The 126,410-nt window shown below is 45.3% G+C and overlaps 1 pseudogene; it reads left to right on the top strand.

The window, feature by feature from the left end:
• Positions 1–22,958: 22,958 nt before the first annotated feature.
• On the top strand, positions 22,959–72,834 carry LOC138663205 (zinc finger protein 585A-like; annotated as a pseudogene).
• The last annotated feature ends 53,576 nt before the right edge of the window (positions 72,835–126,410 follow it).

Genomic DNA, 126,410 nt, shown 5'->3' with positions numbered 1-126,410 from the left:
ATCAATAAGAACGTCCCGCCAAAATAAAAAAAAAAATCCCAACGGCGATGTGGATGGAAAAATAAGTTATGGGAAGGAAAAAAAATGTTAAAAAACGGAAAATCGCCCGAGGGTTAAAACACTCCTAGGTGCATGCATGGAAAAAAATCTGTGGTTGTGTAATCTACAAAAATGATCACCAGAAAATAAAACAGGACGCGGATGAGATTGGCGCAGAATATTGTACACACTGGGATTAAGGGGAAAATTCTTGCGTATAATCGTCACATATAAATAAATGTGTGATCACGATCAGATTTCATATTTAGACTGCGGCTCAAAAAAATGACATGACAGGATTCATATATATCTATCTATATACAATAAGGGTCCTTCTGTCTACTGGGATTTAGCATTCTTATATAGAGCAGGCTAAAACCAAGTCGGCTAAAGGACCTGGTCCCTCTGCTGACTTGGAAATAGCCGACTCTGTGTGAGAAAGCTGAATCCCAGTGCACAGAAGGACCTGGGCCTATAGCCGACTGAGATTTAGCTTTCTCTATACTGAGCCGGCTAAATCCAAGTCGGCAGAGGGACCAGGTCCTTTAGCCGACTTGGATTTAGCCACAACCCCACCCGCAGAGCCTCACTCCACATATACGGCTGCTCTGAGCGCACAGGACCTGTGATGAGGTCACAGGAGGGGAGGAGTCAGGGGTCACATGATCAGGGGCCTCAGGGAATGATATCCACAGTGAAGAAGCTACATGGAAACTTCTCCTCAGTCAGTGACGTTTCCGCCATTATTCGCCCCTCACTACTGGCACAATTACCTCACGCCGCCTTTTCTACACAGTGTTATGTGAGGAATGTAACGTGTGATTTCTCTGGAGACAAATAGACCCCACACATGAGGGAATTATTACCAGTTACCGGACGTCTAATATATGGTGGCATATGATTGTGCTATCGACTCCACACCAGGAGCTAAAATGCCAAAATCTCCCTTATTTAGCACCTTCCAGTGTCCGGCTAAGGGTCATATACGGCCATGCAACCTCTCCAGTCAATGTGAGGTTTTTTTTTTAAAGGATGGAGGGCGGCGTCCATGCTTGGACTTCAGAGAGATTAATAAAATCACAGCTCACCTTCCCTATCCTTTACACCTTATACCTGACCTGTTTAGCCAATTACCTGGAGATAAATGGATTCACAAACTCAACGTGAGAGAGGCATATAACCTTATACGTAACGCCATGGTGACGAATGGAAGACCACATTCAATACACCTGAGGGGCAGATTGAACATTTGATGCTGCCATTCGGGATAATCAATGCTCCGACAGTCTGTGAAAATGTCATTAATTATATTTTTTCCCTCACTGATTGGTGGATTTGTGGTACTTTTCCTGGATGATATATTGAGTTACTCACGTACTCTGGAGGAGCATGGTGAGCATGTCAGACAGGTTCTCCAGGTTCTACGTGACAACTATTTATTTCCTTAAGTAAAAAGGGCAGCACACTGCAGCGCCAAAACATGCAAACTTGAAAACACGAAATTTGAACTGCATTACTGCACTAGAAATATGAAAAATGAGAGCTTTTAGCGCATAAAAATGGCCATATTTATGTGTACCTCGTAGCCACTTTACGGCATCTCTCTTATACGAGGTCCTACGCTTGACCTACCTCGCTGAGAATAAACGTCTCCATCTGAATGGGTACATGTGAAACCTCTTCTTGGACTCAAATTCTCTCTCTCTGTGGAGGGGTATTGGACCTACTATAATTAAAACACCTGTGGCTAGGAGGCGGGGAGTGCACGATCAGAAGGCTAAAGAATACATTTCAAAAACCTGACCTGCACATCCAAACATAGACTGAGTGTGAACAGGTGCTGAACCCAGAGTCGCCAACTCGTATATAGTTAAGTAAAAAGGGCAGCACACTGCAGCGCCAAAACATGCAAACTTGAAAACACGAAATTTGAACTGCATTACTGCACTAGAAATATGAAAAATGAGAGCTTTTAGAGCATAAAAATGGCCATATTTATGTGTACCTCGTAGCCACTTTACGGCATCTCTCTTATACGAGGTCCTACGCAAATTCTCTCTCTCTGTGGAGGGGTATTGGACCTACTATAATTAAAACACCTGTGGCTAGGAGGCGGGGAGTGCACGATCAGAAGGCTAAAGAATACATTTCAAAAACCTGACCTGCGCATCCAAACATAGACTGAGTGTGAACAGGTGCTGAACCCAGAGTCGCCAACTCGTATATAGTTAAGTAAAAAGGGCAGCACACTGCAGCGCCAAAACATGCAAACTTGAAAACACTCAGTCTATGTTTGGATGTGCAGGTCAGGTTTTTGAAATGTATTCTTTAGCCTTCTGATCGTGCACTCCCCGCCTCCTAGCCACAGGTGTTTTAATTATAGTAGGTCCAATACCCCTCCACAGAGAGAGAGAATTTGAGTCCAAGAAGAGGTTTCACATGTACCCATTCAGATGGAGACGTTTATTCTCAGCGAGGTAGGTCAAGCGTAGGACCTCGTATAAGAGAGATGCCGTAAAGTGGCTACGAGGTACACATAAATATGGCCATTTTTATGCGCTAAAAGCTCTCATTTTTCATATTTCTAGTGCAGTAATGCAGTTCAAATTTCGTGTTTTCAAGTTTGCATGTTTTGGCGCTGCAGTGTGCTGCCCTTTTTACTTAACTATATACGAGTTGGCGACTCTGGGTTCAGCACCTGTTCACACTCAGTCTATGTTTGGATGTGCAGGTCAGGTTTTTGAAATGTATTCTTTAGCCTTCTGATCGTGCACTCCCCGCCTCCTAGCCACAGGTGTTTTAATTATAGTAGGTCCAATACCCCTCCACAGAGAGAGAGAATTTGAGTCCAAGAAGAGGTTTCACATGTACCCATTCAGATGGAGACGTTTATTCTCAGCGAGGTAGGTCAAGCGTAGGACCTCGTATAAGAGAGATGCCGTAAAGTGGCTACGAGGTACACATAAATATGGCCATTTTTATGCTCTAAAAGCTCTCATTTTTCATATTTCTAGTGCAGTAATGCAGTTCAAATTTCGTGTTTTCAAGTTTGCATGTTTTGGCGCTGCAGTGTGCTGCCCTTTTTACTTAACTATATACGAGTTGGCGACTCTGGGTTCAGCACCTGTTCACACTCAGTCTATGTTTGGATGTGCAGGTCAGGTTTTTGAAATGTATTCTTTAGCCTTCTGATCGTGCACTCCCCGCCTCCTAGCCACAGGTGTTTTAATTATAGTAGGTCCAATACCCCTCCACAGAGAGAGAGAATTTGAGTCCAAGAAGAGGTTTCACATGTACCCATTCAGATGGAGACGTTTATTCTCAGCAAGGTAGGTCAAGCGTAGGACCTCGTATAAGAGAGATGCCGTAAAGTGGCTACGAGGTACACATAAATATGGCCATTTTTATGCTCTAAAAGCTCTCATTTTTCATATTTCTAGTGCAGTAATGCAGTTCAAATTTCGTGTTTTCAAGTTTGCATGTTTTGGCGCTGCAGTGTGCTGCCCTTTTTACTTAACTATATACGAGTTGGCGACTCTGGGTTCAGCACCTGTTCACACTCAGTCTATGTTTGGATGTGCAGGTCAGGTTTTTGAAATGTATTCTTTAGCCTTCTGATCGTGCACTCCCCGCCTCCTAGCCACAGGTGTTTTAATTATAGTAGGTCCAATACCCCTCCACAGAGAGAGAGAATTTGAGTCCAAGAAGAGGTTTCACATGTACCCATTCAGATGGAGATGTTTATTCTCAGCGAGGTAGGTCAAGCGTAGGACCTCGCATAAGAGAGATGCCGTAAAGTGGCTACGAGGTACACATAAATATGGCCATTTTTATGCGCTAAAAGCTCTCATTTTTCATATTTCTAGTGCAGTAATGCAGTTCAAATTTCGTGTTTTCAAGTTTGCATGTTTTGGCGCTGCAGTGTGCTGCCCTTTTTACTTAACTATATACGAGTTGGCGACTCTGGGTTCAGCACCTGTTCACACTCAGTCTATGTTTGGATGTGCAGGTCAGGTTTTTGAAATGTATTCTTTAGCCTTCTGATCGTGCACTCCCCGCCTCCTAGCCACAGGTGTTTTAATTATAGTAGGTCCAATACCCCTCCACAGAGAGAGAGAATTTGAGTCCAAGAAGAGGTTTCACATGTACCCATTCAGATGGAGACGTTTATTCTCAGCGAGGTAGGTCAAGCGTAGGACCTCGTATAAGAGAGATGCCGTAAAGTGGCTACGAGGTACACATAAATATGGCCATTTTTATGCGCTAAAAGCTCTCATTTTATTTATTTCCTAACCTGGAGAAATGTCAGTTTGTGGTACAGCAGGTCCAGTTCTCAGGACATTTCGCTTCTGCATTGGGGTTTCAGATGGACCCCGTTAAGGTCCATGCAGTCCTTGATTGCTTTTACCCAACTAACCCGAAAGGGTTGCTGAGATTTCTTGTAGTCGAGATACTGAGGAACAAGCAAGCGAAAAATAGGGTCTTAACTGATATCAAGATATATTGAAAATAGAGGATAGAGTGGCACCTCAGCAACATGTTCAATGCATAAATCAGCTGCTGCAGGACACGGGTCCAAAGACGGAGCAGAATAGTTGATCTGGGTATAATGTGTCTGTACCTGCACTGCTGATGAAGACTATCAGATATGGAGATTTCCATAAAAACGTTTATTCAAATAGGTTTTCAAAGTCAACACGTTTCAAAGTCACGCAGGACCTCTTCTTCAGGAGAAAAACTGATCGCGGATGAACATGCCAAGCTTCAAACAAAGCGCGATATGGCAAAGTTCATGAGAAAGTCCGTCAAACAAAGATAAATTATGGTTCATGAAAAAAACAAAAAACATTTGCATTAACTATATTAAAAAGTACTTATGAATTAAGTGAGGTCACCTAAAAGAATGAATAAACATGTATGTGATATGAATGAGAAACTTCTTGCCATTAAATAAATCTACTATATAATTGTCTAACGGTCACTTTCGTCTGTCTGTCACGGATATTCATTGGTCGCGGCCTCTGTCTGTCATGGAAATCCAAGTCGCTGATTGGTCGCGGCAAAACAGCCACGACCAAACAGCGATGGGCACAGTCCGGAAGAAAATGGCTGCTCCTTACTCCCCGCTGTCAGTGCCCGGCGCTCGCATACTCCCCTCCAGTCACAGCTCCGTAACCGCTGCTATTAACCCTGTGTGTCCCCAACTTTTTACTATTGATGCTGCCTATGCGGCATCAATAGTAAAAAATTTAATGTTAAAGATAATAAAAAACCTGTTATTCTCACCCTCCGTAGTCCGCCGAGCCGCACGCGCCTGCCGCCATATTCCGTTCCTGGCGATGCATTGCGAAATTACCCAGAAGACTTAGCGGTCTCGCGAGACCACTAAGTCATCTGGGTAATTTTGCAATGCATCCTGGGAATGGAAGATGGAGGCAGCCGCACGCATATCGCCGGAGCTTTGCTGGATCTACGCTGGATCACTTAGTATATTGCATAGGCCATGTAGTATTTGTCTGCTATATACTACATGGCTCCTATATACTACGTGGCCTGTGCTATATACTATGTGACTGCTATATACATACATAAATACATATTCTAGAATACCCGATGCGTTAGAATCGGGCCACCATCAAGTCATTTATAAATGGTGTTATTTAGTTGTGTCAGTAGTTTCCTATATGAGATGTGAACTGGTGTTCTGTACGTTTCTGAAGTCACAGGTATATTGGTGTAAAGCTGTGCGCCAATAGAGAACTTGATGGATCAGCATTGGACTGAAAAAATAGGATTATTGGAAAAGAATCCATTGATCCAGAAGACAAATACGTAACCCAATGGTTAATAAGTAATAAGAATGAATGTCAGCCTGGGGTGTTACATAGTGAGAAATGGAAGTGCTGACAAAACAAGAATGTGATTGAATCTTGTATGTGACTGCTGTCTATTCGAAGAGCGCGTGTTGGTTACTGATCGCGGCTGTTCTGGTAACAGGAGACATAAACCTAGTGAGCATGTATCAGGGTCAAGCTACTATGGTGGAAGGTGATAGAACGTGTAGTGAATGGGAGTGAGGGAAAATGAGGGAGGTGTTGATGAGGTGAATAATGCGATACAAAGAGAGTTGGCTGATCACTCAGGCTACAGAACGGAGGATCCATTGGAGGAGCACTCTGGATGCCAGAGACAATGAAAAAACTGGGGGAACGAACTACACTAGTGATGAGCGAGTATACTCGGTAATGCTCGTTACTGGCCCCAGCATCGCTGTACTTGGCGAGCACCAAGCATTTCCGGGTTTGCTCATCGGGAGTTTGGGTCCCCACCCTGCATATTTGGCGATATTTAGAGAGCCAATAAACATGCACGGATTGTCTACCATGCACTGTAATGCCGTAGCTATGTTGGTTGTGGCATGATATTGATTGGCTGGCCGCACAGCATTATCAGGTGTATGAGACCTGGCGCCGCCCTGCTCATCGCATTCAGCTCCGGATTCAGACGGTGTAGGGAGAGCTTCTGCCGAGATAGGGTCAGATGTGGGGAGAATGTGTGGCAGAATGTGATTGTTTATGACACGATTTTTAAATCCCCCTCATTTAAGTCCAGTGTTATTTAATAATTATGGTAACATACAACACCATCTAATACAATGCTTTTTTATATATATCATTTACATGCTGGGAAGAAATTTAGTTTGATGACATAGTTGGTGCGTTGAGATTCCTATAATATGTTGCAGTCTCACTAGTTAATTGATGCCTTACCGCTTTGTGGTTCACGCAAGCGCACTGCGTGATAAGTGTACAGGAAACACGTGATCTATGCATCCTTTTATGTGTTCCACTGCCTTGCGTCTCATGGACCGGATGCGTCCATACTCCTCAGGTGCGCTCTTTTTAACAGTCATGGCGTGCGGCCCATGTTGGATGATGTGCGGTTCATGGACTCAATCCTCTGAGCTACCAATGAGGTTAGTTTGACTACTGGGCACCTGTTTGACGTGCAGATATGATTGGTTGCAGACAAACAGGAAGATGATGTGCGGGCATTTTCTTTGATATGAGTTTTTTATTTAAGAGACGTTTTTGTGGAATCCTTCTTGTAAGAGGCTCCATATAGAGGCCAGCGATGGCGGAGCGCTCAATCATTTAGACTACCACTTGTCTGCTCTATCCCCTGATGAGACCCCCCGGGATGAAACGTGTAGGGAGGTGGTCTTATATAGGAATGGTTTGAGAAATCCTGTATCAAACTTACATATTCCTGTTCAACTGTAATAGGAGGGTTCATTCTTTATGAGGCATCCCCTGTTATGAACTGGTGGTTTAGGAGCAACATGGGACGAGCTCTGAAGGAGGTGGTACCTGTACTGACCGCAGTTCCTAAGCTTAACACAACACTAGCAGTAGCCGTGGGATGTTCCTATCACTCCCTAGACACTTCGTCACAGCCGGAGAACTAACTACCCCTAAAGATAGAAACAGGAAAGCTATCTTGCCTCAGAGAAAATCCCCAAAGGATAGACAGCCCCCCACAAATAATGACTGTGAGTGGAGAGGGAAATGACATACGTAGAATAAAACCAGGATGTAGCAAAGGAGGCCAGTCTAGCTAGATAGATAGAACAGGACAGAATACTGTGCGGTCAGTATTAAAAAAACTAGAAAAATCCACACAGAGTTTACAAAAAATCTCCACACCTGACTAAAGGTGTGGAGGGTAAATCTGCTTCCCAGAGCTTCCAGCTTAACTGAATAAATCCATACTGACAAGCTGGACAAAAAACATAGAATGTGCAGAACAATTAAGTCCACTACAAGTGGACAGAAAAGAGCAAAGCAAGAACTTATCTTTGCTGAACTGGTCAGGATATCAGGGAAATCCAAGCAGAGATGTGAATCCAACCAGGAACCATTGACAAGTGGCACTGGCTGAAGGAAAGAGCCAGGCATAAATAGCCGAGCAGAAAGACAATCAGTGGAAGCAGCTGCAGACTGCTAAATCCAAGGAGCAGCCATTCCACTTAAAACCACCGGAGGGAGCCTAAGAACAGAACTCACAAAAGTGCCACTTACAACCACCGGAGGGAGCCCAAGAGCGGAATTCACAACAATCCCCATCGTTTGGTGAGATTGTTCCAATTATTCATGTACCCCATATCTTTTCTTTGTTAACAGTATCTATATGATTATCAGTGGCACTGATTTTCCTAATGTGTAGAAATCTGGTTATGTTGACCAATGTTACTGGCAGTGGTACTATTACTCTTTTGGATCTATGTACCTTGTTTCTTTCCTCTGCTTGACTATAAATGTCTTATCGGTTTAGTGACTGTTTCAAGTTAAGGGAGCAGGGAAGTCTGCCTATATTAACTAGTGGTCTCTAGACTTATAATCAGCTTCCTGTCTGGTTAGCTTTTGCTAAATATATGTTTGATTTTTGTTGTGTCATGTCATTTTAATAGTCTTATTAAATGTTATGTTTTAGGTTCCCATTTTTTGCTATTTTCTATTATACCTTGGGTACGTTTTTTCAATTGATTTGGGCTTGTAACACTCTGCTGAGTATTATTTGGATACAATTGAGTATGGCTGGCTTCCTTACCACTGAGATAGATACCAATCAGTGACTCACTGAGGTTAAGGACCTCTTCTCTGATTGGGATTTTCAATAAAAGAAGTACACTCCCTCCTCCTGGTGGGAAGTTCAGTGCTTGGAAGTTATATCAAGGCTGGAATATTACCACGCCACTTCAGGATTTCTTTGGCACCAGGATTAAGATATAAAAGTCCTGACCTCCTCACTAAATGGGAGAGAGGCCAATAGTTCTTTGAAGTATATTCAGATCCTGTTACAAGAAGAGCGTATAATCCTCAATAAATCAAATGAGGTCTTGAGGGAACAAATTGAGGTAACTAAAAAGTTTTCATCTGAATCAGAATTTGCTGCTAAAGAGCTAAATTTACAGAACAACATTGAACATTTTCAATTTCACTTAAAAGACAGGAAACACAAACAGTTTATCCGTGATCTGCAGAACTTCAAGGAAAATAAGGTCTATCTCTATCCCAACAGAGATTCTGGAGGCCCTGAGGTGGATTATACATGCACGGATACTGAGGTTTCAGATATTGAGGGTCATCAAAAGACGCAAAGAGGAAGATATAGGGGACGCGGGGGTAGCCGCAGGAGAGGTACTGATCGCAGACACAATCCTCCGACTCCTTTTTTAGATCAAATTTACCCCTTACAAAACAGACTGAACCTGGGGGTGTACCGAATCAAGTGGAAAACCCCAGGTGTTAAATCTATCATCAAAACCTTAACTGCTGATGAGATGTGTGATTTACGTAAAGGTTTGTCATTTGTGTCTTTGAGCGATTTCAACACATTTGAAGCTATTAAGGATCTTCACCTTTTTATCCGTAAGCCTAAATGGAAGAAATTTTACATCCAAGAGGATAAAAAAAGAGTGAGAGTCTGGGGGTTCCTGACTCAATGTTGGAGGACATTAGATTACTCTATGACCTGTCTGATGTAAACCCTAACACCAAGGGTGAAGGTCCTTTTAAGGACCTTAGATCAAAGAGTAAAAAGATGCCTCCTCCTCAAGCGGATTTAACTATTGATATTTTCCTCAATTTAGTTTCGAGGGACATTGAAAATCTTGATAAAACCTCCTCTGAGGTTCGTTATAATTTAACATGACCGGAGATCTCTGCACTGTGTTGTCTTGAAAAGGACCACAGCGTTATAATAAAGCCTTCAGATAAAGGCAGTAACGTTGTGGTAAGGAACACCTCTGATTGTAAACAAATGTATTTGCGTATTTTACATGACAAGAATTGCTATCGTGTACTTCCATCAAATCCCACTGAGACATTTCTTAATGAATTGAAGGATATATCACCACACATAGTCTCTCCTTAGAGAGATATTGATAAAACTGAGATGGATTTCATTGTACCAAAATTCCCTATAAGGGCCACATTCTACTGTCTCCCAAAGGTTCACAAGGGCTTATCACCTTTGAGGGAAAGACCCATTGTGTCAGGTACAGGAAGTCTGACAAGAAATCTTGGTGTCTATTTGAACAAAATTTTAAATCCCTTTGTCTTGGTCCTAAGCTCATACACAGGAGATACAACAGACTTGTTGAAGAAACTTGAAGGCCTAATTCTTGATTCTGACACCATTCTTGGTAGTATTGACGTTGAGGCCCTTTATTCATCAATTCCTCATCATAAGGGGCTTGAGGGTGTAGATTAATACTTGAGAAGTAGGGGGCGCCATTTGAGTAATCATAATGACTTCATACTTGAGTTTCTTGATGTTTTATTGACGGTAAGTACTTCCATCAGCTCAGGGGCACAGCGATGGGGAGACCCTGTGCTCCTTCGTATGCTAATTTGCTCCTGGGCTGGTGGGAGGAAACTATACTCTTTTGTGAGCCTGGGATTGAAGGCAATGACAGGGCCCTATTATGGTTAAGATTCATTGATGACCTGTTCATTATATGGAGAGGCACAGGTGACTCCTTCTCGAAATTTGTTGCTAAACTTCCTTCTAATGATCTGGGACTTACCTTCAGATTTGAGTGGAACTCATTGAAACTCCCCTTCCTGGATGTACTGATTGAGAGGATGTCTGATGGCTCTTTGGGCAACTGTATTCACAGGAAATCCACCGCCACAAACTCCCTGCTTAGATGGGAGAGTGGGCACCCTTTAGCATTGAAAAAAGGCATTCCTAAAGGGCAGTACATGAGTGTGCATATGAATTGTTTGGATAACAGTAATTTTGTGAGACAGGCACATGACCTGCGGAATTGATTCAGTGAAAGGGGGTACCCTCATCTCTTTTTGAGGGGGCCTTTAACGAGGTTAAAAAGAAGGAGAGAGCTGATTTATTGACTCCAGTTCCAGTGAAAAAAGATGAATATTCTGGCCTTCGTTACTTAACCACGTTTAACAATGATGCAAATGATTTGAGGCAAATTTTGAAGAAGCATTGGTCAATTTTAAAAATGGATCGTGATATTGGGGACCTTTTGCCAAGATTTCCCCAGATGACGTTTCAAAAAGGGAAGTCCATTAAAGATCGGTTGGTACGTAGTCACTTTTCCCAATCACCACAGAAATCTTGGTTGACCTCTAATATCACTGGCTGCTATAAATGTAGTGGTTGGATAAGGCTACGTTCACATTAGCGTCTTGCGACGCAGTGTCATCGACGCATAACGACACATGCGTCATGCGCCCCTATCTTTAACATTGGGGACGCATGAACATGCGTTGTCATGCATTTTGGTGCAACGCACGACGCATGCGTCGTTTGGCCGCACCTGGCGGGGCGCAGGCAACGCTACATGTTGCAGTTTTGTAGCGTTGTAAAAACGCGTGCGTCGCACTTGCGTCGCCCGTGCGTCATAATTGCGTTACAATCCCCATTGAAACCAATTGACAATGCACGGGACGCAAGTGCGTGCGTCGCGCATGCGTTGTGCAACGCATGCGTCGTTAAATAGAATTACCCAAAAATTGTCTAGACTGTGTCTAGACAGTGAAAAAACATCCCCCATATATAAACAAAAGTTTGCATTGTTTTTGTCACTTGTCCTGCAGCATACCAAGAGACCAGACCTCATCATCTGCTTTCAAGAGATGTAAGTGTAGAATGATTATGCGCATTTTCTACATGTTTTATTTTTAAATTGTTTTATTGCAAGTTGTGTATGTTCTGCACTGTGGTTGTGTAAAGACATTGGTGTATTTTTATTCTGGTAGTGATGTATGGCGTTGTATAGGATGGCGTTTCATTGTCTCCGGCCTTGTTGATTATTGTAAATTATGGTGGTCTTTCCAGGATTGACTTCTCTTTTCAAATTTTTTTTGGGGGGTGTTTTTTGTAATCTGGTTGTGATGTATATTTCTGGCGTTATGGCGTTTCATTGTCTCCGGCCATGTTGGTTTTATTGTAAAGTATGGTGGTGTATCTAGGATTGACTTTTCTTTCCTTTTTTTGGGGGGGGGTTGTTATTTTTTTTCCTGAAATCTATTGTGCTGTTTTGGTTGTTCCGTGCATGCGGTTGTTCCGCTGTGTTTTTTTGTGTTAATAGAAATGTTTTCTGATGAATTTCAGGGCTTCCTATGTAGCTTTACTCTTTTTATATTTTTTTATTTTTTCTATAGTAACGTATGGCGTTATGGTTTGCCTTTTCTTGTGCCTTTTGGAAATCAATGTTGTAAAAATTAGGTTCAAAAAAATCTGTGTCTTTTTGGAGTAGTACATAGGGTCTGTTGTTTATTTGTTTTCTTATCTTTCCTGGGACTGGTATTATGCTTTTGTTATACTCTGGCATTGTGTCGTCTCTGCCATTGTTTTTTATTTCAATGTATGGCTGTGTTGTTTGCTCAGCGCTAGTTCAGTTGGCATTGTACTATGAGTGCACTGTTCGTTGTGGTCGTAATGTTAATGTTTGGATTTCTTGATATTTTCCTATATGTTCCTCTGTATTGTGCATAGTAAAATAATTTAATTTTTTTCATTTCAGAATTTCATCAATTATTAAAATGGCCAGCGACTCGAGCCACACCACACCGCTGGGGAGTCAGGTGAGTACATGATCTACTGTTGCTTACTATTCGGTGTCATTTGTAGACGTGTCACTCAATTTTTTAAAACTATTTTCCAGGCTTCTTCAAGTGAGGAGGAACAGACCCAGCAGGAGCAGCGTCCTCGGGGCCAAGCTGTGGTGGCAAGACGGCGAGTAAGTTTATTTTCAAACAACCTATTAAATTGTTTTTTTTTAATTCCTTTTTTTTTTTTTTTTTTTTTTTGTGGGGGTGGTGGAGGAGGGAGGGAGACCAAATTTTATTTATATTGCAAACATTAATGTTTTCCAATTATTCTAGGTTTCACAACGGGACCAAGATGACATTGACATCGACATCATGGTTGCATCTATCCAGGATCGAGGCCCGTTGTGTGACAGCCGTGACCCCCGGCACGCGGACCAGGTCATGTTGAGACGTATGTGGGCTGAAGTGGCCAAATCGCTATGGGATGGCTTTGACAGCGCTTCACCCACGGACAAAGATAAATTTGGTAAGTATTGCCGAAATTCCGCTCTGATCCAATCAGGCCAGGATACACAACCGTCTGTGATGTGTTCTACTTTTGTGGCATCGCACACGGTTGCGTATCAAATAAAAAAGTTTCTCTCAACCTTAATTTTTTTTGACTTTTTCACAGTCAAAAAATTGAAGACCAGATGGCGCTCCATGAAGGACTGTTTCAATCGGGGCCTGAAAAAGGAGGGACAGACTCATAGTGGTGCTGCTGCGGCAAGGACATCAACATACAAGTATAACAGAATTCTTCAGTTCCTGAGACCGGTCCTTGCCCGCCGACAGTAAGTATTACCGATTCCCACACATCGGGTATTGAACAACATGCCTATTCACGTAGTATATTCCCCAGCCACATAGTTTTTGCCTAGCCATTTATTATATTGCCCAGTATACAGCACACAGACACATAGTAGATTGACCAGCCACGTGCAATATTTCATTGTGGCGTAGTATATTGCCCATCCTGGATTATCACAGTTTCCAATAAAATGTTAAAATAATACACACGGGAGACCTTCTAGTCCGCGGCAGGTTCTGTTCCCAGGGTTGGTCTGATTGCAGGACCTGTGATGACGTCTCGGTCACATGACCGTGACGTCATGGCAGTTCCAACGATAAGCGTAAACCATGGCGGCCATTAAAAACGCCAACCATGGCTGAGTATAGCATGGTAATTTTTTTTAAAAAAATTTTTTTTATCAATTTTTAATATTGATGCGGCATAGGCAGTGTCAATAGTAAAAATTTGGTTACATCCTTAACGGCGGCAACGGTTACCGCCGTTAAGTGTTTAACGCTGAGAGAGGGGAGTATGCGGGCGACATGCATTCACTGCGGGGAGTAAGGAGCGGCCATTTTATTCACGACTGTGCCCGGCGCTGATTGTTTGCGTCAGCCATGACAGGCAGCTGGCCGTAACAATCAGCGAATTAATACCGTTAGGACTGACAGACGGAACTGACCCTTTACATAAAAGGCCAAATTATAATTTTATAGTGTGTGATGCAATGTTGGAGAATGTGAAATGTTTTATTTTGTATACTAATGTTTTCCTTTTGTTTTCACAGAACACACAGCAGCACCCTCGAGCCTGTTCGGCCCTCTGGAGCGGTCCTTCGTGAATCGCCATCTGACCCGTCACAGCCATCCCACAGCGAGAGTAGGCTTGCAGCACCATCTGGAGAACCGGCAGCCAGTCCATCAGATGTTCCCCTGGCCGAGGGCACTGGCGCTCCTTCCTTCGGGTGTTCCCGACAGCGTCAGCAGGCCTCGGACAGACCGATAATGCCCGAATTTTTACATTTGAGCACGGTCTTCCAGAATTGTTTCAAGGCGCTGGGCGATAGAATGGACACAGCTCTGTCCAATATTGACCGGCGCCTTCAAACAATGGAAACCGAGCTCTCGAGGCCGTCAAAACATTTCTTTAGTGCCATTGCGAAGGGCATGGTGGAACATCTTACGCCGGAATTCCAGATTTCGGTGATGCAGGCCTGCAACAATGCGTACGTGACTGCTCTGCAGCAGGCTCGGGTCATGCAGTCAGCGACTACAATGCCCGCAGTACCATCGCTGGCTAGCATGACTCCGACTCCTGCTGCAGAGCACCCACACAGAGCTCCGCGTGCCGAGGGCCACCGCCGCCGCCACCACCGACACCATAGAACCTAGCCGCAAAGTCCTGCTCCTGCCAGCCCTTCAAGGCCTCAAAGATGCCAGGCAGAACAACACCCAGAGGGAGAGAAAAGAAAACGGGCGAAAACTGTAACATCTACGGCGGCTCTGGCTGCTCCAATAGCAACACCAAGCTCTCGGCCGGGGTCTAGCCGGAGCAGGAGTAGCCAGAGCCAGTCCACAGTGCCAAGGACACTGGTTGTGCCTCCTCCCTCACCTCCTGCGTTGGCAATCTCGCCACCATCGACCACAGGGTGGTCAGACGTCGGCATACGCTCGAGTGTTTTGCTGTATGGTGGTTCCTGCTCCTCCTCCTCCTCTTCCTCCTCCACCCACTCCCAAACTGGTGGATATCAATCCCCCTTAATCGCGGAACTTCCGACCCCTTAAAACTTTACCCATTTTTCTTTTTGTTTCATCCCTAAATAAAATTGTTATTTTGATAACATCGTAGTTTCTTGGTCTAAAATAAAATTTGCACCAACTCACACCGTGCGCCGTATACACAAATCTTGTGTTTTGAACACCTCATATCTGCAATGTCTGACACAATGTTATCCAGTTTGTTGTAAATTTTTTTGGGCTGTCTCTCATTGTACTATGAGATGCTACAAACACAAAGAGGATTAACAAATATATCAATTTTCCAAACCTACTGTAAAGGTACCGTCACACATTACGATTTCATTAACGATATTGTTGCTTTTTTGTGACGTAGCAACGATATCGTTAACCAATCGTTATGCGTGACAGCGACCAACGATCAGGCCCCTGCTGGGAGATCGTAGGTTGCTGCGAATGATCAGCACCTTTTTTTGGTCGCAGATCACCCACTGTCATCGCTGGATCGGCGTGTGTGACACAGATCCAGCGATGTCTTCACTGGTAACCTGGGTAAACATCGGGTTACTAAAGCGCAGGGCCGCTTTACTAACCCGATGTTTACCCTGGTTACACGGGGACTTCGTCATTGTTGGTCGCTGGAGAGAGCTGTCTGTGTGACAGCTCTCCAGCTACCACACAACGACTTAACAACGATCACGGTCAGGTCGTATTGCTGGTCGTGATCGTTGGTTAATCGTTTAGTGTAACGGTACCTTAAGGTTATTGGTCAGGTGAGGTGGTAGTAATTTTCACGTGGCCAAGTGTCGCCACTATTTGACTCAGGACGTATTCCAGCATCCTGAGTTCAATAGTGTTAACTCACTAGAGTTGAGCGAACATGATCGTTTCCCTCCTTGTCAAGCAAAACACTTGCAGACTAGTAGCATATGGGCCACGGCTTCATGGAGTGCGGATTATGATCTGCAGCTACATGTTCCGAGGCTGTGTGACAGGCAGAACACATGCACATCCAAGGCCTATTTGTTGGCATCGCCATGCATGTGTAGTGCCTGTCACACAGCCGCGACACATGCAGCGGCAGAAAACCTGCTTCAGCCATCACGCTCCATGATGCCAGGTTCCATATGCAAATAGTCTGCAAGATTAATTGCTTGACAAGGTGGGAGCCGATCATGTTCGCGTGTAAAACTATGGAACACACGGCTATGTGAACAATTTGGTTGTTTTGTCAGAGTCAATGTGGTAACTGGTGCTCACATACCTACATTTTGTGGTACACACATTTGGTTATAGAACATTGGATTTGTTTAAAAAAAATTTTTATTGGCAACAACATTGTAAAACATAGGGGAGCATTTTTTTTGAAAACGGAAAGGCACAATAAATTTAGTTACAGTTTCAGCAGAATGAAATACTGTTTCTACATTAAACCATTTGATCTTGCCATGACACACGGCCAACATCTGAAACAAAATATGAAGCAAATCGATCCCTCATCTGAGCAATTTCCAAAGTTGTCCTCAGAGGATGATCTTGGAAATCGGGCAATGGGTTTGGTATGGGTTCATCTATTTCCACGTTGACTCTCTCTTTAGCAATAATATAATTGTGGAGAACCACACAAGCCTTCACCACCTGATCAACTGTCTCAATTTTCAGATTAATGGCGGATCCTAAAATCTGCCATTTGGAGACAAGTATTCCAAAGGCGCACTCCACAGTTCTTCTGGCCCTGGACAGTCGATAATTAAAAATTCTTTTTGTGTGGTCCAAGCCCCGACTGGAGTACGGTTTCAGTAGGTTGGCACACATTTGAAAAGCTTCATCACCAACCACAACAAATAGCATGGCCGGGCCTTCGGTGTTGGGAAGAGGTCGTGGCTGGGGGAAATTAAAATTGTTCTCATATAATCTTCGGCCCATATCAGACTCCTTAAATGTCCGTGAATCATTTGCACGGCCAAACGCTCCAATGTCCACGGCAAGAAACCTGCAGTCCGCACCAGCAATTGCCATGAGCACGGTGGAAAAGTATTTTTTGTAATTGAAAAAAAGAGATCCACTTCTTGCAGGCTTTGTAATCCTAATGTGCTTCCCATCCACTACTCCAATACAGTTAGGGAAAGAACACAGTTGGTCAAATTTTTGGGCATTGGCCTCCCATAACGCTGTAGTTGGGATTGGTAAAAATTCCTCACGGAGATTGTCCCACAATGCGCGGCATGTGTTGGCAATAATACCCGAAAGTGTGGAGACTCCAATCCGAAACTGGAAATGCAGGGATCTCAAGGTCTCCCCGGTTGCCAGGAAACTGACAAGAAGAAAAAGAAATAAATTTAATTAATTAAAGTACATTGTTATAATATAAAATTACATTTTCCATCCCTCCTCCCCCGCCCCCTCCCAAAAAAAAGGTTATTTAAAAAAAAGGGCAGAACTATATGCCCTTCAAATAGCTACATTACGTACCGTAGAGTCACCAGCAGACGTTCCTCGGCGGAAATTGATCTCCGGAGCTGCGTGTCCTTCCTGGTAATGTCTCCTTCCACCAGACGCAGCAGATAGCGGAAGCTGATTTGAGACATCCTGGTATACTCATAATATTTTTCCAGGTTGTCATTTAGCTCGCCAAACAAACAATGGTAGGCTCCACGACTCTCTCGGGCTTCCACTATAGGGTGTAGCCAAAAGCGCCGATGACTCCTTCTCCGTTGTTTATCTCTTTTCCTTTGTTCATGACAGGCGATAGCGTAAGCAATAGCAATGGCAAAATCCAGCTCCATATTGAGGTAGATACTCTCCATGGGACGCTCCATCATGATGCTGAAAACACGCAAAATGGGAGGAATTTATCTATGCCGGGGTATATATACTAAAATTTCATTATACCCACCCTCTTCTATCCATTGGTGGTCTTTATCTAGTGTCTAGACACTAGATAAAGGCTTTTTGTCATGCTTTTGGGTGGAAAATGACATAATTGTTTGACAACGCATGCGTCGAAAAACGCTGCGTTTTCCACAAAAACGCAACACAAACGCACAAAGAACGCTGCTTTTTTCGACGCATGCGTTTAACGCATGCATCGAAAATGTTGCATTTTATTGTGCGTTCCTAATGCGTCGTGCGTTGCGTCGGCGACGCTACGTCGCAAGACGCAAATGTGAACGTACCCTAACCTGCAAAAACATCGAAGTGGGTAAATTTTTTATTTTTTACCAACAAGGTAGATAAGTTTGAGATCAGGTCCTTCATTAATTGTAGAAGCAAAGGTATTGTTTATAGAGCAATTTGCAGTTGTGATCTAGTATATGTTGGCAAAATGTTTAGAGAGTTTAGGAGGAGAGTTGGAGAACATTTGAGAGACATTGTGAAAAAGAGGGACACCCCGTTAGCGAGACACGTTGTAATAAACTTAGTGCTAAGTGCAGTGGAGATCAGTATCATGGGTCAGAAAAGAGGCCGAGAGACAATAGGTTAAGAGTTCAAGAATATTTATAATGATATGCAGGTAAACAGTTATGACACAGCAGGTTAGTAGCAGACAGAGCTGGATAGGCAGTAAGCACGTGTACAGACCGTGGAAGTCCAAGTATGTCCAGAGACCTAGAGACCAGACCAGGCCTCCTAGCAGGGAGCAGTCCAGCGGCAGAGACGAGTGCAGAGCAGATCCAGGGAAACAAGTCTTTGCAATGAAGAGATGTAGAACCGGAGACAGACGGGGTATCCCAAAGTAACGAAGAAACCAGCAAGATAGCAGTTCTTCCAGCTTGATCACAAGTCAGGAACAAGATACTCAAGCAATGAGTATATATACAGAGCTCCCTTAAATACACCACAGACAGGAACACGGAAAATCTGACAGGAAAAAAGATGGTCCCCGTGAGGCCAATGACTCCATCTTAGGTAAGGGCAAAAGTAACTGAACTGAGGGCAAACAGCAAACAGAAACAGATATACAGTCCAAGTCTTTACACTCGTGAACCTTGCCCATGGAGGTGATCTAACCGCTGTGAAATTTATGGGTATTGAGAAAGTCAATAAACCACTACGGTGTGGTGATTGGGATAGGTTGATACTGCCACATGAGACAAGATGGATTCACAGATTGGGCTCCATCTACCTAATAGGGTTAAATGAACAACTGTCCTTTGCCTCTTTTCTTTGAAGTGTAGGGCGTTTGTGGATCCACCAGTGAGGGTGGGGCACCACTGCACAGATCTATGGTGCCAACCTCCGCTGTCAGGTAGGATGTATTTAGTATACGGGAAGGTGTTAGGGTATTACATAGGCTTTTTTACTCTCCTTTCCTTTTCCATATTACTAGCAGTGGTACTATTATTCTTTTGGATCTATGTACCTTGTTTCTTTCCTCTGCTTGATTATAAATGTCTATCAGTTTAGTGACTGTTTCAAGTTAAGGGAGCAGGGAAGTCTGCCTATATTAACTAGTGGTCTCTAGACTTATAATCAGCTTCCTATCTGGTTAGCTTTTGCTAAATATATGTTTGATTTTTGTTGTTGTGTCATGTCATTTTAATAGTCTTATTAAACGTTATGTTTTAGGTTCCCTTTTTTTGCTATTTTCTATTATCCACTATCCAACCAACAACCTTTTCACACTACTCTGGCTTCAATACTGCAGTCCTGCTGTGGTGCCCTAGTAATAAAAGAAGGTCGAGCCAGCAAATGTGGGTGTTTGTTGTGGCCCACTTTCAGCTTGCCTACGGCCTCGACCTCTGCATGTACCATCACCATCACATCCACTTCCCCATCCATTGCCACACGCCTTGCCCATTTTAAATGGACTACAATATTTTCCATGTTCACTACAAATGGCTGAATTTGGAGCGAACTTATATGTGATCTGTGTGCGGGAAAACCACAGTTTAAAATATCTGCCCTGTAGGTAGCAATTTTTTTTAGCAAACTGGTGTCAATAACTAGGGTAACACAGAGCAAAAACAGTTCAATGGAGGCCTCAAATGCCACAATTTGTAGCCCACAGATAGATGAGACATGTCACAGAGATTCCACACTGTGAAATATATGGCCTGTATTTTTTTGTTTGTTTTGGCCAGGAAAATTGTGTCAATAAGTTGCAATGGCAGAACAAAAAAAAATCTATGGAGCCCTGAAATGGCACAATTTTGAGCGCAATTTACCACACCTCCTATCCGCTTCCACCATTTATAAATGATTTATTTAATGGCAAGAACTTTCTCATTCACATCACTTACATGTTTATTCATTCTTTTAGGTGACCTCACTTAATTCATAAGTACTGTTTAAGATAATTAATGTATGTACTGTATATACTTGAGTGTAAGCCGCCCCGAGTATAAGCCGAGACCCCTAATTTTGCCACAAGAAACTGGGAAAACTTAATGACTCGAGTATAAGCCTAGGGTGGGAAATGCAGCAGCTACCGGTAAATTTCCAAAATAAAAATAGATACCAATAAAAGTAAAATTAATTGAGACATCGGTAGGTTAAGTGTTTTTGAATATCCATATTGAATCAGGAGCCCCATATAATGCTCAATACAGTTTATGATGGCCTCATAAGATGCTCCATAATAAAATATGCCCCATATAATGCTGCACAAATGTTGATTATGACCCCAAAAGATGCTTCATAGAAAATATGCCCCATACAATGCTGCATACATTGATTATGGCCCCATAAGATGCTCCATAGAAAATATGCCCCATACAATGTTGCATACATTGATTATGGCCCCATAAGATGCTCCATAGATAATGTGCCCCATAGCCGGCTGCTGCGATAAAAAAAAATCACATACTCACCTCTTATCCTGAGCAGGCCCCCGGCACTTGCGATATTCACCTGTCCTCGTTCCATCGCCGGGCGCCGCTGAGTCTTCCAAGTCCTAAGCAGTGACTGTTCAGGCAGAGGGCGTGCACACTAAACACATCATCGCGCCCTCTGACCTGAACGTCACAGGCAGAGGATGCAGAAGACACAGCGGCGCCCGGCAGTGCAACAGGGACAGGTGAATATCGGAATGCTCACCCTCCTCCGTCATACTCACCTGCTCTCGGCGCGGTCCCTGGCAGCATCTCACTGACAGATGGTCTCCGGGCACCGGCAGCTTCTTCCTGTGTTCAGCGGTCACTGGTATCGCTCATTAAAGTAATGAATATGCGGCTCCACCCCTATGGGAGTGAAGTCGCATCCATATTCATTACTTTTATGAGCGGTACCATGTGACCGCTGATCACAGGAAGAGCTGTGGGCGACGGAGAAGCAGGAACGTGCAGAGATGTGCCGGTAGTAGGTAAGCATGATTTGACAGCTGCCACTCCCCCTCCCCCGCAAACCCCCTGGGACAACAACTCGAGTATAAGCACTTTCAGTCCAAAAAAATGGGCTGAAAATCTCAGCTTATACTCGAGTATATACGATACATGTTTTTTTTTTATGAACCATAATTTATCTTTGTTTGACGGACTTTCTCATGAACTTTGAAGAAAAGGTCCTGCGTGACTTTGAAAGGCGTTGACTTTGAAAACCTATTTGAATAAACGTTTTTAAGGAAATCTCGATATCTGATAGTCTTCATCAGTGCAGGTACAGACACATTATACCCAGATCAACTATTCTGCTACGTCTTTGGACCCGTGTCCTGCAGGAGCTTATTTATGCATTGAACATGTTTGCTAAGGTGCCACTCTATCAGGTGAGTGTAATACTCCTCTATTTTCACTATATCTTGATATCAGTTAAGACCCTATTTTTCGCTTGTTTGTTCCTCAGTATCTCGACTACAAGAAATCTCTGTAACGCTTTCAAGTTACTTGGTTAAAAGCAATCAAGGATTGCTTGGACCTTAACGGGGTCCATCTGAAACCCCAATGCAGAAGCCAAATGTCCTGGGAACTGGACCTGCTGTACCACAAATTGCCATTTCTCCAGGTTAGCAAATAAATAGTTGTCACGTTGAACCAGGAGAACCTGTCTGACATGCTCACCATGCTCTTCCAGAGTACGTGAGTAACTCAATATATCATCCAGGAAAATTACCACAAATCCACCAATCAGTGAGAAAAAATATAATCAATGACATTTTCACAGACTGTCGGAGCATTGATTATCCCGAATGGCATCATCAAATGTTCAATCTGCCCCTCAGGTATATTGAATGTGGTCTTCCATCCGTCACCATGGCGATACGTATAAGGTTATATGCCTCTCTCACGTTGAGTTTGTAAAACCATTTATCTCCAGGTAATTGGCTAAACAGGTCAGGTATAAGGGGTAAAGGACAGGGAAGGTGAGCTGTGATTTTATTAATCTCTCTGAAGTCCAAGCATGGACGCCGCCCTCCATCCTATTACCAAAACCCCCACAGTGACTGGAGAGGTGGATGGTCATGTATGAGCCTTAACCGGACTCTGAAAGGGGTTAATAAACGAGATTTTAGCATTTTAGCTCCTGGTATGGAGTGGATAGCACAATCATATGCCGCCATATAGTAGATATCCGGTAACTGGTGATAATTCCCTCATGTGTGGGGTCTATTTGTCTCCAGAGAAATCACACGTTACATTCCACACATAACACTGTGTAGAAAAGGCGGCGCGGGGTAATTGTGCCAGTAGTGAGGGGAAATAATGGCGGAAATGTCACTGACTGAGGAGAAGTTTCCATGTAGCATCTTCACTGCGGATATCATTCCCTGAGGCCCCTGATCATGTGACCCCTGACTCCTCCCCTCCTGTGACCTCATCACAGGTCCTGTGCGCACAGAGCAGCCATATATGTGGAGTGCGGCTCTGCAGGTGGAGGTAAGTGGAGATTCCCAATTATTGAACGTGGGGGACATTAACCCCTTCTGCACTAAGACTCTTTTGGTGTTTTTGTTGCCACTTTATAAGAATCATAACATTTTTGTTCGGTTTCCTGTAATAGATAAATACGACCCAACTATGGAAGACAGGAAGTGAGGGGATGGATTGTTCTCCTAGTACAGAGCATCTTTCTTGGCCCCCACACAGTGTAATGCCCCCATTATGCCCCTGTAAGCAGGGTTCTGCCCCACACCCAGCTGCCTCGGGCACTTTACCATGAGCTGGTACCTCAGATTCTTCCCCGCCCCCCTTTACTTTGTTTGGTACTAAATCTGTTCTGCCTTTGGGGCTCCTGCCTTTATAATATCAGTAAACTGCGTCATCAAGGTCTCCTGACCAGGTGCACCCTCTAGACCAGGGGTTTCCAACCTGTAGCTCGGGAGCCACATATGGATCGTGGTCCCATGAATTGTGGCTCGCAGCTGTCTGCCAGCTTGGTGCATTAGCTCCAGATGTAGGAAACAGTTGTGAAGACCACATCTCAAAATCATGAATTTTGTGAGTAGTCCTGCACAGAAGAGCAGATCTGGATGCACCTACACTGGACTTAGGGGTTTAGAGATAATTTGAGTATGGTAGGCTGGAGACAGCATGATACTACCTGTAAGAGGAGATGCTTGAAGCTGGATGTAACATTGTGTTGGGAGAAAATTGTGGGAACCCTTGGATCTTGGTATTTTGCTTCGGGATTATGTCTGTGGAAAAGCTTTGGTTATCATTGCACCCATAATGGGGGCTTTGATTGCCACTGCTGTCAGGGGGTAGTAGCTGGATGTGGCTCGCGACCCTCTCTCAGAGCTGAATGTGGCTCTTGAGGTCAGGAAGGTTGGGGACCACAGATCTAGACTCCTCCTTCCTGAAACCCTCCCTCTTCCCATTGATTTCACATGGTCCCGTCTGGATGGCAGATAGCAGTCTTTTTGTACAAATGCAGCACAGCCCTGACGATTCTTTTATGACTCTCCTTTTTACACCCCTTATGCAATATATATGATGTTGCTCACACAGTATAATGTTCCTACAGTACTGGTATCTCTCGTAAAAAAGGTATTTTCACACTACCGCCATACCCCCCACACAGTATAATGTTCCTACAGTACCTCCATCCCACCACTCACAGTATAATCTTCTCATAGTACTGTCATACCTCCTCACACAGTATAATGTTCCTACAGCACCTCCATCCCACCACACACAGTATAATGTTCTCATAGTACTGCCATACCCCCACACACAGTATAATGTTCCTACAGTACCACTGTACCCCAACACACAGTATAATGTTCTCATAGTAGCGCCATACCCCAACACAGTGTAATGTTGCTACAGTAACTCCATCCCACCATACGCAGTATTATCTTCTCATAGTGCCGCCATAACCCCACACACAGTACAATGTTCTCACAGTACCGCTATACCCCCACACACAGTATAAAGTTTCCACACTACCATCATCCCACCACACACAGTATTTTGTTCCCACAATAGTGGCTTCCCACAGACAAAGGATATTGTTTCCACAGGACTGACATTCCCCTCACACACAGCATAATGTCCCCACAGTACTGCCATCCCCCAACTTATATCAGGAATTATGGGGGCATCATATTAAGAGAAGCTGTTGGGACTCTCATACTGAATGTGTGGCTGTTAGGGGCCATTTTACTGGGGTTGTGGTGGACTGTAAATGCCTCCATACTGAGTGGGGTTTTTTATTTTGTGTAGCAGGTTGTGGTGGCCATAATTAGAGATGATCGAATATGTTCGTAAAATGATCGGCAAACGTAAATTCGGCAAGAATATGGTACATTCAGATTCATGATCGGTAACACGAGCATTTTTCTTAAGATCGGAAAAAGTCGGTAACATTCGTTAAAATACATAATAGAAACCAGCAATACATGTGGCGTGTTTAGTAAAATCACAGCCACCAATGTGGAAGACTGGGGTTCAAACCCTGGCTCTGCCCTGTTGGACATAATATACCAGTAGTGGTCCATAACACTATGGTGCCTACCTCAATAAACATGAGAGTGACATGAACAAAGAGAGTCATGCCGGCTCAGACGATAAGATACGATACACTTTATTGATCCCGAGGGAAATTTTGGTATTTAAGCAGCGTTACAAACAACATTTCAAACATTACAACATTATTTCAAACATTACAAACAGCATTACATAAAGTAATTACTAGACACAGATCTTGCACATGACTAACCACACAAACAGATATGGGTAAATGCTGGTACTTAAATCACTGATCATTGCCATTAGTGCACCAGCCATAGGTCATTGCCATGTTTCACCCTTAGGAAATTGTTATATATCCCCACAGCAGTAGGCACAAACGATTTCCTGAATTTCTCTTTCTTACACCTAAGTAGGATTAGAAGATTGCTTAATGTACTCCTCTAACTGAGAAACAACTACAGGTCCTTCTCAAAAAATTAGCATATAGTGTTAAATTTCATTATTTACCATAATGTAATGATTACAATTAAACTTTCATATATTATAGATTCATTATCCACCAACTGAAATTTGTCAGGTCTTTTATTGTTTTAATACTGATGATTTTGGCATACAACTCCTGATAACCCAAAAACCTGTCTCAATAAATTAGCATATTTCACCCATCCAATCAAATAAAAGTGTTTTTTAATAACAAACAAAAAAACCAACAAATAATGATGTTCAGTTATGCACTCAATACTTGGTCGGGAATCCTTTGGCAGAAATGACTGCTTCAATGCGGCGTGGCATGGAGGCAATCAGCCTGTGACACTGCTGAGATGTTATGGAGGCCCAGGATGCTTCAATAGCGGCCTTAAGCTCATCCAGAGTGTTGGGTCTTGCGTCTCTCAACTTTCTCTTCACAATATCCCACAGATTCTCTATGGGGTTCAGGTCAGGAGAGTTGGCAGGCCAAATGAGCACAGTAATACCATGGTCAGTAAACCATTTACCAGTGGTTTTGGCACTGTGAGCAGGTGCCAGGTCGTGCTGAAAAATGAAATCTTCATCTCCATAAAGCATTTCAGCCGATGGAAGCATGAAGTGCTCCAAAATCTCCTGATAGCTAGCTGCATTGACCCTGCCCTTGATGAAACACAGTGGACCAACACCAGCAGCTGACATGGCACCCCACACCATCACTGACTGTGGGTACTTGACACTGGACTTCAGGCATTTTGGCATTTCCTTCTCCCCAGTCTTCCTCCAGACTCTGGCACCTTGATTTCCGAATGACATGCAAAATTTGCTTTCATCAGAAAAAAGTACTTGGGACCACTTAGCAACAGTCCAGTGCTGCTTCTCTGTAGCTCAAAAGTGGCTTTACCTGGGGAATGCGGCACCTGTAGCCCATTTCCTGCACACGCCTGTGCACGGTGGCTCTGGATGTTTCCACACCAGACTCAGTCCACTGCTTCCTCAGGTTCCCCAAGGTCTGGAATCGGTCCTTCTCCACAATCTTCCTCAGGGTCCGGTCTCCTCTTCTCGTTGTACAGTGTTTTCTGCCACATTGTTTCCTTCCAACAGACTTACCATTGAGGTGCCTTGATACAGCACTCTGGGAACAGCCTATTTGTTGAGAAATTTCTTTCTGGGTCTTACCCTCTTGCTTGAGGGTGTCAATGATGGCCTTCTTGACATCTGTCAGGTCGCTAGTCTTACCCATGATGGGGGTTTTGAGTAATGAACCAGGCAGGGAGTTTATAAAAGCCTCAGGTATCTTTTGCATGTGTTTAGAGTTAATTAGTTGATTCAGAAGATTAGGGTAATAGGTCGTTTAGAGAACCTTTTCTTGATATGCTAATTTATTGAGACAGGTTTTTTGGGTTATCAGGAGTTGTATGCCAAAATCATCAGTATTAAAACAATAAAAGACCTGACAAATTTCAGTTGGTGGATAATGAATCTATAATATATGAAAGTTTAATTGTAATCATTACATTATGGTAAATAATGAAATTTAACACTATATGCAAATTTTTTGAGAAGGACCTGTATCTCCCAATGTTTCAAAATCATAAAGAGAAAACTATTATCACAACTTGAGATGGATCAACTGCACTGCAGATCCACCCCACATGAAGACCTGGAAGAACAACAGTTGCAACCCCCTGAAGATCGTAATCCAACCCTGCAACTAGAGACCACTTCAGCAGGTCTGAAACAGAAGATCTTAGATAAACTAAATACCATCAATACCAGAGATCGGCTGCCAAGGCTCAGCAAAGAAAGACCACCAAACAGTATGCTAGAGGATGTCAATAGAGCAGCACTTGCATCAATACCTACCACCACCATAACTCAAGCTAATAACCTGATCTATGCTACTGCCTCAGCAATCATGGAAATGCTTGGCTTTACAGCCAGCAAGAACAACAAAAGTATGTGCCCCCCTTGGAAAAGAGACAAAGATCAAGGTGTCACAAAGGGAAGTCAGCCAACTATCAGAAATACAGAAGTGTTTAAAGATCAAGAATAAGACCAAGCTGGACAAGTACAAAGGCCTGACCCCAACTGAAGAGACTGCTGAACAAAGGCTCACAGCACTTGTGGCAAGACTAGGGAGATACATTAGAGGAGCTGAGGCCAAGAAGATAAATGCCCTGATCTCCAAAGAACCATCCAAAGTGTACTCCCAACTACAGAGGAATAGCACAAAGGCAGCAACAACACCAATAGCAGAGACTGAACAATACTGGAGGAACATATGGGAGAAGGAAAAAACACAGCAGTGCAATGTGGCTGCAATATTTGAGAATGAAACACAGCAACCACCTAGAGCAAGAACCAGTCACCATTACAGAAGCACTATAAACATAAGGATGAATGACCTTGGGGAGATCAAAACATCCAACACTGCGGAGACACCATCACGTGTTTCTCAACGCATTGATCTAGAACACTGCCCCCATCCCTTATGGGAAATATGTAAATGCATGTAGAAAAGCCACGGAGACACCATCACGTGTTTCTCAACGCAAGCAATAAATAGCCAGGTCTTTCACCGGGAAGGAACAACCACGGGAAGGGAGCATCCAAATGGAAAACCACCTATGCCAAAACATGGTATACATCCACAGACAGCTGTTTCGGGGTATTTTCCCCTCATCAGTGTGGAGTAGGAAACTGGCTATTAGGAGCAGTGCCTAGTAAAAGGACTATAAACATAAGGATGAATGACCTCGGGATGATCAAAACATCCAACACCGCGGAGTCACCATCACGTGTTTCTCAACGCAGTGATCCAGAACACTGCCCCCAAATACCGCCCAATAACCTGCCTTACAACAATATGGAAACTTCTGTCAGGCATCATAGCCACCAAGTTACAGAACCATATGAAACAGTACATGAATCCATGTCAGAAAGGCATTGGGACTGACTCCAGAGGCTCTAAGCACCAGCTCCTAGTAGATAGAACAGTCGCTCAAGACTCAGGAACCAGAGAGAGCAATCTCAGCACAGCCTGGATTGACTACAGGAAAGCCTATGACTCAATGCCACACACATAGATCTGTGAATGCTTGGCTCTGTACAATGTCAACAGGAAATTAAGACCCTTCCTCAGAAACTCACTGGGGCTATGGAGAACAACATTGGACGTCAACTCAAGACAACTAGCACAAGTGACCATCAAATGCAGCATATACCAAGGTGATGCACTGTCCCCATTGCTGTTCTGCATAGGCTTGAACCCCCTCAGTCAGATAATTACAGAGTCTGGCTATGGATACAAGTTCAAGAGTGGAAGCACCATCAGCCACCTCCTCTACATGGATGACCTCAAGCTGTATGGTATGCGAAAAACGAACGAGACATCAATTACTGATCCACCTGACAAGGATCTACAGTGAAGACATCGGGATGTCCTTCGGACTGGAGAAGTGCGGCCGGTTGGTAAGAAAGAGTGGCAAGGTAGTCAAGACTGATGGAGTGGAATTTCTAGCAAGGCACATAGCAGATGTTCAGACATGCAACAAGTACCTTGGCATCCCACAGGGATACGGTAACCATGATGAGGAGGCAAGGAAAGCAGCAACATCCAAATACCATCAAAGGGTAAGACAGGTCCTTAAGAGCCAGCTTAATGTGAAGAATAAAATCCTCACCATCAATACATATGCCCTGCCAGTTATCAGATGCCTTGATACCTTGCTGGCATAGTGAGCTGGCCAAAAGAAGAGATGGAAGCTGCAGATGTGAAAACACGAAAGCTCCTCACAATGTATGGAGGTCTCTACCCTGTCTAACACCCAAAGATTGTATACCAACAGAAAGGAGGGTGGTCGAGGCTTGATAAGCATCCAAGACACCATCACGGATGAAACAAGGAGTATCCAGAAATACATCAGAAAAATGGCACCAAAAGATGGGATGCTGAGAGAAAGTCTAAGGCAGCAACAACAGATCTGGAAGGAAGAACAGTAACAGGAACCGCCATGACAAGACAAGCCACTGCATGAGATGTACCATCGACAGATAATGGAGGTGGCTGACTTGGACAAATCCTATCGACTGGAGAAAGCTGGCACAAGAGCAAGCACTTAGTACCAGATCCAAACAAGCAGGAATCTACCACACAAGACAAGACCCAAGGTGCCGACTACGCAAAGAAACCTCTTTGACCCCTAAGTTGGAAGAATGGCTACAACAGATTCCAGGAGCAACATCTAAGGTCACTGTCCAGAAAAGTGCAATGCTGGGAGCAACTAAGATCCTGCGCAAGAACCCTCAAACTCCCAGGCCTCTAGTAGAGGACCTGAGAATGAGAAAGGACAACAAAGGCCACCCCCATTGGGGGTGGGTGAGAAGAAAGTTTTTTTTATACATGTCAGTGACACAGTGTATATATATTACATAGATAGAAGAAAAGCTGGTAATTCAGCAGCCGCGGTAGAGTAAAATCACTGCAGGAGCCAACAGGATAGAAGACATAGATTACATACAGTAAATACAAAAATAATGGGTAGATATATAGATGTCAGTGACAAATACAATTAGTACAGTGTGTGCAGCTTACTGTACATGTATTTAATTAATAAAAGATTTTTCTGAAAAAAATGGCATGGGCTCTGTGAGATCCCCACGATGCAGAGGCGAGTTCACCGTGAAAATTTCTTGCGGTGAATTTCAACTCGTCTCACTGAGGTCACCACAGTTCAGCCCAGCTGGGAACGCAGTCACAGTGACGTCACCGCTAGTGCAGTAGCGGCTGATGAATACACCCATCAGGCGCTCCGGCTCTCACTGTTATTAGCGGCTGTAGGTGTCGGATGATGCGAGAGGTAGTCCCATCAGCTAACACCAGCCCAGAACCCATATACACATCAAACATCCTCCATCGCATAGTTCCATGCCCATATACCCATCATACATATCCTCCATCCCATAGTCCCATGCCCATATACCCATCATACGTATCCTCCATCCCATAGTCCCATGCCCATATACCCATCATACATATCCCCCATCCCAAAGTACAGTGCCCATATACCCATCACACATCCTCCATCCCAGAGTCTAGTGCCCATATATCCATGATACATATTCTCCATCCCATAGTCAAGTGCCAAAATACCCATCATACATCCTCCATCCCATAGTCCAGTGCCCATATACCCATCATACATATCCTTCATCTCATAGTCCAGTGCCCAATTACCCATCACACATCCTCCATCCCATAGTCCCATGCCCATATACCCATCATATCTATCCTCCATCCCATAGTCCTGTGCCCATATACACATCATACATATCCTCCATCCCATAGTCCAGTGCCCATATACCCATCACACATCTTCCATCCCATAGTCCAGTGCCCATATATCCATCATACATATCCTCCATCCCATAGTCCAGTGCCCATATACCCATCATACATATCCTCCATCCCATAGTCCAGTGCCCATATACCCATCATACATATCCTCCATCCCATAGTACAGTGCCCATATACCCATCATACATATCCTCCATCCCATAGTCCAGTGCCCATATACCCATCATACATATCCTCCATCCCATAGTCCTGTGCCCATATACCCATCACACATCCTCCATCCCATAGTCCCGAGCTGGGTGGCGCTGAGCAGGGAGTTCCTGGAGATGTGCTGTTATGTAACCTGGCAGTGCGGCTCTGTGTGCGGCCACTGATGATGCGATTTTCTACGCCGGTAACAATAGAGCGTGGCAGTAATAGAGGAGGGGGATTCATTTCTGTCATGTGCTCTCTGCTCATTTCTGGGGGGCAGACAATGGCTGGAGCTTATGTTCCCAGAGATGCGAGATTTCTCCCACCCAGTCAGTGTCTGCTGAGGTGTTGTGGAGTGGGAAAACTGTTGTGCTCATAGCAACCAATCACAGCTCAGCTTCTTTTAAACAGCTATGTTGAAATGAAAGATGCTTAGTGATTAGTTGCTATGTGGAATGAGCTTGGCTTGACACACACACATACACACACACACACACATACATACATACATACATACATACATACATACACTCAGCTTTATATAGATAGATTTTTTTTTTCTTTACGTTGGAGGGCCCAATTCCAGCTATTGCTGTCGGACCTATGATTTCTATATACATCACTGTGTATAGGATAATAGAGTATAATAAAGTAGTTATGGATAAGACTTATCTAACATTGTGCAGTGACTCTGCTTTCCATGTAGTGATGGATATTTCTTTTTGCTAAAACTTAGATTTTTTTCACTTTAAAACTTTGTTAACCCCTTTCTGCCATTAGACGTACTATTCCGTCCATGTGGGGTGGGCTTTACTTCCCAAGGACGGAATAGTACGTCATAGGCGATCGGCCACGCTCACGGGGGGAGCGCGGCCGATCGCGGCCGGGTGTCAGCTGCTTATCGCAGCTGACATCCGGCACTATGTGCCAGGAGCGGTCACTGACCGCCCCCGGCACATTAACCCCCCGGCACACCGTGATCAAGCATGATCGCGATGTGCCGGCGGTGCAGGGAAGCATCGCGCAGGGAGGGGGCTCCCTGCGTGCTTCCCTGAGACCCCCGCAGCAATGCGATGTGATCGTGTTGCTCCGGGGGTCTCCTACCTTCCTCCCTGCAGCAAATCCCGGATCCAAGATGGCCGCGGATCCGGGTCCTGCAGGGAGGGAGGTGGCTTACCAAGTGCCTGCTTAGAGCAGGCACTTGGTAACGCTGCAGCGCTGTTTGACAGATCGGTGATCTGTCAGAGTGCTGTGCAAACTGGGAGATCACCGATCTGTATTGTCCCCCCTTGGGACAAAGTAAAAAAGTTAAAAAAAAATGTTACAAGTGTGTAAAACAAAAAAAAAAATCCTAAATAATGAAAAAAAAAAAAAAATATTCCCATAAATTCATTTCTTTATCTAAATAAAAAAAAAAAAACAATAAAAGTACACATATTTAGTATCGCCGCGTCCGTAACGACCCGACCTATAAAACTGGCCCACTAGTTAACCCCTTCAGTAAACACCGTAAGAAAAAAAAAAAAAACGAGGCAAAAAACAACGCTTTATTATCATACCGCCAAACAAAAAGTGGAATAACACGCGATCAAAAAGACAGATATAAATAACCATGGTACCGCTGAAAGCGTCATCTTGTCCCGCAAAAAACGAGCCACCAAACAGCAACATCAGCAAAAAAATAAAAAAGTTATAGTCCTCAGAATAAAGCGATGCAAAAATAATTATTTTTTCTATAAAATAGTTTTTATCGTATAAAAGCGCCAAAACATTAAAAAAAAGATATAAATGAGGTGACGCTGTAATCGTACTAACCCGAAGAATAAAACTGCTTTATCAATTTTACCAAACGCGGAACGGTATAAACGCCTCCCCCAAAAGAAATTCATGAATAGCTGGTTTTTGCTAATTCTGCCTCACAAAAATCGGAATAAAAAGCGATCAAAAAATGTCACGTGTCCGAATGTGTTACCAATAAAAACGTCAACTCGTCCCGCAAAAAACAAGACCTCACATGACTCTGTGGACTCAAATATGGAAAAATTATAGCTCTCAAAATGTGGTAACGCAAAAAATATTTTTTGCAATAAAAAACGTCTTTCAGTGTGTGACGGCTGCCAATCATAAAAATCCGCTAAAAAACCCGCTATAAAAGTAAATCAAACCCCCCTTCATTACCCCCTTAGTTAGGGAAAAATAAAAAAAATTTAAAAAATGTATTTATTTCCATTTTCCCGCTAGGGTTAGGGCTAGGGTTAGGACTAGGGCTAGGGTTAGGGCTAGGGTTAGGGCTAGGGTTATGGTTAGGGCTAGGGTTAGGGCTAGGGTTAAGGCTACAGTTAGGGTAAAGGCTACAGTTAGGGTTAAGGCTACAGTTAGGGTTAAGGCTACAGTTAGGGTTAAGGCTACAGTTAGGGTTAAGGCTACAGTTAGGGTTAGGGTTTGGATTACATTTGTGGTTGGGAATAGGGTTGGGATTAGGGTTAGGGGTGTGTCTGGGTTAGAGGTGTGGTTAGAGTTACCATTGGAATTAGGGTTAGGGGTGTGTTTGGATTAGGGTTTCAGTTATAATTGGGGGGTTTCCACTGTTTAGACACATCAGGGGCTCTCCAAACGTGACATGGCGTCCGATCTCAATTCCAGCCAATTCTGCGTTGAAAAAGTAAAACCGTGCTCCTTCCCTTCCGAGCTCTCCCGTGTGCCCAAACAGGAGTTTACCCCAACATATGGGGTATCAGCGTACTCAGGACAAATTGGACAACAACTTTTGGGGTCCAATTTCTCCTGTTACCCTTGGAAAAATACAAAACTGGGGGCTAAAAAATAAGTTTTGTGGGAAAAAAAGATTTTTTAATTTTCACGGCTCTGCGTTTGAAACTGTAGTGAAACACTTGGGGGCTCAAAGTTCTCACAACACATCTAGATAAGTTCCTTGGGGGGTCTAGTTTCCAATATGGGGTCACTTGTGGGGGGTTTCTACTGTTTAGGTACATTAGGGGCTCTGCAAACGCAATGTGACGCCTGCAGACCATTCCATCTAAGTCTGTATTTCAAATGGCGCACCTTCCCTTCCGAGCCTTCCCATGCGCCCAAACGGTGGTTCCCCCCCACATATGGGGTATCAGCGCACTCAGGACAAATTGCACAACAAATTTTGGGGTCCAATTTCTCCTGTTACCCTCGGGAAAATACAAAACTGGGGGCTAAAAAATAATATTTGTGGGAAAAAATTTTTGTTTAATTTTTATGGCTCTGCATTATAAACTTCTGTGAAGCTCTTGGTGGGTCAAAGTGCTCACCACACATCTAGATAAGTTCCTTAGGGGGTCTACTTTCCAAAATGGTGTCACTTGTGGGGGGTTTCAATATTTAGGCACATCAGTAGCTCTCCAAACGCAACATGGCGTCTCATCTCAATTCCTGTGAATTTTGCATTGAAAAGTCAAACGGCGCTCCTTCCCTTCCGAGCTCTCCCATGCGCCCAAACAGTGGTTTACCCCCACATATGGGGTATCAGCGTACTCAGGACAAATTGTACAACAACTTTTTGGTTCCAATTTCTTCTCTTACCATTGGGAAAATAAAAAATTGGGGGCGAAAAGATCATTTTTTTTCACAAAAATTATTTTTTATTTTTACGGTTCTGCATTATAAACTTCTGTGAAGCACTTGGTGGGTCAAAGTGCTCACCACACCTCTAGATAAGTTCCTTAGGGGGTCTACTTTCCAAAATGGTGTCACTTGTTGGGGGTTTCAATGGTTAGGCACATCAGTGGCTCTTCAAACGCAACATGGCGTCCCATCTCAATTCCTAACAATTTTGCATTGAAAGGTCAAACGGCGCTCCTTCCCTTCCGAGGTCTCCCATGCGCCCAAACAGTGGTTTACCCCCACATATGGGGTATCAGAGTACTCAGGACAAATTGTACAACAAGGTTTGGGGTCCATTTTCTCCTGTAACTCTTGGCAAAATAAAACAAATTGGAGCTGAAGTAAATTTTTTGTGAAAAAAAGTTAAATGTTAATTTTTATTTAAACATTCCAAAAATTCCTGTGAAACACCTGAAGGGTTAATAAACTTCTTGAATGTGGTTTTGAGAACCTTGAGGGGTGCAGCTTTTAGAATGGTGTCACACTTGGGTATTTTCTATCATATAGACCCCTCAAAATGACTTCAAATGAGATGTGGTCCCTAAAATAAAATGGTGTTGTAAAAATGAGAAATTGCTGGTCAACTTTTAACCCTTATAACTCCCTAACAAAAAAACATTTTGGTTCCAAAATTGTGCTGATGTAAAGTAGACATGTGGGAAATGTTACTTATTAAGTATTTTGTGTGACATATCTCTGTGATTTAATTGCATAAAAATTCAAAGTTGGAAAATTGCGAAATTTTAAAAATTTTCGCCATATTTCCGTTTTTTTCACAAATGAACGCAGGTAATATCAAAGAAATTTTACCACTATCATGAAGTACAATATGTCACGAGAAAACAATGTCAGAATCACCGGGATCCGTTGAAGCGTTCCAGAGTTATAACCTCATAAAGGGACAGTGGTCAGAATTGTAAAAATTGGCCCGGTCATTAACGTGCAAACAACCCTTGGGGGTAAAGGGGTTAAACACCTCTGATCAGTGCGATCAGACAACCTGTACTACTGTAGTACCGTGTATCATCACTACCTGTCAGTGTAATACTAACAGCCCCATACACATGAGATAAGAGTTGGCTGAACGGTCATTTTGCAGACGGCCATCTCTCCCGACTCCCCCACACACACAAATATTCCAGCTTTCCTGTGGTCTGTATGAGAGAGTCGCCCCCAGACTCCTCTAGCGGAGGATTATCTACAGGAATAGCAAACGGATTATCCTCTGAAATTCAGTATGCCAGATCCTTCTCTGCCCTGATATCATCTGTCGGGAGGCCCCCAAATACATTATATAGTCGCCCAAACCCCCGAAATTAGTGCTTTCATGGAGCTTTAGTCTGTGTATGGGGGCGTTAAAAGGTAACTTATTGGACGCTGCCTCCGGCCCGGCCTAATAGACCTTCATAGATCGCAGCCCAGACACCATTATTAGGCATGTAATTATCGTAATAACTAGGCCGCCCCATACTATCGAGTACCTGGGGGGGGGGGGGGGGGTCATTCAGTCAAACTTTGTCACACCTTCTTAGATGCCATGTTTGCTTTTCACAGCAAGTGGTTAAACTGCCAGGGTTTTTGTTGAAGCCTCATCTGTGCCGTCCCTGCAGAGTACATCTATGTTCTGGTGCACAAAAAGATTAATTTCTTTTTAATACATGTTTAACATGTTAAAAATTATAAAATGTGTCTTCTGCCTTTTCCATGTTTTTTTTCTTTTTACAAGAATTGTTGGAGCAAATTTTCTTTAGAAATATTTCATTATGGTTTTTTTGGTGTTTTTCTTGTAATATAGGAAAGCCTAAGATCAGAAATAAACCCCATAAATCACTGTACATGGAGACTCTGGGATCAGACCATTTCTGTCCGTGTTGATTGTGGAAACAAAAAAGCTTTTCTAAAAGCCTCAAACTTCTGTGTGTGAATTAGACCTGAGATCTAACGCGATAGAAGAATACAGTGCGGGGAAGACGGGAAACCTTCATATAGATGGCCGGTGGTGATGGAGTCAGTGACCGACTCTGGACAAATATGTCTCTAGAGCCGTAGTGGAAGATGAAGATATCGTTCTCATCATGAAGTAGTGAGTCGCCCGCCAGGGCCGAGGGATACTCGGTACCGAGTCCGGTACTTCGCAGGGTCCGTGGCCCTGGGCGCCCATGTAAAAGGGAAAGGTCTTTTAAGGGATAAAGTTTATGTTCATGATGCCACCTGTGGTATTCGGTCAGTAGGGACCGATGCTGCTTTAAGGGGTCCTCTGGGGTGATATTATGGCAGCTAGATGACATACCTTCCCACAGGTGAGGTATATCCCCAGGGCTCCCGGTGTATAGATGGTAAATGGTGAGAGATGCAGTAAAGAACGAGGACACAGTTTGCAGTGTCTTTACCTGGTTTACTGAAGACTTCAGCAGCCACAGTCCAGGGCACCAGATCACAGGGCAGGCAGGGTCCGGCCGGTTTGGAGGCAATTCAGGAGTCCCCTTATCCAGGTGGAAATCAAAGCCTTCCTCTGCGCTGTGGTGTTGTAGTCCCTTACTGCCTATGGCTTCAGATAAGGTCCTCACAGATGTTATCTCTATCTGTCCCCCGGAGAGGATAGGACAGGGGTCCCCAACTCCAGTCCTCAAGGCCCACCAACATGTCATGTTTTCAGGATTTCCTTAGTCTTGCCCAGGTAATAATTGCATCACCTGTGCAATGCAAAGGAAATCCTGAAAACATGACCTGTTGGTGGGCCTTGAGGACTGGAGTTGGGGACCCCTGGGATAGGACATAACCCGTATGACTGGTTGCTTGAGCCGGTTTATAGGAACTCTAGCATGCTCCAGGCTCTGCGGGGTGTCACCATGCCTCCTGGGTATTGGTGCGGACAGGTAACTTGCAGTTCAGCTGTCCTTCCGGTCTCTGATGTAAGTCGTAGAGGTCCTTACAACCTCGGTGTTCCTGCTACCGGTCTCTGTGCCTCAGAAGGAGGCAGCCTGCTTGAAGCTGGTCCCCCTCTGATATCCTCTCCTGTGTTTCTCTCCTGCATGCTCACTGCAATATATTCGGCTTTCTGTCAGGAGCTGCAGACTCCCACGTCTGCTCAGCTATTCTCCTATCGTACCAGCTCCGCCTACCTGATGTTCCTCGACAAGCTCCCTTCTGGTAATCTCTTCCCAGGAGCTGCAGCACTGCGGCTACACAGCTCTGTAAACCCTCTTCTGCCTCAGACTGCTCTAGTCTGCTGTCTGGCAAGTGCTGACTCACTTTCCCTCCAAACTACAAGATATATGGGGAGTCACCTAGTAAATAGGATCAAAAGCTCCCCCTTGTGGCCTGGAGTGTGAACATGTTGCATGCTTGTGGTTAACTGGTGACAGTTATCCTTTCTTGCCTCCAAATGTAACATCACTCTCCCTGTGAGGAAAGCGACATTACTGTGACGGCCAGGACCCAGTGGCACCACAGTAGCTATTTTTCATGTTACGTGTAATGAATATCTCCTGCAGTATTGCTAATGCCTTTTCCAGTGTCAGTAAATGAGACGAGAATTAGCGTTATGGAAGATGAGTCTATGAGGAACGTATTCAGCTGCCGACTCCGAGGAAGAAACTGCTTCTTGTCTGTGGCCTAAAATATATAGGTTTTATTAGTAGATGTAAAGAAAGAAGCTAAATACGGTAAAATAATAAATCTCCTCATATGTTTCCCTTATTATCTCCAGTAATTGTATTACACCTTATTATTCTGAATCTGCACCATACTATTGATCTGTTTGCACACCCTCCATGCACACGATAACTGCACTTGATATTTGACTTTTGCACTTAAACACAAGGGCTGATGACCGGATCATGCAGCTTTATGTGAAAATCACTATTTATTATTATTGCCAGACCTGAAATAACAAGCACTTTTCACCTATTGTGTCCCCCCATTTCCTTGTAGATTGTAAGCTTGCGAACAGGGACCTCACCCCTAATGTCACTGTTTAAATTGTCTTAACTTGTATTGAATTTATTGTCTGTACATGTCCCTGCTTAATTGTAAAGTGCTTCGGAATATGTTGGCGCTATATAAATAAAAATTAATATTATAATATTATTATTACACAGGACTTTTATGATGTTACATCGGCTCATCTTCTTCTCATTCAGGTCTCTACAATATCGGATCCTCTCAGTGATGATCTTCAATAAAAGAGTATGTTCCTGATTTACCCATCAAAGATGGATATGGACAAAGAAAAGATGGCAGAAAAAATATTACACCTCACCCTAGAGATCCTCTTCCGTCTTACTGGAGAGGTGAGAGATTCTGATGGCATCACATTACATCATTCTTATCTATGGCAATAACAGATGGACAGAACTGGAGAGGTGAGGACTCTGGAAATGTCTGTAGTGAGATTTATTAATGCGTCTCTCCATTATCAGGATTACACAGTAGTGAAGAAGACCTCTAGTAAGCGCTGTCAGGACCCTGTGTCTGAGGGATGGAGAAGACCCCTGAGTCCAATCACGGGGCCTCCACCTCACCTGATACATGAGGACATCAATGACCAGAAGATCCTAGAACTCATCTACAAGATGATTGAGCTGCTGACTGGAGAGGTGACACTGCTGGGACATTATACAGTAACGCTATGAAGGGATCGGGGGATGATGGTATCATTGTATGTATCAGGTTCCTATAAGGTGTCAGGATGTCGCCGTCTATTTCTCCATGGAGGAGTGGGAATATTTAGAAGGACACAGAGATCTGTATAAGGACGTCATGATGGAAGTTCCCCAGCCCCTCACATCTCCAGGTAATATGACTAAATACACACGGCCTATAATTATCTGTATGTAAAGAATGAATTCAGTCCCTGTATGTGTTTCCTCCAGATCTGTCCAGTAAGAGGACAGCACCAGAGAAAGGTCCCAGTCCTCTTCTTCCACAGAACTGTAACCAAGAAGATCCCAACGTTCCTCAGAATCATCAGGTAGATGGAGAGAAGGTGTCAGGAGTTCTCCTGTATGATGTGTAGACGCTGGTGAAGGTCTTGTGCTCAGTCTTGTGTTTTATCCACCAGTATTATATGTTTTATACAGTCCCCCCCCCCCCCGATTAGCCCCCCTTATTGAGAATTTGGGTAAAAAATTATTCCATTTGTTAGATCTTTGTTAGATCCGGTTTGATCAACCAAAACTAACATTAGATCTCCCCTACAAAATGAGATGTTTATGATATTTTTCAGGGGGGCTAACCCCTAGCTAACCTCCTCTAATTTGAAATTTGCTATTTTTTGGATGGATTCTGATAGATATTAATTAGATCTGGTTTGATCAGCAAAAATTAACGTTAGATCTCCTTTCATTCCCGAGATATTGGGGGTGTCAGGTGGGGGTTAGCTACGGGTTAGCCCCCCTACTTTGAAATTTGCTGTTTTTTAGATGGATTCTGATAGATATTCATTAGATCCGGTTTGATCAGCAAAAATTAACGTTAGATCTCCTTTCATTCCCGAGATATTGGGGTGTCAGGTGGGGGGTTAGCCCCCCTACTTTGAAATTTGTCATTTTTTGGATGGATTCTGATAGATATTCGTTAGATCCGTTTGAGCAGTGGTTTTTTTTTACTGATCAAACCGGATCTAACGAATATCTATCAGAATCCATCCAAAAAATGACAAATTTCAAAGTAGGGGGGCTAACCCGTAGCTAACCCCCCACCTGACACCCCCAATATCTTGGGAACGAAAGGAGATCTAACGTTAATTTTGCTGATCAAACCGGATCTAACAAATATCTATCAGAATCCATCCAAAAAACAGCTAATTTCAAAGTAGGGGGTTTAGCTATGGGTTAGCCCCCGTGAAAAAGATTGTAAATATCTCATTTTGTAGGGGAGATCTAACGTTAGTTTTGGTTGATCAAACCAGATCTAACAAAGATCTAACAAATGGAATAATTTTTTACCCAAATTCTCAATAAGGGGGGGCTAACCCGGGGGTGGTGTTTTATACTTATGTAATGATAACGGTGGAGATGGCAGGATTAGAGCTGATCATAGATGTGACTTCTCCATCTTTCGGTGACTTTTATAATATTTGTTTCAGGGTGAAGATCTGACCCATATTAATACTACAGAGACCTATGTGAGGGGTGATGAGCGGTGTAAAGAGGAGATTCCTACATATGACTACCCAGGTGAGGAGTAACCACTAGATGCAGAGAAGTCACAGATTCTTCTCAGTCACCGGCTGTGGCTGCTTTATCGGAGGTGTAGTCCGGCCGTATTACTATGATCACCATTTTGCCTCTAGACCACAACATTCTCCTCCACCCAAAACTGTTCAAATGAACTATAGAACTTACAACCTGGAGGATCCACATACCCCTGGTATTAGTGTGAGGGTTATCCCTTAAAGTGAGATCTATATGATTGCTTGTACCTGACCCAATATAGGCCAAGTACATGCTTAAAGAGTCACTCCGAACACAGAGTTGGATGTATATTCCTTTCTCAGCAAAGGCTTGCACACAACTGAAGTTTATTCTCAAGACAAAGAGACAGGAAAAGGGTGTCACACAATCTTCTGAGTAACCAGTGTCAGTCTATGATAGGTCCATTTCAACTTCACTTCCATATATGGTATCCAGTATCTTAGCTTCTGCATTCCAAGGATTCCTTCCAGGGTGTTGTCTGAACACACAGACGCCATCTTGGTACACCATATCTGAACTGACTTATATAAGGTTTAATAATTGATTTCATTACTCATTCTCTCCTTCACATTAGAATATGCAGATCGTTACCTGCCCAGATCTATAAACTATAAAGCCAAATGACAGCGTACGTAGAATGTGCTGACAAGATAGAAAATCACTTGAAGAAAAATATTATGATGGGACTCTAAGAGAAAGCGGAGGGTAATGATGCTGTTGGCTTCCTAGAATCCTGATATCTTATTGGATGAATCTCCCTTCTCTCCCTCCTGTGCTGCTGAATGTGCTCATATGGTCCCTACAAGACCAGGTCCAGTCTTTCTGGACAAACTTCACTTTTATGATCGACAACATTAAATGTGCAGTGAGGCCAAGTGTGAATTTCTTTACAATAACAGAGTTTCCCTTTATCCTGACTTTTCAATTTGTATTAAAACCAACTAACTTCAGGAGGATTGTGATAAACTACATAAAACACATCAAACCTGTGCCATGATATATCTCTGAGCTGTGTGTGGCTGATGGCTGTAATATACATTTATTCCCACCTGCAGGAGATGTGTTGGCTCGAGCCCTGGTTTCATGGATTCACTCCACATCATAAATTACATTATGTTTTTGATCCTAAGAAATTCAGATTACTGCACAATCTCTCCTGAAATGGGGAGCAATATTGTTTTCTCTAATCTTCTGTTCAGGATTCATATTAGCTCCAATGGTTCACCGTAAATGAATGCAATTCTGCTTTACTGTTGTTTAATCCGTATTTGTAGTTTTCAGTTAATGAGATTCTCGTGCTCTGGGGCGGGGCTGTGGGCGGGGCTTTATGTGGTGCTGTGATTATATTCATCTGTGTTGGCTTATGACAGGTTGCTGATCCGTCACTGACCTGCCCTCCATTTTTACATAATGCATATAATAGTGTTGATATTATTGTTGATAATGCCTATATTGTGGCTATTGGGAGGCTTAGAAAAAAAATTACATCCAGCAAAATGACACTGGCGGTGCTTGTCCAGTAGCATCTATCTCTAACATATAGATGCTACTGCTCAGGCGCCGCCATCACCGGCTGGATTTAATTTTTTTCCCAAGCCTAAGCTTAGCACTATCTTCTTTGCTTTCCATCTCACAAGGAATGCCTTTCTCATCTCCCTTTAACACCATTACATGGATCTGGACTTACACTGGGACCCCTAGGCTTGGACCATGGGGTTACCTGCTATTCTGTGGTATTACCGTATTTTTCTGACCATAAGACGCACTTTTTTTCCTCCAAATTTGAGAGGAAAGTGTGGGTGCGTCTTATGGTAGGGATGTAACGTCGGGAGGGGGCAGCGAGTGGGATTGCACTGGGAGGCAGGAGGCAGAAAAATGTCCCTGCCGGCTTCAGGAATCAGCGCTGGGGAAACCACATGGTCCCGATCGTTAAAGTGCAGTGGGGTAGATGGCAAGTAAAATAGTCAGGTAGCTGGGTCAGAATCAGAAGGACAGAATACAGAATCAGAAGACACAAGAGTAGTCAGTAATCGGGCCTCAGACACAACAGTGAACAGATACACAAGCCGCAAGCTGAGCACAGAGGACTGAACCAGAGGAGAACAGCGCTGTTTCTGGCAAATTCCGGCCATGTGCTTTGAGCTTTAGTAGGATGTGGTACTTTACAATTGGCTGAAGTAGGGAGCAGATTACTCCAGCTGGACAGCAGGAACAGATCCCAGAGGAGATTGGACACACCATATGCAGAAGCCCTAATATAATGAAATGGCAGAAAACCAGAATAGTCGAAATCCCCATAAAGTGATTCCATTTTATAAATTAATTCACTGAGGGTTATAATCTATACATATGTGGTCAAAATTGTTGGTACCCCTCGTTTAATAACAGAAAAACACACAATGGTGACCGAAACAATTTGAATCTGACAAAAGTAATACGAAATAAAAGATCTATGAAAATTATCAAATGAAAGTCAGACATTGCTTTTCAATCATGCTTCCGCAGAATTTAAAAAAAAAAAATAAAACTCATGAAATAGGCGTGGACAGAAATGATGGTACCCCTGAAAATAATGTGACAAAAGGGACGTGTTAAATCACAGTGTTCCCACTAACTAGCATCACAGGTGTCTACAATCTTGGAATCAGTGAATGGCCTGTATATAGGGCTACAGATACTCACTGTGCTGTTTGGTGACATCGTGTGTATCACACTCAACATGGACCAGAGGAAACGAAGGAAAGAGTTGTCTCAGAAGATTGAAAGAAAATTGTAGACAAACCTGTTAAAGGTAAAAGTTATAACACCATATTCAAGCAGCTTGATGATCCTCTGACTACAGTTGCACATATTATTCAGAAATGTAAGATCCACGGGTCTGTAGCCGACCTCCCTGGACGTGGCCGCAGGAGGAAAATTGATGGCAAATCAAAGAGACGGATAATGCAAATAGTAACAAAAGAGCCCAGAAAAACTTCTAAACAGATTAAAGGTGAACTTCAAGCTCAAGGAACATCAGTGTCAGATCGCACGATCCGTTGTTGTATGAGCCAAAGTGGACTTCATGTGAGACGACTAAGGAGGACACCATTGTTGAAAAACAATCATAAAAAAGCCAGACTGGAATTTGCCTAACTACATGTTGACAAGCCACAAAGCTTCTGGGAGAATGTCCTATGGACAGATGAGACAAAAATAAAACTTTTTCACAAGGCACATCAGCTCTATGTTCACAGATGGAAAAATGAAGCATATCAAGAAAAGAACACTGTCCCTACTGTGAAACATGGAGGAGGCTCTGTTATGGTCTGGGGCTACTTTGCTGCACCTGGCACACGATGTCTAGAATCTGTGCAGGGTACAATGGAATCCCCAGACTATCAAGGGATTCTAGAGAGAAATATGCTGCCCAGTGTCAGAAAGCTTGGTCTCAGGCTCAGGTCATGGGTCTTGCAACAGGATAATGACCCAAAACACACAGCTAAAAGCACCCAAGAATGGCTAAGAGGAAAACATTGGAGTATTCTGAAGTGGCCTTCTATGAGCCCTGACCTAAATCCTATTGACAAGCCTACAGCCTGCAGTGATCCTCAACCTACTGAACTCCCACACAACCAGCTCTACCCTCTCCTAGTGTATCATCACCCATGCCCTGCAGACTGTGAGCCCTCGCGGGCAGGGTCCTCCCTTCTTATGTGCCTGTATGCCTTGTTTTTTGCTCATGTTTAATTGTATTTGTCTATATTTGCCCCTTTTCACGTGTAAAGCGCCATGGAATAAATGGCGCTATAAAAATGTATAATAATAATAATAATAAAATTGAGCATCTTTGGAAAGAGCTGAAACATGCCGTCTGGAAAAGGCAACCTTCAGACATGAGACAACTGGAGCAGTTTGCTCTTGAGGAGTGGCCAAAATACCAGTCGAGAGGAGCAGAAGTCTCATTGACAGTTAAAGGATTCATTTGATCGCAGTGATTGCCTCAAAAAGTTGTGCAGCAAAATATTACCCCTTTCGCGCCAGATCCTGTTTTTGCCTTCGTGACCGGGCCAATTTTTTCAGTTCTGAACAGTGTCACTTTTTGAGGTCATAACTAAAACGCTTCATGAATCCTGGTGATACTGACATTGTTTTCTTGTGACATATTATACTTTATGATAGTGGTAAAATTTCTTTGATATAACTTGCATTTATTTGTTTAAAAAAAATGGAAATATGGCGAAAATTTAGAAAATTTCGCAATTTTAAAATGTCATATCGCACAATAGTTAATAAATAACATTTCCCACATGTCTACTTTACATCAGCACAATTTTGGAAACACATTTTTTTTTGTTAGGAAAGTTATAAGGGTTAAATATTGACCAGCGGTTTCTCATTTTTACAGCAAATTTTTCAAAACCATTTTTTTTAGGGACCACCTCACATTTGAAGCGAGTTTGGGGGGGTCAATATGACAGAAAATACCCAAAAGTGACACCCTTCTAAAAACTGCACCCCTCAAGGTGCGCAAAACCACATTCAAGAAGTTTATTAACCCTTCAAGTGCTTCACAGGAATGAATGGAAAGTGTAAGGAAAAAATAAACATTTACTTTTCTTGCACAAAATTTTTCCTTTAGACCTAATTTTTTTTACTTTTGCAAGGGTAACAGGAGAAAATGGACGATACATTTTGTTTTGCAATTTCTCCTGAGCATGCCGATACCCCACATGTGGGGAAATCTACTGTTTAGGCGCACGGCAGGGCTTGGAAGGGAATGTGCGCCATTTGACTTTTTGAATGTAGAATATGCTGGAATAATTAGCGGTTGCCATGTCGCGTTTGGAGAGCTCCTGATGTGCCTAAACAGTGGAAACCCCACAAAAGTGACACCACTAGACCAAGGAACTTATCTAGATGTGTGGTGGGCACTTTGAACCCCCAAGTGCTTCACAGAAGTTAATTACGTAGAGCCGTGAAAATAAAAAATCATATTTTTCCACTTAAATGATCTTTTCGCCCTCAATTTTTTTTTTCAAAAGGGTAACAGGAGAAATTGGACCCCAAAAGTTGTTGTGCAATTTGTCCTGAGTATGCCGACATCCCATATGTGGGGGTAAGCCACTGTTTGGGCGCATGGCAGAGCTCAGAAGGGAATGAGCGCTATATTGGAGAGCAGATTTTGCTGGAATTGTTTGTGGGTGACATGTCACATTGTCAGAGCCTCTGAAATGCCAGAACAGCAGAAACCCCCAAAAGTGACGGCATTTTACAAAACAGCTGTTCCATAGAAAATTATACCATTGGGCAGTGAAGAAATATTAATAACATTTTACCACTAAAATGTTGTTTTAACCCCAGATTTGACATTGGAAATTAGGTAGATGGGTAAATGGTCACTACACCCATAGATGAATTCACAGAGGGGTGTCATTTCCAAAATAGGGTCACTTCAGGGGGGATTCTGCTGTTATGGCACTTTGGAGAGCCTCTATGTGCCAGAACAACAGAATCCCCCCTGATGTGACCTCATTTTAGCAATGACACCCCTCTGGGAATTCATCTATGGATAAAGTGACCATTTTCACTACATGGATGATTTCCAGAAACACGTGGTGGAAGTTTTAGAGCGAAAATTGCAAAAATGTCATTGTAGTGCCCAATATACTGTGCCCAGCTTGTGTCTCTAGAGACATCCCCCACCTACCCCTGGAAACTGTTAAGTCAGCTCTACTCAAATGTGTCTGTCACTAAATAAACCACATGCTTGACTGTCAACAGTTTAAAAAGGTTCTGTGTGGAAGATTTTAAATCAGTCATGGAGGCATAAGGCTGGCAATGATGGGCATTGTGGGCAATACTAGCTGGTATCATGCCTCATTCCTCTCTTGGAACATACACGACATCTTCTCTGGGGGATCTTTCTTGTTTCAGTTGCTGGAATGAGTGCAATAAAATGCCGCTCAGTGAGTCTTCTGACATCTTCAGATTCTAAAGGATTGGCGGGGACAACATTTTCAAAAACAAGATTTTCAATTACCTTTTCCTGATAATCAAGGAAAGTATCTGCATTTCCGGCTTTTTTGTATAACACAAAATAATTATACGTGGCCACATGAAACAAATAAATGACTAACTTTTTATACCAGGTGTATGATTTTCTTTATACCTGGTATGGCTATAGAACCTGATCTGCAAGGTCCACACCCCCATATAGTTGTTGTAGTCAATGGCAGACACAAGTTTTGGAGTAGTGGATCCCTGTTGGTCTGCAGTGGCCCTCGTGGCATCTGTGTGGATCGAGCTCAGGATAAAAATATCTTTGTTATCCTTGTTCTTAGGGGCAAGCAGCTATCCATTGTGTAAAGCCCCTGACTGCCTCTTTCAGAACTTTTTGTTGACCAATGATTGTGGAAACCCCTGATGGTTGCGAATGGTCCCACAAGCCCCTATGTTATGTTCAACCAGACTTTTAAATGGGGGTATGCTGGTGTAGTACTTGTCAACATACAGATTGTAGCCATTTTGTAAAAGATGTGCCCAGATAAGTAGGGCATACTGGTGGGTTTAGTTGGCTATCTTTCCCCTCATAAATGTGAAAAGCTGATATGTATCCGGTTGAACTCTTGCACATTTTATAGAGCTTTATTCTGAACCTTGCCCTCTTAGAAGGAATAAATTGCTTGAGGTGCAGTCTTACTTTGAATTTTAAAAGGGACTCATCAATGGAAATGCTTTTTAGTTGGGTTGTAGAGCTTTAAAGAACTTTTCCATGAAGTTTTTGATGATGGGTCTAATTTTGAATAGTCTGTCATGTTCTGGGGCATCTCTGGCACTCATTTGACTATTGTCATTAAAATGACGAAATCTCATGAGCATTTCATAACGGGTCCTAGGAAGAACAGCAGTAAATCTATAGGTGGCTTGAACAGGGCAGTTGGACCAATAGGACCGAATGCTCGTTTTTTTAACAAGCTCCATAGCGAATGTAAGTCCTAAAAATTTTTTTATTTGTTGGACATTAGTTGATGTCCATAAATTTGACCTAGCATAATAGGATCGTGGATTCTGGCTGAATAATTGGGACGTGTATAAATTTGCTTGTAGGACAATATTCTCTAGCAAGCTATCTGTAAGAAACAAATGTAAAAAATTAACTGTCCAAAATTTTCCACCTCCACATTTATATCAGGAATGGCATTAAAATTAGGGTTGACTGGAGTAGCTGAATCCGAAGCCTCCCATCTGGGAAATGCTACATCAAGAGGCAAAGCCCCTTGTACATTGGTGTGCGCCAATTCATGAGCACTAGGGATAGAGCTAGTACTGGGCATTGTTCCCTGAGTTGGAGACATTTCTCCAGAAGCACTATTTGTCCTTCTTGTTGTACTGGCCCTTGTGTGTGAGGATGGACCAGAATCACTGCTCATTTCTGAGCTATCACTGTCGCTGCTACTAAAGCCCTTGAAATCCACATCGCCATCTGACACTGCACTTTCTCTGTTGTCAGAAAATAAAAGTGCATAAGTCTCCACTGCACTATAATACTGACGAGCCATTTTATTCGTTTTTTTTTCTGGAAATAGAAAACTCTGACGCGACTGATGTGGCCTGGAGAAACAATTGAGAAAAGCCTAATTCTTTAGCCTAACCCTAACTTTAGCCTAACAGCAACCCTAACTTTAGCCTGACGGCAACCCTAACTTTATCCTGACGGCAACCCTAACTTTATCCTGACGGCAACCCCAACTTTATCCTGACGGCAACCCCAACTTTATCCTGACGGCAACCCTAACTTTATCCTGACGGCAACCCTAACTTTATCCTGACGGCAACCCTAACTTTAGCCTAACAGCAACCCTAACTTTAGCCTAACAGCAGCCCTAACTGTAGCCTAACAGTAACCCTAACTTTAGCCCCAACACTAACCCTAACTATAGCACTAACCCTAATCTTTTTTTTTTTTACTTTATAACAAGATCGCTGACTGACACAGCTGTTGCCAGCAGCACTTGTAACACTGTTTCTCCTCTAATCTCTCACTGACAGGAGATCTGAAGAGAAACAGCGTTTTTATGAGGCAGATCACCCGGGAAAGTTCGTTGCTACAACAAACTTTCCTAGTGATTTGTCTCATTGGCTGGTGTGACGCTGACATCATCAGGACCTGAACCAATCAGGTCTGGATGAGGTCGGGGTCACAGTAAGTGTTGTGCGCCGGAATCCCTTTGTTATAAGGAACGTGGGGGTCCCGATGAGCACAAAACCGCTGACTGTAGACAAACATCGGCACTGCACAAAGCCCTGCTAGCGCCGACGTTTATCTACTGTTGGCGGTCACGAAATGGTTAAGTTAAGTTACGGGTACCATCATTTCTGTCCAGGCCTATTTCTGAAGTTTTATTTTTTTAAATTTTCTGTGGAAGCATGGTTGAAAGGCAATGTGTGACTTTCATTTGTTCATTTACTGTATAGATTTTTGATTACTTTTGTCAGATTAAAGTTATTTCTGTGATCATTGTGGTTTTTTCTGTCATTAAAAGAGGGGTACCATGTGTGCAACAGGAATTAATATTTTTACTTTCCAGACACTTTCCGGAAATTCACACGCAGTGGATGTTTGAGAGTGAAAATTACACATTTGCCATTTTATTACCCAGCACATTGTGCCCAGATTGTACTCCAGGATACACACACCGCAAATTAAGTGGTTTCTTCTCACTATATAATATTGCTAAATACAGGGATCCTAAATGTTGTTTGATCACACTGCAAGACTCAGAAGTGAGAGCGTATTTTGCTGGATTGGTTTATAGAAACTCTGTTGCTTTTCAGCAGCCTATTAGCCACTAGTAGTGTGGGAACCTCTGTTTTTTCCATTGACAGATGATGGACCTGAGTGGGGACTTGTTTTTTGTGAGATGAGAATTGGTATTATTTTCACCTACATAACATTGATTGGTTTCCTTTTATTCGATATTTGGGAGGCAGAATGAACAAACAGTTGAACATCACGCACTACTGGTTCATCCAACAAGGTTTTCTATTATATACACCTATACACAAAAGGCTTAAGCAGTGGGGCTTGCCACAACAATACACAATCCAAACAGAAAAAAAGGGAGCAAATGCCAATAGTAAAATTTTCACTTTATTAACAATTTAGTAAAAAAGTACAAATAAATTTAAAAATGAAGATACTAATGCACAATACAACTGCCCAACTGGGTAGTACACCCCTATATATCATGACGATGTCTCCATAAATTACCATCCATATAGCTAATCACCACATATAAACTTTTGGCTCATATACAACCCCTGGCAAAAATTATGGAATCACCGGCCTTGGAGGATGGTCATTCAGTTGTTTAATTTTGTAAAAAAAAAAGCAGATCACAGACATGACACAAACCTAACGCAATTTCAAATGGCAACTTTCTGGCTTTAAGAAACAGTAAAAAAATTAAAAACATAAAATGTGGTAGTCAGTAATGGTTACTTTTTTTTAACCAAGCATAGGGGAAAAATTATGGAATCATTCAATTCTGGGGAAAAAATTATGGAATCATGAAAAACAAACAAACAAAAAAACACTCCAAACATCACTAGTATTTTGTTGCACCACCTCTGGCTTTTATAACAGCTTGCAGTCTCTGGGGTATGGATTTTATGAGTGTCAGACAGTACTCTTCATCAATCTGGCTCCAACTTTCTCTGCTTGCTGTTGCCAGATCAGCTTTGCAGGTTGGAGCCTTGTCACGGACCATTTTCTTCAACTTCCACCAAAGATTTTCAATCGGACTGACATCCGGACTATTTGCAGGCTATGACATTGACCTTATATGTGTTTTTTCAAGGAATGTTTTCACAGTTTTTGCTCTATGACAGGATGCATTATCATCTTGAAAAATGATTTCATCATCTCCAAACATCCTTTCAATTGATGGGATAAGAAAAGTGTCCAAAATATCAACATGAACTTGTGCATTTATTGAAGATGTAATGACAGCCATCTCCCCAGTGACTTTACCTGTCATGCAGCCCCATATCATCAATAACTGTGGAAATTTGCATGTTCTCTTCAGGCAGTCATCTTTATAAATCTCATTGGAATGGCACCAAACAAAAGTTCCAGCATCATCACCTTGCCCAATGCACATTCGTGGTTCATCACTGAATATGATTTTCATCCAGTCATCCACAGTCCACGATTGCTTTTCCTTAGCCCATTGTAACCTTGTTGTTTTCTGTTTAGGTGTTAATGATGGCTTTCGTTTAGCTTTTCTGTATGTAAATCCTATTTCCCTTAGGCGGTTTCTTACAGTTCGGTCACAGACGTTGACTCCTGTTTCCACCCATTCGTTCCTCGTGCATTTCCTGTTTTGGCGACATTTTGCTTTAAGTTTTTGGTCTTGATGCTTTGATGTTTTCCTTGGTCTACCAGTATGTTTGCCTTTAACAGCCTTCCCATGTTGTTTGTATTTGGTCCAGATTTTAGACACAGCTGACTATAAAAACAACAAACAGCTTTTGCAACATTGCGTGATGATTTACCCTCTTTTAAGAGTTTGATAATCCTTTACTCTGTTTCAATTGACATCTCTCGTGTTGGAGCCATGATTCATGTCAGTCCACTTGGTGCAACAGCTCTCCAAGGTGCGATCACTCCTTTTTAGATGCAGACTAACGAGCAGATCTAATTTGATTCAGGTGTTATTTTTGGGTATGAAAATTTACAGGGTGATTCCATAATTTTTTCCTCAGAATTGAGAGATTCCATAATTTTTCCCCTATGCTTGACTAAAAAAAGTAACCATTACTGACTACCACATTTTTTGTTCTTGATTTCTTTTAGTGTTTCTTAAAGCCAGAAAGTTGCTATTTGAAATTACGTTAGTTTTGTGCAATGTCTGTGATCTGCTTTTTTTCTACAAAATTAAACAACTGAATGATCATCCTCCAAAGCCGGTGATTCCATAATTTTTGCCAGAGGTTGTAGATACACATAGTACCTCAACCACATGGAAATACATCAGTCCCTTTGTTCAAGGTAGCCTATCCCAGCCTACAACCCTCCTATAAACATGTTCCCAAAGGGATACTACAATATATAGGCTTTCAAAGAAAAAAAGCTATATGTGATTCTTGTAATGCTTATGGGTAACTATATAGTGGATGCTTTCCTGAAACGGAAAGTACTTGCAAGCAGCATAATACATAGAATAGCAGGTTTACCCAGAATCCTTTGCAGTAGTCGGAGCTATGCAAATCATTTCTTTCCACCCCAGTCTAATCCACAGCGCTTGGAACCGCCAAGCGTGCAATGCTGCGGATTAGTTTCTAAATTTACACAGCCAACCAATTCCTACCTGTGGACACGTGTTTCGGGCTTTAGGCCCTCATCAGCACAGGGTATGGTTCCACTCCATACAGCCAACCAATTCCAGCCCTGTGCTGATGAGGGCCTAAAGCCCGAAACACGTGTCCACAGGTAGGAATTGGTTGGCTGTGTAAATTTAGAAATTTAGCGGTTCCAAGCGCTGTGGATTAGACTGGGGTGGAAAGAGATGATTTGCATAGCTCCGCCTACTGCAAAGGATTCTGGGTAAACCTGCTATTCTTTGTATTATGCTGCTTGCAAGTACTTTCCGTTTCAGGAAAGCATCCACTATGTATTTCCTTTAAGTAGAGGGCTTTTCGGTCTCTTTCGTCCCGCTACATTTAGCCCAACTTGGGTCTCTCCCTAAGATGGCTAGCATGTGTGTATGGGTAACTATTGTAGCATGGCTAAAGGGTGTGTAGTCGACGGGAGGTATGTGTCACATAGGTGGCTTGTCGCTGTGATGTAGCCCAGAGTGTTTTCTTTATTTCACTTAACCATGTATATATATATATATATGTGTTTCAGGACCTGTGGTGATGTCAGACCACATGTCTAATCATGTGATGGGTTCCTGGGTGTGGTTAGCTCTATATAAGACAGGCTAATGTGTGGAGGTGAAACCCTCCTGAGTGTGTTAAGGCTCCAGGACTGAGCCTGAAGGACTGCACATAAATACAAAGGTAGCTGACAGCACTCACTCTAGCAGGGCGCTCGATCCAAGCCCAGGGAACCCTCCTGGGCAATATACATACTTCAATGTAGAAAGACAGCGCTCCATCCAGGTGTTGAAGTTCAAGGAATCTTTATTTAGGCCATGGTAAAAGCAGCAAACAGCAACGTTTCGACCGCACAACCGGTCTTTTTCAAGCATACACCTTAGTGATTAGGGCTGTCTTAAATAGTGTGGACACCACACAGGGAGCCAATCACTAGTCAGTGTCAGCCCACTTAATTAAATATTATAAAAATTACCAAAAATAGACATCAGGCATATATGTGAACATCTAATATATATATACAAAACATCGCCATATAGATCGCTACATAAATACAACCAAAACAGTGCGAATACATGATATTTATCTCATATTCCAAGCGCGGCTACACTTCGCATCCTTATTTCCATAGCAATGAACGGCCAATGAAATTGCTCCTTCTGCATTTCCTGTATCGCTTCTCCCGTATACTATCGGGCTCTAAAGCGGATATTGCTTTTCTGAGTAAACCCACGAATGAAATGCTTAGAAGAAAGTGGGAAAATGAGAGGAGGAAATTTATCTCGTCTGAATTACACGCCATGACTCTTACTGAATATTTCAAAGCCAGGAGGGTGCCACGTGGGTTACGCCCACATCTTAGACCAACCCTATTCCCTGAGAATCTACAGTTTTGTGCTAAATTTGAAGCCATCTCCAATAAATATGCATTCGATATCATGCTTCTCAATATTAAATTTCTGAATAAGGAGCTGGATGTCATTAAAAGGAATATCGTCGAGTGGGAGGAGCAACTTAAAGCACAGCTGACAGCACAAGAGTGGAGCTCTCTGAAGACCAAAACCGACGAAAGTCTAACTAAATTTAGAACGGATATTGAGACCACTAAAAGAACTAAGTGGTTCAGAGACATGGAGGACTATAAGACAGGACAGATCTTTTCTTGGCATAAGGGCCCAAATCAGTTCTCCAGCACTAGGAGGGGCAAACCCATGATATCCAGAAGACGGAGGAGGCCACAAGAAAGGAGAAATTCCAACTGTGGTTTAACCACAGCTGACTCAGACTCCACCAATGATTCAGCAGCTATGGGAGCAAAGGGACCCCATTTTTTAGAGTCAGGTCGGATGGAGAGCTCAAAACCAGGAGACGTGGTCGGAGAGGGGGCCGTAAACACAGGAGGCACGAGAGTCAAGGAACAGAGACATGGGAGGACGGTTACTATGAGAACGAGGAATGCGAAGAACATCAATTAGAAGAGAAGGAGTTGGTGGTAAATATTTCCTCTATTACACTATCTGATGTCGAACTTAAATTAATTTCTAAAGGACTGTCTTTTTGCCCGTCCAACTACCCAGATTGGTTCGAAATAGAAATAGATTTACAAGCTTTCTTTAGAAGACTGAGACTATCAGGTTTTTTTTCAGACAGAGTGGAGACGAACGGAGATTCGAGACAGGGTTTCTCTTTAAAAGAATTAGGCTTGTATAAAAGTACGTTTCAACCCCCCATTAAGAACCACTTCATAGAATCCTATATAAGTCTGGTGCAGAGTGAGGTTGATAAAGTGAGAGACAACTACAAACCGCCCCGACATCAGAATATAACAGCAAATGAGAGGAAGGTCTTAAAGAATCTAATGAATAATACTGCTCTTACCATCAAAAGAGCAGATAAGGGTGGGGCAGTAGTTATAATGGACAGTTCTAAATACAAAGCTGAAATTCTTAGACAGCTCGATGATCATCTAGTGTATGAAAAACTATCTTGCAATCCTACCCTGCGTTTTCAGAGAGAGTTACAGCTTGTGATCAGTGACTCCCTAGCCATGGGACTCATTGACCCCAAGCTGTCTGAATTTTTGACGGTTGAAACACCTATAGTATCGTGCCGGTACTATATGTACTACCAAAGATCCATAAAGATCTATGCAATCCCCCCGGTAGACCGATAGTCTCAGGTAGGGGGTCCCTCTTCAGTAAGACCGCCATTTTTCTCGATCGTGTTCTACGCCCGTTTGCTATGTCAGCTAAGTCCTATATTAAGGACACAAATGATTTCCTTGATAAAATTGAAGCACTGACGGTGTCTGATGATGTCATTCTAGCGTCCTTTGACGTTACGTCGCTGTATACGTCAATTGAGCATGATAAAGGTTTGGAAGCTGTACAGTGTGCGCTATCGGGCTCTGACGTGGCCCGAGTGTGCACAGCTTGTCCTCACACTGTTGGAGCTCATCCTCAGGAGGAATTATTTCCTCTTTGGGGATGAGTATTACCTTCAGTTGAGAGGTACCGCCATGGGGTCCAATGTGGCCCCCACTTTTGCCAACATCTATATGGCGGTATTTGAGGACAGGTTTGTGTACAAGTCCAGCCTCTGGCGCCACGTCGGAGCCTGGTGGTGCTACATTGATGATATTTTTATGATATGGGATGGCAACCAGTCTGATTTGGAAATGTTTCATAACAACTTGAATGAAATATATTCAGAATTGCAATTTACTCTGGTTTGCTCTGATGTTCAAATACAATTTCTGGACACTCTAGTTTATAAGGAGGGGGCAAATTGAGGACGGATATTTTTATCAAAGAGACAGATAAAAATAGCTTATTGCTATATGACAGTAATCATCTGAGAAGGATGATAGATTCTCTTCCTTGGAGTCAGTTATTGAGAGTACGCAGGATAGTATCAGATGAACACATAGTGAATCAGAGATTAAGGCTAGGGTCACATTGCGTTAGTGCAACCCGTTTAGCGCTAGCGGGTTGCGCTAACGCAATGTTTTTAATGTGGCCGCGTCCCGGGGTCGCGGTAACGTCCCCGCTCTCGCAGATCCCCGATCTGCGAGAGCGGGGAACGGACCGCGGGCGCGCCTCGGACGCTGCAAGCAGCGTCCGCGGCGCACCAGGAAACACCGGCGCGTCGCTAGCGCGTGCCGAACATGGCACGCGCTAGTGCTGCGCGTTCCCATTGCCGTGAATGGGCGCGCTAACGGACGCGTTGCACAGCGTTAATTTCGCCGTGCAACGCTGTCCGTTAGCGCTTTCCCATTAACGCAATGGGAACCAAGCCTAAGTGAAATGTGCTCTAAATTTATAAAAAGAGGATACCCTGCTAGAAGTGTCAATGATTTTAAAATCAAGGCTCTCAATTCCACACGAGAAAATGTAAGGAAGAAACCTGTTAAGGAAAGTGCCTCGGGTAGGATTCCGTTTGTCTCCACCTTTAGTCCAGTGAGTAACCGTATCAGTGAGGCTATAAAAAAGCATTGGGTTCTTTTACAGCGAGGTCTACCTCAAATCCCCGAGTTTAGGTCAGCCCCGATGATGTCCTATAGGAGGAGTAAAAACTTAGGTGACAGATTAGTAAAATCTGATTTTGGCACATCTAAAGTGTCGCTCCAACAAACCCTAAGTGCACCCAGATTTGGGAATTTCCCATGCCTTGGGTGCGCGTGCTGTAATAATCTACTTAAGGGGGATTCTTTTTGTCATCCGCACACTGGAAAGAAATTTCAGTTGAAGGATAGATATACCTGTGCGTCAAGTTATGTTGTATATATGATCACCTGCCCCTGTGGGTTAGCCTATATTGGGGAAACCACTACAGAGGTTAGAACCCGCATAAGTAAACATAAAAGTACGATTAGAACAGGCCTCATAGATTTACCGGTCCCGAAGCATTTTCTGGAGAAAAAACATCTAGTGAACCAGTTAAGATTTAGAGTCATCGATAGTGTACCTGTTCTGAGACGTGGAAGTGATAGGTTAGGGATGTTGAAAACAAAAGAAATGAGATGGATTTATACCCTGGGTACGTTGCAACCCAAAGGTTTAAATATAGACTTTAATACTCATGTTTGCTCTTTAAAATAGTTTATTTCCCTCCTTCCTCAGGGCTGTGTCGTTAATGATTTTATTATTTTTATTAACCATTGTTTTAGACATGTTTTCTATTTCACTTTTTTATTTCTTTAGATGGGCGACAGATGAGACAGTCGGTGAATTATGCAGTGGAATAAAGTTTGCATGAAGTGTTGGGTTGACACATAACAGGCTGATATGACTCACTGTGTATTGCTTTGACTGTCCCATCTGGCACACCATCTATGCCATGTAGTTGTATCGCTGGGTTGTTTGTGCCATATAGAGTCAGTGCGGTCCATGGAGGCTTTAGTTTCCCTTTCTCCAAATGTAATTACCTGTACCGCATTATTATTAATGAAAATTGATGTGATCGCTATATATACGTTTCAATATTGGATATAGTGAGATTCGCTTTATATATGCTGCTGTTATTTGATCTATATATTTATCCCCGATAGGCTTGAGTATGAGAGTCAGCGTTTCCCAGGTAACCGGCTCGAGTAGCGGTCATGTGACCCGGCGGTGGGGCTGCAGAGGCGCGTCATGTCTGGATGCGACTTCCTCCCGATTAGGTGATGGGGCATGTCCATGACGTTGGAGCGCTGACGCCGCACTCCACAGCTGAGTCCTGTACCAGCGGCTTGATACCGGAGCCTGATAGGTAAGCGCCGCTACAAGCACAAATCATGTATATAAGGGACAATTGGATTGGACATTACTGAGCATTTGAATTGTATGAAATATCCCGATTTGCTCAATGCTGAAAACGGCGCCATTAACCAGGATTGGGAGAAGCGATACAGGAAATGCAGAAGGAGCAATTTCATTGGCCGTTCATTGCTATGGAAATAAGGATGCGAAGTGTAGCCGCGCTTGGAATATGAGATAAATATCATGTATTCGCACTGTTTTGGTTGTATTTATGTAGCGATCTATATGGCGATGTTTTGTATATATATATTAGATGTTCACATATATGTCTGGTGTCTATTTTTGGTAATTTTTATAATATTTAATTAAGTGGGCTGACACTGACTAGTGATTGGCTCCCTGTGTGGTGTCCACACTATTTAAGACAGCCCTAATCACTAAGGTGTATGCTTGAAAAAGACCGGTTGTGCGGTCGAAACGTTGCTGTTTGCTGCTTTTACCATGGCTTAAATAAAGATTCCTTGAACTTCAACACCTGGATGGAGCGCTGTCTTTCTACATTGAGCCTGAAGGACTGGACACTTGCTTTTCTTTCCTGAGCCAAAGGCTATTTGTTTCCTGTTATTTTTGCCATATGGTTTATGAAGCAATAAACCCTGTGAACTTTTAAAGGAATGTGCCTCCTAAGTATCAGCCGTCGCACCTGAGTGAGTGAAATCCCTACAATTGGTGGTAGACGTGCGGGCAGCGTTCCCAGCGGAGACATAAGTCTATTTTTGAATGTCCTGGGTCAAGTCTGTTGCAAGCCAGCAAGCATTGCCGGGGAAAATGGAGGACCTGCTGAAACACTTGGTCTAGATGCAGTCACAGCAGGAGCAAAGGTAGCAAGAGACCAACAGGCTGTTGATGCAGCAGATACAACAGAGCCAGCAGGAGCAACGGCAGAGTCAGCAGGAGCAATGGCAGCGGATACAACAGAGCCAGCAGGAGCAACGGCAGCAGTTACAACAGAGCCAGCAGGAGCATCAGCAGCAGCTGCAGCTTCTGGCAACCGCCATGCAGGGCAAGACGAGTACCCCAAACCCAAGTCTGGCTGATGACACCCACGTCCAGAAGACGGTAAGACGCGCATTGCAGAAAATGACCCCCGGGGATGATGTTGAGGCCTTCCTGTCGGTGTTTGAGAGGGTCGCTGAGAGGGAAAAACTTCCGCCAGAGCAGTGGGCAGAGGTACTGGCGCCATACCTGACGGGAGAACCCCAGAAGGCGTACTATGACTTGACCTTGCAGGATGCCAAGGAGTGTCACAAATTGAAAGCCGAGATTCTCGCACGTTTGGGGGTGACACTGACTGTCAGGGCACAGCGAATTCACTGCTGGGCCTATCACCGGGACAAACCACCTCGCTCCCAAATGTTTGATCTGTTGCACCTGGTCCAGAAATGGCTGGAGCCAGAGTCATCTACACCTGCACAGATGGTAGAATGGGTGATGATGGATCGGTTTGTCCATTCCCTCCCCAGGCCTATACAGTCTTGGGTTGCCCAGGATGATCCCCAGAATGCCGACGAGCTGATCGGACTGGTTGAAAGATACCAAGGGTTGGAAGGCTCCTTCGGGAGGCAGCCCATGCCATACTGGGGGTCCCAGAAGGGAATTGAGGCCCAAAAAGGGTTGGGGCATCCAAGGTCACAAAGGGCGGGGGAGGTGGTGCCCAAGGTCCCTACGGGTGATATTATTTGCTGGAGGTGCCACAAGCCAGGACATTTAGCTGCTCGTTGTTCCCAGACCACTGAGAAGATGGACTGCAGCATGGGACGCCGTAGTTCATAATATACGTATCCAGCCTGCAGTGTGAACTCTCCGCCCAACGAGGGACCTCAAGCGTGTCCCGTAAAGGTGAACGGTTGAGCGGTAACGGCGCTGTAAGACTCGGGGAGCTTAGTAACCCTGGTGAGCGCCACTTTTCCTCTTCACCTGCTCCCGGGAAAGAAGGTCGGAGTGCGATGCATACATGGTGATGTGTTATGATACGTGGTCTAGGAGCAACATGGAACGAGCTCTGAAGGAAGTGGTAACTGTACTGACCACAGTCCCTAAGCTCAACACAACACTAGAAGTAGCCGTGGAATGCTCCTAACTCTCCCTAGGCATCTCATCACAGCCTAAGAGCTAACTACCCCTAAAGAAAGAAGCAGGAAAACTATCTTGCCTCAGAGAAAATCCCCAAAGGATAGATTAGCCCCCCACAAATAATGACTGTGAGTGGAGAGGGAAAAGACATACACAGAATGAAACCAGGATGAGAACAGGAGGCCAGTCTAGCTAAATAGATAGGACAGGATGGAATACTGTGCGGTCAGTATAAAACACTACAAAAATCCACGCAGAGTTTACAAAAAATCTCCACACCTGACTAAAGGTGTGGAGGGCAAATCTGCCTCCCAGAGCTTCCAGCAAGACAGAATGAATTCACACTGATAAGCTGGACAAACATAGAAAGCACAGAAAGGATAAGTCCACAATCTATGGACAGAAAAGAGCAAGCAAAAACTTAGCTTAGCTGAACTGGTCAGGTGTTGTGAATTCCGTTCTTGGGCTCCCTCCGGTGGTTGTAAATGGCACTTTTTTGAATTCTGCCCTTGGGCTCCCTCTGGTGGTTTTGAGTGGAACTGCCGCTCCTTGTGTTTAGCTTTAGCAGCTGCTTTTACTAATCGTCTCTCCTGGCTCTGCTATTTAACTTGGCTCTAGTCTTCAGCCTATGCCACTTGTCAATGTTCTCTGGCTGGATTCACATCTCTGCTTGGATTCTCCTGGTTTCCTGACCAGTTCTGCAAAGATAAGTTCTGGCTTTGCTCATTTCAGTCCACATGTTGTGGACTTATTGTTCTGTGCATTCTATTTTTGTCCAGCTTGTCATTATGGATTTTTTCTGTTAGCTGGAAGCTCTGGGAAGCAGATTTACCCTCCACACCTTTAGTCAGGTGTGGAGATTTTGTAAACTCTGCATGGATTTTTGTAGTTTTTATACTGACCGCACAGTATCCTTTCCTGTCCTGTCTATCAAGCTAGACTGGCCTCCTATGCTAAAATCTGATTTCATCTCTGTGTATGTTATTTTCCCCTCCTCTCACCGTCAATATTTGTGGGGGGCTGTCTTTCCTTTGGGGATTTTCTCTGAGGCAAGATAGGTTTCCTGTTTCCTTCTTTAGGGGAAGTTAGATCTTAGGCTGTGCCGAGGGGTCTAGGGAGCGTCAGGTATCCCCCACGGCTATTTCTAGTTTCGCTGCTAGGTTCAGGGTCTGCGGTCAGTACAGATACCACCTCCTTCAGAGCTTGTCTCATGTTGTTCCTAAACCACCAGATCATAACAGTCAGGATAACAGGGAACTCCAAAGAGATGTGAATCCAACCAGGAACCATTTACAAGTGGCACTGGCTGAAGAAAGAGCCAGACCTAAATAGCCGAGCAGAAGAGACGATAAGTGGAGGCAGCTGATGACAGCTAACTCCAAGGAGCAGCCATACCACTAGAAACCACAAGAGGGAGCCCAAGAGCAGAACTCACAAAAGTGCCACTTACAACCACCGGAGGGAGCCCAAGAGCGGAATTCACAACAGTACGCCCCCCTTGAGGAGGGGTCACCGAACCCTCACCAGAGCCCCCAGGCCGATCAGGACGAGCCAAGTGAAAAGCATGAACCAAATCTGTGGCATGGACATCGGAGGCAACAACCCAAGAATTATCCTCCTGGCCATAACCCTTCCACTTGACAAGATACTGAAGCCTCCGCCTCGAAAAACGAGAATCCAAAATCTTCTCAACCTCATATTCCAACTCTCCCTCAACCAACACCGGGGCAGGAGGGTCAACCAAGGGAACTACGGGCACCACATATCTCCGCAACAAAGATCTATGGAAAACATTATGAATGGCAAAAGAGGCAGGAAGAGCCAAACGAAAAGACACCGGATTAATAATTTCAGAAATTTTATAAGGACCAATAAACCGAGGCTTAAACTTAGGAGAAGAAACCTTCATAGGAACATGACGAGAAGACAACCAAACCAAATCCCCCACACGAAGCCAGGGACCAACACACCGACGGCGGTTAGCAAAACGTTGAGCCCTTTCCTGAGACAACGTCAAATAGTCCACCACATGAGTCCAAATCTGCTGCAGCCTGTCCACCACAGAATCAACACCAGGACAATCAGAAGGCTCAACCTGCCCAGAAGAAAAACAAGGATGAAAACCAAAATTACAAAAGAAAGGTGAAACCAAAGTAGCCAAACTAGCCCGATTACTAAGGGCACACTCGGCCAACGGCAAGAAAGACACCCAATCATCCTGATCAGCAGACACAAAGCATCTCAAATAGGTCTCCAAGGTCTGATTAGTTCGCTCAGTTTGGCCATTAGTCTGAGGATGAAACGCCGAAGAAAAAGACAAATCAACGCCCATCCTAGCACAAAAGGCCCGCCAAAATCTAGAGACAAACTGAGAACCTCTGTCAGACACAATATTCTCTGGAATGCCATGCAAACGAACCACATGCTGAAAAAATAATGGAACCAGATCTGAGGAGGAAGGCAACTTATGCAAAGGTACCAGATGGACCATTTTAGAGAACCGGCGGTCACAAACAACCCAGATAACAGACATCTTCTGGGAAACAGGAAGATCCGAAATAAAATCCATGGAAATATGCGTCCAGGGCCTCTCAGGGACCGGCAAAGGCAAAAGCAACCCACTAGCGCGGGAACAGCAAGGCTTGGCCCGGGCGCAAGTCCCACAGGACTGCACAAAAGCACGCACATCGCGCGACAAGGAAGGCCACCAAAAGGACCTAGCAACCAAATCTCTGGTACCAAAAATCCCATGATGACCAGCCAACACTGAACAATGAACCTCAGAAATTACCTTACTTGTCCATCTATCAGGAACAAACAGCTTCCCCACTGGACAGCGGTCAGGCCTATCAGCCTGAAATTCCTGAAGCACCCGCCGCAAATCAGGGGAGATAGCAGAAAGAATCATCCCCTCCTTAAGAATGCCAACCGGCTCAAGGACTCCAGGAGAATCAGGCGAAAAACTCCTAGAGAGGGTATCAGCCTTAACATTCTTAGATCCCGGAAGATACGAGACCACAAAATCAAAATGGGAGAAAAGCAGGGACCATCGAGCCTGTCTAGGATTCAGCCGCTTGGCCGACTCGAGGTAAATCAGATTCTTATGATCGGTCAGGACCACAACACGGTGTTTAGCTCCCTCAAGCCAATGTCGCCACTCCTCAAACGCCCACTTCATAGCCAACAACTCCCGATTGCCGACATCATAATTGCGTTCCGCAGGTGAAAACTTTCTGGAAAAAAAAGCACACGGTTTCATCAAAGAACCATCAGACTCCCTCTGAGACAAAACGGCCCCTGCCCCAATCTCAGAAGCGTCGACCTCAACCTGAAAAGGAAGAGAAACATCCGGTTGACGCAACACAGGGGCAGAAGTAAATCGGCGTTTAAGCTCCTGAAAGGGCTCAACAGCCTCAGAGGACCAATTCGTCACATCAGCGCCTTTCTTCGTCAAATCAGTAAGGGGCTTAACCACACTGGAAAAGTTGGCAATGAAACGGCGATAGAAATTAGCAAAGCCCAAAAATTTTTGAAGACCCTTCACAGATGTGGGTTGGATCCAGTCATGAATAGCTTGGACCTTAACAGGATCCATTTCAATAGACGAGGGAGAAAAAATAAAACCCAAAAAAGAGACCTTCTGAACTCCGAATAGGCACCTAGACCCCTTCACAAATAAAGCATTATCACGAAGGATCTGGAACACCATCCTGACCTGCTTCACATAAGACTCCCAATCATCGGAAAAAATCAAAATATCATCCAAATATACGACCATGAATTTATCAAGATAATTGCGGAAAATATCATGCATGAAAGACTGGAACACAGATGGAGCATTAGAGAGCCCAAATGGCATCACAAGGTATTCAAAATAGCCTTCGGGCGTATTAAATGCAGTTTTCCATTCGTCACCCTGTTTAATACGAACAAGATTATATGCCCCTCGGAGGTCAATCTTAGTAAACCAACTAGCCCCCTTAATCTGAGCAAACAAATCAGTAAGCAAAGGTAAGGGGTATTGGAATTTGACCGTGATCTTATTAAGAAGACGATAATCAATACAGGGTCTAAAGGAGCCATCCTTCTTAGCAACAAAAAAGAAACCCGCTCCCAATGGTGATGAAGAGGGCCGAATATGCCCTTTCTCCAAAGATTCCTTAACATAGCTCCGCATGGCGGCATGCTCTGGCGCAGACAGATTGAAAAGTCGGCCCTTAGGGAACTTACAACCAGGAATCAAGTTAATAGCACAATCACAGTCCCTATGTGGAGGAAGGGAACTGGACTTGGGCTCATCAAATACATCTTGGGAATCCAACAAAAACTCAGGGACCTCAGAAGAGGGGGAAGAGGAAATTGACATCAAAGGAACGTCACTATGTACTCCTCGACAACCCCAACTAGTCACCGACATAGTTTTCCAATCCAGCACCGGATTATGTTCCTGTAACCATGGAAATCCCAGTACAACAACATCATGCAGGTTATGCAACACCAGAAAATGGCAATCTTCCTGATGTGCAGGAGCCATGTACATAGTCATCTGTGTCCAGTACTGAGGTTTATCCTTGGCCAAGGGTGTAGCATCAATGCCCCTCAAAGGAATAGGGGTCTGCAAAGGCTGCAAGGAAAAACCACAGCGACTGGCGAATTCTAAGTCCATTAAGTTCAGGGCAGCGCCTAAATCCACAAATGCCATGACAGAAAAGGACGACAATGAGCAAATCAGGGTCACAGATAAGAGAAATTTAGGCTGTATAGTACTAATGGTAACAGACCTAGCGACTCTCTTAGTACGCTTAGGGCAATCAGAGATAACATGAGCCGAATCACCACAGAAAAAACACAGCCTATTCTGACGTCTGAATTCCTGCCGTTCTATTCTAGTCAAAATCCTATCACATTGCATAGGTTCAGGACTTTGCTCAGAGGATACTGCCATATGGTGCACAGCTTTGCGCTCGCGCAGACGCCGATCAATCTGAATGGCTAGAAACATAGATTCGCTCAAACCGGCAGGCGTAGGAAAGCCCACCATAACATCTTTAAGGGTTTCAGAAAGACCTTTTCTGAAAATAGCAGCCAGAGCCTCTTCATTCCATTTAGTGAGCACAGACCATTTTCTAAATTTCTGGCAGTATAACTCTGCCGCTTCCTGACCTTGACACAAGGCCAGCAGGGTTTTTTCTGCATGATCCACAGAATTAGGTTCGTCATACAATAATCCGAGCGCTTGAAAAAATGCATCTACATTCAATAATGCCGGATCCCCTGTTTCAAGAGAAAAAGCCCAGTCTTGAGGGTCACCACGCAGCAAGGATATGATGATTTTTACTTGCTGAATGGGATCACCAGAAGAACGGGGTTTCAAAGCAAAAAACAATTTGCAGTTATTTTTAAAGTTCAAAAACTTGGATCTGTCCCCAAAAAACAAATCAGAAGTAGGAATTCTGGGCTCTAAAGCCGGAGTCTGGACAACATAGTCCTGGATATTCTGTACTCTTGCAGCAAGTTGATCCACACGAGAAAACAAACCCTGAACATCCAGCATATATCCTGAACCACCCAGATATCAAGAGGAAAAAAACGACAAACCTGAGCACAGAAAAAAAAATGGTTCACAACTTTCTTTTCCTTCTTTTGAGATGCATTTAATTCATTTTGGCCACTTGTACTGTTATGATACGGTGGTCTAGGAGCACCATGGAACGAGCTCTGAAGGAAGTGGTAACTGTACTGACCGCAGTCCCTAACCTCAACACAATACTAGAAGTAGCCGTGGAATGCTGCTAACTCTCCCTAGGCATCTCGTCACAGCCTAAGAGCTAACTACCCCTAAAGAAAGAAGCAGGAAAACTATCTTGCCTCAGAGAAAATCCCCAAAGGATAGATTAGCCCCCCACAAATAATGACTGTTAGTGGAGAGGGAAAAGACATACACAGAATGAAACCAGGATGAGAACAGGAGGCCAGTCTAGCTAAATAGATAGGACAGGATGGAATACTGTGCGGTCAGTATAAAACACTACAAAAATCCACGCAGAGTTTACAAAAAATCTCCACACCTGAATAAAGGTGTGGAGGGCAAATCTGCCTCCCAGAGCTTCCAGCAAGACAGAATGAATTCACACTGATAAGCTGGACAAACATAGAAAGCACAGAAAGGATAAGTCCACAATCTATGGACAGAAAAGAGCAAGCAAAAACTTAGCTTAGCTGAACTGGTCAGGATAACAGGGAACTCCAAAGAGATGTGAATCCAACCAGGAACCATTTACAAGTGGCACTGGCTGAAGAAAGAGCCAGACCTAAATAGCCGAGCAGGAGAGACGATAAGTGGAGGCAGCTGATGACAGCTAACTCCAAGGAGCAGCCATACCACTAGAAACCACAAGAGGGAGCCCAAGAGCAGAACTCACAAAAGTGCCACTTACAACCACCGGAGGGAGCCCAAGAGCGGAATTCACAACAGTGATGCAAAGGACTATCCTATGGCCAGGGTGGACATTGAAACGGCATGTGGCACTGAGTCCCATATAGTCGGCGTCGTTCGGGACTTGTTGCACCCTATAATTATTGGCCGGGATTTCTGTTTGTTTTGGGATTTGTAGGGAAAAGGTTCTGAGCTCCCTAGCAAGAGTAGGGAACCAATGAACCCTGGAAGGGTGTCGCCACACCGAGAGACAGACAGGTTTCCTTTTTGTGTTCTGGTTGGGGATGAGGAAGAAGTGTCCCCTGCATCTGACATTCTGGAGTTAGACGTAACCGGTGAAAATTTGGGGACTGCCCAACATAGGGACCCCACTCTGAGGGAAGAAGCTAAGTACCTAGGCTATATAGTGGGTCATGGAGAAATAAAGCCTCAAATCAGGAAAGTGGAGGCAATCCAAACATGGCCAAAACCACTCTCCAAAAAGCAAGTTAAAGCCTTTCTGGGGATCGTGGGATATTACAGGAGGTTCACCCCGACCTTCGCCACAGTGGCTGCGCCTCTGACCGATCTGCTAAAGGGGACAAAATCAGTGATGGTCAAATGGTCCGAAGAGACAGTCAGCCTTCCAAGAATTGAAAGGGGCTCTATGTAAGCAACCCGTTCTGATGGCCCCAGATTTCAAGAAAGAATTTATTCTTCAGACAGATGCCTCAGATGTTGGGATCGGAGCAGTCCTTTCCCAGGAGCTATATGGGGAGGAGCATTTTATTCTCTATCTGAGTAGAAAGCTGTCTTCATCTGAGAAGAACTACTCAGTCCTTGGAAAAGAGTGTTTGGCCATAAAGTGGACGGTGGACACGTTACGGCACTATCTGCTGGGATGTAAATTCAGACTAATATCCGACCATGCCCCACTTAAGTGGATGAGGGAAACAAAGGGTAGAAATGCTAGGGTCACCCGTTAGTTCTTAGCCCTGCAGGACTTCAGTTTCCATGTGGAACATAGGGCCGGAAAGCTGCACGGTAATGCTGATGCCCTATGAAGAATCTCTTGTTTAGTGGGGGAAAGTGCCAAGCCCCATGGCTTTAGGCAGAGGTGGGAGGTATGTAGCATGGCTAAAGGGTGTGTAGTCGACGGAAGGTATGTGTCACATAGGTGGCTTGTCGTTGTGATGTAGCCCAGAGTGTTTTCTTTATTTCACATAACCATGTGTATATATACATGTGTTTCAGGACCTGTGGTGATGTCAGACCACATGTCTAATCATATGATGGGTTCCTGGGTGTGGTTAGCTCTATATAAGACAGGCTAATGCTTTACACAGCAGATATGTGTGGAGATGAAACCCTCCTGAGTGTGTTAAAGGGACACTGTCACCAGAATTTGGAGGGAACAATCTTCAGCCATGGAGGCGGGGTATTGGGGTTTTTGATCCACCCTTTCCTTACCCGCTGGCTGCATGCTGGCTGCAATATTGGATTGAAGTTCATTCTCTGTCCTCCATAGTACACGCCTGCGCAAGGCAAGATTGCACTGTGCAGGCATGTACTACGGAGGACAGAGAATGAACTTCAATCCAATATTGCAGCCAGCATGCAGCCAGCGGGTAAGGAAAGGGTGAATCAAAAACCCCAAAACCCCGCCTCCATGGCTGAAGATTGTTCCCTCCAAATTCAGGTGACAGTGTCCCTTTAAGGCTCCAGGACTGAGCTTGAAGGACTGGACACTTGCTTTTCTTTCCTGAGCCAAAGGCTTTTTTTTTCCTGTTATTTTTGCCATATGGTTTATGAAGCAATAAACCCTGTGAACTTTTAAATGAACGTGCCTCCTAAGTATCAGCCGTCGCACCTGAGTGAGTGAAATCCCTACACTATCTATTAGAAGAAATGCAATTAAATGTGGTCAAGCTGATTCCATTAATAAAATAAAGTGCACAGTGCTTATTTAAGGTCTGCCACAAGTCATATTGCACACATATTCAAGTTAACAGGGCAAATGCCTCCAATATAGTATTAATTGTAGCAAACACAGATGGAAATAGAAAGTCAATCTAAATTAACATAAGCATGAAAGTTTGGCATGAAAGTTTGCTTCAAGATATATTACATGTATATTCAAGTAAATAGGGCAGGCACCTCCAGTATAGTGTTAATAGCAGCAACCACAGAAGAAAGTAGGAGATCAGTGTAAATTAACATACGGTAAGTACGAAAGAGTATACGACCTAGTCAGGCAGCATGGGTCCCGACACGCGTTTCGCGTTCCGCTTCTTCCTTGTGGGTTTTCCACCTTGAACAAAGGGACTGATATATTTCCATATGGTTGAGGTACTATGTGTATCTATATGAGCCAAAAGTTTATATGTGGTATTTAGCTATATGGATGGTAATTTATGGAGACATCATCATGATATATAGTGGTGTACTACCCAGTTTGTCGGTTGTATTGTGCATTAGTATCATCATTTTAAAAATTTATTTGTACTTTTTTACTAAATTGTTGTTAATAAAGTGATTGAAAATTTTACTATTGGCATTTGCTCCCTTTTTTAAAAGGAATCTGTCACCCCCAAAATCGATGGTGAGGTAAGTTCACCGTCATCAGGGGCTTATCTACAGCAATCTGTAATGCTGTAGATAAACCCCAGATGTTACCTGAAAGAGGAGAAAAAGAGGTTAGATTATACTCACCCAGGGGCGGTCCCGCTGCGGTCTGTGTCCGATGGGTGTCTCCGGTCCGTCCGGCGCCTCCTGTCTTCATTCCATGACGTCCTCTTCTGGTCTTCACAGCGCGGCTCCGGCGCAGGTGTACTTTGTCTACCCTGTTGATGGCAGAACAAAGTACTACAGGACGCAGGTGCCAGGAAAGGTCAGAGAGGACTGGCGCCTGCACACTGCAGTAGTTTGTTCTGCCCTCAACAGGGCAGACAAAGTACGCCTGCGCCGGAGCCACGGCGTGAAGACCAGAAGAGGAGGTCATGGAATGAAGATGGGTGGCCCCGGCCGGACTTGAGACACCCATCGGAAGCGGACCGCAGCGGGGAACGCCCCGGGGTGAGTATAATCTAACCTCTTTTTCTCCTCTTTCAGGTAACATCAGGGGCTTATCTACAGCATTACAGAATGCTGTAGATAAGCCCCTGATGATGGTGGGCTTACCTCACCATCAATTTTGGGGGTGACAGATTCCCTTTAAGGTTTTCTATTAGACTGTGAACTGTCATTGTCTTGGAAAATAAAGTTTTTTTACATAGCTTGCCATTTTTATGGACAGTTTAAGTAGAAATATTGAAAAATATAAAATTCAAGGATCTTATATTAAAAAAAATATTTTTTTTATCTTAGCAGATGACTGTACCAGGAGATCAGAAGGACAGCTGACATCTTCAATTTTTAAATCTGATGATCTTGAGATCCTACAAGATACAACTGAAATGAATGCCATTACTCCAGATATATCATCATCCATTCACAGCAAAGATCTGTCATCTGATCCTATGAAAAAGGTCCCATCTTCTGATTCATTACTGACTACTAAAGAAAATCAAAATCACAAAAGAGGCATTAGAAAACAAACTGCTCCTAAAGCAAAGAAGTCATTTTCCTGTTCAGAATGTGGGAAAAGTTTTTACCAGAAATCAGATTTGGTTAATCACCATAGAACTCACACAGGGGAGAAACCTTTTTCCTGTTCAGAATGTTGGAAATGTTTTGTGAAGAAATCACATCTTGTTATTCACCAGAGAACTCACACAGGGGAGAAGCCTTTTTCATGTTCAGAATGCTGGAAATGTTTTAACCTCAAATCAGATTTGGCTAGGCACCATAATACTCACAGGGGGGAGAAGCCTTTTTCTTGTTCAGAATGTGGGAAATGTTTTAACCGTAAAGGGAATCTTGTTACACACCAAATAACTCACTCAGCCGAAAAGCCTTTTTCCTGTTCAGAATGTGGGAAATGTTTTAGCCAGAAATCAGATTTGGCTAGGCACCATAGTACTCACAGGGGGGAGAAGCCTTTTTCTTGTTCCGAATGTGGGAAATGTTTTAACCGTAAAGGGAATCTTGTTACACACCAATTAACTCACTCAGCAGAGAAGCCTTTTTCCTGTTCAGAATGTGGGAAATGTTTTAACAAGAAATCAAGTTTGGTTAGTCACCATAGTACTCACAGGGGGGAGAAGCCTTTTTCCTGTTCAGAATGTGGGAAATGTTTTAGCCAGAAATCAGATTTAGCTAGGCACCATAGTACTCACAGGGGGGAGAAGCCTTTTTCTTGTTCAGAATGTGAGAAATGTTTTAACTGCAAAGGGAATCTTGTTACACACCAATTAACTCACTCAGTAGAGAAGCCTTTTTCCTGTTCAGAATGTGGGAAATGTTTTAACAAGAAATCAGGTTTGGTTAGTCACCATAGTACTCACAGGGGGGAGAAGCCTTTTTCCTGTTCAGAATGTGGGAAATGTTTTAGCCAGAAATCAGATTTGGCTAGGCACCATAGTACTCACAGGGGGGAGAAGCCTTTTTCCTGTTCAGAATGTGGGAAATGTTTTAACCAGAAATCAGGTTTGGTTAGTCACCATAGTACTCACAGGGGGGAGAAGCCTTATTAATGTTCAGAATGTGGGAAATGTTTTAACCAGAAATGAGATTTGGCTAGGCACGATAGTACTCACAAGGGGGAGAAGCCTTTTTCCTGTTCAGAATGTGGGAAATGTTTTAACCAGAAATCAGGTTTGGTTAGTCACCATAGTACTCACAGGGGGGAGAAGCCTTTTTCCTGTTCAGAATGTGGGAAATGTTTTAACCGTAAAGGGAATCTTGTTACACACCAAATAACTCACTCAGCCGAAAAGCCTTTTTCCTGTTCAGAATGTGGGAAATGTTTTAGCCAGAAATCAGATTTGGCTAGGCACCATAGTACTCACAGGGGAGAGAAGCCTTTTTCTTGTTCCGAATGTGGGAAATGTTTTAACCGTAAAGGGAATCTTGTTACACACCAATTAACTCACTCAGCAGAGAAGCCTTTTTCCTGTTCAGAATGTGGGAAATGTTTTAACAAGAAATCAAGTTTGGTTAGTCACCATAGTACTCACAGGGGGGAGAAGCCTTTTTCCTGTTCAGAATGTGGGAAATGTTTTAGCCAGAAATCAGATTTGGCTAGGCACCATAGTACTCACAGGGGGGAGAAGCCTTTTTCTTGTTCAGAATGTGGGAAATGTTTTAACCGTAAAGGGAATCTTGTTACACACCAATTAACTCACTCAGCAGAGAAGCCTTTTTCCTGTTCAGAATGTGGGAAATGTTTTAACAAGAAATCAAGTTTGGTTAGTCACCATAGTACTCACAGGGGGGAGAAGCCTTTTTCCTGTTCAGAATGTGGGAAATGTTTTAGCCAGAAATCAGATTTGGCTAGGCACCATAGTACTCACAGGGGGGAGAAGCCTTTTTCTTGTTCAGAATGTGGGAAATGTTTTAACCGTAAAGGGAATCTTGTTACACACCAATTAACTCACTCAGCAGAGAAGCCTTTTTCCTGTTCAGAATGTGGGAAATGTTTTAACAAGAAATCAGAGTTGGTTAGTCACCATAGTACTCACAGGGGGGAGAAGCCTTTTTCCTGTTCAGAATGTGGGAAATGTTTTAACCGTAAAGGGAATCTTGTTACACACCAAATAACTCACACAGGAGAGAAGCCTTTTTCATGTTCAGAATGTGGGAAGTGTTTTAGCCAGAAATCAGATTTGGTTAATCACCATAGAACCCACACAGGGGAGAAGCCTTTTTCATGTTCAGAGTGTGGAAAATATTTTACTTGGAAATCAACTGTTAATAAACATAAGAGACATCACATAGGGGAGAAGCCTTTTTTATGTTCATAATGTTGAAATAGTTTTAACCAAAATTGAATCTTCTTAAAGGGGTTGTCTCTTGTCATTTCTCATGTGTGCTGACAAAAGGATAAAACTAAACTTTATTAATTCCAAATGTAAAATTATACCCATAATTTACCCCATGAAGGTTAGTCAGTAGGTGACTAATAGAAAAAGCATATACTCCACAGTTCAGTATATAGGGTGAGGTGACATATACACACTCACTCTCCAAGCCTCTCATGTCTACGGGTTTCATCGTCCTCACCAAAGGTGACTCATCAGGAGACTATTTAACCCCTTAACCTCCAAGGGGGGTTTGCACGTTAATGACCGGGCCAATTTTTACAATTTTGACCACTGTCCTTTTATGAGGTTATAACTCTGGAATGCTTCAACGGATTGTGATGATTCTGACATCGTTTTCTCGCGACATATTGTACTTCATGATAGTGGTAAAATTTCTTCGATAAGACTTGTGTGTATTTGTGAAAAAAATGGAAATTTGGTGAAAATTTTTAAAATTTCGCAATTTTCCAACTTTGAATTTTTATGCCCTTAAATCACAGCGATATGTCACACAAATTACTTAATAAGTAACATTTCCCACATGTCTACTTTACATCAGCACAATCTTGGAACCAAAATTTTTGTTTATGTAGTTATAAGGGTTAAAAGTTGACCAGCAATTTCTCATTTTCACAACATCATTTTTTTAGGGACCACATCACATTTGAAGTCACTTTGAGGGGTCTATCTGATAGAAAATACCCAAGTGTGACACCATTCTAAAAACTGCACCCCTCTAGGTGCTCAAAACCACATTTATTAACCCTTCAGGTGTTTCACTGGAATTTTTGGAATGTTTTAAAAAAAATGAACATTAAACTTTTTTTAACAAAAAATTTACTTCAGATCCAATTTGTTTTATTTTACCAAGGGTAAAAGGAGAAATTGGACCCCAAAAAGTTGTTGTACAATTTGGCCTGAGTACGCTGATACCCCATATGTGGGGGTAAACCACTGTTTGGGCGCATAGCAGAGCTCGGAAGGGATGGAGCACTGTTTGACTTTTCAATGCAAAATTGACTGGAATTGAGATGGGATGCCATGTCGCGTTTGGAGAGCCCCTGATGTGCCTAAACATTGAAACCCCCCACAAATGACACCATTTTGGAAAGTAGACCCCTAATGATCTTATCTAGATGTGTTTTGAGAGCTTTGAACCCCCAAGTGTTTCACTACAGTTTATAACGCAGAGCCGTGAAAATAAAAATTCTTTTTTTTTCCCACAAAAATTATGTTTTAGCCCCCAGTTTTGTATTTTCCCAAGGGTAACAGGAGAAATTGGTCCCCAAAGGCTGTTGTCCAATTTGTCCTGAGTATGCTGATACCCCATATGTGGGGTGGAACCACCGTTTGGGCGCATGGCAGAGCTCGGAAGGGAAGGAGCGCCGTTTGGAATGCAGACTTAGATGGAATGGTCTGCAGGCGTCACATTGCGTTTGCAGAGCCCCTGATGTAGCAAACAGTAGAAACCCCCCTCAAGTGACCCCATATTGGAAACTAGTCCCCCCAAGGAACTTATCTAGATGTGTTGCGAGAACTTTGCACCCCCAAATGTTTCACTACAGTTTATAACGTAGAGCCGTGAAAATAAAAAATCATTTTTTTCCCACAAAAAAGATTTTTTAGCCCCAAACTTTTTATTTTCCCAAGGGTAACGAGAAATGAGACCCCAAAAGCTGTTGTCCAATTTGTCCTGAGTACGCTGATACCCCATATGTTGGGGTAAACCCCTGTTGGGCGCACGGGAGAACTCGGAAGGGAAGGAGCACTGTTTTACTTTTTCAACGCAGAATTGGCTGGAATTGAGATCGGATGCCATGTCGCGTTTGGAGAGCCCCTGATGTGCCTAAACAGTGGAAACCCCCCAATTCTAACTGAAACCCCAACCAAAACACACCTCTTACCACACCCCTAATCCAAACACGCCCCTAACCCTAATCCCAACCACACCCCTAAACCCAACACACCCATAATCCCAACCATAACCCTAACCACACCCCTAACCCCGACACACCCCTAATCCCAACCATAACCCTAACCACACCCCTAAACCTGACACACCCCTAATCCCAACCCTAATCCCAACTGTAAATGTAATCCAAACCCTAATTTTAGCCCTAACCCTAATGAGAAAATGGAAATAAATACATTTTTTTAATTTTATTATTTTTCCCTAACTAAGAGCGTGATGAATGGGGGTTTGATTTACTATTTATAGAGGGTATTTTAGTGGATTTTTATGATTGGCAGCCGTCACACACTGAAAGATGCTTTTTATTGCAAAAAAGTTTTTGCGTCTCCACATTTTGAGAGCTATAGTTTTTCCATATTTTGGTCCACAGAGTCCTGTAAGGTCTTGTTTTTTGCGAGACGAGATGACATTTTTATTGGTACTATTTTCAGGCGCATAACATTTTTTGATTGCTTTATCTTCCGATTTTTGTGAGGCAGAATAACCAAAAACCAGCTATTCATAAATTTCTTTTGGGGGGGTGGGCGTTTATACCGTTCTACTTTTGGTAAAATTGATAAAGCAGTTTTATTCTTCGGGTCAGTACGATTACAGCAATACCTCATTTATATTTTTTTATGTTTTGGCGCTTTTATACGATAAAAACTATTTTATATGAAAAAATAATTATTTTTGCATCGCTTTATTCTGAGGACTATAACTTTTTTATTTTTTCGCTGATGGTGCTGTATGGTGGCTCCTTTTTTGCGGGACAAGATGACGTTTTCAGCGGTACCATGGTTATTTTTATGTCTTTTTGATCGCGTGTTATTCCACTTTTTGTTTGGCGGTATGGTAATAAAGCGTTTTTTGCTTCGTTTTATTTATTTTTTTTCGGTGTTCACTGAAGGGGTTAATTAGTGGGACAGTTTTATAGGTCGGGTTGTTATGGATGCCGCAATACTAAATATGTGTACTTTTATTGTTTTTTTTTATTATTTACATAAAGAAATGTATTTATTGGAACAATATTTTTTTTTCATTATTTATGATTTATTTTTTTTACACATGTAAATATTTTTTTAAACTTTTTTACTTTGTCCCAGGGTGGGACATGGTTGTATAGTGTCTGATCGCTGATCTGACACTTTGCAAAGCACTGTGTCAGATCAGCGATCTCACAGGCAGTGCAGGAGGCTTGCTGGCGCCTGCTTCTAGCAGGCACTTGCAAGCCACCTCCCTGCAGGACCCGGAAGGAGCCCCGTGGCCATCTTGGATCCAGGGCCTGCAGGGAGGAGACGCTCGGAACAATGTGATCACATCGCAATGCTTCTCTATGCCGCCGGAACACTGCGATGATGTTTGATCGCAGTGTTCCGGGGGATAATGTGCCGGGAGCAGTCCATTTTCAGACGGCCCAATGTGTATCACTCAGGGAAACTTACCTGCTCCAAACATCAATAGCCGCTTCTAACTAATGGCCCTGTTGCGGTCTGTCAAGGAATGAGTGCAGTATCATTATAAAGACTAGGGATGTGTGCAAACATAATGTCTGGGAGATCTGTGCCATTATTTAGTGTGAATATGGAGATTATCTCTGAAAGTTAAGTGTCCCCTGAGCGGTATATACTGTATTTTCATATACTGTCTATTCCTGACACTGGAGTGGCATATAAACTTACAAAGTATATAGTTTGAGGTCTGTGATCTGCCAATATGTGGTTGGTTTTCTGACTGTTTCGGATAACATGATACATGATTTTAGGGTTTTCTTCGTCTAGTCCTGCTTGAATAAAGTTCAATATTAAATGGTCTCCTGATAAATGATTAAATTAATCCAATGAATATTCATTTCTCTTAAATAGCGGCACACATGACCGCCGGCAGCAGCAGGAAGAGTTAGGCTGACACTGCGCACTACTGAAGAGAAATTAATACTCACCACTCTCTGCGCACAGTCCCGGCGAGTACTCCGGCAGCTGTGCTCTGCTGGTCACGTCCCTGCCATGTGCTGCTTACAAACATAAAGCAGCTGCTGGCATCGGAGCAGGACGCTGCGAGGGAGCACCGGGTAGGTAAGTGTAATTTTTTTTTATATGTTTTCTTATGGGGCCGTGCATAAAGGGGTGGGGGCTAATTATACAAGAATAGGGATGGGGCCCTGCATACTACGACACCATGGAGGCACTGCATACCAGGACAAGATGGGAGCCAATCATACCAGGATAGGGATGAGGAGACATGCGTACCAGGAAAGGGATGAGGGGGCCATGTTTATCAGGATAGGGATGAGGGGCCATGTGTATCAGTATGGGGGTGAGGGGAGCATATATGCCAGGAGAGGGGATATTAAGTACAGTTTTTGCTTCAAATCTTTTTTTCTTTTCTCAGTGAACTCGTTCCTCATGTTTGTCCTCATTAAAATAAAAACTCTCATACTCCGCTGGTGTGTCGGCTCCACTTCAGCGGTGTTGAGGCGAGTCATAAGCTATGACTCATGTATGACGATGGGCAGCCAGCCAATCATAGTAATGCCACCCAAAACCAAGAAAGCTGCAGCATTACTGTGATTGACAAATGTTAGGCGGGAGATACGAATAGAGTGAGGCGAGTAGTGAAATACTCTCTATGTTCCGAGTACCGCGAGTATTTAATTACTCACAGAGTATCAAATACCCACAATTATACTCGTTCATCCCTACTCATCTCTAATTATGGCCACCACAACCTGCTACACAAAATAAAAACCCCACTCAGTATGGAGGCATTTACAGTCCACTACAACCCCAGTATAATGGCCCCTAACAGCCACACATTCAGTATGAGAGTCCCAACAGCTTCTCTTAATATGATGCCTCCACAATTCCTGATATTTGATAAAAAAAAAACACACACTACTCAGCCAACCCGGTTCCTGAGGAGAGCTGCTCTGGTCTGTGCGGTGTGAGTACTGAGGCTCCATACTACAGGTGTGATGTAGTGACATTATTGTGTCTGCAGTGCATGGAGTCTCAGACTCAGAAGCGAAGGCTGAATGGTGGATCAAGAGCTTTTGACTCCCTTATTTACTAATCTATTCAGCGGTATCACTGTCATGGGAGTGTGGATATCAATGAAATTGTGATGAAGGGAAGGAGAGGGTGACTATACCACACCCCACCGAGCCCTGTCACTTCATAGGCATCATAGCAACTGAGTGAGCTACCGTTTTGGATGATACACTCCTGCCTATCCAACTATCGTATAATAATAATAATAATAATAATTTTTATTTATATAGCGCCAACATATTCCGCAGCGCTTTACAAATTAAAATCGTATGGTAAATATCTCATAGATCCTGGGTTCACTAGTATCTGAACCAAGAATGAGGCTAAGTGAGTATTTATTAATTAACTAATGGTGGTTGGAGGTTGTCAGTGAGGTGGATGGAACCATATTGTCCATGTAGGGGGCAGTACTGTGGGAACATTAAAAAATGGGGGGAAGGCAGTACTGTGGGGACATTATACTGTGTGTGAGGGGATGCCAGTCCTGTGGAAACATTATCCTTTATCTGTGGGAAGCCACTATTGTGGGAACAAAATACTGTGTGTGGTGGGATGGTGGCAGGGCCGCCATCAGGGCATTACAGCCGTGACTGGCGTATGGGGCCCGGTGAGCAGAGGGGGCCCGCATCGGGCCCCGTCTCATCTGCTCACCGGGCCCCCCCTGCAGGCGCTGCGGCAGCGGCACACTATTGACGTGCGGGCCCGCGCCCGCACGTCAATAGTTAACAGCCGCCAGCCAGTCTGAGGCTGGCGGCTGAATAGGGCCGCAGAGCGCACTCGCCGGCGTCGCCGGCGTCTGACGTCATTGTCAGCTGCCGGGCCCGGCGAGTGCGTCTGTGTGGAGCCTGGAGGGAGCTTCACCCGGCGCAGGAGCTTGGCCAGGTAAGAACTCTTGTTTTTTTTTTTCTTTGCGAGCTGCGATCCAGGGGGGCCCGGGGGGGGCCGAAATGCTGGACTCAGTGGGGCAGAAATGCTGGACTCAGTGGACAGTGGGGCAGAAATGCTGGACACAGTGGGGCAGAAATGCTGGACACAGTGGGGCAGAAATGCTGGACACAGTGGGGCAGAAATGCTGGACACAGTGGGGCAGAAATGCTGGACTCAGTGGACAGTGGGGCAGAAATGCTGGACACAGTGGGGCAGAAATGCTGGACTCAGTGGACAGTGGGGCAGAAATGCTGGACACAGTGGGGCAGAAATGCTGGACTCAGTGGGGCAGAAATGCTGGACACAGTGGGGCCGAAATGCTGGACTCAGTGGGGCAGAAATGCTGGACTTAGTGGACAGTGGGGCAGAAATGCTGGACACAGTGGGGCAGAAATGCTGGACACAGTGGGGCCGAAATGCTGGACACAGTGGGGCAGAAATGCTGGACTCAGTGGACAGTGGGGCAGAAATGCTGGACACAGTGGGGCAGAAATGCTGGACTCAGTGGACAGTGGGGCAGAAATGCTGGACACAGTGGGGCCGAAATGCTGGACTCAGTGGGGCAGAAATGCTGGACACAGTGGGGCCGAAATGCTGGACTCAGTGGACAGTGGGGCAGAAATGCTGGACACAGTGGGGCAGAAATGCTGGACTCAGTGGACAGTGGGGCAGAAATGCTGGACACAGTGGGGCATAAATGCTGGACACAGTGGGGCAGAAATGCTGGACTCAGTGGACAGTGGGGCAGAATGCTGGACACAGTGGGGCAGAAATGCTGGACACTGGGGCAGAAATGCTGGACACAGTGGGGCAGAAATGCTGGACACAGTGGGGCAGAAATGCTGGACTCAGTGGACAGTGGGGTAGAAATGCTGGACACAGTGGGGCAGAAATGCTGGACTCAGTGGGGCAGAAATGCTGGACACAGTGGGGCAGAAATGCTGGACTCAGTGGTGCAGAAATGCTGGACTCAGTGGACAGTGGGGCAGAAATGCTGGACACAGTGGGGCAGAAATGCTGGACTCAGTGGGGCAGAAATGCTGGACACAGTGGGGCAGAAATGCTGGACTCAGTGGTGCAGAAATGCTGGACTCAGTGGACAGTGGGGCAGAAATGCTGGACACAGTGGGGCAGAAATGCTGGACTCAGTGGACAGTGGGGCAGAAATGCTGGACACAGTGGGGCAGAAATGCTGGACTCAGTGGACAGTGGGGCAGAAATGCTGGACTCAGTGGGGCAGAAATGCTGGACACAGTGGGGCCGAAATGCTGGACTCAATGGGGCAGAAATGCTGGACTCAGTGGACAGTGGGGCAGAAATGCTGGACACAGTGGGGCAGAAATGCTGGACTCAGTGGACAGTGGGGCAGAAATGCTGGACACAGTGGGGCATAAATGCTGGACACAGTGGGGCAGAAATGCTGGACTCAGTGGACAGTGGGGCAGAAATGCTGGACACAGTGGGGCAGAAATGCTGGACTCAGTGGACAGTGGGGCAGAAATGCTGGACACAGTGGGGCAGAAATGCTGGACTCAGTGGGGCAGAAATGCTGGACACAGTGGGGCCGAAATGCTGGACTCAGTGGGGCAGAAATGCTGGACTCAGTGGACAGTGGGGCAGAAATGCTGGACACAGTGGGGCAGAAATGCTGGACTCAGTGGACAGTGGGGCAGAAATGCTGGACACAGTGGGGCCGAAATGCTGGACTCAGTGGGGCAGAAATGCTGGACACAGTGGGGCAGAAATGCTGGACTCAGTGGTGCAGAAATGCTGGACTCAGTGGACAGTGGGGCAGAAATGCTGGACACAGTGGGGCAGAAATGCTGGACTCAGTGGGGCAGAAATGCTGGACACAGTGGGGCAGAAATGCTGGACAAAGTGGGGCAGAAATGCTGGACTCAGTGGGGCAGAAATGCTGGACACAGTGGGGCAGAAATGCTGGACACAGTGGGGCAGAAATGCTGGACACAGTGGGGCAGAAATGCTGGACACAGTGGGGCAGAAATGCTGGACACAGTGGGGCAGAAATGCTGGACACTGGGGGCAGAATGCTATGGACACAGTGGGGCAGAATGCTATGGACACAGTGGGGCAGAATGCTATGGACACAGTGGGGCAGAATGCTATGGACACAGTGGGGCAGAATGCTATGGACACAGTGGGGCAGAATGCTGGACACAGTGGGGCAGAAATGCTGGACACTGGGGCAGAAATGCTGGACACAGTGGGGCAGAAATGCTGGACACAGTGGGGCAGAAATGCTGGACTCAGTGGACAGTGGGGTAGAAATGCTGGACACAGTGGGGCAGAAATGCTGGACTCAGTGGGGCAGAAATGCTGGACACAGTGGGGCAGAAATGCTGGACTCAGTGGTGCAGAAATGCTGGACTCAGTGGACAGTGGGGCAGAAATGCTGGACACAGTGGGGCAGAAATGCTGGACTCAGTGGGGCAGAAATGCTGGACACAGTGGGGCAGAAATGCTGGACTCAGTGGTGCAGAAATGCTGGACTCAGTGGACAGTGGGGCAGAAATGCTGGACACAGTGGGGCAGAAATGCTGGACTCAGTGGGGCAGAAATGCTGGACACAGTGGGGCAGAAATGCTGGACAAAGTGGGGCAGAAATGCTGGACTCAGTGGGGCAGAAATGCTGGACACAGTGGGGCAGAAATGCTGGACACAGTGGGGCAGAAATGCTGGACACAGTGGGGCAGAAATGCTGGACACAGTGGGGCAGAAATGCTGGACACAGTGGGGCAGAAATGCTGGACACAGTGGGGCAGAAATGCTGGACACAGTGGGGGCAGAATGCTATGGACACAGTGGGGCAGAATGCTATGGACACAGTGGGGCAGAATGCTATGGACACAGTGGGGCAGAATGCTATGGACACAGTGGGGCAGAATGCTATGGACACAGTGGGGCAGAATGCTGGACACTGGGGCAGAAATGCTGGACACAGTGGGGCAGAAATGCTGGACACAGTGGGGCAGAAATGCTGGACTCAGTGGACAGTGGGGCAGAAATGCTGGACACAGTGGGGCAGAAATGCTGGACTCAGTGGGGCAGAAATGCTGGACACAGTGGGGCAGAAATGCTGGACTCAGTGGTGCAGAAATGCTGGACTCAGTGGACAGTGGGGCAGAAATGCTGGACACAGTGGGGCAGAAATGCTGGACTCAGTGGGGCAGAAATGCTGGACACAGTGGGGCAGAAATGCTGGACAAAGTGGGGCAGAAATGCTGGACTCAGTGGGGCAGAAATGCTGGACACAGTGGGGCAGAAATGCTGGACACAGTGGGGCAGAAATGCTGGACACAGTGGGGCAGAAATGCTGGACACAGTGGGGCAGAAATGCTGGACACAGTGGGGCAGAAATGCTGGACACAGTGGGGCAGAAATGCTGGACACAGTGGGGCAGAAATGCTGGACACAGTAGGGGCAGAATGCTATGGACACAGTGGGGCAGAATGCTATGGACACAGTGGGGCAGAATGCTATGGACACAGTGGGGCAGAATGCTATGGACACAGTGGGGCAGAATGCTATGGACACAGTGGGGCAGAATGCTGGACACAGTGGGGCAGAAATGCTGGACACTGGGGCAGAAATGCTGGACACAGTGGGGCAGAAATGCTGGACACAGTGGGGCAGAAATGCTGGACACAGTGGGGCAGAAATGCTGGACACACTGGGGGCAGAATGCTATGGACACAGTGGGGCAGAATGCTATGGACACAGTGGGGCAGAAATGCTGGACTCAGTGGGGCAGAAATGCTGGACTCAGTGGGGCAGAAATGCTGGACTCAGTGGACAGTGGGGCAGAAATGCTGGACACAGTGGGGCAGAAATGCTGGACTCAGTGGGGCAGAAATGCTGGACTCAGTGGGGCAGAAATGCTGGACACAGTGGGGCAGAAATGCTGGACAAAGTGGGGCAGAAATGCTGGACTCAGTGGGGCAGAAATGCTGGACACAGTGGGGCAGAAATGCTGGACACAGTGGGGCAGAAATGCTGGACACAGTGGGGCAGAAATGCTGGACACAGTGGGGCAGAAATGCTGGACACAGTGGGGCAGAAATGCTGGACACAGTGGGGCAGAAATGCTGGACACAGTGGGGCAGAAATGCTGGACACAGTGGGGGCAGAATGCTATGGACACAGTGGGGCAGAATGCTATGGACACAGTGGGGCAGAATGCTATGGACACAGTGGGGCAGAATGCTATGGACACAGTGGGGCAGAATGCTATGGACACAGTGGGGCAGAATGCTGGACACAGTGGGGCAGAAATGCTGGACACTGGGGCAGAAATGCTGGACACAGTGGGGCAGAAATGCTGGACACAGTGGGGCAGAAATGCTGGACACAGTGGGGCAGAAATGCTGGACACACTGGGGGCAGAATGCTTTGGACACAGTGGGGCAGAATGCTATGGACACAGTGGGGCAGAAATGCTGGACTCAGTGGGGCAGAAATGCTGGACTCAGTGGGGCAGAAATGCTGGACACAGTGGGGCAGAAATGCTGGACACAGTGGGGCAGAAATGCTGGACTCAGTGGACAGTGGGGCAGAAATGCTGGACACAGTGGGGCAGAAATGCTGGACACAGTGGGGCAGAAATGCTGGACACAGTGGGGCAGAAATGCTGGACACAGTGGGGCAGAAATGCTGGACACAGTGGGGCAGAAATGCTGGACACAGTGGGGCAGAAATGCTGGACACAGTGGGGCAGAAATGCTGAACTCAGTGGACAGTGGGGCAGAAATGCTGGACACAGTGGGGCAGAAATGCTGGACACAGTGGGGCAGAAATGCTGGACACACTGGGGGCAGAATGCTATGGACACAGTGGGGCAGAATGCTATGGACACAGTGGGGCAGAAATGCTGCACTCAGTGGGGCAGAAATGCTGGACTCAGTGGGGCAGAAATGCTGGACTCGTTGGGGCAGAATTGCTGGACACAGTGGGGCAGAAATGCTGGACACAGTGGGGCAGAAATGCTGGACACAGTGGGGCAGAAATGCTGGACTCAGTGGGGCAGAAATGCTGGACTCAGTGGACAGTGGGGCAGAAATGCTGGACACAGTGGGGCAGAAATGCTGGACACAGTGGGGCAGAAATGCTGGACACAGTGGGGCAGAAATGCTGGACACAGTGGGGCAGAAATGCTGGACACAGTGGGGCAGAAATGCTGGACACAGTGAGGCAGAAATGCTGGACTCAGTGGACAGTGGGGCAGAAATGCTGGACACAGTGGGGCAGAAATGCTGGACTCAGTGGGGCAGAAATGCTGGACTCAGTGGACAGTGGGGCAGAAATGCTGGACACAGTGGGGCAGAAATGCTGGACTCAGTGGGGCAGAAATGCTGGACACAGTGGGGCAGAAATGCTGGACAAAGTGGGGCAGAAATGCTGGACTCAGTGGGGCAGAAATGCTGGACACAGTGGGGCAGAAATGCTGGACACAGTGGGGCAGAAATGCTGGACACAGTGGGGCAGAAATGCTGGACACAGTGGGGCAGAAATGCTGGACACAGTGGGGCAGAAATGCTGGACACAGTGGGGGCAGAATGCTATGGACACAGTGGGGCAGAATGCTATGGACACAGTGGGGCAGAATGCTATGGACACAGTGGGGCAGAATGCTATGGACACAGTGGGGCAGAATGCTATGGACACAGTGGGGCAGAATGCTGGACACTGGGGCAGAAATGCTGGACACAGTGGGGCAGAAATGCTGGACACAGTGGGGCAGAAATGCTGGACTCAGTGGACAGTGGGGCAGAAATGCTGGACACAGTGGGGCAGAAATGCTGGACTCAGTGGGGCAGAAATGCTGGACACAGTGGGGCAGAAATGCTGGACTCAGTGGTGCAGAAATGCTGGACTCAGTGGACAGTGGGGCAGAAATGCTGGACACAGTGGGGCAGAAATGCTGGACTCAGTGGGGCAGAAATGCTGGACACAGTGGGGCAGAAATGCTGGACAAAGTGGGGCAGAAATGCTGGACTCAGTGGGGCAGAAATGCTGGACACAGTGGGGCAGAAATGCTGGACACAGTGGGGCAGAAATGCTGGACACAGTGGGGCAGAAATGCTGGACACAGTGGGGCAGAAATGCTGGACACAGTGGGGCAGAAATGCTGGACACAGTGGGGCAGAAATGCTGGACACAGTGGGGCAGAAATGCTGGACACAGTAGGGGCAGAATGCTATGGACACAGTGGGGCAGAATGCTATGGACACAGTGGGGCAGAATGCTATGGACACAGTGGGGCAGAATGCTATGGACACAGTGGGGCAGAATGCTATGGACACAGTGGGGCAGAATGCTGGACACAGTGGGGCAGAAATGCTGGACACTGGGACAGAAATGCTGGACACAGTGGGGCAGAAATGCTGGACACAGTGGGGCAGAAATGCTGGACACAGTGGGGCAGAAATGCTGGACACACTGGGGGCAGAATGCTATGGACACAGTGGGGCAGAATGCTATGGACACAGTGGGGCAGAAATGCTGGACTCAGTGGGGCAGAAATGCTGGACTCAGTGGGGCAGAAATGCTGGACTCAGTGGGGCAGAAATGCTGGACTCAGTGGACAATGGGGCAGAAATGCTGGACACAGTGGGGCAGAAATGCTGGACTCAGTGGGGCAGAAATGCTGGACTCAGTGGGGCAGAAATGCTGGACACAGTGGGGCAGAAATGCTGGACAAAGTGGGGCAGAAATGCTGGACTCAGTGGGGCAGAAATGCTGGACACAGTGGGGCAGAAATGCTGGACACAGTGGGGCAGAAATGCTGGACACAGTGGGGCAGAAATGCTGGACACAGTGGGGCAGAAATGCTGGAAACAGTGGGGCAGAAATGCTGGACACAGTGGGGCAGAAATGCTGGACACAGTGGGGCAGAAATGCTGGACACAGTGGGGGCAGAATGCTATGGACACAGTGGGGCAGAATGCTATGGACACAGTGGGGCAGAATGCTATGGACACAGTGGGGCAGAATGCTATGGACACAGTGGGGCAGAATGCTGGACACAGTGGGGCAGAAATGCTGGACACTGGGGCAGAAATGCTGGACACAGTGGGGCAGAAATGCTGGACAGTGGGGCAGAAATGCTGGACACAGTGGGGCAGAAATGCTGGACACACTGGGGGCAGAATGCTATGGACACAGTGGGGCAGAATGCTATGGACACAGTGGGGCAGAAATGCTGGACTCAGTGGGGCAGAAATGCTGGACTCAGTGGGGCAGAAATGCTGGACACAGTGGGGCAGAAATGCTGGACACAGTGGGGCAGAAATGCTGGACACAGTGGGGCAGAAATGCTGGACACAGTGGGGCAGAAATGCTGGACACAGTGGGGCAGAAATGCTGGACACAGTGGGGCAGAAATGCTGGACTCAGTGGACAGTGGGGCAGAAATGCTGGACACAGTGGGGCAGAAATGCTGGACTCAGTGGGGCAGAAATGCTGGACTCAGTGGACAGTGGGGCAGAAATGCTGGACACAGTGGGGCAGAAATGCTGGACTCAGTGGGGCAGAAATGCTGGACACAGTGGGGCAGAAATGCTGGACACAGTGGGGCAGAAATGCTGGACACAGTGGGGCAGAAATGCTGGACACAGTGGGGCAGAAATGCTGGACACAGTGGGGCAGAAATGCTGGACTCAGTGGACAGTGGGGCAGAAATGCTGGACACAGTGGGGCAGAAATGCTGGACTCAGTGGGGCAGAAATGCTGGACTCAGTGGACAGTGGGGCAGAAATGCTGGACACAGTGGGGCAGAAATGCTGGACTCAGTGGGGCAGAAATGCTGGACACAGTGGGGCAGAAATGCTGGACAAAGTGGGGCAGAAATGCTGGACTCAGTGGGGCAGAAATGCTGGACACAGTGGGGCAGAAATGCTGGACACAGTGGGGCAGAAATGCTGGACACAGTGGGGCAGAAATGCTGGACACAGTGGGGCAGAAATGCTGGACACAGTGGGGCAGAAATGCTGGACACAGTGGGGGCAGAATGCTATGGACACAGTGGGGCAGAATGCTATGGACACAGTGGGGCAGAATGCTATGGACACAGTGGGGCAGAATGCTATGGACACAGTGGGGCAGAATGCTATGGACACAGTGGGGCAGAATGCTGGACACTGGGGCAGAAATGCTGGACACAGTGGGGCAGAAATGCTGGACACAGTGGGGCAGAAATGCTGGACTCAGTGGACAGTGGGGCAGAAATGCTGGACACAGTGGGGCAGAAATGCTGGACTCAGTGGGGCAGAAATGCTGGACACAGTGGGGCAGAAATGCTGGACTCAGTGGTGCAGAAATGCTGGACTCAGTGGACAGTGGGGCAGAAATGCTGGACACAGTGGGGCAGAAATGCTGGACTCAGTGGGGCAGAAATGCTGGACACAGTGGGGCAGAAATGCTGGACAAAGTGGGGCAGAAATGCTGGACTCAGTGGGGCAGAAATGCTGGACACAGTGGGGCAGAAATGCTGGACACAGTGGGGCAGAAATGCTGGACACAGTGGGGCAGAAATGCTGGACACAGTGGGGCAGAAATGCTGGACACAGTGGGGCAGAAATGCTGGACACAGTGGGGCAGAAATGCTGGACACAGTGGGGCAGAAATGCTGGACACAGTAGGGGCAGAATGCTATGGACACAGTGGGGCAGAATGCTATGGACACAGTGGGGCAGAATGCTATGGACACAGTGGGGCAGAATGCTATGGACACAGTGGGGCAGAATGCTATGGACACAGTGGGGCAGAATGCTGGACACAGTGGGGCAGAAATGCTGGACACTGGGACAGAAATGCTGGACACAGTGGGGCAGAAATGCTGGACTCAGTGGGGCAGAAATGCTGGACTCAGTGGGGCAGAAATGCTGGACTCAGTGGGGCAGAAATGCTGGACTCAGTGGACAGTGGGGCAGAAATGCTGGACACAGTGGGGCAGAAATGCTGGACTCAGTGGGGCAGAAATGCTGGACTCAGTGGGGCAGAAATGCTGGACACAGTGGGGCAGAAATGCTGGACAAAGTGGGGCAGAAATGCTGGACTCAGTGGGGCAGAAATGCTGGACACAGTGGGGCAGAAATGCTGGACACAGTGGGGCAGAAATGCTGGACACAGTGGGGCAGAAATGCTGGACACAGTGGGGCAGAAATGCTGGAAACAGTGGGGCAGAAATGCTGGACACAGTGGGGCAGAAATGCTGGACACAGTGGGGCAGAAATGCTGGACACAGTGGGGGCAGAATGCTATGGACACAGTGGGGCAGAATGCTATGGACACAGTGGGGCAGAATGCTATGGACACAGTGGGGCAGAATGCTATGGACACAGTGGGGCAGAATGCTGGACACAGTGGGGCAGAAATGCTGGACACTGGGGCAGAAATGCTGGACACAGTGGGGCAGAAATGCTGGACACAGTGGGGCAGAAATGCTGGACACAGTGGGGCAGAAATGCTGGACACATTGGGGGCAGAATGCTATGGACACAGTGGGGCAGAATGCTATGGACACAGTGGGGCAGAAATGCTGGACTCAGTGGGGCAGAAATGCTGGACACAGTGGGGCAGAAATGCTGGACACAGTGGGGCAGAAATGCTGGACACAGTGGGGCAGAAATGCTGGACTCAGTGGACAGTGGGGCACAAATGCTGGACACAGTGGGGCAGAAATGCTGGACACAGTGGGGCAGAAATGCTGGACACAGTGGGGCAGAAATGCTGGACACAGTGGGGCAGAAATGCTGGACACAGTGGGGCAGAAATGCTGGACACAGTGGGGCAGAAATGCTGGACACAGTGGGGCAGAAATGCTGGACACAGTGGGGCAGAAATGCTGGACTCAGTGGACAGTGGGGCAGAAATGCTGGACACAGTGGGGCAGAAATGCTGGACACAGTGGGGCAGAAATGCTGGACACACTGGGGGCAGAATGCTATGGACACAGTGGGGCAGAATTCTATGGACACAGTGGGGCAGAAATGCTGGACTCAGTGGGGCAGAAATGCTGGACTCAGTGGGGCAGAAATGCTGGACTCAGTGGGGCAGAAATGCTGGACTCGGTGGGGCAGAAATGCTGGACACAGTGGGGCAGAAATGCTGGACACAGTGGGGCAGAAATGCTGGACACAGTGGGGCAGAAATGCTGGACACAGTGGGGCAGAAATGCTGGACTCAGTGGGGCAGAAATGCTGGACTCAGTGGACAGTGGGGCAGAAATGCTGGACACAGTGGTGCAGAAATGCTGGACACAGTGGGGCAGAAATGCTGGACACAGTGGGGCAGAAATGCTGGACACAGTGGGGCAGACATGCTGGACACAGTGGGGCAGAAATGCTGGACACAGTGGGGCAGAAATGCTGGACTCAGTGGACAGTGGGGCAGAAATGCTGGACACAGTGGGGCAGAAATGCTGGACTCAGTGCACAGTGGGGCAGAAATGCTGGACTCAGTGGACAGTGGGGCAGAAATGCTGGACACAGTGGGGCAGAAATGCTGGACTCAGTGGGGCAGAAATGCTGGACACAGTGGGGCAGAAATGCTGGACACAGTGGGGCAGAAATGCTGGACTCAGTGGGGCAGAAATGCTGGACTCAGTGGACAGTGGGGCAGAAATGCTGGACTCAGTGGGGCAGAAATGCTGGATACAGTGGGCAGAAATGCTGGACTCAGTGGGGCAGAAATGCTGGACACAGTGGGGCCGAAATGCTGGACACAGTGGGGCAGAAATGCTGGACTCAGTGGACAGTGGGGCAGAAATGCTGGACACACTGGGGGCAGAATGCTATGGACACAGTAGGGCAGAATGCTATGGACACAGTGGGGCAGAATGCTATGGACACAGTGGGGCAGAATGCTATGGACACAGTGGGGTAGAATGCTATGGACACAGTGGGGCAGAATGCTATGGACACAGTGGGGCAGAATGCTGGACACAGTGGGGCAGAAATGCTGGACACTGGGGCAGAAATGCTGGACACAGTGGGGCAGAAATGCTGGACACAGTGGGGCAGAAATGCTGGACACAGTGGGGCAGAAATGCTGGACACACTGGGGGCAGAATGCTATGGACACAGTGGGGCAGAATGCTATGGACACAGTGGGGCAGAAATGCTGGACTCAGTGGGGCAGAAATGCTGGACTCAGTGGGGCAGAAATGCTGGACTCAGTGGGGCAGAAATGCTGGACACAGTGGGGCAGAAATGCTGGACACAGTGGGGCAGAAATGCTGGACACAGTGGGGCAGAAATGCTGGACACAGTGGGGCAGAAATGCTGGACAGAGTGGGGCAGAAATGCTGGACACTGGGGCAGAAATGCTGGACACAGTGGGGCAGAAATGCTGGACACAGTGGAGCAGAATGCTGGACACAGTGACAGGGGCAGAATGCTGGACACAGTGACAGGGGCAGAATGCTCGACACAGGGGCAGACTGTGAGACCCGGGGGCAGAATGCTGGACATTGGGGCAGAATGCTGGAAATTGGGGCAGAATGCGAGACACGGGGCAGAATGGAGATACAGGGCATGATTGGAGACATGGGGCAGGATGAAAGACATGGGGGCATGACTGGAGACAGATGGGGGAGGATTGGAGACAGATGGGGCAGAATGGAGACACAGGGGGCATGATTGGAGACAAGTGGCTGGATTTCAGACATGGCATGGTTGGAGACATAGGGGGCAGAATGGAGACATGGGGCATGATTGGAGACAGATCGTGCAGGATCATGGGGCAGGATGGATATGATGGAGAAAGATGGGGCAGGATGGAAAGATCACATGGGGCGATCATATGGGGCAGGATGGGGAGATCATATGGGGCAGAATGGATACTCATGGGGGCAGGATGGGAGAACATGTGGCTGACGCCAGGAATGAGACACACGGTGGCCAGGATGGGGAATATTATTACCATAGGGGCTAATTTAGGGATATTATTACTGCAGTGATGTATTTATTTTATTTTTTGAGGACACGGTTTTAAATGGGGGGGCGGTCCTGTTACTGTGTAGAGTGACACTATGTCGCCTCTTTTTCTTCATGTGGTGTAATGTAGAAGGTGGGAAAAATTTAAGTAATGTATTCTACAAGCGGAGCTCGAGATAACTGTGTTATTTCTTGCAGAGAGAAGTCCTGGCTGGATTAAATGATGGCGGTCTGTGCTGGATGAAAGATGAAGGACTTCACCTAGAGACGTCACTGGTGAGTCAGTGTGTTACCTATACACTGACACTATACACTGTATACTGTATACAGAGCTCCTGTGTATAATTTCACTAGTGATCACTGTATTATCTGTACACAGACACTGCATACTAAGTACAGATCTCCTGTGTATAATGGCACTTATGGTGATAGTATGGTGCTTTTTTTTAATTACTGATCAGAATTGTAGTATTCAGTCACTATGTGGTGGTAATATGTGGTCTGGACATGGTGTTGCGGTATTTGTTCCTTGTATGTGATATTATTCGATCACTGTGGTGGTAATATGTCATCTGGTCATGGTGTAGCGGTATTTGTTCCTTGTATGTGATATTATTCGATCATTGTGGTGGTAATATGTCATCTGGTCATGGTGTTGCGGTATTTGTTCCTTGTATGTGATATTATCCGATCACTGTGGTGGTAATATGTCATCTGGTCATGGTGTAGCGGTATTTGTTCCTTGTATGTGATATTATTGGTCATTTTAAAAATTGAAAAATAAATAAAAATATACCTAAATTGTATTGCATATTTTAACAAATATTTAATAGGTTACAGTACAGTAGGGCCCGGCCAAAAGTGTCTACCATGTTATGGTGGCGGCTTAAAAAATCTTTTGGCCAAAACAAAAGCTGCAGCTATATGTGCGATCTGGTGATGGGAACTGTCAACGTGTGATAGGTGAGAAGTGGAGATTTTCCAAGAGAGAGCGGTGGGTCTGTGGACAGTTCGAGGGGTGGAGCGTGGAGGCGGGGCTGGGGTGGAGCCTGGGCGGAGTCTCAAGGGGGCCCCGAAAATTTTGCCAGTATGGGGCCCCGAAATTTCTAGTGGCAGCCCTGGATGGTAGTACTGTAGGAACACTATACTGTGTGTGGGGGTATGGCGGTATTGTGAGAAGATTATACTGTGTGTTTGGGGGTGTGGCGGTACTATGAGAAGATTATACTGTGTGTGGTGGGATAGAGGTGTTAAGGAAATTTGGTTTGGGATGAATCTATCCCCGTGTGTGCTGCGGCCGTTCCCAATTATCAGATCAGATAAGTTGAGTACTCAAGAAAGAATGACTCTGACACGAAAGTGACAGGATAACATTCCATCCAGATCTCTGGTTTATTATTTGATACATAGTTTTATAGATGCATATAAAAAGGGGAGTGGCTAGTAAATTAGCATACAATTTAGCTATTATTTCATTGGCTGACTGAGTACATAATGTATTTAACTGAGTACATGGCATATTCTGACTAGAGTCTACCTAGCAACAAGCTGATTTAGCACTCTTGGAAATAGCTGTCACCCTTATCCTGCTATTCAGCAATATTCTTAGACATTAGTTCAGAACATCTGGCCTAACTTCCCGTTTTTAGGTGTCTGGAACAAACTGAAAAGTACCAAGAACCATCTGGTCTAGCTCATGTGGTTAAGTTGAGCAATTGATTATAAACTAGCTGAGTATACAGATATATATATATAGATATATATATATATATATATATATATATATATATATATATATATATATATATATATATATATATATATATATATATATATATATATATACAGTGGGGCAAAAAAGTATTTAGTCAGTCAGCAATAGTGCAAGTTCCACCACTTAAAAAGATGAGAGGCGTCTGTAATTTACATCATAAGTAGACCTCAACTATGGGAGACAAACTGAGAAAAAAAAATCCAGGAAATCACATTGTCTGTTTTTTTAACATTTTATTTGCATATTATGGTGGAAAATAAGTATTTGGTCAGAAACAAAACTTCATCTCAATACTTTGTAATATATCCTTTGTTGGCAATGACAGAGGTCAAACGTTTTCTGTAAGTCTTCACAAGGTTGCCACACACTGTTGTTGGTATGTTGGCCCATTCCTCCATGCAGATCTCCTCTAGAGCAGTGATGTTTTTGGCTTTTCGCTTGGCAACACGGACTTTCAACTCCCTCCAAAGGTTTTCTATAGGGTTGAGATCTGGAGACTGGCTAGGCCACTCCAGGACCTTGAAATGCTTCTTACGAAGCCACTCCTTCGTTGCCCTGGCGGTGTGCTTTGGATCATTGTCATGTTGAAAGACCCAGCAACGTTTCATCTTCAATGCCCTTGCTGATGGAAGGAGGTTTGCACTCAAAATCTCATGATACATGGCCCCATTCATTCTTTCATGTACCCGGATCAGTCGTCCTGGCCCCTTTGCAGAGAAACAGCCCCAAAGCATGATGTTTCCACCACCATGCTTTACAGTAGATATGGTGTTTGATGGATGCAACTCAGTATTCTTTTTCCTGCAAACACGACAAGTTGTGTTTCTACCAAACAGTTCCAGTTTGGTTTCATCAGACCATAGGACATTCTCCCAAAACTCCTCTGGATCATCCAAATGCTCTCTAGCAAACTTCAGACGGGCCCAGACATGTACTGGCTTAAGCAGTGGGACACGTCTGGCACTGCAGGATCTGAGTCCATGGTGGCGTAGTGTGTTACTTATGGTAGGCCTTGTTATATTGGTCCCAGCTCTCTGCAGTTCATTCACTAGGTCCCCCCGCGTGGTTCTGGGATTTTGCTCACCGGTCTTGTGATCATTCTGACCCCACGGGGTGGGATTTTGCGTGGAGCCCCAGATCGAGGGAGATTATCAGTGGTCTTGTATGTCTTCCATTTTCTAATTATTGCTCCCACTGTTGATTTCTTCACACCAAGCTGGTTGGCTATTGCAGATTCAGTCTTCCCAGCCTGGTGCAGGGCTACAATTTTGTTTCTGGTGTCCTTTGACAGCTCTTTGGTCTTCACCATAGTGGAGTTTGGAGTCAGACTGTTTGAGGGTGTGCACAGGTGTCTTTTTATACTGATAACAAGTTTAAACAGGTGCCATTACTACAGGTAATGAGTGGAGGAAAGAGGAGACTCTTAAAGAAGAAGTTACAGGTCTGTGAGAGCCAGAAATCTTGATTGTTTGTTTCTGACCAAATACTTATTTTCCACCATAATATGCAAAAAAAATGATAAAAAAGCAAACAATGTGATTTTCTGGATTTTTTTTTCTCAGTTTGTCTCCCATAGTTGAGGTCTACTTATGATGTAAATTACAGACGCCTCTCATCTTTTTAAGTGGTGGAACTTGTACTATTGCTGACTGACTAAATACTTTTTTGCCCCACTGTATATATATATATATAGATATATATATATTGCTTTTATGTAAGTATATATGATTAAAGGAGTATACATGCAAGTGAGATCTATATGATATATATATATTTCTATCACAGGTACTGTAGGAACATTATACTTTGTGTGGTGGTATGGTGGTACTGTGAGAACATTATACTGTGTGTTTGGGGGTGTGGCGGTACTGTGAGAACATTATACTGTGTGGGGGGTATGGCGGTAGTGTGAGAACATTATACTGTGCGTTTGTGGGTATGGCGGTACTGTGAGAAGATTATACGGTGTGTGGGTGTATGGTGGTACTATGAGAAGATTATACTGTGTATGGGGAGGTATAGCGGTACTAAGAGATAATATTGTGTGTGGGGGTACGGCAGTACTATGAGAAGATTATACTGTGTGTGGTGGCATGGAAATACTGTAGGAACATTATACTGTGTGGTGGGATGGCGATAGTGTGAAAATACCTTTTTTACGAGAGATACCAGTTCTATGGAAACATTAAACTGTGTGAACGGCATCATATATATTGCATAAGGGGTGTAAAAAGGACAGTCATAGAAAAGAATCCTCAGGGCTGTGCTGCATTTGGACAAAAAGACTGCTATCTGCCATCCAGACGGGACCATGTGAAATCAATGGGAAGAGGGAGGGTGTCAGGAAGGAGGAGTCTAGATCAGTGGTCCCCAACCTTCCTGACCTTAAGAGCCACATTCAGCTCTGAGAGAGGGTCGCGAGCCACATCCAGCTACTGCCCCCCTCACAGCAGTGGCAATCAAAGCCCCCATTATGGGTGCAATGATAACCAAAGCTTTTCCACAGAAATAATCCCGAAGCAAAATACCAAGATCCAAGGGTTCCCACAATTTTCTCCCAACACAATGTTACATCCAGCTTCAAGCATCTCCTCTTACAGGTAGTATCATCCTGTCTCCAGCCTACCATACTCAAATTATCTCTAAACCCCTAAGACCAGTGTATGTGCATCCAGATCTGCTCTTCTGTGCAGGACTACTAACAAAATTCACCATTTTGAGATGTGGTCTTCACACCTGTTTCCTAGACCTGGAGCTAATGCACCAAGCTGGCAGACAGCTGCGAGCAACAATTCATGGGACCGCGAACCATATGTGGCTCCCGAGCTACAGGTTGGAAACCCCTAGTCTAGATGGTACACCTGGTCAGGTGACGTTGATGACGCAGTTTACTGATATTATAAAGGCCAGAGCCCCAAAGGCAGAACAGATTTAGCGCCGAACAAAGGAAAGGGGTGCGGGGAAGAATCTGAGGTACCATGTTGTGAATTCTGTTGTCGGGCTCCCTCCTGTGGTCATGAATGGTACTTCGGCTGGTTCTGTCCATGGACTTCCTCTGGTGGGTGTTTCTGAGTTTCCTTCCTTAGGTGACGAGGTTGATTCGTTAGCTGGCTGCTCTATTTAACTCCACTTAGATCTTTGCTCCATGCCACCTGTCAATGTTCCAGTATTGGTCTAGTTCACTCCTGGATCGTTCTTGTGACCTGTCTTCCCAGCAGAAGCTAAGTTCCTGCTTGTATTTTCTTTGGTTTGCTTTTTTTCTGTCCAGCTTGCTATTTTTATTGTTGTCTTGCTTGCTGGAAGCTCTGGGACGCAGAGGGAGCGCCTCCACACCGTGAGTCGGTTCGGAGGGTCTTTTTGCACTCTCTGCGTGGTCTTTTTGTAGGTTTTTGTGCTGACCACAAAGCAACCTTTCCTATCCTCAGTCTGTTCAGTAAGTCGGGCCTCACTTTGCTCAATCTATTTCATCTCTGTGTTTGTATTTTCATCTTTACTCACAGTCATTATATGTGGTGGGCTGCCTTTTCCTTTGGGGAATTTCTCTGAGGCAAGGTAGGCTTTATTTTTCTATCTTCAGGGCTAGCTAGTTCCTTAGGCTGTGCCGAGTTGCATAGGGAGCGTTAGGAGCAATCCACGGCTATTTCTAGTGTGGTTGATAGGATTAGGGATTGCGGTCAGCAGAGTTCCCACGTCCCAGAGCTCGTCCTTTATTATCAGTAACTATCAGGTCATTCCGTGTGCTCTTAACCACCAGGTCCATTATTGTCCTGACCACCAGGTCATAACAGTACAGGTGGCCCAAAGTACTAATGCATCTCAATAGAGGGATAAGAGAAGTTCTGAGACCATTTTTTTTTCTTTGCAGTGTGTTTTGTCTCTCTTTTCCCCTTTACCTCTGGGTGGTTCAGGACACAGGTGTAAACATGGACATTCAAGGTCTGTCCTCTTGGATGGATAATCTCACTACAAGGGTACAAAACATTCAAGATTTTGTGGTTCAGAATCCGATGTCAGAGCCTAGGATTCCTATTCCTGATTTGTTTTTTGGTGATAGATCTAAGTTCTTGAATTTCAAAAATAATTGTAAATTGTTTTTTGCCTTGAAACCTCGCTCCTCAGGTGACCCTGTTCAACAAGTAAAGATCATTATTTCTTTGTTACGTGGTGACCCTCAAGACTGGGCATTTTCCCTTGCGCCAGGAGATTCGGCATTGCGTGATGTTGATGCGTTTTTCCTGGCGCTTGGATTGCTTTATGACGAACCTAATTCAGTGGATCAGGCAGAGAAAATCTTGCTGACTCTGTGTCAGGGTCAGGATGAAGCGGAGATATATTGTCAGAAGTTTAGAAAGTGGTCTGTGCTCACTCAGTGGAATGAATGTGCCCTGGCAGCAATCTTCAGAAAGGGTCTCTCTGAAGCCCTTAAGGATGTCATGGTGGGATTTCCCATGCCTGCTGGTCTGAATGAGTCTATGTCTTTGGCCATTCAGATCGATAGACGCTTGCGTGAGCGTAAAGCTGTGCACCATTTGGCGGTACTATCTGAGCATGGGCCTGAGCCTGTGCAATGTGATAGGACTTTGACCAGAGCTGAACGGCAAGAACACAGACGTCGGAATGGGCTATGTTTTTACTGTGGTGATTCCACTCATGCTATCTCCGATTGTCCTAAGCGCACTAAGCGGTTCGCTAGGTCTGCTACCATTGGTATGGTACAGTCTAAATTTTTATTGTCCGTTACTCTGATTTGCTCTTTGTCATCCTATTCTGTTATGGCATTTGTGGATTCAGGCGCTGCCCTGAATTTGATGGACTTGGAGTATGCTAGGCGCTGTGGTTTTTTCTTGGAGCCCTTGCAGTATCCTATTCCATTGAGAGGAATTGATGCTACGCCTTTGGCCAAGAATAAGCCTCAGTACTGGACCCAATTGACCATGTGCATGGCTCCTGCACATCAGGAGGCGTTTTGGGGTTGCCATGGCTACAGGTTCATAATCCAGTATTGGACTGGAAATCTATGTCTGTGTCCAGCTGGGGTTGCCAGGGGGTACATGGTGATGTTCCATTTTTGTCTATTTTGTCTTCCACTCCTTCTGAAGTTCCAGAGTTTTTGTCGGATTATCGGGATGTATTTGATGAGCCCAAAACCAGTGCCCTACCTCCTCATAGGGATTGCGATTGTGCAATTAATTTGATTCCTGGTAGTAAGTTTCCTAAGGGCCGATTGTTCAATTTATCTGTGCCAGAACACGCCGCTATGCGGAGTTATATAAAGGAATCCTTGGAGAAAGGCCATAGTCGCCCGTCGTCATCACCGTTAGGAGCAGGGTTCTTTTTTGTGGCCAAGAAGGATGGTTCTTTGAGACCTTGTATTGATTACCGCCTTCTTATTAAAATTACAGTCAAATTTCAGTATCCTTTGCCGTTGCTGTCTGATTTGTTTGCTCGTATTAAAGGGGCTAGTTGGTTCACCAAGATAGATCTTCGAGGGGCGTATAATCTTGTGCGTATTAAACAAGGCGATGAATGGAAAACAGCATTTAATACGCCCGAGGGCCATTTTGAGTACCTGGTTATGCCATTCGGGCTTTCCAATGCTCCATCAGTATTTCAGTCTTTTATGCATGACATCTTCCGAGAGTACCTGGATAAATTCCTGATTGTGTATTTGGATGATATTTTGGTCTTTTCGGATGATTGGGAGTCTCATGTGAAGCAGGTCAGAATGGTGTTCCAGGTCCTTCGTGCGAATTCCTTGTTTGTGAAGGGGTCCAAGTGTCTCTTTGGAGTTCAGGAGGTTTCATTTTTGGGGTTCATTTTTTCCCCTTCTACTATCGAGATGGACCCTGTTAAAGTCCAGGCCATTTACGATTGGACTCAGTCTACATCTGTGAAGAGCCTGCAAAAGTTCCTGGGCTTTGCTAATTTTTATCGGCGCTTCATCGCTAATTTTTCTAGTGTTGCTAAACCGTTGACTGATTTGACCAAGAAGGGTGCTGATGTGGTCAATTGGTCTTCTGCAGCTGTAGAGGCTTTTCAGGAGTTGAAGCGTCGTTTTTCTTCTGCCCCTGTGTTGTGCCAGCCAGATGTTTCGCTCCCGTTCCAGGTCGAGGTTGATGCTTCTGAGATTGGAGCAGGGGCTGTTTTGTCACAAAGAAGTTCTGATGGCTCGGTGATGAAGCCATGTGCTTTCTTTTCTAGAAAGTTTTCGCCTGCTGAGCGTAATTATGATGTTGGTAATCGAGAGTTGTTGGCCATGAAGTGTGCATTCGAGGAGTGGCGTCATTGGCTTGAAGGAGCCAAGCATCGTGTGGTGGTCTTGACTGATCACAAGAATTTGACTTATCTTGAGTCTGCCAAACGGTTGAATCCGAGACAGGCTCGATGGTCGTTATTTTTCTCCCGTTTTGATTTTGTGGTTTCGTACCTTCCGGGCTCTAAGAATGTGAAGGCTGATGCCCTGTCAAGGAGTTTTGTGCCTGACTCTCCGGGTGTTCCTGAGCCGGCGGGTATTCTCAAAGAGGGGGTAATTTTGTCTGCCATCTCCCCTGATTTGCGGCAGGTGCTGCAAAAATTTCAGGCTGATAGACCTGACCGTTGCCCAGCGGAGAAACTGTTTGTCCCTGATAGATGGACTAGTAGAGTTATCTCTGAGATTCATTGTTCAGTGTTGGCTGGGCATCCTGGAATCTTTGGTACCAGAGATTTGGTGGCTAGATCCTTTTGGTGGCCGTCTTTGTCACGGGATGTGCGTTCTTTTGTGCAGTCCTGTGGGACTTGTGCTCGGGCTAAGCCCTGCTGTTCTCGTGCCAGTGGGTTGCTTTTGCCCTTGCCGGTCCCGAAGAGGCCCTGGACGCATATTTCTATGGATTTTATTTCGGATCTCCCCGTCTCTCAAAAGATGTCGGTCATTTGGGTGGTTTGTGATCGCTTTTCTAAGATGGTCCATTTGGTACCTTTGTCTAAATTGCCTTCCTCCTCTGATTTGGTGCCATTATTTTTCCAGCATGTGGTTCGTTTACATGGTATCCCGGAGAACATCGTTTCTGACAGAGGTTCCCAGTTTGTTTCGAGGTTTTGGCGATCCTTTTGTGCTAGGATGGGCATTGATTTGTCTTTTTCCTCGGCTTTCCATCCTCAGACAAATGGCCAAACCGATCGAACTAATCAAACTTTGGAAACATATCTGAGATGCTTTGTTTCTGCTGATCAGGATGATTGGGTGTCCTTTTTGCCGTTGGCTGAGTTCGCCCTTAATAATCGGGCCAGCTCGGCTACTTTGGTTTCGCCGTTTTTCTGCAATTCTGGTTTCCATCCTCGTTTCTCTTCAGGGCAGGTTGAGTCTTCGGACTGTCCTGGTGTAGATACTGTGGTGGATAGGTTGCAGCAGATTTGGACTCATGTGGTGGACAATTTGACATTGTCCCAGGAGAAGGCTCAACGTTTCGCTAACCGCCGGCGCTGTGTGGGTCCCCGACTTCGTGTTGGGGATTTGGTTTGGTTGTCGTCTCGTTATGTTCCTATGAAGGTTTCCTCTCCTAAGTTTAAGCCTCGTTTCATTGGTCCGTATAAGATTTCTGAGGTTATCAATCCTGTGTCATTTCGTTTGCCCCTTCCTACTTCTTTTGCCATCCATAATGTGTTCCATAGGTCGTTATTGCGGAGATACGTGGTGTTAGGGTTGGCGGAACGCACCAAATATATAATTTATTAAATGGAATTGGTGCGTTCGCAACCCGGGATCCACCGTGCAGGAAAGCACCTGCTGCTAAATAATGGCGGCTCTATATGGTGGTATATACCAACTCTGTTAGCTTCACAGAGTAACCGCGAGAGGAAAGCTCTGTGCCCTGTTAGACTTTCACAGAGGCACAGGCCAACTACCCAGATGTGAGCAGTGAGTGGTCATGCATGCATACAAAACTCCTCGCCGGAGGTGCCAGCATTCTAGGGGCTTATTTCAGCCGGGTCCCTGAACACATTCAAACACATGACCACATTGGCGCAAAGCATATAGCATAAGACGATACTAGCGCATGGCCGTGCGGTCATGCGCAGTTTATATAGTTGCAGCACAGGAAGCTGCTACTGAAGTTTTTGCCCTTTCAGGACCTTCCAGAAGGACCAATGGAAAGTGCTGCAGTACCTGAGCATGTTTTGCCCTTTCAGGACCTTCCAGAAGGACCAATGGAATGTACTGCAGCACCTGAGCATGTGACCGAACATGTGGCCCTCGACCTCCAATGGGAGACCCTGCCCAGGGCATGCTCAGTGTGAGTAAACAAGGACTTAGTCCCAGAGAGGCTCGCTCGCCGCAGATCAGTGCAGGGTACCATAGGAAAGCCAGAAAAGGCAGTAGTGACCCTATGCACTGAATCAGCCCCAGCGAGACGCTGGGAGCGACGTCTCCGCTGAGCAGAGCCCACTGCGGCCGATACCGAATGGGAGACTGCAGCAGACACGGATCGAGATTCCCCCTGTGCAGCAGAGGAAACTCGACTCCTAACATTACCCCCCCTCCTAGGGCCCCCCCTCCTTGAGCCTCACTACGCTCAAAAGCTGCGATAAGCAGCGGAGCCCGAATGTGCTCCACAGGCTCCCAGGTTCTATCCTCTGGGCCGTGACCCTTCCAGTCCACCAGATAAAATTTCTTGCCACGTACCACCTTGCACCCCACAATAGCATTCACCTCAAACTCATCCGTGGATGAACCCGATGTCCCAGCAGATGACTCGGAAAACCGGGACAAATGAACGGGCTTTAAGAGGGAAACGTGGAAAGTATCGGTGATACCAAGGCGTAGAGGAATAGACAAACGGTAGACCACAGGGTTGACCTGTTCCAGAACCTTAAACGGGCCAATGTAGCGAGGAGCAAACTTAGTGGACTCAACTCGCAGCCTGATGTTACGGGCGGAGAGCCACACTAAGTCGCCAGGAGCAAAGACCAGAGCGGGGCGCCGGTGTGTATCAGCCGAAACCCTCATTCTCTCCTTGGAGGCCCGGATGGCATCCTGTGTGCGGTCCCAGATGTCACGTGCCTCCACCGCCCAGTCTGCCACCCTAGAATCGGTGGATGACACGGGCATGGGCACAGGGACACGCGGATGCTGGCCGTAATTAAGGAGAAAAGGAGTTTGACCAGTGGAATCGGCTACGGCGTTGTTCAGGGCAAATTCCGCCCAAGGTAGCAAAGATGCCCAGTCATCCTGCCTAGCAGAGACGAAATGTCGCAAGTATGTCACCAGAGTCTGGTTGGTTCTCTCCACCAACCCATTCGTCTCGGGATGGTATGCAGAGGAGAGGTTTAACTCTATGCTGAGTAAACGGCAGAGCTCTCTCCAAAACCGAGATGCGAACTGGGGACCCCGATCGCTGACAATCTTATCAGGCATACCATGCAAACGGAAAACGTGTTTAATGAACAACACCGCCAAGGCCCGTGCTGAGGGTAACCGAGGAAGCGGCACCAAATGCACCAGCTTGAAGAAATGGTCGGTGACAACCCAAATAATGGAGCAGCCACGCGACTTGGGTAGACCCACCACGAAGTCCATCCCGACCATCTCCCAGGGCCTGTCTGCCACCGGTAGAGGGTAAAGCAACCCAGCAGGCCGTTGCCGAGGAGACTGATTCTGGGCGCAAGAAACGCACACCTGAATATAGTCCTTGACATCTCGGGCCATATGCGGCCACCAGTATATTCTCGCCAGAAGCTCAGATGTCCTCTTGGTCCCAAAATGCCCACCCACTCTGGAGGAGTGAGCCCAAGAGAGAACCTCCGGTCGCAAGTTAGCTGGTACGAAAGTCTTGCCCGGGGGCACAGACTCTAGCGAAACCGGAGCTACAGTTCTCAGGCTCTCAGAAGGGACAATAAGCCGAGGCTCCTCCTCCTCTGATGACACCACGGAGCGGGAGAGAGCATCAGCACGAACGTTCTTCTCCCCGGAGAGGAAATGGAGAGTAAAATGGAACCGGGAGAAGAACAGGGACCATCTAGCCTGGCGAGAATTCAGCCGCTGGGCCGTTTGCAGATACACCAAGTTCTTGTGGTCAGTGAAGACTTGGAAGGGAAAGCGAGCTCCCTCCAAGAGATGTCTCCACTCCGAAAAAGCCAACTTCATGGCCAGCAACTCCCTGTCCCCGATGGAATAATTCCTCTCCGCTGGTGTGAAGGTCTTGGAGAAGAAGAAGCAAGGATGCTTCCGACCTTGAGCATCCTTTTGGAAAAGGACTGCTCCAGCACCAACGGATGAGGCATCCACCTCCAAGATAAATGGTTTATCAACATCGGGGCGATGTAGGATGGGAGCGCTAACGAAGTGTGACTTGATCGAGAGAAAGGCTTTGGAGACCTCCTCTGACCACAACTTGGGATTTGCTCCCTTCTTGGTGAGGGCAACCAAGGGAGCTACCAAAGTTGAGAAGTGTGGAATGAACTGGCGATAGTAATTAATGAACCCCATAAAGCGCTGCACCGCTTTAAGAGAATGGGGTTCCTGCCAGTCCATTACAGCCTGTAGCTTGGCAGGATCCATAGCCAAACCCTGGGCAGAGATGATATAACCAAGGAAAGGCAAGGACTCCTGCTCAAACACACACTTCTCCAACTTGGCGTAGAGGGAGTTTGCCCGTAAGAGGTCGAAGACTTTGCGAACATCTCTCCGATGGGAGTCAATATCTGGAGAGAAGATGAGAATATCATCCAGATAGACTACGACCGAGGTGGTGAGCATATCCCGGAAGATGTCGTTCACAAAGTCTTGGAAAACGGCTGGGGCATTACAGAGCCCGAAGGGCATCACCAGATATTCATAGTGCCCATCCCTGGTGTTAAAAGCCGTCTTCCATTCATCCCCCTCACGGATGCGAATCAGGTTGTAAGCACCCCGCAGATCTAACTTTGTAAATACCCTCGCTCCCCGTAGCCTATCAAACAGCTCAGATATCAGGGGTAGTGGGTACATGTTCTTAACGGTGATGGCGTTAAGACCCCTGTAGTCTATGCATGGACGTAAGTCTCCAGTCTTCTTCTGTACGAAGAAGAACCCTGCCCCTGCCGGTGACACTGACTTCCTAATGAATCCTCTTGCCAGATTCTCCTGGATGTACTGGGACATTGCCTCCGTCTCCGGGAGAGATAACGGATAGACTCGACCCCGGGGAGGCTCAGCACCAGGCAAGAGGTCAATAGGACAGTCATAGGGGCGGTGAGGCGGAAGGGTCTCCGCAGCTCTTTTGGAGAACATGTCTGCATAGGGCCAATAGTGCTTGGGGAGAGAGGAAAGATCTGCGGGTACCTGTGTAGTAGCAACCTGAACGCACTCCCTCAGACATCTACCCTCGCAAGATTTACTCCAACCCAAAATTCTCCCAGAGGACCACTCAATATGAGGAGGATGGTAGCGAAGCCATGGTATCCCCAACAGGACCTCATCAATTCCCTCAGGAATGACTAATAGGGAGATTATCTCCTGATGTGATGGAGACATAGATAGCGTGAAAGGAATGGTTTGGTGGGTAATCTGTGAAGGTAGTGTTGACCCATTTACCACTCGAACGGTTACCGGCTTGGCGAGCATCACCAAGGGTATTGCGTGATGCTGGGCAAAAGCGGAAGACATAAAGTTACCCTCTGCCCCAGAATCCACGCATAGCTCGACCATAAGAGTGGATGGGCCTATGGTAATTGTCCCCTTGAAGGACAACTTTGAGGCAAACGTCGCCGTGTCTAGTGTACCTCCTCCAACTGCCACTAGACGCTGACGTTTCCCCGACCGCTGAGGACCCTTGGAGGCAAGGTGTCCTGACTGCTGGCAAACATGACGGACCTTATGTGCACGGGCAGACTGAGACTTGGATCCCGCTCGTGTCACCTCTAAGGCCTCATGTGACTCGGATGCCTGGACTGGAGATTCCAAAGGTTTGGCGAAGGTGGGAGCCAGCCGAAACCTCTGCCTACACTGGGCTCGCTCCAACCTCCGCTCGTTAAAACGGAGGTCAATACGAGTAGATACGGCTATGAGCTCCTCCAGTGTGGCGGGAATCTCCCTAGTGGCCAAAGCGTCCTTCACATGGTCAGCCAGCCCCCTCCAAAATACGGGAATGAGGGTTTTATCTGGCCATTCCAACTCAGACGCTAATGTCCGGAAGTGAACAGCAAAATGGCTGACCATGGTTGAACCCTGAGTCAAAGCCAGCAGTTGGAGCGCTGTATCATGGGTGACTTGAGGTCCTAAAAAGACCTGTTTCAGAGTGTCCAGAAACCTAGGAACACTCCGCACCACATGATCGTTGCGCTCCCACAGCGGTGTAGCCCACTCCAACGCTCTGTCCGACAGGAGAGAGATTATGAATCCCACCTTTGCCCGCTCAGTAGGGAAACGTGCAGCCAGAAGCTCGAGGTGTATACCACATTGGCTCACGAAACCCCTACAGGACTTACTGTCCCCAGAGTATCTCTCAGGCAAAGGAAGGTGAGATAGGGTCAGAACAGAGGTGGCAGTGGGTAAAGCTGCTGCAGCCACGCTAGCAGCCTGAACAGCTATTGCGGTAACATCCACCGCCGAGGTTGCACGCTCAAGAGACGCCAACCGGCCCTCCAGCAGCTGGATGTACCCCTGCAATCGCTGTTCATCCGCCATTACTTAGCCAGATCCTGGCGCTAGTATACTGTTAGGGTTGGCGGAACGCACCAAATATATAATTTATTAAATGGAATTGGTGCGTTCGCAACCCGGGATCCACCGTGCAGGAAAGCACCTGCTGCTAAATAATGGCGGCTCTATATGGTGGTATATACCAACTCTGTTAGCTTCACAGAGTAACCGCGAGAGGAAAGCTCTGTGCCCTGTTAGACTTTCACAGAGGCACAGGCCAACTACCCAGATGTGAGCAGTGAGTGGTCATGCATGCATACAAAACTCCTCGCCGGAGATGCCAGCATTCTAGGGGCTTATTTCAGCCGGGTCCCTGAACACACTTAAACACAATCTCCTCGCCGGAGATGCCAGCATTCTAGGGGCTTATTTCAGCCGGGTCCCTGAACACATTCAAACACATGACCACATTGGCGCAAAGCATATAGCATAAGACGATACTAGCGCATGGCCGTGCGGTCATGCGCAGTTTAAATAGTTGCAGCACAGGAAGCTGCTACTGAAGTTTTGGCCCTTTCAGGACCTTCCAGAAAGACCAATGGAAAGTGCTGCAGTACCTGAGCATGTTTTGCCCTTTCAGGACCTTCCAGAAGGACCAATGGAATGTACTGCAGCACCTGAGCATGTGACCGAACATGTGGCCCTCGACCTCCAATGGGAGACCCTGCCCAGGGCATGCTCAGTGTGAGTAAACAAGGACTTAGTCCCAGAGAGGCTCGCTCGCCGCAGATCAGTGCAGGGTACCATAGGAAAGCCAGAAAAGGCAGTAGTGACCCTATGCACCGAATCAGCCCCAGCGAGACGCTGGGAGCGACGTCTCCGCTGAGCAGAGCCCACTGCAGCCGATACCGAATGGGAGACCGCAGCAGACACGGATCGAGATTCCCCCTGTGCAGCAGAGGAAACTCGACTCCTAACACGTGGCGCCTGTGGTTCCATCCGTTGATCCTCCTGCCCCGATGTTGGTTGAGGGGGAGTTGGAGTATGTGGTGGAGAAGATTTTGGATTCTCGTATTTCGAGACGGAAACTCCAGTACCTGGTCAAGTGGAAGGGTTATGGTCAGGAAGATAATTCCTGGATTTTTGCCTCTGATGTTCATGCTGCCGATCTGGTTCGTGCCTTTCATTTGGCTCATCCTGGTCGGCCTGGGGGCTCTGGTGAGGGTTCGGTGACCCCTCCTCAAGGGGGGGGTACTGTTGTGAATTCTGTTGTCGGGCTCCCTCCTGTGGTCATGAATGGTACTTCGGCTGGTTCTGTCCATGGACTTCCTCTGGTGGGTGTTTCTGAGTTTCCTTCCACAGGTGACAAGGTTGATTCGTTAGCTGGCTGCTCTATTTAACTCCACTTAGATCTTTGCTCCATGCCACCTGTCAATGTTCCAGTATTGGTCTAGTTCACTCCTGGATCATTCTTGTGACCTGAGAAGCTAAGTTCCTGCTTGTATTTTCTTTGGTTTGCTATTTTTCTGTCCAGCTTGCTATTTTTATTGTTGTCTTGCTTGCTGGAAGCTCTGGGACACAGAGGGAGCGCCTCCGCACCGTGAGTCGGTGCGGAGGGTCTTTTTGCGCCCTCTGCGTGGTCTTTTTGTAGGTTTTTGTGCTGACCGCAAAGCAACCTTTCCTATCCTCAGTCTGTTCAGTAAGTCGGGCCTCACTTTACTAAATCTATTTAATCTCTGTGTTTGTATTTTCATCTTTACTCACAGTCATTATATGTGGGGGGCTGCCTTTTCCTTTGGGGAATTTCTCTGAGGCAAGGTAGGCTTTATTTTTCTATCTTCAGGGCTAGCTAGTTCCTTAGGCTGTGCCGAGTTGCATAGGGAGCGTTAGGAGCAATCCACGGCTATTTCTAGTGTGGTTGATAGGATTAGGGATTGCGGTCAGCAGAGTTCCCACGTCCCAGAGCTCGTCCTTTATTATCAGTAACTATCAGGTCATTCCGTGTGCTCTTAACCACCAGGTCCATTATTGTCCTGACCACCAGGTCATAACAGTACCAGCTCATGGTAAAGTGCCCGAGGCAGCTGGTTGTGGGGCAGAACCCTGCTTACAGGGGCATAATAGGGGAATTACACTGTGTGGGGGCCAAGAAAGGGGCCCTGTACTAGGAGAACAATCCGTTCCCTCACTTCCTGTCTTCCATAGTTGGGTCGTATGTATCTATTACAGGAAACCGAACAAAAATGTTATGATTCTTATAAAGTGGCAACAACAACCCCAAAAGTGCAGAAGGGGTTAATGTCCCCCACACTTAGTAATGGGGAATCTCCACATACCTCCACCTGCAGAGCCGCACTCCACATATATGGCTCTGGCTGCTCTGTGCGCACAGGACCAGTGATGATGTCACAGGAGGGGAGGAGTCAGGGGTCATATGATCAGGGGCCTCAGGGAATTATATCCGCAGTGAAGAGGCTACATGGAAACTTCTCCTCAGTCAGTGACATTTCCGCCATTATTTCCCCTCACTACTGGCACAATTACCCCGCGCCGTCTTTTCTACACAGTGTTATGTGTGGAATGTAACGTGTGATTTCTCTGGAGACAAATAGACCCCACACATGAGGGAATTATTACCAGTTACCTGACGTCTACTATATGGCGGCATATAATTGTGCTATTGACTTCATACCAGGAGCTAAAATGCGGAAATCTCATTTATTTACCCCCTTCCAGTATCCGGGTAAGGGTCATATATGGCCATACAACTCTCCAGTCGCTGTGGGGGGTTTTGTTAATAGGATGGAGGGCGGCGTCCATGCTTGGACTTCAGAGAGATTAATAAAATCACAGCTCACCTTCCCTGTCCTTTACCCCTTATACCTGACCTGTTTAGCCAATTACCTGGAGATAAATGATTTTACAAACTTAACGTGAGAGGGACATATAACCTTATATGTATCGCCATGGTGACGGATGGAAGACCGCCTTCAATACACCTGAGGGGCAGGTTGAACATTTGATGCTGCCATTCGAGTTAACCAATGCTTCGGCAGTCTTTGAAAATGTCATTGATTATATTTTTTCTCACTGATTGGTGGATTTGTGGTAATTTTTCTGGATGATATATTGAGTTACTCACGTACTCTGGAGGAGCATGGTGAGTATGTCAGACAGGTTCTCCAGGTTCTACGTGGCAGCTATTTATTTGCTAACCTGGAGAAATGGCAATTTGTGGTACAGCAGGTCCAGTTCTCAGGACATTTGGCTTCTGCATTGGGATTTCAGATGGACCCTGTTAAGGTCCAAGCAGTCCTTGATTGCTTTTAACCAAGTAACCTGAAAGCGTTACAGAGATTTCTTGTAGTCGAGATACTGAGGAACAAACAAGCGAAAAATAGGGTCTCAACTGATAACAAGATATAGTGAAAATAGAGGAGTATTACACTCACCTGATAGAGCGGCACCTCATCAACTTGTTCACTGCATAAATAAGCTCCTGCAGGACACGGGTCCAAAGACCGAGCAGAATTGTTGTTCCGGGTATAATGTGTCTGTACCTGCACTGCTGATGAAGACTATCAGATATGGAGATTTCCTTAAAAACGTTTATTCAAATAGGTTTTCAAAGTCAACACGTTTCAAAGTCAAGCAGGACCTCTTCCTCAGGACAAAACCTGATAGCGGATGAACATGTCAAGCTTCAAACAAAGCACGATATGGCAAAGTTCATGAGAAAGTCCGTCAAACAAAGATAAATTATGGTTCATGAAAAAAAAAAACATTTGCATACATTAATTATATTAAAAAGTACTTATGAATTAAGTGAGGTCACCTAAAAGAATGAATAAACATGTATGTGATATGAATGAGAAACTTCTTGCCATTAAATAAATCTACTATATAGTTGTCTAAGGGTCACTTCGTCTGTCTGTCTGTCTGTCACGGATATTCATTGGTCGCGGCCTCTGTCTGTCATTTAAATCCAAGTCGCTGATTGGTCGTGGCAAAACAGCCACGACCAATCAGCGATGGGCACAGTCCGGAAGAAAATGGCAGCTCCTTACTCCCCGCAGTCAGTGCCCGGCGCCCGCATACTCCCCTCCAGTCACCGCTTACACAGGGTTAATGCAGGCATGACCGCTAAGTCATCTGGGTAATTTCGCAATGCATCCTGGGAACGAAAGATGGCGGCAGCCGCACGCGTATCGCTGGAGCTTCGCTGGATCTACGCTGGATCACATAGTATATAGCACAGGCCATGTAGTATTTGTCTGCTATATACTACATGGCTCCTATATACTACGTGGCCTGTGCTATATACTATGTGGCTGCTATATACATACATAAATACATATTCTAGAATACCCGATGCGTTCGAATCGGGCCACCATCTAGTCATTTATAAATGGTGTTATTTAGTTGTGTCAGTAGTTTCCTATATGAGATGTAAACTGGTGTTCTGTAAGTTTCTGAAGTCACAGGTATAGTGGTGTAAAGCTGTGCGCCAATAGAGAACTTGATGGATCAGCATTTGACTGAAAAAATAGGATTATGGTAAAAGAATCCATTGAACCTGAAGACAAATACGTAACCCAATGGTTAATAAATAATAAGAATGAATGTCAGCCTGGGGTGTTACATAGTGAGAAATGGAAGTGCTGACAAAACAAGAATGTGATTGAATCTTGTATGTGACGGCTGTCTATTCGAAGAGCGCATGTTGGTTCCTGATCGCGGCTGTTCTGGTAACAGGAGGCATAAACCTAGTGAGCATGTATCAGGGTCAAGATACTATGGTGGAAACTGATAGAACATGTAGTGAATGGGAGTGAGGGAAAATGAGGAGGTGTTGTTGATGAGGTGAATAATGCGATACAAGGAGCGTCGGCTGATCACTCAGGCTACATAACGGAGGATCCATTAGAGGAGCACTCTGGATGCCAGAGACAACGAAAAAACTGGGGGAACGAACTACACTAGTGATGAGCGAGTATACTCGGTAATGCTCGTTACTGGCCCGAGCATCGCTGTACTTGGCGAGCACCAAGCATTTCCGGGTTTGCTCAGCGGGAGTTTGGGTCCCCACCCTGCATATTTGGCGATATTTAGAGAGCCAATAAACATGCACGGATTGTCTACCATGCACTGTAATGCCGTAGCTATGTTGGTTGTGGCATGATATTGATTGGCTGGCCGCACAGCATTATCAGGTGTATGAGACCTGGCGCCGCCCTGCTCATCGCATTCAGCTCCGGATTCAGACGGTGTAGGGAGAGCTTCTGCCGAGATAGGGTCAGATGTGGGGAGAATGTGTGGCAGAATGTGATTGTTTATGACACGATTTTTAAATCCCCCTCATTTAAGTCCAGTGTTATTTAATAATTATGGTAACATACAACACCATCTAATACAATGCTTTTTTATATATATCATTTACATGCTGGGAAGAAATTTAGTTTGATGACATAGTTGGTGCGTTGAGATTCGTATAATATGTTGCAGTCTCACTAGTTAATTGATGCCTTACTGCTTTATGGTTCACGCAAGCGCACTGCGTGATAAGCGTACAGGAAACACGTGATCTATGCATCCTTTTATGCGTTCCACTGCCTTGCGTCTCATGGACCGGACGCGTCCATACTCCTCAGGTGCGCTCTTTTTAACAGTCATGGCGTGCGTCCCACGCAGGATGATGTGCGGTTCATGGACTCAATCCTCTGAGCTACCAACGAGGTTAATTTGACTACTGGGCACCTGTTTGACGTGCAGATATGATTGGTTGCAGACAAACAGGAAGTTGATGTGCGGGCATTTTCTTTGACATGAGTTTTTTTTATTTAAGAGACGTTTTTGTGGAATCCTTCTTGTAAGAGGCTCCATATAGAGGCCAGCGATGGCGGAGCGCTCAATCATTTAGACTACCACTTGTCTGCCCTATCCCCTGATGAGACCCCTCGGGATGAAACGTGTAGGGAGGTGGTCTTATATAGGAATGGTTTGAGAAATCCTGTATCCTGTATCTTACAGATTCCTGTTAAACTGTAATAGGAGGGTTCATTCTTTATGAGGCATCCCCATCGTTTGGTGAGATTGTTCCAATTATTCATGTACCTCCTATCTTTTCTTTGCTAACAGTATCTATATGATTATCAGTGGCACTGATTTTCCTAATGTGTAAAAATCTGGTTATGTTGACCAATGTTTCTGGCAGTGGTACTATTATTCTTTGGGATCTATGTACCTTGTTTCTTTCCTCTGCTTGACTATAAATGTCTTATCGGTTTAGTGACTGTTTCAAGTTAAGGGAGCAGGGAAGTCTGCCTATATTAACTAGTGGTCTCTAGACTTATGATCAGCTTCCTATCTGGTTAGCTTTTGCTAAATATATGTTTGATTTTTGTTGTGTCATGTCATTTTAATAGTCTTATTAAATGTTATGTTTTAGGTTCCCATTTTTTGCTATTTACTATTATACCTTGGGTACGTTTTTTCAATTGATTTGGGTTTGTAACCCTCTGCTGAGTATTATTTGGATACAATTGAGTATGGCTGGCTTCCTTACCACTGGGATAGATACCAATCATTGACTCACTGAGGTTAAGGACATCTTCTCTGATTGGGATTTTCAATAAAAGAAGTACACTCCCTCCTCCTGGTGGGAAGTTCAGGGCTTGGAAGTTATATCAAGGCTGGAATATTACCACGCCACTTCAGGATTTCTTTGGCACCTGGATTAAGATATAAAAGTCCTGACCACCTCACTAAATGGGAGAGAGGCCAATAGTTCTTTGAAGTATATGCAGATCCTGTTACAAGAAGAGCGTATAATCCTCAATAAATCAAATGAGGTCTTGAGGGAACAAATTGAGGTAACAAAAGTTTTCATCTGAATCAGAATTTGCTGCTAAAGAGCTAAATTTACAGAACAACATTGAACGTTTTCAATTTCACTTAAAAGACAGGAAACACAAACAGTTTATCCGTGATCTGCAGAACTTCAAGGAAAATAAGGTCTATCTCTATCCCAACAGAGATTCTAGAGGCCCTGAGGTGGATTATACATCCACGGATACTGAGGTTTCAGATATTGAGGGTCATCAAAAGACGCAAAGAGGGAGATATAGGGGACGCGGGGGAGAGGTACTGATCGCAGACACAATCCCCCGACTCCTTTTTTAGATCAAATTTACCCCTTACAAAACAGACTGAACCTGGGGGTGTACCGAATCAAGTGGAAAACCCCAGGTGTTAAATCTATCATCAAAAACTTAGCTGCTGATGAGATGTGTGATTTAAGTAAAGGTTTGTCATTTGTGCCTTCGAGCGATTTGAACACATTTGAAGCTATTAAGGATCTTTACCTTTTTATCCGTCAGCTTAAATGGAAGAAATTTTACATCCAAGAGGATAAAAAAAGAGTGAGAGTCTGGGGCTTCCTGTTATGATCTGGTGGTTTAGGAACAACATGAGACAAGCTCTGAAGGAGGTGGTATCTGTACTGACCGCAGACCCTGAACCTAGCAGCGCAACTAGAAATAGCCGTGGGGGGTACCTGGCGCTCCCTAGACCCCTTGGCACAGCCTAAGATCTAACTTCCCCTAAAGATGGAAACAGGAAACCTATCTTACCTCAGAGAAAATCCCCAAAGGAAAGATAGCCCCCCACAAATATTGACGGTGAGAGGAGGGGAAAATAACATACGCAGAGATGAAATCAGATTTTAGCATAGGAGGCCAGTCTAGCTTGATAGATAGGACAGGAAAGGATACTGTGCGGTCAGTATAAAAACTACAAAACAATCCACACAGAGTTTACAAAATCTCCACACCCGGCTAAAGGTGTGGAGAGTAAATCTGCTTCCCAGAGCTTCCAGCTAACAGAAAAAATCCATAATGACAAGCTGGACAAAAATAGAATGCACAGAACAATAAGTCCAAAACATGTGGACTGAAATGAGCAAAGCCAGAACTTAGCTTAGCAGAACTGGTCAGGAAACCAAGAGAATCCAAGCAGAGATGTGAATCCAGCCAGAGAACATAGACAAGTGGCATAGGCTGAAGACTAGAGCCAGGTTAAATAGCAGAGCCAGGAGAGACGATTAGTGAAAGCAGCTGCTAAAGCTAAACCCAAGGAGCAGCAGTTCCACTCAAAACCACCAGAGGGAGCCCAAGGGCAGAATTCACAAAAGTGCCATTTACAACCACCGGAGGGAGCCCAAGAACGGAATTCACAACAGTACCCCCCCCCTTGAGGAGGGGTCACCAAACCCTCACCAGAGCCCCCAGGCCGATCAGGACGAGCCAAGTGAAAAGCACGAACCAAATCGGTAGCATGGACATCGGAGGCAACAACCCAAGAATTATCCTCCTGGCCATAACCCTTCCACTTGACAAGATACTGGAGCCTCCGCCTCGAAAAACGAGAATCCAAAATCTTCTCAACCTCATATTCCAACTCTACCTCAACCAACATCGGGGCAGGAGGGTCAACCGAGGGAACAACGGGCACCACATATCTCCGCAACAAAGATCTATGGAAAACATTATGAATGGCAAAAGAGGCTGGAAGAGCCAAACGAAAAGAGACCGGATTAATAATTTCAGAAATTTTATAAGGACCAATAAACCGAGGCTTAAACTTAGGAGAAGAAACCTTCATAGGAACATGACGAGAAGACAACCAAACCAAATCCCCCACACGAAGCCGGGGACCAACACGCCGACGGCGGTTAGCAAAACGTTGAGCCCTTTCCTGAGACAACGTCAAATTGTCCACCACATGAGTCCAAATCTGCTGCAGCCTGTCCACCACAGAATCAACACCAGGACAATCAGTAGGCTCAACCTGCCCAGAAGAAAAACAAGGATGAAAACCAAAATTACAAAAGAAAGGTGAAACCAAAGTAGCCGAACTAGCCCGATTATTAAGGGCAAACTCGGCCAACGGCAAGAAAGACACCCAATCATCCTGATCAGCAGACACAAAGCATCTCAAATAGGTCTCCAAGGTCTGATTAGTTCGCTCAGTTTGGCCATTAGTCTGAGGATGAAACGCCGAAGAAAAAGACAAATCAATGCCCATCCTAGCACAAAAGGCCCGCCAAAATCTAGAGACAAACTGAGAACCTCTGTCAGACACAATATTCTCCGGAATGCCATGCAAACGAACCACATGCTGAAAAAACAATGGAACCAGATCTGAGGAGGAAGGCAACTTAGGCAAAGGTACCAAATGGACCATTTTAGAGAACCGGTCACAAACAACCCAGATAACAGACATATTCTGGGAAACAGGAAGATCCGAAATAAAATCCATGGAAATATGCGTCCAGGGCCTCTCAGGGACCGGCAAAGGCAAAAGCAACCCACTAGCGCGGGAACAGCAAGGCTTGACCCGGGCGCAAGTCCCACAGGACTGCACAAAAGCACGCACATCGCGAGACAAGGAAGGCCACCAAAAGGACCTAGCAACCAAATCTCTGGTACCAAAAATCCCATGATGACCAGCCAACACTGAACAATGAACCTCAGAAATTACCTTACTTGTCCATCTATCAGGAACAAACAGCTTCCCCACTGGACAGCGGCCAGGCCTATCAGCCTGAAATTCCTGAAGCACCCGGCGCAAATCAGGGGAGATAGCAGAAAGAATCACCCCCTCCTTAAGAATGCCAACCGGCTCAAGGACTCCAGGAGAATCAGGCGAAAAACTCCTAGAGAGGGCATCAGCCTTAACATTCTTAGATCCCGGAAGATACGAGACCACAAAATCAAAACGGGAGAAAAACAGGGACCATCGAGCCTGTCTAGGATTCAGCCGCTTGGCCGACTCGAGGTAAATCAGATTCTTATGATCGGTCAGGACCACAACATGGTGTTTAGCTCCCTCAAGCCAATGTCGCCACTCCTCAAACGCCCACTTCATAGCCAACAACTCCCGATTGCCGACATCATAATTGCGTTCTGCAGGCAAAAACTTTCTGGAAAAAAAAGCAGACGGTTTCATCAAAGAACCATCAGACTCCCTCTGAGACAAGACGGCCCCCGCCCCAATCTCAGAAGCGTCGACCTCAACCTGAAAAAGAAGAGAAACATCCGGTTGACGCAACACAGGGGCAGAAGTAAATCGGCGTTTAAGCTCCTGAAAGGCCTCAACAGCCTCAGAGGACCAATTCATCACATCAGCGCCTTTCTTCGTCAAATCAGTAAGGGGCTTAACCACACTGGAAAAGTTGGCAATGAAACGGCGATAGAAATTAGCAAAGCCCAGAAATTTTTGAAGACCCTTCACAGATGTGGGTTGGATCCAGTCATGAATAGCTTGGACCTTAACAGGATCCATTTCTATAGATGAGGGAGAAAAGACAAAACCCAAAAAAGAGACCTTCTGAACTCCGAATAGGCACTTAGACCCCTTCACAAATAAAGCATTATCACGAAGGATCTGGAACACCATCTTGACCTGCTTCACATGAGACTCCCAATCATTGGAAAAAATCAAAATATCATCCAAATATACGACCATGAATTTATCAAGATAATTGCGGAAAATATCATGCATGAAAGACTGGAACACAGATGGAGCATTAGAGAGCCCAAATGGCATCACAAGGTATTCAAAATGGCCTTTGGGCGTATTAAATGCAGTTTTCCATTCGTCACCCTGTTTAATACGAACAAGATTATATGCCCCTCGGAGGTCAATCTTAGTAAACCAACTAGCCCCCTTAATCTGAGCAAACAAATCAGTAAGCAAGGGCAAGGGGTATTGGAATTTGACCGTGATCTTATTAAGAAGACGATAATCAATACAGGGTCTCAAGGAGCCATCCTTCTTAGCAACAAAAAAGAAGCCCGCTCCCAATGGTGACGAAGAGGGCCGAATATGCCCTTTCTCCAAAGATTCCTTAACATAGCTCCGCATGGCGGCATGCTCTGGCACAGACAGATTGAAAAGTCGGCCCTTAGGGAACTTACAACCAGGAATTAAGTTAATAGCACAATCACAATCCCTATGTGGAGGAAGGGAACTGGACTTGCGCTCATCAAATACATCCTGGAAATCCGACAAAAACTCAGGGACCTCAGAAGAGGGGGAAGAGGAAATTGACATCAAAGGAACGTCACTATGTACCCCTTGACAACCCCAACTAGTCACAGACATAGTTTTCTAATCCAGCACCGGATTATGCTCCTGTAACCATGGAAATCCCAGTACAACAACATCATGCAGGTTATGCAACACCAGAAAACGGCAATCTTCCTGATGTGCGGGAGCCATGTACATAGTCATCTGTGTCCAGTACTGAGGTTTATCCTTGGCCAAGGGTGTAGCATCAATGCCCCTCAAAGGAATAGGGCTCTGCAAAGGCTGCAAGGAAAAACCACAGCGCCTGGCGAATTCTAAGTCCATTAAGTTCAGGGCAGCGCCTGAATCCACAAATGCCATGACAGAAAAGGACGACAATGAGCAAATCAGGGTCACAGATAAGAGAAATTTAGGCTGTATAGTACTAATGGTAACAGACCTAGTGACTCTCTTAGGAAGCTTAGGGCAATCAGAGATAACATGAGCCGAATCACCACAGTAAAAACACAGCCTATTCTGACGTCTGAATTCCTGCCGTTCTATTCTAGTCAAAATCCTATCACATTGCATAGGTTCAGGACTATGCTCAGAGGATACTGCCATATGGTGCACAGCTTTGCCCTCGCGCAGACGCCGATCAATCTGAATGGCTAGAGACATAGATTCATTCAAACCGGCAGGCGTAGGAAAGCCCACCATAACATCTTTAAGGGTTTCAGAGAGACCTTTTCTGAAAATAGCAGCCAGAGCCTCTTCATTCCATTTAGTGAGCACAGACCATTTTCTAAATTTCTGGCAGTATAAATCTGCCGCTTCCTGACCTTGACACAGGGCCAAGAGTGTTTTCTCAGCATGCTCTACAGAGTTAGGTTCGTCATATAATAATCCGAGCGCTTGAAAAAATGCGTCTACATTCAATAATGCCGAGTCCCCTGTTTCAAGAGAAAAAGCCCAGTCTTGCGGATCACCACGCAGCAAGGATATGATGATTTTCACCTGCTGAATGGGATCACCTGAAGAACGGGGTTTCAAAGCAAAAAACAATTTGCAGTTATTTTTAAAGTTCAAAAACTTGGATCTGTCCCCAAAAAACAAATCAGGAGTAGGAATTCTGGGCTCTAAAGCCGGAGTCTGGACAACATAGTCCTGGATACTCTGTACTCTTGCAGCCAGTTGATCCACACAAGAAAACAAACCCTGAGCATCCATGCCAGAGCATATATCCTGCACCACCCAGATATCAAGAGGAAAAAAGAGGCAAACCAGAGCACAGAAAAAAAAAAAAGGTTCAGAACTTTCTTTTCATTCTTTTGAGATACATTTAATTCATTTTTGGCCACTTGTACTGTTATGATCTGGTGGTTTAGGAACAACATGAGACAAGCTCTGAAGGAGGTGGTATCTGTACTGACCGCAGACCCTGAACCTAGCAGCGCAACTAGAAATAGCCGTGGGGGGTACCTGACGCTCCCTAGACCCCTCGGCACAGCCTAAGATCTAACTTCCCCTAAAGATGGAAACAGGAAACCTATCTTGCCTCAGAGAAAATCCCCAAAGGAAAGGTAGCCCCCCACAAATATTGACGGTGAGAGGAGGGGAAAATAACATACGCAGAGATGAAATCAGATTTTAGCATAGGAGGCCAGTCTAGCTTGATAGGACAGGAAAGGATACTGTGCGGTCAGTATAAAAACTACAAAACAATCCACACAGAGTTTACAAAATCTCCACACCCGACTAAAGGTGTGGAGGTTAAATCTGCTTCCCAGAGCTTCCAGCTAACAGAAAAAATCCATAATGACAAGCTGGACAAAAATAGAATGCACAGAACAATAAGTCCACAACATGTGGACTGAAATGAGCAAAGCCAGAACTTATCTTTGCAGAACTGGTCAGGAAACCAGGAGAATCCAAGCAGAGATGTGAATCCAGCCAGAGAACATAGACAAGTGGCATAGGCTGAAGACTAGAGCCAGGTTACATAGCAGAGCCAGGAGAGACGATTAGTGAAAGCAGCTGCTAAAGCTAAACCCAAGGAGCAGCAGTTCCACTCAAAACCACCAGAGGGAGCCCAAGGGCAGAATTCACAAAAGTGCCATTTACAACCACCGGAGGGAGCCCAAGAACGGAATTCACAACAGGTTCCTGACTCAATGTTGGAGGACATTAGATTACTCTATGACCTGTCTGATGTAAACCCTAACACCATGGGTGAAGGTCCTTTTAAGGACCTTAGATCAAAGAGTAAAAAGATGCCTCCTCCTCAAGTGGATTTAACTATTGATATTTTCCTCAATTTAGTTTCGAAGGACATTGAAAATCTTGATAAAATCTCCTCTGAGGTTCGTTATAATTTAACATGACCGGAGATCTCTGCACTGTGTTGTCTTGAAAAGGACCACAGCGTTATAATAAAGCCTTCAGATAAAGGCAGTAACGTTGTGGTCATGGACACCTCTGATTGTAAACAAATGTATTTGCGTATTTTACGTGACAAGAATTGCTATCGTGTACTTCCATGAAATCCCACTGAGACATTTCTTAATGAATTGAAGGATATATCACCACACATGGTCTCTCCTTAGAGAGATATTGATAAAACTGAGATGGATTTCATTGTACCAAAATTCCCTATAAGGGCCACATTCTACTGTCTCCCAAAGGTTCACAAGGGCTTATCACCTTTGAGGGAAAGACCCATTGTGTCAGGTACAGGAAGTCTGACAAGGAATCTTGGTGTCTATTTGGACAAAATTTTAAATCCCTTTGTCTTGGTCCTAAGCTCATACACAGGAGATACAACAGACTTGTTGAAGAAACTTGAAGGCCTAATTCTTGACTCTGACACCATTCTTGGTAGCATTGACGTTGGGGCCCTTTATTCATCAATTCCTCATCATAAGGGGCTTGAGGGAGTAGATTATTACTTGAGAAGTAGGGGGCGCCATTTGAGTAATCATAATGACTTCATACTTGAGTTTATTGATGTTTTATTGACGGTAAGTATTTCCATCAGCTCAGGGGCACAGCGATGGGGAGACCCTGTGCTCCTTCGTATGCTAATTTGCTCCTGGGCTGGTAGGAGGAAACTATACTCTTTTGTGAGACTGGGATTGAAGGCAATGACAGGGCCCTATTATGGTTAAGATTCATTGATGACCTGTTCATTATATGGAGAGGCACAGGTTACTCCTTCTCGGAATTTGTTGCTAAACTTCATTCTAATGATCTGGGACTTACCTTCAGATTTGAGTGGAACTCATTGAAACTCCCCTTCCTGGATGTACTGATTGAGAGGATGTCTGATGGCTCTTTGGGCAACTGTATTCACAGGAAATCCACCACCACAAACTCCCTGCTTAGATGGAAGAGTGGGCACCCTTTAGCATTGAAAAAAGGCATTCCTAAAGGGCAGTACATGAGTGTGCATAGGAACTGTTTGGATAACAGTAATTTTGTGGGACAGGCACATGACCTGCGGAATTGATTCAGTGAAAGGGGGTACCCTGATCTGGTTTTGAGGGGGCCTTTAACGAGGTTAAAAAGAAGGAGAGAGCTGATTTATTGAATCCAGTTCCGGTGAAAAAAGATGAATATTCTGGCCTTCGTTACATACACTAAAGAAAGAAAAAGAAGCGCAAAGAACGGTGCACACTGAGCCACAATACTATTAAATTACCAAATTTTGATTGAGACCAAGAAACAGTGCTTTACATTTAAAAACATTAAAAACCAGCATAAAACATATGCATGTACACATTAGATAAATGTCCTCTAGGTATTGGGACATAATAGACAAACAGACCCCTAAGGAAAAATAATCCTAAAAAACATGCCTCCGTGAATTACATGCAAGATAACCTATCTAGTGCAGGCAGGTGTCCGCAGGGTAAGCTCCGGCGTAATATACTAATTTGTGAAATTTGGCATCCAAAAGGATAATATAATGAAATAGATAGATAATATAATTTCTAACCAGCCAAATACCTAGCACAAACATACACTATGCAATGTATCTAATATCCAATATGAAAGCATAAGCACACATTACCATGTTAAGCAATGCATGCTGCTAATAGCAAATATTGCCAGAGCAATCACTGCAGGGACTGCCTAGCATTTGGTGCAATAATCGTATGATAAATACTCACTAGGAGGTAGGGTCTGTGAACTCCCTACGCGTATTGCCGCTCTTGGTGGCTTCGTCAGGGGAAGTGCTTCGTTACATAACCACATTTAACAATGCAAAAAAGGGGAGAAGCCAGCGCAGCCTAAGGTTAAGACGCAATACATAAAGTGCAAATGCACATATTAATTTCTAACTGTATTATCAAAATGAGACATTTAGCAAACAATTGATCAATTCTTTGAGCCACCCCGCCTCTTCACGGAAATCTCATATTGGGGCAGTCCTACACTACGTTTTTTATATTCGCTGTGCCATAAAGGCCTCCTAAATGAACTAAATGCAAGACCACATTAAAAGCATGCTGTACCTGGAGCATTACTGAGTCACCCCCATGGCGCCAGAGTAGGCAAGCGAGGATAAAGGTTGACCAGGTCCAGACAGACATTTCGGATCCAACCTCCACACTGCCCATCCAGAGCCACAGATGAAGAGTGAGACAGGCTGAGGAACAGGTGCATAATTAAACAAAGCCTGAGGCAGGGCAGGGCTGCTATGTGTGTGTACAGCAGCCTATCAATCACTGAGACACAGAAAGAATGGCGCACATAACCAGGCGCGGCGCACGGCAAGAGTGGTGGTCAGCCACTTACCAATAACAGAGCCGCGCCTGGTTATGTGCGCCATTCTTTCTGTGTCTCAGTGATTGATAGGCTGCTGTACACACACATAGCAGCCCTGCCCTGCCTCAGGCTTTGTTTAATTATGCACCTGTTCGCTCGCCTACTCTGGCGCCATGGGGGTGACTCAGTAATGCTCCAGGTACAACATGCTTTTAATGTGGTCTTGCTTTTAGTTCATTTAGGAGGCCTTTATGGCACAGCGAATATAAAAAATGTAGTGTAGGACTGCCCCAATATGAGATTGCCGTGAAGAGGCGGGGTGGCTCAAAGTATTGATCACTTGTTTGCTAAATGTCTCATTTTGATAATACAGTTAGAAATTAATATGTGCATTTGCACTTTATGTATTGCGTCTTAACCTTAGGCTGCGCTGGCTTCTCCCCTTTTTTGCACGTTTAACAATGGTGCAAATGATTTGAGGCAAATTTTGAAGAAGCATTGGTCAATTTTAAAAATGGATCGTGATATTGGGGACCTTTTGCCAAGATTTCCCCAGATGACGTTTCAAAAAGGGAAGTCCATTAAAGATCGGTTGGTACGTAGTCACTTTTCCCAATCACCACAGAAATCTTGGTTGACCTCTAATATCACTGGCTGCTATAAATGTAGTGGTTGGATAACCTGCAAAAACATCGAAGTGGGTAAATTATTTATTTTTTTACCAACAAGGTAGATAAGTTTGAGATCAGGTCCTTCATTAATTGTAGAAGCAAAGGTATTGTTTATAGAACAATTTGCAGTTGTGATCTAGTATATGTTGGCAAAATGTTTAGAGAGTTTAGGAGGAGAGTTGGAGAACATTTGAGAGATATTGTGAAAAAGAGGGACACCCCGTTAGCGAGACACGTTGTAATAAACTTAGTGCTAAGTGCAGTGGAGCTCAGTATCATGGGTCAGAAAAGAGGACGAGAGACAATAGGTTAAGAGTTCAAGAATATTTATAATGATATGCAGGTAAACGGTTATGACACAGCAGGTTGGTAGCAGACAAAGCTGGATAGGCAGTAAGCACGTGGAAGTCCAAGTATGTCAGGTCCAGAGACCTGGAGACCAGACCAGGCCTCCTAGCAGGGAGCAGTCCAGCGGCAGAGACGAGTGCAGAGCAGATCCAGGGAAACAAGTCTTTGCAATGAAGAGATGTAGAACCGGAGACAGACGGGGTATCCCAAAGTAACGAAGAAACCAGCAAGATAGCAGTTCTTCCAGCTTGATCACAAGTCAGGAACAAGATACTCAAGCAATGAGTATATATACAGAGCTCCCTTAAATACACCACAGACAGGAACAAGGAAAATCTGACAGGAAAAAAGATGGTCCCCGTGAGGCCAATGACTTAATCTTAGGTAAGGGCAAAAGTAACTGAACTGAGGGTAAACAGCAAACAGAAGCAGATATAAAGTCCAAGTCCTTACACATGTGAACCTTGCCCATGGAGGTGATCTAACCGCTGTGAAATTTATGGGTATTGAGAAAGTCAATAAACCACTACGGGGTGGTGATTGGGATAGGTTGATACTGCCACATGAGACAAGATGGATTCACAGATGGGGCTCCATCTACCTAATAGGGTTAAATGAACAACTGTCCTTTGCATCTTTTCTTTGAAGTGTAGGGCGTTTGTGGATCCACCAGTGAGGGTGGGGCACCACTGCACAGATCTATGGTGCCAACCTCCGCTGTCAGGTAGGATGTATTTAGTATACGGGAAGGTGTTAGGGTATTACGTAGGCTTTTTTACTCCCCTTTCCTTTTCCATATTACTAGCAGTGGTACTATTATTCTTTTGGATCTATGTACCTTGTTTCTTTCCTCTGCTTGATTATAAATGTCTATCAGTTTAGTGACTGTTTCAAGTTAAGGGAGCAGGGAAGTCTGCCTATATTAACTAGTGGTCTCTAAACTTATAATCAGCTTCCTATCTGGTTAGCTTTTGCTAAATATATGTTTGATTTTTGTTGTTGTGTCATGTCATTTTAATAGTCTTATTAAATGTTATGTTTTAGGTTCCCATTTTTTGCTATTGTCTATTATCCACTATCCAACCAACAACCTTTTCACACTACTCTGGCTTCAATACTGCAGTCCTGCTGCAGTGCCTTAGTAATTGGGACAGGAAGGTCGAGCCAGCAAATGTGGGTGTTTGTTGTGGCCCACTTTCAGCTTGCCTACGGCCTCGACCTCTGCATGTACCATCACCATCACATCCACTTCCCCATCCCTTGCCACACGCCTTGCCCATTTTAAATGGACTACAATATTTTCCATGTTCACTACAAATGGCTGAATTTGGAGCGAACTTATATGTGATCTGTGTGCGGGAAAACCACAGTTTAAAATATCTGCCCTGTAGGTAACAATTTTTTTTTAGCAAACTGGTGTCAATAACTAGGGTAACACAGAGCAAAAACAGTTCAATGGAGGCCTCAAATGCCACAATTTGTAGCCCACAGATAGATGAGGCATGTCACGGAGATTCCACACTGTGAAATATATGGCCTGTATTTTTTTTTTGTTTTGGCCAGGAAAATTGTGTCAATAAGTTGCAATGGCAGAACAAAAAAAATTCTATGGAGCCCTGAAATGGCACAATTTTGAGCGCAATTTACCACACTTCCTATCCGCTTCCACCATTTATAAATGATTTATTTAATGGCAAGAACTTTCTCATTCACATCACTTACATGTTTATTCATTCTTTTAGGTGACCTCACTTAATTCATAAGTACTGTTTAATATAATTAATGTATGTACTGTATATACTTGAGTATAAGCCGACCCGAGTATGAGCCGAGACCCCTAATTTTGCCACAAAAAACTGGGAAAACTTAATGACTCGAGTATAAGCCTAGGGTGGGAAATGCAGCATCTACTGGTAAATTTCCAAAATAAAAATAGATACCAATAAAAGTAAAATTAATTGAGACAGCGGTAGGTTAAGTGTTTTTGAATATCCATATTGAATCAGGAGCCCCATATAATGCTCAATACAGTTCATGATGGCCTCATAAGATGCTCCATAATAAAATATGCCCCATATAATGCTGCACAAATGTTGATTATGACCCCAAAAGATGCTTCATAGAAAATATGCCCCATACAATGCTGCATAGGTTGATTATGGCCCCATAAGATGCTACACAGATAATGTGCCCCATACAATGCTGCATAGATTGATTATGGCCCCTGTTATGATCTGGTGGTTAGGACAATAATGGACCTGGTGGTTAAGAGCACACGGAATGACCTGATAGTTAATAATAATACAGGACGAGCTCTGGGACGTGGGAACTCTGCTGACCGCAATCCCTAATCCTATCACACACACTAGAAATAGCCGTGGATTGCTCCTAACGCTCCCTATGCAACTCGTCACAGCCTAAGAAACTAGCTAGCCCTAAAGATAGAAAAATAAAGCCTACCTTGCCTCAGAGACATTCCCCAAAGGAAAAGGCAGCCCCCCACATATAATGACTGTGAGTTAAGATGAAAATTACAAACTCAGAGATTAAATAGATTTAGCAAAGAGAGGCCCGACTTACTGAACAGACAGAGGATAGGAAAGGTAACTTTGCGGTCAGCACAAAAACTACAAAAAGACCACGCAGAGGGCGCAAAAAGACCCTCTGCGTTCCAGAGCTTCCAGCAAGCAAGACAAAAATCAAAATAGCAAGCTGGACAGAAAAATAGCAAACAAGAGAAAAACAAGCAGGAACTTAGCTTCTGCTGGGAAGACAGGTCACAAGAACGATCCAGGAGTGAACTAGACCAATACTGGAACATTGACAGGTGGCATGGAGCAATGATCTAAGTGGAGTTAAATAGAGCAGCCAGCTAACGAATTAACCTCGTCACCTGTGGAAGGAAACTCAGAAGCCGCAGCCCCACTCACAACCACCAGAGGAAGCCCATGGACAGAACCAGCCGAAGTACCATTCATGACCACAGGAGGGAGCTTGACAACAGAATTCACAACAGTACCCCCCCCCCCCTTGAGGAGGGGTCACCGAACCTTCACCAGAGCCCCCAGGCCGACCAGCACGAGCCAAATGAAAGGCACGAACCAGATCGGCAGCATGAACATCCGAGGCAAAGACCCAGGAATTATCTTCCTGACCATAACCCTTCCACTTGACCAGGTACTGGAGTTTCCGTCTCGAAATACGAGAATCCAAAATCTTCTCCATCACATACTCCAACTCTCCCTCAACCAACACCGGGGCAGGAGGATCAACGGATGGAACCACAGGCGCCACGTATCTCCGCAACAACGACCTATGGAATACATTATGGATGGCAAAAGAAGCTGGAAGGGTCAAACGAAATGACACAGGATTGAGAACCTCAGAAATCTTATACGGACCAATGAAACGAGGCTTAAACTTAGGAGAGGAAACCTTCATAGGAACATAACGAGACGACAACCAAACCAAATCCCCAACACGAAGTCGGGGACCCACACAGCGCCGGCGGTTAGCGAAACGTTGAGCCTTCTCCTGGGACAATGTCAAATTGTCCACCACATGAGTCCAAATCTGCTGCAACCTATCCACCACAGTATCTACACCAGGACAGTCCGAAGACTCAACCTGCCCTGAAGAGAAACGAGGATGGAAACCAGAATTGCAGAAAAACGGCGAAACCAAAGTAGCCGAGCTGGCCCGATTATTAAGGGCGAACTCAGCCAAAGGCAAAAAGGACACCCAATCATCTTGATCAGCAGAAACAAAGCATCTCAGATATGTTTCCAAAGTCTGATTAGTTCGTTCGGTTTGGCCATTTGTCTGAGGATGGAAAGCCGAGGAAAAAGACAAATCAATGCCCATCCTAGCACAAAAGGATCGCCAAAACCTCGAAACAAACTGGGAACCTCTGTCCGAAACGATGTTCTCCGGAATGCCATGTAAACGAACCACATGCTGGAAAAACTATGGCACCAAATCAGAGGAGGAGGAAGGCAATTTAGACAAGGGTACCAAATGGACCATCTTAGAGAAGCGATCACAAACCACCCAAATGACCGACATCTTTTGAGAGACAGGAAGATCCGAAATAAAATCCATAGAAATATGCGTCCAGGGCCTCTTCGGGACCGGCAAGGGCAAAAGCAACCCACTGGCACGAGAACAGCAGGGCTTAGCCCGAGCACAAGTCCCACAGGACTGCACAAAAGAACGCACATCCCGTGACAAAGACGGCCACCAAAAGGATCTAGCCACCAAATCTCTGGTACCAAAGATTCCAGGATGACCAGCCAACACCGAACAATGAACCTCAGAGATAACTCTACTAGTCCATTTATCAGGGACAAACAGTTTCTCCACTGGGCAACGGTCAGGTCTATCAGCCTGAAATTTTTGCAGCACCTGCCGCAAATCAGGGGAGATGGCAGACAAAATTACCCCCTCTCTGAGAATACCCGCCGGCTCAGGAACACCCGGAGAGTCGGGCACAAAACTCCTTGACAGGGCATCAGCCTTCACATTCTTAGAGCCCGGAAGGTACGAAACCACAAAATCAAAACGGGAGAAAAATAGCGACCAACGAGCCTGTCTAGGATTCAACCGTTTGGCAGACTCGAGATAAGTCAAATTCTTGTGATCCGTCAAGACCACCACGCGATGCTTGGCTCCTTCAAGCCAATGATGCCACTCCTCGAATGCCCACTTCATGGCCAACAACTCTCGATTGCCAACATCATAATTGCGCTCAGCAGGCGAAAACTTTCTAGAAAAGAAGGCACATGGTTTCATCACCGAGCCATCAGAACTTCTTTGCGACAAAACAGCCCCTGCTCCAATTTCAGAAGCATCAACCTCAACCTGAAACGGGAGCGAAACATCTGGCTGGCACAACACAGGGGCAGAAGAAAAACGACGCTTCAACTCCTGAAAAGCTTCCACAGCCGCAGAAGACCAATTGACCAGATCAGCACCCTTCTTGGTCAAATCAGTCAACGGTTTAGCAACACTGGAAAAATTACTGATGAAGCGACGATAAAAATTAGCAAAGCCCAGGAACTTTTGCAGACTCTTCACAGATGTCGGCTGAGTCCAATCATAAATGGCCTGGACTTTAACAGGGTCCATCTCGATAGTAGAAGGGGGAAAAATGAAACCCAAAAATGAAACCTTCTGAACTCCAAAGAGACACTTTGACCCCTTCACAAACAAAGAATTTGCACGAAGGATCTGGAACACCATTCTGACCTGCTTCACGTGAGACTCCCAAT

Source organism: Ranitomeya imitator, chromosome 2, assembly GCF_032444005.1.
Source record: "Ranitomeya imitator isolate aRanImi1 chromosome 2, aRanImi1.pri, whole genome shotgun sequence".
Classification (NCBI taxonomy): domain Eukaryota; kingdom Metazoa; phylum Chordata; class Amphibia; order Anura; family Dendrobatidae; genus Ranitomeya; species Ranitomeya imitator.
This window is presented reverse-complemented; position numbering and strand designations above follow the sequence as displayed.